Here is a 144,179-nt window from a genome sequence, read left to right as displayed (position 1 = left end):
CCTCTCTCCAGGTGTGCATTCATATGAAATTAAATGATGCTATGCAAGTGCATGGCCTCTACAGGGCTGGGGGTGGGGGGAAATGCAAGGAAGCAGGCAGACAAAAACCCAGTGTCCTCACAGAAACATCAGAGAACTTCCACTAATACTGGGTGAAATGTTTCAGCAGCAACCATATTTATATTTAAGCAGCTGTTTAAAAAGTCCATTCAGCAAATCAAAATTCAGTGGAAGGAAGGGTTTAGTGAAAATTTTAAGGCTTATTTTTGTTGAATAAGCGGTATTTTGAGACAAAATTATTTCAGAAAAGGTTACCTGTGCACAGAGCCTGTTCAGGAAGACCTACAGCTGCAGCTGTCTGTAGATGTATTTTTCCCCACATGGCCTTTCTCACCACACAGCTTTTTCCCTTCTACCCCCTATGCCTGGGTGCAAGCAGCAATTGCAGCCTAGGCTGAGGCAGGCAGCTGCCCTGCTTCTGCTCTCTGTAAAAGCTGAAAGAGTTCTGAGTACTTCAATGGTGTCAATCCAGATTTACTGTGGTATAACTGAGCTTGTAATCTTGCTGTGAAATAATAAATTGATGCATGCTTGAGGGGGGGAAAAAAGGTCTTCAGTAAAATCTGGAAAGTGCTTTTGTTAAAGAGGGACAGAGAAATTTTTGTTTTGTTTTGTTGTGGGTTTGATTTCTGGTAACAATTCTTTCTTTTCTTTCTCCCCCCACCCCAATCAGTTTGTCACAGCCCAGTAAAATAATATTTAGTAAATAACATTTCGTGCTTTGTGGAACTGTAAAACAAACTCTCTGTTGTTTGTAGAGATGAGATGTGTGCCTTTTTTCAACATGTCAGGGCACTTCTGATACACTTGTGTTGGCATCATTATACTGTGGTAGAAGGAAGTAATTTATTTATTCCCTTTTGGCATCCATAGGATTTAGAGATGAGACATTGCCCTTCTGGATACATAATCCAATTCTGATGCTTTTGTTTTTTCCAGTAAAACATCAATAATTTGATATGTTTCTATTGTCTAAAGCGGTTTTGTCTTGATGAAAGACATTTTAAGTGGGCAGCGTTTCAGGATAAAATTCCTCTTAGGTAGCTTGTCGTTATGTGTATAATACCTAAGTAAATCTTATCTGTTAAATTAATGAGAATGTAGGGAGAAGGAAATATTTTTTTGATCAGCGGTAACTAAACTCTGAGAACGGGGAGGAAAAAAAGATGTGCAAAAAGCTTCAAAATACAGCGCCGCATTGTTTGCAAAAAGCCTGCTGTTTCCTTTATGTCTAACTGATCCGTGCCAGAAGCCCTCTTGAATTTCTACAAGAATAGAGCTTCAGATCATCTGCATTCAGTGCCAGAGTCATGGCCCTGGAACCGATAATTGCCTCTGACAGGATTTAATTACCTTCTCCAGGACCTTTTCTCTGTTTGATTGGAGACCACCCCCTGCCTCCGATCAAATCAGACAGTAATAACACGCCGCGGCGCCGGAGCCAATCCCGAGCCCGGCCAGCGCGGTGACCTTGCCGAGCCGGAGCCGATTGGCGGCCTGGGCCTTGTTGGCGGTGGCAGGCAGCCGTCACCGGCCAGCCACCGGGAGATAGGAGAGCAGCAGTAATGCTAATGGAGTCTGTCAGCACGCCGGGCCCTGGCTCGCGGATGGAGCATGGCAGCGTGGGCAGGCACAGGGCTGCGGAGCCGCCTCAGGCCCCGGCACGCACGCCGGCGGCCGTCCCGGTGGGCCGGTTGGACTTCGGCGGCAGCCCTGGCACCCAGCCGGCAGCATGCTCTCGGCATGGCAGAGTTGGTTTTGGGAGAGAGTATAACTGCACACCCCTCCCAAAAAAACGTGGGGTGAATGCACTCGGTATAACCCACCGGTATTTTGTTATGTAGATGGAGAGCGTTGCTACTTGGTATGCACCACGCAGCCTCTGTTTGTAAGATTAACTTGACGCGTGCAGTCACTATATTATTTATGGCAGTTTTAATGTGGAGTCTGAATGTACCCTCAGTTTTAAGAAAGAAAATGGCATTGCTTTTGAGCTCAGCTTCTGGAGACCTCATGCTTTGGAGGTGAAATAGAGTGTGGTAGCTTTTAGCAAATATTTTCTCATCCTCAGAAATTAAACAAAATCTTCTGCCCACACCTCATTTAGCAGCTGGGTGTCTTGACAGCATTAACTGCTTTGAGTGTTTAATTGGCTGGACTTCAACTGTAGGGTGTGTGTGAAAGCCAAGAGTCAACAGATACTGTTTTGTTTCTGGTCAAAGTTATATTGATCTTGGGGCAGGTAAAGGGCTGTGGTAAAGCCAGTGGTGGAGCTCCAGATGGAGCAGGGGTAGATCCAGGCTTATTTCAGGCTGTATTTGTTGTTTTATCTGTTTGCACCTCAAAGGGAGACGTAAATACCATGTAGTGAAATGGAAGGAGGATGTTGGTTGATGTCATGGTAACTTCTCCAACTATCCGTACAGCTGTACATAAAATCTAGTGCTGCTACATCTCATAGCACCTCAGTGAGCAGCGGGGGGATGCCCATGCCATTCTTTTCCTTGCAGTTCCACTGAGGAGTAGCGGGTACCCTGATGAATGCCTTGCATCCCGGGATTGCCCCTTCTATTTTGAAAAGCCTACCAGTACAAACAGGAAAAAGGATCACAAACAGTGCTGCAGCATTACTTGAAGAAGCAAAAGCACAGAAGAGGAGTTGGGTGGTGGGGAGCTTGTTCAGTTCTGCATTAGGCAGTCTAGCCCTTTGTGCAAATGTCCCATCTTCGTTTTGCCAGTTCCTCGTTTTCCTTTTTCCTAAGTTTACATATAACTGAGGATCAAAAATGTTTTGATGTGCTCTTAAACAGAAATTACAGGGACACAGGGCTCTTCTGTCTCAAGGCTAAGAAACTTCCATAGGAAAATATTGTTCAGTGAAAAAAACGTTGTTTCTCCAGGGCAGCAGATAACCACCTCTGTGGGAGTCTGGTCTGACCAAGGGCCAGTTTGGTGGAGAGGTATTTCAGCCTTCTGTGGATGGTCAGACAACACAGTGGTTTTCTGAGATGAAGAGAAGTTAGAAAGTAGAGGTATGATTTTTTTAATTTTTTTTTTCCCTTTCAAACCTCTACTACCTGAAGGGTGGTTGTAGCCAGGCAGAGGTTGGTCTCTTCTCCCAGGCAACCAGCACCAGAACAAGGGGACACAGCCTCAAGCTGCACCAGGGGAAATTTAGGCTTGAGGTGAGGAGAAAGTTCTTCACTGAGAGAGTTGTTAGCCATTGGAATGTGCTGCCCAGGGAGGTGGTGGAGTCACCGTCCCTGGAGGTGTTCAAGAGGAGACTGGACGTGGCACTTGGTGCCATGGTCTAGTCATGAGGTCTGTGGTGATGGGTTGGACTCGATGATCCTCGAGGTCTCTTCCAACCTTAGCAATACTGGTACTGTGATACTAGCATACAGCAAAGTGTACAGACTGTGCAGTCTCAGTCTATAGGAGCAAATGCAATGCAACAGCTCTTCTGTTTTCTCAAAGCAAAGCACTGAAAGATGAAAGAGACAACAAACTGTTCTGAGTTCGGGTCTCTCCAAAATCATGGAGGGAAAAATCCACTACGCTTGACTTTGTGAAAGTTTTAATTTCCAGAATGGACAGAGCCACTTTTTAATTTCTTCTCCTTCTTTTTTAACTTCAACAAGTAACTGAATAAAACAGAGTGTGTGTGTGTGTGTGTTGGGGGAGGGTGGGTGGAATCTGAGGCAAGTAGCATTTTTATTTTTTCAATTTTTTTTTTTTTCATTTGCCCAGACAGATTCCACTGTGAACATGTAATGGTTTGCACTGAGGCACTGTGTTATTTTAAGGTAAATCTGCTGACTTTAGAATGCATAATCAGTTTCATGATCGTAATAAATTATATCACAGTCATCTCTGGTGGGAAAATGGAAGGAAATGTACAAAGCAGGAGCGCCAGGGCAGCTTGCTGATTAGGATGCTAGCCTAGAACCCATTTCTTTGCTGCTTTTTTAAGCAAATAATTTTGAAGGCATCTAGGTCAATTAAAAGCTCACTTTCAAAGCACTGTAGGCACTCAGAAGTCAAGTATCTTTAAAAAATATTGTTGAAAAAGCTGCAGTTCAGCTCCATAGCTGTAAATCGGGAATTGCAGCACTTCTTGCAAAGGTAATGTGTGGATCAACAGATTCAAACAAAACAGCAGCTCTCTGAGGACCTGGGACGGATAGACAGGCTACCTAAGCTGCGGTACTGAGAGCATTTATTCACTAGCAGTCATAGCTTAAGCAGCTTGGGCATCTACCCTCACTCCTCACAGGTTGTTCCCAGCTCTTGCGTTTGCTGCCACAACTGTTTGCACAGCAATACAGTGAACTTGATCAAGGAATAGATCCAGCTGGTAAAAGATAAAATATATGCTGACTACATGGCAACACAAATGTCTGTGCCAGCCAAAACATCGCTTGGCACGTGGGGCGGAACGAAGGCTGAGAGGAAGGAGGATGAGAACTACTTAAGCAACCTGCTACTGCAAGCAGCATCACAGTCTATTCTTGTTTTCCAAGTACCTCAAATGGTGATGTACAACGCTAAAGGTTTTTGTTCTAATGTGCAAAAAGGATTAAAAATGGCTGCTTAGAAGACTTGCAGATTTTTAACACTGATGCCTCTACAAGCAAAACTGTCTCTCTGGTTTACATATTAAAACCCAGGAGTAAAATAACCCAAATTTTGTCAACAATGGCAGTAACCCATAAAGGAGATGATTTAGGAGTCATACTGGCAAGTGTTATATTTTGATTTTTCTGAAGAAGTTGCTAGAAAACACACAAATTGCATGCTGCCTGTATAAAAAGCTGGAGTTTTTGTAAGTTTTCTTAGAAGCTTGTATGCGTCTGCTACAGTATTGCCTTTTTTAAATTACTGCTGCCTAATTGTGAGATAAATCATTGCTGCATTACTCTTTTATATTTGAGATGCAAATACTCGTGCTTCAGGTTTGGCTTTCCAGGCTTCAGTGGCAGTATACTAAAGATGAATTTCATCTATTCCATGTGACACAGGTTGTTTAACAGGAAAATGTTTTTATTAGAAGAGCTGGGTTAAGGGTCCATCTGGAACCAATTGAATTCTCTAATGGCCTAACCTTCTATTTCTAGAGGGAGAGAGGAGAAAAGGCAGGGAGGAAATTCAGGCTAACAGTGTAGTTCTGTAATGTGCATTTAAGAACTTTCCTTTCTGCTCCCTCCAGCCTCTTGATCCTGCTCTCTTGCTGTAATTTGCCACGTCCTCAGCTTTGTACATACAGCCACTTCTAGGACTTGCTGTAAATTAGGCTGTTCAAATAACTGCCGTTAAAAGTCATCAAAAAAGGGTGGGGGAGAGCACTTAAATAGGACAAATGAGGGAAGAGTAAATTGTGCTGTGGGAAAGGAAATGAGCATAGGTATACGAGGGAAGACCAGGAGCTCCTCAAGGCATTATCACTTGAGCCAGACATCACTAAAGCCCATATGCGACTTTCACCAAGCCACTTTCCATCATCTACCAGCAGTACTGGCTAGCACTGGTCCCATCTGACTGGAGATTGGCAAATGTGATGTCCATCTACAAAAAGGACTGAAAGGAGAACCCAGGGTACTACAGACCTGTCACTCTGACCTTTGTGCCAGGGAAGATCATGGAGCAGATCATCTTGAGTACTATTATGCAGGGAAACAAGGTCATCAGGTCCAGTCAGCATGGATTCACAAAGGGCAGGTCCCATCTGGTCAGCAGTTGGACTCAATGATCTTAGAGGTCATAGAGTTTGATAATCAGCAGCCCTCTTTAGATTACCCAGGTATCTCTGTGTACCTCTCAGGACTGCATGTGAAGGATTTATCAGTATATGAAACACTATAAAAATGGAAGGCTATGTATTGCAGCCTGATTCAAAGTCCAGTGATAATCCCAGATGTCTGTTCTGTTATTCCAAGTGTCTTTCAAGAGAACCTGTGTGCGGAATTTCCACATCAGTTGAGAGGAATTCTGCCTGTCATGTGCTGCAAGTCAGGCTCAGCTCAAAATGAAAAAATGAAAAAAATTACACGAAGTTTTGCAGGAGAGTGTCTTTAAAGGACCTTTTTTATATAAGAAAGATGTTCAGACAGCATTTGTCCTGATGCTATATTGTTTATAAACCCAGAGCTTACTGGGGGGTGACCTTATTGCTCTCTACAACTACCTGAAGGGGGGTTGTAAACAGGCAGAGGTTGGTCTCTTCTCCCAGGCAGCCAGCACCAGAACAAGAAGACACAGTCTCAGGCTGCGCCAGGGGAAGTTCAGGCTGGAGGTCAGGAGGAAGTTTTACACAGAGAGAGTGATTGCCCATTGGAATGGACTGCCCGGGGAGGTGGTGGAGTCACCGTCACTGGAGGTGTTCAGGAGGAGACTTGACAGGGTGCTTGGTTGCATGGTTTAGTTGATTAGGTGGTGTTGGATGATAGGTTGGACGCGATGATCTTGAAGGTCTCTTCCAACCTGGTTTATTCTATTCTCATATTCAAGCACCATTTGTCTCTGCTGTTTTAGCAGCATAAAGTAAGGTCTCTGCCTCAACCACTTAACATTTTCTTAGTGAGCAATAGTGAAAAACCAAAATGTCCAGAAAGGAATTGCTTTCCCTTTTTTGAAGTTTCCATTGAATAGATTTTGTTTGTAATTCATGTTGTATGGTTAGCTCATATCAAGGTGGACTGGTAACAAAATACAGAAAAAGAAGATGACATTGTGAATAGAAAACAGCTGGGGCATCAGAAGCTGTGCATTTTGTGTAGCTTGTGCTCCTTAGCACCCCACTCCTGGCAGAAACATGACAGAGTAGAGCACAGCTAGAGGAAATTAACACAAAAGGTGTTGATTATAAAATATTGGTGAATGTATTTGTTTATGTGCTTGGGGAGGAGATAACTGTGTGGTTCACTCTTAACCCCATCTGCTTAAGTGCACTGCACAGCTATTGGGGGGGGGGAACCAAACAAAAAAACCCCAAACAACAACAACAAAACCAAACCACTAAAAAAAGATAAAATCTTGAGTGCAAAGAGCCTAAAAATGCATCTATATTGAGAAACTCTAGCCAATTGATTATTCAGCTGGCAAAATGGAAATTTCAAGTTGCATAGACAGCTAATTGTGGCCTGCCTATAGAATGACAGGTCTATAATTTTTAGTTTTGTGCACATTCAAAGCCAGTCACCTTGACACTTAACAGTCCATTATCTGCTGGCCACCGACCATATGATGATATTCAAAGAGTGACAGGTCTTTTCCATTACAGAATGATAAAATGCACTGTGCTTTATTTGGATAAAGCTGTCTTCACAGACAGAACAAGCCAGGTGCTTATCTGATCTTTGCATGCAACAATGACACTGGGACACCTTTTACTCCACCAGGCTAACCTTTTATGGTTGTTTGTTTGTTTGTTTTTGTTGTTTTTTTGGGATGAAAATGAGTGAAATTGGTGTCCCCAGTAGTATTCTCTAGAAGACGTAAGCTGGCATTCATATCTAGGATTTCTTTCAGTATTAAGACAGATTGCAGGAAGCATGGGGAGCCAGGTCATGCAATTACAAGATTCATGATCAGGGGAGAAATGTTTATTTTCTTATAAAAAGGATTGTTATGTTTTCAGCATCAATGCAGAGCAAGGTCAAGAAACATTTCCCAAGATACTTGCTATCAAACAATAGAAACCAACAAACTGCCACAAATCGGCTGAGACCTATCATTTAATTCAGACTTAAACAAGCGACTGGATCCATCCAGAGGCTCTGCTGCACCTTCTCTGGATGTGGTAAATGTGTCTGCAGCTCTGACCCTGTCCTGCAGCAAGAACAAAAGGCTGGTGACCATTTCTTTTTATAGGAAAAACAGTTTGAAGAGCAGAGGATGTTTGGAGCTGGTTCTTTTGATTAGGGCATTCCCTGCCTGGGCATCTTTTCAGGGGGTTGTGTAATCCAGGGAGGACAGGAAAGTGGTCGTTCTGTCACAAAAGCTCAAGCCCCAGTGGACAGAGGGGTTCCCTTTCTTGCACCTTGCTGCACCTTTGAGCACTCCAAACAGTCTGTGAGCACAGGAACTTGCAGCTTTCAGGAACCTAATGGGAGATGGGCCCGTTCGAAAGTCATCAGCTCTGCCTCAGCACTAGTTTCTGTGCCAAACAGTTCTCAGCAGATTATTTCTAAACGTCATTTTTTAGCTAGGAATTCTGAATGTGCCTTTAGAATAGCTGTTTTTCAACTATTTCTGAAGTTCTAACAAGTTTTATGAGTATTGTTTTTCTTTGCTGGCAGTGTCTGTTTCAGCTCCTAGTGACATCAGCACAAAGACGTTCACTGATTCATTCCATGCTGCAGCAAGTGCTCTATGAGTGACCATGCAGAGCTTTGCAAGAGCAGAGAAATGTTATCAACAGTTCATTTTGAAGTGATCTTAAAATTACACAAACCTGTGAGCTGCAACTTTGCAAAGCAATTTTCTTGAGCAGCTGGAGTTAGCAGTACTAACCCTTGCCACTGGAAAAGATGATTTGTGGATTTTCCAAACGATCCACAGCTGCCATTTCAGTGTTCTACTATTCTTTAAGCTCCTTGCTTATTCAGCAATGAGTGATGGTAAATCTACAGTGCTTTTTTGTGGTTATCTTTTTTTCTTTGCCTTGTAAGAAATACTTCATGTGCAAATGTTCAGTCTCCTGTGTTCTCACATGTACAGTATTTTACAGGTATTTGTAGCTGTGGTGGAAAGGCTAATGAAGAGAGCATGCTCTGAAGAGAACAGTCATGAGACTTCATTTGTTCCCTACATGCTGCAATAATACTAATACACCTTTTACTCTACAGGATGGCTTGTACTTGGGGAATTGTGTTTCATCCAATTTTCTTGCAAATAATGAACAAGTCCCCCCAGGTTTATTGGCACTATCTTGTGCACACTTTTTTGGTGTAAATTATTTATTCTACTAATTTAACAGCAAACAGTCCTGGATAGTGAGCTTAGTGAGGCAATTTCATACATATTGGTTGTAGGTTAATTATTTAGGGATTGAGATATCTGTGGTAATGCCAAATAAGTGCAGACCTAATCAGAGAAAGCAAATGAATGTGTCTAGGTTTTCCAAATCTCAGCTCATGCAGCCGCTATTTGATGGGTGTTGAGTTTGGCATTTTATTGCAAAGAACATGAATGTGTTTTGAGGTAGCCCACAAGTTAACCCTTATAGTTTCTGTCATTTCTGAGGCAATCAACTCTTTGGTCACTGTAAGCCAGCTAACCAGAATGTTCAGATCCACTTATTCTGTTACTCTGGAAATGGAAACAGTTAAAGGTATTTTGGGGTATTTGTCTCATGGGGTAGCTTAGCAGTTTGGAGGCTCTTAAAATATGAATGCTGAAGAATCAATAGATAAACCATATTCAGGACTGTAACAAAACATCCTCTACTGATTTTTTTTCAAATGTGGTGTGCAGCCATATAGAAGAGATGGATGAATTGTTATAATTGTCACTATTTTTAGAGAGAGATTTTGGTGATAATCATTTGAAAGGCATGAAACATCTCAAGTCTTATGTAGCATCCACTGTCAGTTTGGTGGGAATGCATATTGTGCCTTCTCCCTTTTTCTTTCTCCCTTTTTCTTTCTCCCTTTTTCTTTCTCCCTTTTTCTTTCTCCCTTTTTCTTTCTCCCTTTTTCTTTCTCCCTTTTTCTTTCTCCCTTTTTCTTTCTCCCTTTTTCTTTCTCCCTTTTTCTTTCTCCCTTTTTCTTTCTCCCTTTTTCTTTCTCCCTTTTTCTTTCTCCCTTTTTCTTTCTCCCTTTTTCTTTCTCCCTTTTTCTTTCTCCCTTTTTCTTTCTCCCTTTTTCTTTCTCCCTTTTTCTTTCTCCCTTTTTCTTTCTCCCTTTTTCTTTCTCCCTTTTTCTTTCTCCCTTTTTCTTTCTCCCTTTTTCTTTCTCCCTTTTTCTTTCTCCCTTTTTCTTTCTCCCTTTTTCTTTCTCCCTTTTTCTTTCTCCCTTTTTCTTTCTCCCTTTTTCTTTCTCCCTGAGGAAAGCATTATTTGTAATTGGTATGAGGGTTGTTTGGTTTTTTTGTTTGTTTGTTTTTTCAGCTAACATAAAGTAAGATGCAACATTCATTGGAGAGATGCATAGGCTCTGAGCAGAGCCTGGGAAGACAATGAATCAAAAGCAGCATGAGGAGAAATCTGGAAGCCTTGTTTGGTGTGGATGAAATGTTGATGTTAAGGCATAGTTATTTCCATTCCATCAGCTTTATTCCTACAGCAGAAGTACTGCTCTGGGCAGTACTGTGCTTGACTCCTTAGCACTCCAGGGTAGCCCTCTGGAAGGGCTAAAACTATTTATCTTATGTCCATGCTCTAGCACCTCTTCAGCAGCAGCAGCTGAAGAGGTTGTTTCATTTTTGGCAATGCCCAATGAGGTAACATACTCTGTAGGATGTTTCTTTAGGTAGGGCTTGGGTTTATTTTCCTTTTATTTTTAGTGGGTTTGTTTCGTTTTTAAGGCATGTGGACTCCTTTGCAACATTAAATTTAAAGGAAGTTCCTAGAATGTACCCTGAAATTGGAGCAGATGGTAGGGAAGATTTGATATGATTCCTCTTTTTCTAAGGCAGTTCATTCCACAATTCTAGGCCAGCCTTCAAGGAAGCATTTGTTCCCTTACAGATAAGCCTTACCTTCTTGCTTTAGAATTGTTTTACTGGAGTAGTTCAAGGCAAAGCTTTAAGGTTCACAGGCTTTCCAGTGTCAAGAGTAGAGGATGTGATGGTGAAAGCATGATAGTTTGCATTGTCAGAGGGAGGTACTGAAGCATTCTGCACTAACTGGATTTTCTTTAGCACAAAAACATTTGTGCCAGATGTGTTGGACTAGTAAGAGAGATGAATAACTGAAGGCAGATTGTTAACAAGCAGGATAGGATGGAGTCACTTAGCTGCAGATTGAAGGAAGCCACATAAGGACATCCTGCTAGAAGGATTTCAAGAGTGGTGAAACCCTGGAATGGGTTGTCCAGGGAGGTGGTCGAGGCCCCGTCCCTGGGGGTGTTTAAGAGCAGGCTGGATGAGGCTCTGTCCAGCCTGATCTAGTGTGGGGTGTCCCTGCCCATGGCAGGGGGGTTGGAACTAGATGATCCTTGTGGTCCCTTCCAACCCTGAATGAAACTATGAAACTGAATGTGCTTCCTATTTTCCATTTGGCTGATCTGAGGTGCATCCTAACATTGTATTATTTTTCTCTATTTAAGAATAAATACAGTCCTTCAAGGTGGATTAAAACCTCAGCTGCATCAGCTGTTTCCTGGTGGGAAAACATGGTAATCTGTGAATTTCACCAGGTGCTGTGGGATTTTTGCATTTCTAAGGAGAAAACTAATAAAACTGGTGAAAGCAGGTAGGAGAACCTTGGATAGTGTTTTAGTGGTGGAGCTCTTCAGGGAAGCAAGGAGGGCTCTCTCTGGGGCCAGAGTCTAATGGACAGTTGCTGGAAAGAAGTCCTTAAGGATGGGTGTTAATGTCTGTCCAAGGCTCTATGGAGCTATGGAGTGAAATAAAGGGATACTTCCAGCCATGAGCTTAGAGATCATTCAGCAACTTGTATTTTATGGAACCATGAAAACTAAAAAGTTAAAACATAAAAGGAAGACTGTAATAGTTAGGAGAGTATATGGGGAATTTTGGCAAAACTACAAGATAAACCATATGCAGCTGTGTTAAGAGAAATACTCAACTCCATTTTGAATGCCATGAGTTATTAGGATGTGTTAAAAGGCAAAAAGCAGCACACTATGCTTTTCCAGCAAAGAAGATGAAGGAAAACAGCATCTCACTTTATGGCAAAATGTTTTCATTTCAGGGGTATTCTGCATTTCTGCTTAGGTGCAGTCCCTATACTCTTCAATTCATCGGCTTAGAATTACATGTGGAAATGAGGGTTCAGAGTTACATGTGCTCAATAGAGGAAGAGTCTAATGGGTTATGTGATGGATTTGGAGTGATTAGATATTTCCTGGTTCTTACTGTTTTGTTAAGGTGCAAATAACAGTAAGAAAAATTACTGGGTTTGGTAATTTAGTAATTATATGACCTGGTAAACTGGGGGGCGGGGGGAGGAAAAGGAATGTCTTAATATTTGGCTTCTGTGGAGTGTTCATACAGTACAGCTATTTTTCCTACAAACTTGAGAACATGTAGGAAATTGAACTATGCAGTATCATTAGAACTGAGAAACAGTGCATCTGATTTTGTGATACTAGTCTGGCCAGTGAGTGAGAGCAACATGAAAGACACAGCTTCAGAAGATGAATGATTTTCTGACTGTGGTAAACCACTTATTCACTCAGGAGGAGGAATTAAAATGGATATGGGCTTTGAAAACAGTGATGGATCAGTCTTTAAAAGCCTCCTAGTTTGGGGGAAAAAGGTAAATATTTATTTTGCTAACCTAGATGGGGACACTTTAGCTAGTCCAATGTTTAAAGTTATGCCTATATTACACATCTTAGAGTGATGTTACACATCTTAGAGTGATGTGAGAGACTTAGAGATAAATCAGCACACCAGATACTGGAAACAGCCTAGTTTCTAACAGGAACTCACTAAGGTCTAATTTATGCTAAGAAAAGGTTTTATTTCCTTGTTTTTTCTTTCCTGCTTATACATTTTAAATCATCAGCACCGGACTCAGTGAAATGAACGGCTTATGAAGGTGTGATTGTGTTGGTCATGATGCTGCTTCTGGGTGATTACTCGGTGAGAAAACCCTGGAACCCACTGTGCCAGGTTCCTCACTTCTGCTTTGTTGATCTGAGTTGAGATATATACTTGCTGTAATATGACATGAAATCCAGCACTGTATTTCTAGTGACAGATTTTGAGCTCCCCCTTCTCTTCATAGCATTGACTTGATTATTTTTTTGCAGAGAGGAGACTGTAGACAGGCACAGCAGTAAGGATTTTTAGCCCTTTTCATAGCAAAACTCAATGGAAATCTTCAGAAACTCAATATACCTTGTCTCCTCAGCTTTGTGCAGTAGCTTCTTTTTTATTTCTGCTGAGAAGCCGTTCTTAAAGAGTGCAAACCAGTAGGAATAACTGCTCAAAAGGTGTGATGCTTTCCATTGTATTGCAGAGCTGTTTCCCAGTTTACTTCCTGGCATCTCTAATGGCATAGAGACAAAGCTCACAGCCTGTCTACATGAAAAGAAGGGCACAGGGCTGATTTGGATACAGCCACACTGATCAGGGGAACTTGAAATAAGAACACTTGACAGATTCAGGGGTTGCTGGGTGGAATATAGCCTTTAAAAGTCTCAAGAGAATAACACATTGTCTTTCAATGACATGTCTTTCAGTGAGTCCTCTCATTTTCACATTGTTCTTTAGTCTGAAATGTTAAACGGAGATTCCACCTGCCTGTTCCACAAGTAGGTCAGCATTTGATAACTGCATTAAAATTGGCCTTCCCTAAATCCTCTCTCTCACTGTAATCCTTGCTGTCCCTCTCAATTTTCCTATGTTCTGATGCTCCATTATGGAGGAAATGTTGAGTCTTTTTTTCAGATTCTTTCCTAACTGTCACTCACAATGGAGATGTTTTGTTTTTATTTTGGGTCACATTTCTTCCCCAAAGGCTTCCCAAGATAGACATCACAGATATGGTGCCACTTGGGAAGGAAGGGGGTTTTTATGCTTGTGCAAAATTCAGTGTCTTTTCTTATTGCTCTGAAAAACAGAACAAGCCCCAAATTGTTGTGGACTTGTGGGAATGTCTTAAAGAATATATATTCAGAATATTTAAATATATTTGGTCATTTAAGCCTAACATCCAGTTCATTTTCAATGTGGCCTATCACTTCTGGTGTGACATTACTGAAAACCTTTTGATTAAAGCCAGCTCTCTTATGCATACTTTACCTCTGTGACCTACGAGTAGCTTGAAACCATTTGAACTCTGTCTAAATTGGATCCCCCTGGTTGTAAGTGTTACTGCATGTCAGTTCTGTGTCAGTTGGATGGAAATCTTGCTGCAGAGGATGAAAGTTCACAGCTTAGTAATAATCTACTGGGCAAACTACATCTAATGCTTCCAGATTTCTTGAAATACTGCTTCTGATGACCTCTGACAGGTGAAATACAATATAGGATTTTCTAATATTCATTTACAGTGTAGATATTTAAAATGTAGCAAATGAATGCTATGAGAAACAAGAACAGTGACAAGTGAGCTGTTGGACGTGGAGACTTCTGTTAAATATATATCTAGGTCCACCTACTCACAATTGCCTTTACTCAAAACAGAAAATGCAAATCCTGACTTCAGTAAAGGAGCTTCTGTACTGATGAACTGCTGACTGGGAATCCCCTGGTATCTGTTGGATGAGATTTTCAAACTGGTGTGTGAAGAGGAGTTTAGCAAAAGAAAAAAATCCTGAAGCTGCATGGCTTCTGGAGCAGGCAGCATAAATCATTGAGTGCTGGTGGAGTCTGTCTTCAGCTTACAAACAAGAACTTTGAATTTGGCACCAGCTGCTATTTAAAAGAGAATCTGCATAAATTTGTGCAGCCTAGATGACACCATTATCAACATCCTCTATTACCGAGGGATGTCTCTTAACACCTCTAAAATTCTTTCAGTAGGAGCATGAAAGACTTTAAAATATTTACTTGGTATCTGAAAGGAAACTGATCCTGCATTCCTTGTAAATCCCGAATTGCCTCTGAAAATAGTGGGATTTGGTAGGAGGAAAGAAATCTAAGATTAAGCTTTGTGATGGGATGAGGCTGATGCTGTGAGGAATGCTTTTAAGGAACTAGACATGACCAAAATTCATCTTTCTCAAAACCCTGCCCCAGTCCTATGGAAGAGAACCTAAGAAGTGTGCTTGCACTATGCCGGAATGGAGCCTTCAGCTCTTTGAGAAACCTGTGTCTAAAAGAGAAATTTTAGTCTCTAGAGTACGTACTTAGTTATCTTTTAAGTCCTTCTAACTCCTCCTATTCTGCAGCTGCAGTTTAGGTTTTTACAAAACATTGCTATTTGATGTCAGATAAAATATCTTGTCTGATGACTCTCGTCCTGTCATTCCTCTTGGGGGAATACAAAACAATAGTAATAAATCAGTATCAGTATGGCCAGAGGTTATTTTAAGACAGTGCCTATTGGATCAGTTCTTGGACAGTTTAGGAGCCTGTTTTCTTCTTGTTTCCATTTTTAAACCCAGACTTCTAAAATCCTGAGAGCTAGACTCCTTTCCCTGAGAGTCACACAAAAAGATAAATTTTTGATTACAACACATGCAGAGCCCAGAGTCCAAAACCTTGGAGTTCTCCTCTGTCAGAGGCTCTAACATTTGCTATCAAGAGATATACAATAAAAATCAGTGCAGCTCCCTCTGAATTGCAGTATTTGGGTCATGTCTGATCTCTGGGAGACCAGAGCTCATTCAACAGCGATGCCACAGAAGTTTTCTGTAAGTACACATGCTGTATGCACACATGTTCTAATATAAATATAGAACAACAGCACAGGGACCCTTTCAACAATGCAAAAAGAACAATGTTTAAAAAAAAAACAAAACCAAAAAGAGGGAAATCAAGCAGCTTGCAGACTGGCAATCCTGTGGCTTGTGGGCTTTAATTATTGATTATTTTTTTTTGTTTGTTAATTTGGCAGTATTGAACTTAAGTAACTGTGACGCTCTGATCCAACACATCTGTGGAGAAGAGCACAATGAGGAAAATCCGTTCAGAAGAAGAGAGAATGTTTCAAAGTAACATGAGTGTGCATAGTCAGCTTCTGAACTGAAAGGACTAAAATGTAGGCTGATAGTGGTGATCTCTTCCTTTACTGTTCATTGGCTCACACTATTGATTTTAATCGAGATCCCCAGGCAGGAAGAATTAGTTTCCCCATTGTCACATCTCAGCTATAAGGGTCTGATCTCAAGGCAGAGCCAAACATCTGCTCCTTTCAGTTTTATCAGTTTAGCCAGAAGTGAAGCCAAATATTTCAGTGGGATGAAGGTGCTTCTGTAGCTTCTGCTCTCTGTCCCAACAACATAAAGTATAGCCTTTAGTCTAAAGCTTGGGCAGAAGCTTAAATATACATTTATCCACATTTATTCTAGATTTTGGCTTTCTGAGGTTAACAGCTTTTTCTAATGGGAAAGAGTCATTGTCAGGCTATTTATCTTGCATTTGGTTACAGAGATCAGCTAATCTGAGGAAACTTTTTGTCTGGATTTGTTTTAGAAGCTATAGAGTTTGGTAGGCTTAGCCCTGTACTTGACGCGCCACTGTGCTGGTGGGAAGTTGGAACCTGATCCTCTACTTTTTCCTTTGTCTTTTACTTTACCATTTCTGTATTTTTCAGTTTTTCCCTTCTCACCTCTCCTTTCCAAAGCTGAGACATCTCAATGGACAGGTCACTATGACAATGAAGGTGCTGCAAACAGACGCTATGACTCTGCTTCTCTCAGCTACTGTCAGAGGCTATGCTGAGTGCAAATCTGAATGCACAACAGGAACCCACAGGAACCCTAGGTGGACCAGAAGGTACCCTGGTTAAATTCTAATTGAGATTTATAAACTGATTTCATAAACTGCCTTTCTTTTAGAGGACTTTGTTTGTTTGTTTGTTTTAAACAGTGAGATCAGTTTTGAATTTGCAGCAATGACCACATTTCTGTCTTTTGTGATGTTAATAGGTTGGGGGAGAAGGGGGAGACACTTTTAGAAGGCTCCTCAAGTGCATAGTTTGGGTTAACAGTAACTGACAGGGAAAATGACTTTTTAACACATAGGTTTTGAGACTACCTCATGGGAAAATATGATATCAAAACCCATGGAAATCATGCCTAGATTAGTTTAGAAACTGGAATGTATTACCAGAAAATCCTCTCAAGATTCCACTTACCCTTTTTCTACTAAGCCTCCTCTCTCTATATTCCCTAATAGAAGTCTTCTAGGTATTTGTTAGCACAACTTTCTAATTAGGCTTATTGATAATTAATCTGGATAAATCCATGTACAGAAACTTCTCATTATCATTCTTTTAAAGCGTGATATAGGACCTTCAAGAGATGCTTGTTTGTAGGTATTTTCCATGTCCTGGTTTCTGCTATGTGCATGCTAGGTTGAGATTGTGAGTATTGTTCAGTTAAATTTCCAAATCAGACTACACTTTAGAGAACTTAGTTCTTACCTTGATAATTGCCTTTTGTACATGAAAACATTGATGTGGCTGTAAAGAATATCCTGACATTAATATCTTCATTTACAATAGCACACTTTCTATTTCTTGGTATTTTTGTTTTGTGTGTTTGTTTGTTTTGTTGCTTCCTGGTTGTTGTTCAGCTCTACAAGCACACAGCTAAGTGGCAAAAGGAATAACATATAGCTTGCAGCCCATCGTGTGCATTCCCTTTGCATTAAGTGTAACACTGGCATGAAAATCAGAGCCAAATTTTTCCAGCTGTCTCTGTCTCCCTGTGATCTTTTTGTACAAATTTTCTGGCAAGTCTTTGAGTATGCAAGCTTAATACCCCTTTCTTGAGCCTAGATACACATGGTGCTATCTCAAAACATAGGGATAAGTGAATAGAATCATTAATGTGTTTGGTTGTTGGGGTTTTTCCTACAAATTTGAGTGTATTTACTGGCGTAGGCAAACCCACAAAGCATACAATAGCTTCCTCCTTTGTCCTCTTGCTCTCAAATTTGTATGTAAGTGTGTTTTGTTTTCATTCAAAATGTATGAATAAAGCAGTATCAGGATCTTTTCACTGCCATCTTCAGGTCTTATTTATAGACTACTTTTACAGCTTCAGGAATTGTTAACTTTTAGGCAATAAATGTCATCTTAGTTCTGAGGTTATGTTTGTTTTATTCTCCTTAGCAATATTATTGCCTTAAAACTGTAATGTTTTCTATTTTGGTCCTTTTTCTGTTGCCCCAAGGGACTTGAGCTATAACAAGGATTTGCATTGGCCACGGTGCTGTTCTTATTCTGCACATGGTAGACAAGTGAGAGCGCCAAGGCCAAACATGGTATTCTATTGGGATAGCTTGTGCCAAGATTTGGGCTTGAACAATTTGGAGGAGACATGATGTCACTGTCTCCATAAAGTGAACTTGGACAGGAATGTTGTATTGTATTTTTGGGCATGTGTTTCAAAAATAACAAAATTATATCATGTATGTTTCCTTAATTTTTGTACTTATGCTCTGGTTTCGCAGCCCTCACCCTGCATTTCTTGTGTCCTAGTGGTATTTCTGTTTCATTATTTTTCATGCAGAGTTTCTCACAGTTAACTGCTTCAGTTTTCATCAAATTATACTTCTGGTTATAACAGACACTTTCATCATCAGTTTTCGTATGCCTCAAAGACATGCAGGGAACAGCTTACCCAAGACTGAACTGAAATGCTAGACAATAACTGGAATACAGGATTTTTTTTCCCCCTCAGGTGTCTGAGCCAAAGAGTGTAGAGTGCCTCAGTTCTTAGCAAGAGTTTTCAGCTTGGATGTATTAAAAATCTAGACAACAACTTCTATGGAATATTGATTTTAAAACATCAAATCAAAGGATAAAAATCAACATTAACTAGAAATGATGCTGTAAGACCCTATCCATTACTTAGCCCCACATTAGAGGGCACTGTAAATGCAAGCTTCATTCTTTCACCCAGAATGGGAGGATTCATAAGCATCCCAAACTCTTTCCTGTACAACAGAATTTGGTAATTATGACAGTTAACACACAACAAAGGCTTTGGCTTCAGGCTCTAGGTTTATGTGTACCTTCAGATTAGCAGTGTTACTGGGGACATTCAAAGTGACAAGACTTCTGAGAGTGACTGTGAAATCTTTTGTTTATGGAGTCTTACTCTTAACTTTAAACTCAAATTGGAAAGGATCTCCATGTTGAATCACCTGACCCCTTCAAAAGCTTTCCATTAGGTTCATCCTACAATTCCCTACCATTTTCTATAAGGGGACCACAATCCTGACCCAAAGGTAATTTGAAGTCCATAAACTGAAACTCGATGTAGATGTGCTGGAGACTACGGTTCTTAATGGCTGTCAAAAGTGTAAAGTTAATTATGCAAAGCATGAATTGAAGCTCTATTTGTTTAGATGTAAAGAGGTTAATTCTGAGTAACTGTTGGCAACAGTCACCATCATCAGATTAATTTGCCATTAAATCTGTAGTCCTCAAAAAACCCTTCAATATAGCATTAAGAGTAATATTCTGTCTTTTGCAGCACCATGTAAATTGCTTTCCTTGCACTGTGAGCTGAGATCTGTTTCAGTTTTGCAATTTGCTTTCCGTGTGGAATTTTGACTGATGCTGAGAATATCATACATAACTTCCAGTGCAACAGGGACCCCCTCTCAGGAACAGAGAAAAGAATTTTTCTCCTGTCTGCTGGAATTTCAATTTGTGGAGTCTGTCATTTGCAGAATGCACTCAATGTCATGTAAACCCACTTCACTGAATCTTCTCTCTAAAGTCAGAAGGACATGGCTAGAGGGAGAGCGTAGACAGGAAGCTGTCTGATATCACTGTGACTTCTCAAAACTCATGGGGACACAGTTCATCTTACGTCCAGAAACACAAATGTGGTGTGGACAGTCTGCCACGGGGTGAGATAATCTATGTGATGAAGAGGGAAGGGAGTTGTTGAATAAGTTAAAGGTCAAGGACAAAAGAGGTTTGTAATACTCTTTACTGTAGTACTAAGTGTCTGTTTCCTGACAGACCTTCAGATTTTGGAATTATTTGGTACAATGATCTCTGAGTGCTTGAACTGCATCTGAGTTGAACTGAAGGTTTTGGTTCAGTGTGTCGTTGGACCACTTAAGTGTTCAAATGATCACTTGAGGAAAAAGGCATTCACCTGCTCCTAAACAAGTAAATTGATATGCAATAAATAATGTTTGAACACCCCCACATGGCTCCCACAGTTGCACGTTCCCTGCCACAGCTCATTGACCAGAAGGTGACCACCAAAAACCTTTGCTTGTAATGTGTCCTGACCATTCAGTATCTGTGAATTCCTGCAGTAAAGTCTTTGCAGTAACTGCTGTGCACCAAACAATACAGCTCATCCTCCTCAATTCTTAAAAACCCAGAATCTTTGGTGGAATATTCAAAACAAACAAAATTTAATAAGAATGGTTTCTTCTCTAGGTACCTTGACTGAGAGTTTCTGGAAGGGCAAATAATTCACCTGCAGCTTTTGCACATCACTTTTTATTTCTACAGAGGACAAGGAGGAAAGTTCCAATCAAATATTTAATTTAATTTAATAGGGGCAAGGCAGCAGGCAACCATTATCCTGTAACTATGTTCTGGTCCATCAAATACAAAAAGAATGCCCAAAGGACAACTAGTGATATTTCCTTGAGTCGTCTTACCTGGTGCCTTGTCAGCATTACAATGAATGCTCCTCTCTGCCTGCGGACTCTGGCAGAAGGCTCAAGTTTCACTTCCTTTTGAGACCTGTCATTTTTCTTTAAAAGCTATGAGAGGCCATGGATTCTTCCTGAAGATGTGGTGTTTCCTGGAGTGCTGAAACAGGTTAGTGAATGGGCCCATGATGGTCAGAGGAAGAAGCCAGATAAAAATACTTAATAGAATAAACCTTTATTAGAATAGAATAAACCAAACCAGGTTGGAAGAGACCTTCAAGATCATCACGTCCAACCCATCAACCAATCCAACCCACCCAAACAGCTAACCCATGGCACCAAGCACCCCATCAAGTCTCCTTCTGAACACCTTCAATGATGGTGACTCCACCACCTCCCCGGGCAGCCCATTCCATAGCACAATCACTCTTTCTGTATAGAACTTCTTCCTAACATCCAACCTGAACCTCCCCTGGCGCAGCCTGAGACTGTGTCCTCTTGTTCTGGTACTGGCTGCCTGGGAGAAGAGACCATCATCAGCCTGTCTACAACCTCCCTTCAGGTAGTTGTAGAGAGTGATAAGGTCACCCCTGAGTCTCCTCTTCTCCAGGCTGAGCAACCCCAGCTCCCTCAGTCTTTCCTCATAGGGCTTGTGTTCCAAACCCCTCACCAACTTTGTTGCTCTTCTCTGGACTCGTTCCAGCAAGTTACAAAAGTCAAAGCAAAGAGGCTTTTTATTTTTCTTTTGATAATTTTTTTTTTTTTTAGGATTTAATTATCTGCTAATTCCAGTCTGTGATTTTGTTAAGGGTAAGAAGCTCTGCAAGTTAAGAAAGCAGTTTGTATCTTCAAAATTGGAATCCTGGGGGTTCATTGTTTGTTTGCTTGTTCTTTTTATCTCATTCTGTGTTTTTCTGTTGTTTTGATGTCATTGGCCAGCATGCACCCCAAATGCCCTGTGATTTCTGGGCTACAAATGGAGGAAGAGAGCAAGGGAGAACTTCATAATCAGAAATTTGGAATGTAGTATTTGCTCAGTGGGGCATGAAGCCTAAACTACTGCAGTTTTCTCCTGCTCCACAGTCTTCTGTTGCACAGTTACTGAAGAATTTCTACCTTAACGAGAGGAACAAGCTGTTAAGAAACAGGTTTTGGCAGAACCGCAGTGGCCTGTATTGATATGTGGTGAGTCCAGTGACTTTGAGTGTAGATTGCTACCAGTGGTTGGCCGCTGGATCAAACTCTGCTTTCTTAAAATGTTACCAAATGAAAATATGCATTGTCTAGTACTGTATCAGCATGTCCCAATCTCTGCAGGCTGAAACTGAATTCTGTCTGCAATAGAAATGAGAACCCTTGATGCTCTGCTCTTAAAATGGATACAAATTCAGGAAATACATGTGTTAAACAAAACCGCTTTGATACTGTGTCCAAGCTAAAAGATGATGAAAAAGGCTGGCCTAACGTTTTCTGAAACTGTAGCACACCTGGGCAGGTCTTGGTCAAGAACTGCAGACTGCAGCACTCTGTATTGTGCCAGCATATGCTGTGGACTAGAATAGGAAATTGTTCTGCCTTTTTGCCTTTGTGGAAGGAAGCTTTTGTAAAAACTGGAGTTGTTCTTCATATGTTGTTTGTATCCTTGAAATATGTGAGTGGAAGTAAGTGGCAGAGGAGTTGGGACAGTTATGGAAACACCATTGAAGTAGCATTGTTGATCATTTTATACAGTGAGATGTGGCCTTGTAATCAGGTTTTCCCTCCTTTGGTCAGATGATGGAATATCATAGACTCAATAAGGTTGGAAAAGACCTCAAAGACCATCAAGTCCAACCTGTCACCCAAGACCTCATGACTACTAACCATGGCTTCAAGTATCATGTCTAATCCCCTCTTGAACACCTCCAGGGATGGTGATTCCACCACCTCCCTGGGCAGCACTAACAACTCTCTCTGTGAAGAACTTTCTCCTCACCTTGAGCCTAAACCTCCCCTGGCACAGTTTGAGACTGTGTCCTCTTGTTCTGGTTGCCTGGGAAAAGAGACCAACCCCTCCTGGCTACAACCTCCCTTCAGGTAGTTGTAGAGAGTAATAAGGTCTCCCCTGAGCCTCCTCTTCTCCAGGCTAAACAATGCCAGCTCCCTCAGCCTCTCCTCGTAGGGCTTGTGCTCAAGGCCTCTCCCCAGCCTTGTTGCCCTTCTCTGGACTCATATCTTTGAGCTTACTCTGAGAGTAGTCTCAACAAGCAGCATGTACCAAATGTGGAGCACAGTAATGCACTACATGAGGTGATAAGTTCCAACTGTATCAGGGCAGTACTGTAACCACAGACCAATGTCCTGATGTGAGAGATTTAGGTTTTGTCTAGGGTTTTGTTTTAAATCATTTTCTGTGTAAAAAAAAAAAATAACCTCTTGATCTTATTATTTAAGGAATGAGTTCCCAGAGGTGAATTTTAAATGACACTTTCTTGTATTGCTTCACAGATACTTAGGGAAGATTTTTCCTAAAGTAAAGAGCAAAGTGAGACAGGTATTTATGGTTCACACTGCACTCTCAGACCCTGTCTCAAAAGTTGTTAGATCTCCAGTTAGCAGGAACGGGAAATAGTGGTATCTGTGAAGTGTGCTAGAGGTGATGTAAGAGATTTGGAAGAATCTGCCTGCTTTTAGTGATGCTGTAGTGGTTTATAATTTTTAACATGTATTTGCTGCATCCGGATGTTTAATGCTGTTCACTTTAGATTTCTAAAAGCGAAAAGACTAAAATCCAGCACAAACTCTGACCATAACCATGGGTTTACGTTTAGCTCAACACTCGTAACATTATGAAGAGGAAGTAAGGAAAAGTTGGTGGTTCATTGTTTCGAATCTTGCCCAACTAGAAGAATTGGTTCCATAACACCCACAATCAATAGCTCATTCACTTTTTAGGTTTTCAATTTATCTCTGACATCCCCTTGTCAAGTGTATATTAACAAATCCATGTTCCAGCCAAAATGAAGAGCTTTGTTGTTTGTTTTTTTTTTTCCCCCTGTGTACTTACAGACCTGCATTTTGATGCTGCTTTTGTGCATTAGAGAAGAAAAGCAACAACACACAACTCTTTCCCCCAGAAAACTGTTTAGTCAATTGAAGAAAAATATTTTCCTTCTTTTAGCAACTCCAAGGCCAGCATGTTTCAAAAGTGGGTGTATCTCTGGAAAGCATAATGTTCCCAGGGAAACAGAAAACAAGAAGTTTGTAAAAGGGAATAGTTTTGTAATGTGCTCTTGACAGAAAATGTTTTGGTTTGCCAAGCTATATATTAAAAGCAGTGCTCCTGATGACAGCTTGGTGTTGTTGCCCCATCCCTGCAAGTTTTTAAGGCCAGGCTGGCTGGGCTGGGGCTCTGAAGAACCAGGTCTAGTGTGAGATGTCCCTGCCCATGGCAGGGTGTTGGAACTAGATGATCTTTGAGGTCCCTTCCAAGCTTGACAATTCTGTGATTTAGTATTGTGAAAAGATGGGACCTTAGAATCAGGTCCCAGTCTGGATTCATATGAACAAAACTCAAGTACCACTAACTTTAAAGCTAGATGCCTTGCTTTATATAAGGACTAGTGAATTAAGTAAATGCTTATTTCAGTACTAGGACACTGAGACACTGGGGTAATATCTGATGTGTCGCTCACCACGTAATGTATCAGAGAGAAGGCCTCTAAGCTTTCTAATTTCCAGTGCAGTCACCTTTCTAGGCTTCTACCCTGTTTCCCCCTCTATGCTAGAAGATAGTTTTTGTAGTGGTGGTGGACCCTAAATGTACAAGGACAGAAATACAGGTGAATTCCTCCTGCTGCAGCTGTAGAGAAGGGATGCAGCAGGTCTGGGACCAAACCCATGCCTCCACACCTTTCCCCATGTTTTTATATTCAAGCTGGCAATACCAATGAAGCTATACTATGCTCTTTGTGTCCATGGTTGCTCATCTCACTCCCTGCCTTGTTCCAGCAGAAGCATTTGTGCAGTTGTGAAGTGGAATGGAGCAGGAGACTGACCCACACCGAACCAGACTGCTTCTCCCTGGTGCTAACTGGATTGGTTTAGCGAGAGAGGTTTCTCAGCTCTCACAGGAGAGCTAGAGCAAGGGCAGAAATGGGGCAACCGGGCTGAATGCTGGGCTGCTTATTTTGCATCTGTGTCAGAGTAAGTTGGTTAAATTATGTGTGAAACTATGGCCTTATGCTCCATCCCAGGCAAAGATTCCCTGGAAATATTGCTTTGATTTGGTGAGGAGGACAACTTGTCCGTGGTCAGTTTTGTCTGACAGAGGAATTTTCCCTTGGTGACCCACAGTGCTTACTTCTATTAAAAGGAAAAATGAAGCAGTAAAAAAAGAACAGACTGAAAAATCCAAACAATATCATTTTTTTTTTTCAGGTTGATTTTTCTTATTTTGCCTTCCTTCTGAACGGGACAATCCTTCCTCGTGGATGATTTCTGTCTGGCAATACTGGGGACCCTTCTCATTGTTTTCAACAACAAAGAAAAGCCCGCCTAGTTGCCATGCAGATCCAAAGATTGGCCAGAGCCAAAATTACTTAAAAATTTGTCGGATGCTACTTACTCTTAGAGGCCTGTTAGGAGGAGCTTTTGTTTTCTGTCAGCTCGATTATTCCAAATTATTTCCTTTTTTTTTTTTCTTTTCTTAAATTTTCCTACCCATTTTAAGTGTATGGCAGTGGAAGTCCCCTGGTCCATTTGCTGTATTGGAAGTAAAAGAACAAACACCTTTAACCTTTACTTTGTTCCTGTTGTGGTTATTGACACAATTGTCACGAATTGCGTGTTGGGGGAGTTTTGGGGGGAAAGAGAAAAAAAAAAACACACAAAAAAGACAACAGCAGCCTCCCTGATTCTACTTCTCCATAGAAAAGCCCCAATTACCCAAAGAAAACGTTCAGCCTCAAAGGCTTAACCCTAGGGTAGCGTTTCTTTTATGCTGGTTTTTTTCAGGTTGCTGAGGTTAGCTTACCTAGAGAAGGAGCAGAACACTACACTAATACCTAACGTGGAAAGGTGAGGAGGATGAGAAAACCTATTTCGATTTTTTTTTAAATTTATTTTATATTGCTGTTGTTGATATTCATTTATTTCATTATTTATTTAGGCAGAGGACAAGCCGAGCAGCGATGAATGGTGCCGGGCCGGCTGTGTGCGGGGTGCGAGACAGGCGCCTGCTGCGGCCTCCCTGCCGCTGCCCCGCGGCTAAGGGGTGTGGGGGTCCCCTGGCACATAGCCCTGCCTGCTCCCCGGAGCTGTGGCAGCCGGCACCCTGCCTTGACCCCGGCTGGGCGGCTGAACTGCTGCTCTTGCCGGCCTCTGCTGCCGGCTCGGCGGGGGGAGGCTGTGCCGCACTTGGGAAATGCAGCAACGAGTCCTCCCTCCCTCCCTCCCTGCCCGGGGGGGTGAAGTGCGAGGCAGCGGGAGGAGCTGTGCGTGTGTGTGTGTGTGCGTGTGCGAGCAGCGCTCTGTGGCCGCCGTGTTTCCTGGTGCCTGCTCCCTGACCCCAGTGGCAGTCCCGCTCACTGCACCGCGCCCGTTCTCGCCGCCGCCCCGGACCCAGACCCGGACTCGGACCCGCACCCGGACCCAGGCCGCTGCTGGGCACCGCCGCGGGGTCGAGCGCAGGCTCTGCCCCGGCCGCGCCCCCGCAGCCCCATGGAGCGGCCCCGCTGAAGGCATCCCCGACCCGCCCGCAGCGGCAGCCGGTGGAGGGAAGGTGAGCGGCCCCAGGTCGGTGTCTGCCTGCCGGGGCGGCGGGGCCCGGCGGGGGGCAGCGGCGCACAAAGCGGCGGGTTAGAGGTGCCGTGTCATGGACGAGAGCGAGGGGGGGGCGGGCAGGAGCTCCGGCGGCGGCGGCGGGGCCAGCCTTCTGCAAACAATAATAAGGATAAAACTGGCTGCCTGCTCTCCCTGCCTCCCACGGTGTGACCGCTCCGAGCCTGCTGGGTCGGGTCGGGTCGGTGCGGCGGCGCTTTCCCGCAGCCGAGGCGGCGTTTTCGGCGGCGCTGAGCCAAGCCTGCCCTGCCCTCCTCCCCCAGGCCGTGCCCCCGCTGCCCTCCGCCGCCGCCGTCTCTCTCCTTGGCCGGGGTGGAGGCCGGGGTTGGGGGAGAGGTTGCGGCGCTGGAAGTGGGCTGGGGGCGAGAGGCTGCGTGCCGGCTCTTGGCGCGGGGTCGGGGCGGGGGGCGGCGCGGCGGGGCCGGGAGGGTAGGCCGGGGAGCATTGTGCTAGCTGGGGCCAGCGGGCGGGCGGCAACGCCGAGCAGCCGGCGGGGGACGAGAACGGGGTTGCCAGAGCGAAGGGACACGGGAGTGTGGGTGAGGGGGATTGGGGGGGGGAGGGGGGGTTGCGCCGCAAAAGTAAGAGTAACGGGGTTGTGCTTTGCCGTTCCCCGGCGGAGTTTCCTTCCCCACTTTCGCCGACTGGAGATCCCGCTTTGAAACCCTGATCCCAGAGGCCTCAAGCACTTGGAAACCTTCCGGGGGTGGGGGCGAGGTGCGGGGGACGGCGCGGTTGGCACTGCCGGAATAAAAAGCAGCGGGCATCTCCCCGGCCCCCGCCGTACTCGTCCGCAGCTCGCGGTGGAGTTTATTGCATCCCTCCCCCGAGCATCCTCCCCCCCAAACCATTTCAGTTCTATGGCAATTGAGAGGGGGCGATGTGAACTTTGCGCACCATGGCACGTATTGAATACACATTACAGCAGCACTGCCCTCGCCGTGGAGAGCCAGGGCCGGGGCGGGGGGGCCGGGCAAGGCAAGGGGGCGCGGGGCGGGGGCTGCGGCACACGCCGGGATGGGACCGCGCTGGAGCCATTGGTCTCCCAGAGCCATCAATCACGAGGCGGAGGTGGGGGGGGGGGGGGGGAGAAGGGGGGGTGTGGGCGAACTCGGCGCCCCGCGGGGCCGCGGCCGGGGCGGCCCGGGAGCCGACGGCGGGCGGAGGTGGGTAGCGGCTGGGAGCCCAGGTACCAGAGGTAGGCGGTGGGGGGCAGTCGGGGTCCGGCCTCCCCGCCCCCCCCCCCCCTCAAAGTGCCTCCGCCTTGGACTTGGTGGGTAGGCAGCAGTCCGGAGTTGCCCGCAGACTGCCGCGCGGCATCACGGGGGCTGTTGGGGCAGTCGGTAAATTCCCCCCGAGGCGCGGGGTGATGCTCTGTGGGCGGCCGCGGCTGCGGGGGATGTTGCGGAGGCAGGTGCCCGCTCTCCAAGGGGGTGTAACGCGTGTTGTTACTGTAACAGTGTCGGGATGGTGGATGTATCAACAGAAGGTGTTGACACGGGATTAACCCTTTCCGCCTCCTGCCTTTCAAAATTCTCTTTCACAAGCCGAGAGCAGCCAGAAGGCAGATTTTTGAAATTCAGATGAGGAAGGCGTAAATATTTCATTTGGGGCAAACGCGTTTTTCGCGTGCCTCTGTGTGCCTGTACGGCTTGTGTGTGTGTGTAGCTCTCCGTGAAATGTTACCTTTTGAGATTACTTACCCGTGCGCGTTTTGCGATAGTTTCTCGTCCGCTGTAAAATCAGCGGCGTGTAAGTTTGTGTCAGCCCTTTCGTGAAAAAGTCCCGGGTTTGAGCTGTAAAACTGAGCAGATGTGTACAATGGCACATCTCCTGCCTCACTGCCGGTACAGATCCACGCTGGAAAAGGTTTGTTGCTCCTAGGATAACAGCTGTATTTGGGAAAACTCAAAACGCTAAAGGAAAAACCCCAAATAATCTTCATTTAGTCTTTAAATATAGATGTTCTTTCTTAAAACCGCCACGTAAGGCGTGGAAGACATTGCACATTGTTGTGCTTGACAGGACGGATGTGAAAAATATTGCAACTTTCATTCTTTTGTACTCCTCTCCTGCATGTAATCTTCAAAGAGTGATTGCAGTTGGAGTAAGAACAGCAGTGATTCAGAGTAGCCTTTTTCTTTCTTTCTTTTTTTTTTTTTCCTTCCCTTTTTCCTGAGCCTTGGTCTCAAATACATTTATTTTTAAAGTTTTGAATTGTTCGGTTCCTTTTTGATATTTTCTTCAGAGAAGTTCCCAGTAAAGAAGGTAATAATTAGATCCTTCTGGCGGGTGAGCTGTAGTACTCTGTGGAGGACTAAATGGAAGCTGGAGAATTGAGACAGGAGCCAGCTTCAAATCTTACTTACCCCCCCCCCCCCCCCCCCCCAGTCTGCCATGTGTTGCTAAATTTCATTTTAAAAGATGCTTCGTTCAGCTTTGTCTTAAGTATAGAGATTTAGTCTTGAGATTAAAGATGGAACAATGGGAAGCAATTGCAGCTTATATGCTTACAATCTTACTGAAAGTCAACTTTAAGGTATTTAATGCAGCTATTCAAGTATCCTCTTATCGTTTGTTTTATGCCAGTTGTAATTTCTTTGTGTAACGTGGGTTGTTATAAACCTTGTTAAAAATGCTTATTATCTTTATGTATAATTCACTCTCATGGACAAATTGGATTTTTTTCCATGAGTGAACTGTAATATAAACTGAACTGAAAATGGTGTGATTTAGCTTTTCTGAAAGCCCAAGCATATTTTTGTTGTTGGCTGAACGGGTTGTTCTGTATTGTAGCTTTTAATTGCAAAAAAAACCCAACAAACCAACCCCAAACCAACAAACCACTTTAGATATGTAATGTTCACACTACTACTTAATTTATGCAGATGCTGAAATTCTTGCTGTGTAAAAGAAAAATTCAGAGTTTATTTTTTTTTTCCTAGGAGCTTTGATGGCTAGCATTCTTGTTAATGACAGTCATTTCTCTTAACAGGAAGATGTTTTCATTTGTATTTACTTTTCGGTGCAGGGCAATTATGCTGCTCTGTGTTGCACACTCTTTGTAGTTTCTATCTCAAAAGGATTACAGTACTTGGAACAGGACTGCAATTTGAAGCAGGTGTTGTGTTTTACTGTTATGCAAAATAACACTAAAATATAATTGTAAGGGAAATGAAGGAAACAGCTGCAGACTTGGTATGGTAACCGCTACATTATGAGCAGTTGTTGCATGCATCTTACGTAGCAAAGATTTGGTTTGCTAAAGCTCACCTTGCTGATTTTTACTCCTTGAAGTATTGCTTTTACACTTATGAGAGGGGGTTAGTGCAAAAATCAGACCATAAGCTTAATTATGGAGTTTTACTCTCACACTAGTGACTGAGTTTTTAAATGGGAACTTTATGGCTTAGGGTTTTTTTGGTGGTTTGTTGTTTTTCTATTTAAATCTCCAGTGGTAAAGGGAGATGAAGGATAGAACCCAATTACTGGAATGAAGGTTGCAGAATGTCTTAACCCAACTAACATATGGAAGCCTACATAGGCCTGAGGTTGTAAAATAGTAAAATAAATGGCCTATAGCAGGCCATCTGCCATTTTCAGGGCATTTTTGTTGTGCTTCATGCCAGAGTGGAAATTAGTCTTTGTATTAAAACTATATTTTGAATACAAATCAAAGATTCCAAATGTTTAACGTTACACATGGCAAACACATTTCTATCTGCGAGCTAAGAGAAGTCCAGGAATATCACAATGGGAAAATATTGCTTAGTTTGATGCTCAGGGCTCTCAAGTCACTTCTCTTCCTATCTCTTTGTCTTCCCACTAAGCACTGATTTACTTTTGTAAATTACCCACCAGATAGGATAAATCCTACTCTTACATGTGGCAACTAAAGGGGGGTGCTAGGGGAATCAACTGATGCAAAGTGTAATGATTTCGTGTAAGTCCTTGCAGCTAGGATAGCGTGCCGCAGCTGAGGAGCTACCTCATAAAAAGGGCTTTTAAAGAGTTGCTCATTTTGAAAGTATTCTTCGAACATCAGCTGATCAATCTTCAGAAAGTCCCTCTGAAAGGAAGGCAGCTGAGGTATCCTCAGTTTATTGATTGAAGAAATTGAAGCTCAGATTCTGTGCAGGGAAATTAACAGAGATCAGATTTGGGAAGTTTCTGGCTGTCTGGTTTCGCTCATTCTAGAATGCTTCAAGTTTTAATGCAGGATTTATTTAAGAGCACTTTGAAGAAGTGAAAGATATGGAAGTATAGAGAGGGAAGAGCATACTTCTTTCATTTTATGCAGAAATATTTATGCACAAAATCACACTTAAACCTGTCAGATAAATCATTACTGTCTGGTGATGAATGCAAACCACTTCCATTGCTAGTGCACTATAACATGGGTGCTTTGTTACTGCTGTCTAGATACTGGCCTTTCTCTGGGCAGAGGAATACTTAATTCAGAGGTAGCTGGGCATACCTTTTGCTGTGCAATTGTAAAATGTCCTGCTTTGCATCAGCATCTTGTAAGTCTCCGAGATACAACTTATTTTGTAAAGCTAAAACAGGGCCTTGAAAACAATTGTGTGGATTTGTGGAAAGCCATTTGTCCTTCAGGAAACTGGGTCCACTTGTTAATTTTCGTGGTTGCAATTAGCACAAGATGTTATTTGAAATGAAGAATAGTGAATGTGGAATATTTAACTGGAGCTTTCAACACTGCTTTTTTATTTCCTATTTTTTTTTTTTCTTGTTCTTGCATTTTTTTTTCTGATGATAAAGCTTTATTTTAAACAGTCATCTTTTGGATGTATTTAATGATGATGTAGCTAGATTAAATAATTGAGAAAAAAAAATGTAAATAGTAATGCTTAGACAGTTGAGTGGTGGGTATGTCAAACCCACAAAAACATAGAAAAAGATCTTTGAATGGACATCAGTAACATGTAATATGTGTGCATATGTTTACATCTCCTTTGAGTTTATAGCAGCACGTGCTGTCTTTCTCTCCTGGCACAGGTCTGTGAAGTTGATGAGGAGCTGCTGGGTGTTGGGAGCTGCCTGGAACACGATGCCCTACCCTGCTCCTGGCCTTGGGAAGTTGTGAGCTGCTCATGTCCATAAGGAGGAAGGATGGCTCATGGAATTCCTTCACAAGGCAAAGTTACCATAACGGTGGATGAATACAGCTCCAACCCTACACAGGCTTTTACACACTACAACATCAACCAGAGCAGGTTCCAACCTCCACACGTGCATATGTGAGTATTGCTGCCAGTGCCTCTGTGTGTGTCTGCTCCTGTGCTGAAAGGGAGAACGGCTGTTGAAGTAGCGGGTTGGAAACTGGAGGGATTGGTCAGTCACTAGCTAACAGGCAGAACAGTTATCAAATTTCTGATACGGTGCGTTTGAGAAACGCTGCTCCATCACCGGCTGGAGATGACTTTTCCTGCCTGAGCAGTGAGACTTGTCCCAGCTAATAGGGCGAGTTTTCTGAAACTTGTCAATTCACTGACCTCACTTTAACTTGCCTGAGGGACCCATTGCTTTAAAATTTAAGCTCCCTTCCCCCAGCCTTTACACTGAGCTGTGAAATAGGCCTAATTGGGACTAATTGTGCCCCCTGATCACTGAATCCTTTGTCCTCCTGGTTGCGAGTGGAACGTGTGCCGCATGCGGCTTTCCACTCGAAACTGCTGCACAAAGGAGTCGGGGGCTGCCCAGGAGTTTTCTCCCAAAAAATACAAATACCACTAAAACCACATCCCTGGCCTGAACTCTAGCCAGCAAAAGCATGGGCAGCTAGACGGTATCTTCTCTCACCTTGTTATTCCTGGGTATTGTTCTGCTGCACAGCACCTAGGCGCAATGGTTAACGTTAAGAGCTAAGTACCAAATTTAAGTCTGAATTTCCTTCCTATTGTTTAGTTAGGTTTGATCTTTATCAGTTATTTCTGTGGTTCTTTTTCTTCTAACATTAATAGACTGAAAAGCATGTGGAAACTAAAACAAAGACTGCAGCTCTTGACCTCCTGCATGCCATTGTTAGTCAGGATTTTGAGCGATGTCACACTATTGAGTTTGATAAGGATTTTGCATAATAAGGGAGGCAAAGTTGTATGGTACTTCATTGCATTTTTGTTATGTAGAAGCCTGCCGGAAGAGTCACAATGTAGGAGTTCAGCACCTTCTAATAGGATTTCTTGTGGTTACAATCGTCCTAAAGGAAGGATGCTGTAGAGTGTCTGTCCTGTGTGTGGCTTTTCGAGGTGTTCTAAGAACAATTTTTACTGTATGATTATTTTGGATAAGGAGATACCATGCCAAATATTTTATCATCTTGAAACCATGCTCCCACTCAGAGGTTTCACTTACTTTCTGAAGATGTTATAAAATGTTTGCATTTGAATGCTTTATACAAGTCATGTTTACTTTTAGTTAGTTTTAATTAACTGCATCTGCTTAGTTCCCTGCTTTAAAGGGCAGCTGCAAAATAATAACAATTGTAATGTGCTTGTCTTTGCTTCCTAATGATTGGGAGAGGCAATTCTTGCTCTTTTAGAGCAGCACTGCCAAGTGCTGTAAGGTGGTTGAGTTTTGGTTTGGTTTTGGTTTTAAAAAAAACAAACCAAAACAACAAAACCAACCTTGTAAGCCTATTTAGATCCTTGAGATGCTCTGTAGGAGGTCAGTGGTGCCAGCAGTACCAGTGAGGAGTGGGATGCAGCCTGGGGAATGGATAGATATACGTGGGAGGGGCTGGCAGCCCAAGGCAGGTATGTTAGGCTGCACAGAAGGCTTTGTTCTCTGAAACCACAGCCTCAAAGTAGAGTAGATAGAGGAAATGTCTACTATCATAAGCAAATAATAGGAAAAAAAGTAAAAATGACTAAACTTAGAAAATAATTTAATTCATCAAGTATATTGGTCATTTGCTTAAGGTGCTCTCTCTTTTTCTGTGAGACTTACTTCTTCCTTTTTTTAAACTGCAGTTTTACAACAGCTATGTGAATGGGTCTTTAGACCACTTTAACAGGAATTACTAAGGCTTGGTTTTATGGAACCTTCCCATGTCACTGCATTTTTCCCTCAGTCTGGTGGAAAGGAGCTGAGAAGAAAATGTGATGAATCTAAATGGAAAATGATTTAATTAGGTTGTAAGCAGTTTGGGTACCATATCACTTACTTTCACAGGACAAAAGAGGAGGGAATGAAATAAACTTTGTGTATCTGTTGTGGAAAATGCCTATTTTTACAGGCCCAGCTGAAAAGGGTGAGGGAGTTTTATGGAGACAAACTAGCTGGGGCTGCAGGTGGAGCCTTTTAAATGCATTTTTTGCTTTTCCTCTAGTCTCACCAAAATGGCTTGGTGGCTTGTTTTTGGGATACTTGGAGTACACAGCAAAACTCTGATGTGGTTTAAATTGAGCAGTAGGGGAGTAAGAAAGCTAGAGGTTTCTATGCCAGAGCAAAAGTCTTCTAAATGAGATTATGCATACTTGCAGATACATTGAACAATCTGTAACTATAAAATTTTACTGCCTTTGCTGCACTGGAGTAATTCCCAATGTGAATATTCTTATTTTAAAACAAAGAGTACAAACAATACTTTATATTAGTAGAACTATACATGTGTAGTTGAATAAAGCATTTAAATGTATGATTGTGTGGAAATGTGTATGTATAATAATAATAATATAAAAGTACAGCTCTATAATCATAGAAGAAAAAATTTAAACTGTGGTGAAGCTTTAAATTGTTAAAACCCAGAGATCTTATTGGACTAATAACCTTGAGAAATAGTGTGGATCTAACCTGTATTTAATGGGGTTTATAAACTCCAATTGAGATTAGTGGGAAATGATGCATCTGATTTGCAATATTCTCAACTTTAGTTTCATATAAGGTGTGTGATATTTGTGTGCAATATTGGTGTCTCTGCCCATGGTGGGGATGTTGGAGTAGATGGTCTCTCAAGGTCCCTTTCAACCTCAGCTGTTCTATGATTCTGTGATATTTAGGAGGAGAGGACTAAAGCTGGTGCTAGTAGAATAGGCACTCATTTGACATTTACAGAGCAGTGGAGTTCGTAGATGTAATGACATTGGTTGAGAGAATGTAGATTCAGTCTTGAGCTAGTTGCTGTACCTAGCATAATTGTCAAGCTATTTAAGTTGATACTGATGGCATAAAAGATCACAGTTTTGGTGGATGTTGTTGCTTGGTCCACTAGTATTGCTTCATACAAAAGCATACATAGCTCATGACCAATGAAGTTCCTTTTCATTACTTATTTTTCTAAACAAATTGAATAACCCCCCTGTATTTCCTGAAACATTCAAGTTCCATTTAAGCTCTAGTTGTGAAAATCTGAGTATGTTGAATGAGTGTAGTTAAAACTCAAGCCTCACTTTTGGACAGAGGAATTGTTACCATGGTCATGGGTCAGAGCCAGTCAGGTTACCTTTGTATGATTTTCCCTTGGTGGATGCATGGGTGGCTAGTGAAATGCAGCCGCTTACAAGCCGGTGCATTAAGCAAAACAAACCTGGTTTTCTTAAGCCTACAGCGGCAGCCCTTCAGCAGCTGCCCTGAAGCAGCTGAGCTCTCCCTGCAGCGGTCTGGGGATTCCAGCAGGAACGCTAGGAGGATGATGACAGCTGTAGGTGAGAATCTTTACAGCTGTCCCTAAATAAATAGTCCCCCTGTCAAAAAGAGGTCCATTAACTGATTGCTTTTCCTGGTTCTTCTGCAATGGAAGATGAGTTGCAAAGATGCTAATTTTAAATGTCATGAAGAAAACAGTTTTATTGGAGTGTGTGTGTGCGTCTGTGAGTTTAATAAATGAAAGATTTCTACTGGTTTTAATGATTGTAAGTTACTGATTTTGCAAAACAGAGCACAATAGAAGTTCTAAATTTAAATTGTGCATATAAAGTGAATAAAAAAAGATCAGGAAGACTTACTTGTATTTAAAGCATTTTGAGGTGCTTGAGTGGAGCATGCCAAAAATAAAACGTTTGTCCAGTGGTGACACATGGCTTGAGGATTGCAGTTTTGTAACTAAAACTCAAGATGTAGGTCCCTTGTATTATGTTTGTACAGAGTAGTCATATTATGTTAAATTTGTTAAGTTTCTGACCTCTCTTTTTGTCATTGGGGAAAAATAAATAATACCAACATATCTTTAAAAAAAATGTTCTGACATTGCTGCAAAGCTGATGATGTCAAAGTGCTAATGTTGTTATTATTACAAACATAGGACAGCCTTAAAATATTTTTGTGTCACTGTTGTGCTGCTGGTTACTGTGTTTCCAGATTGCCCTGTCCTAAGATGGAAGCCAGGTCTGGTTTAAATTGGTGATAAAAAACCTTTTCCCTCCAGCGCTGGTGGGAACAGGCTGCCAGAGCAGTCTCCATACCTCTCAGAATCAATCAGTCAGTCCCTCAGTGTGAGGTATCGGCCCTGTCCAATTACCACTGGTTATCTGAGTGTAAAAAGCTGTGTCTGGAGGTTACTTGCCAGGCTGGAAGGGGGAAAGTTCTTGATACGCAGACTTAAGTGCTGAACCTGCCACTCACCAGCTGCTTGTTCCCTACGCGTGTGCCACATGCTTTGCCACCTCCCTAGCAGTGCTGGTAGAGCCTTTTGTGAGGCTGCAGTATAGGTCATATCACTGAAATGATCTAGGTTAAAAATGTCTCTTTAGTCGTGGTTGCTGGTTGGTTTCTTTGGTCTTTTTTTTTTTTTTTTCCACTGAGCTGCTTTCAGTGATCTCTTTCTTGGTGCAGCCTTACTATTAGTGGGTGTGGAGGGTTGGTCAGTATAGGTGAGAGGGCAGTGAGCTTACAGACCAGCCAGTGGACAAGGGTCAGAAGACATTTCTTCATCTTATTCTTCATTGATAGAATGGTGCTGTTAAAATATAGAGTCAGTCTGACCCCTGTGGTAAATCCTGAGAGAGAGAAAGAAAAAAACCCTTTTGTTTGTATGAATATGTATGTTAATGTTCTTTATTCTGTATTAATCATGTAAAGAAGCCTTCATGTAACAAGTACTTTGATTGTAAGGCCCCTTTTTAGTGGCTGAGTGTTGTCAATGGATGTTTTCAATACATGAGCTGATTCTGTGTTACAGTATTGCCTGTTAGTGGTCAGTCATAGTTATAGTTGACTTAGTCTCATGTCTTTCTACAATATACAGTGTGCTCTTATTCTGTGGGAGTTGTGTGATGGGATCTGACCAGGAGTGCTTTCTGCAGCAGTGATCCTTGCCACAGTACCATGTGCTGGAGGGAGACTGCTCACCAAGGGAGCTCTTTGTTGTGAAAGAGGCAAAAAATGGCTGATATACTTCACAATCAGGATGTTGTCACTGGAAGCTTGTAAAATTATTATTATTTTAATATATCTATATCATGGAAGCAGCAGATTCTGCTTTTGTGCAATGTTTGAAGTGTGAGAGAGCATCCTGGGTTAACACAGCCCTCTCTCACAAGCCCCTCTCCCTCCCCCCACAGAAAAGTAACACACACAAAAACCCCTCTGGGTTGAGGTAGAGTTGAAGATAAAGATCTGTCCTGCTGCACAGTAACTTCTGGTTCCTTCTGTTTGTTGCCCATGCTGCATGCATTGGTATAGATGCACTTGAGTTGTGCTATCGATTTCACCCCTGATGTGGGCATGCCACCCCTAGGGCTCATCTCTAGTGGTTTTATCCCCTTTCCCCATTGAACCTAGTTTAAAGTCCTATCAATAACATCCTTGAATCAGTACCAGGTGCTTAGAGCAGAAAATTGCAAGTCTGTATTTCAAACAATCATCTTTAGGTACCTGGAGTTTGAGTCAATTTATTTATCTCACAAAGAGTTGACCATAAAGCTTGGTCTTGACCTCCATAAACCTGGAAATTTCTCCTGAACATCAGCTGGATGCGTTCTGCAGGATCTGCTGTGTGAAGCTTGGCTGAAACAAAATGCTGGTGGATGAGCACTAGTGCTGCATGCTGCTGCTGAAACTTTCAGGGTGGAGACAGAGAGGATGGCTAGAGAGTAAATCAAGCCATAATCCCCAAATAGTTGTCCTCTTGATAATGCTGATGAGCAAGTCCATGTTGCTTCTTTTTCATGTCTTATAGATCAGAATACTGTCAACAGAGTTCACTGGTGTACTCTGCTAACAGGGAAATGCTTGCCCCTGATTTTATGTTCCTAATTGTATAATGGATGTGTTTTCTAAATTCAAATCACTATGTTTAGAGACAGAAAAATGCCAAGTCTCTCCTCTTGCTATGAAAAAAATCATTTAAATGATTGCGCTGAGTGGTGTCTTGTAAGATCTGTATTTGTCGCAGATTTCCTATTTCCAGACCCTCTCCTCCTTGCATGCTGCTTGACGTTAGGGCTACAGAGATTCCACTGGATGTTGGCAAGAAAAAAAGGAGAAAAAAAAAAGTACTTTAGGCTTCCTCACAGCAGAGTCCCCCACTTACTGTACTGGGCATTAACTTATATCCAGCACATTAGACTTAAAAGCACACAGCCATTAAGTGTAGCACTCCCCTCCCAGGAGAGCAGCAGATGGAGAGAGAATGGGGGAGGGAAGGAGAATGGAGTATGATGGAGGGAGTTTATCTGATGTATTTGTAAGCCAGGAAACTTGCTATTTACCACGTTTACAATTTCTCTGGTATAAGGAATTGAGTGTAGTGGCTGGGAGCATCAGGGTCAGCACATTACTCCTAAATGTTTAGCTATTGTATCAGTTTATGGGAAGGAAAAGGTGCCAGTCCAGTCTATCTTCCCTCAAGCTCCTGTTAGAGAGCACAAAGAAAAAAGTCATTACTTTTTAATTACTCTAGGCTTCCTTGTTTCTTAAAGCACCATTCACTTTTGGCCAGCACTGACCAAAGGGTCATTTTCTGTCCTGTGATTAGTGTAGTAGTACTTTGGGGGAAAGTAGGTATACAGAATTAAAATTCTGTGTGGTCCAGCATATTCAATAAAGAGGAGCCTTGCCCTGTATTATTAAATGCAGTGATTAGTAACACTTACTGCTTCCAGTGGGACAGGACCAGTCACTTAGAGATACCAGATGATGTGACATCCTCATTTTTAAGCTATGATTCTTTCAGGGACTTCTTTCCTCTGGTTGTTAACAATGTACACATAAGGTTATGATAATTAACAGGTATTAGAGAAGAGAGTTTTTTCATCTTTATGATTTATTTTGTAAATGTCGAGTCGGCCAGGCATTCATTTTTCCTCGTGGTGGAAAGAAGTGAATAAATTAAGTCAAGACATAATTATGCATATGAAAAAACTACATGTAGAACTCAGGTGTAAACTTTGAAATGGCTTGGAAGTTTTAAAAATAAATTGATTTAATGTGGATTATCTCTCTCTCGACATGAGCTTGATTTCCCCTCTTCTTTTATATGTTAAACGGTGATGTTTGCAGCTTTGAATTGAAGGCATGCTTAAGAACAAATCTTATTCTTCTATTATTGTTATTCTGTGCCTTGAAAGCTTCTATTTTGGACACCCACTTTGGGTTATGACTCATTGGAAGTTCTTAGATCTTTTGGAGGGTGTTTAGATTGTTTGCATGAAGTTCTTAAGACAGTTTTTCTGCTAGAAGTGTTGTCAGTATAACGAGGCTGCACAGATCAAATGCTGTCATATGAGTTTCAGACACCCTCTGAAAATTAAAATGAAGATGATAAGCCTCTAGGGTAGTAAATATATTTATATAAGGGTTTGGGGTTTTGTTTTTTTTTTCACTGTGACCTTTGGTGATGTTCTGCTCTGCTACTTTGTATTGCTGCTTTGTGAGTGTGCTGCTGTGTTAATGGAAGGATCACACACACTGTTGCTTTTAGAATCTGATACATCTTGGCAACAAAATGAAGACCCTTAACTCTTGGATTTTTTTAATCATTTGTTGTTAGTTATCTACTACCATAAATTTAATGCCTCGAAGAAAACAGGTTGTTTTTAAAATGTATGTAAGTAGGGGCTTCATTTTCTCTGAACCAGAGGAATCCCTGGTGTTGGTTTCAAGGAATTCGACTGATCTGTGTTTAGGAGGATTTTGGTTTGTTTTCAGGCTCATTCATTTTAGATACCATTAATATAGAGCATATTTTCCTGAAGGGAATCTTTGCATTCACCCTAGATTGTTAAGAGGAGTATTTTGGATCACCTAGCTTCCTTGATAGTCTGTTCATATAATCTTGGAATACTGTGACATACAAGAGTCACTATTTTCAGTCAGTAGAATAAAATAGAATAGTATCATTCAGGGATAGAATAGAATAGGTAGAGTAGAATAGAATAGAATAGACCAGGTTGGAAGAGACCTTCAAGATATTTCTCTTAGAATATTTTGAAGACATGTCTGATAGAATGAGAAAAACCTTTTCTGAATAATTTCATTCAGCACAGATTTAAAAGGTCTAAACTGAAACACATAGAGCCAGAAAGTTGATAAGAGAGGTTTGGGGGGCTTTTTGGGTTTGGTTTTTTTGTTAATTGGTTCAAATTAAATGGAAGTCTATAGAAGACTTGGTACAAGAAGTGGCAGTTTTCTGGATATGTATTTATAAAGAGGCAATGCAATTTCTTTAGGGTGCCAACACTTGTCCAATAAATGCAAGAAGAATGCACTGGAGGTGACTAGTACAGAACAAATGGAAGATTAGAAGTGGACAAATGATCTCAAATACCTAGAAATAACCAGAGATAAGATGTTGGCCTAAAGTATAGTTCTTAGCACCCTTTGCTCCTGTAGCTGTATTTCATTTGTTATGATTTTACTGTCTACATAAGTGTTTAAAGGCAGCCTGGCTCTAGCATGAAGCGTGGCAGTAATATGGCACGTTATTGCTGCTGCAGTAGTATTGGAGCCTGTCTTTCAGGTTTGTATGTGTTTTATTATTTTCCTAACAAAAGGAGTTTTTAGATTTTGAGCTCCCAGACTTGTACCTTGTAGTTGTTCACACGGGAATCTGGCAATGCTGACCAAGGGGTTGTACGTTCACATACTGAAGCAAGGTCATTTGAACTTTTCACTGCTGTGCCCAGAACGTAGTGGCTTTAAAGACACACTTCTTTTCTTTTTTCTTTTTTTCCCCCCCTTCTTTGCAGTTTTTCTTGTTAGGCTTAGTGTGGTTGTGAGCAGTGTCAGACAGTGCACTGGGAACAAATTCTCTTTCTCCACGTATGCACACAGAGCTATTGTAGTTACTGTTAGAGCTTCCCTCATAAGAGACTGTCATCTTCTACCTGTAGGGACTTCATGTGGAACCAGGAGGGTAGATTAGTCTCTGCCTCCATTCAAACTAGAGTTTCTTCAGAGAACACCAGTTGCCATGGTGGTCTTTGTTACATGAGGGTCTTTATAGGGGCTAAAGCAGAGTCCTCTGTGGTTTGGTGTGTTTTGGGGGTTTTTAAAAAGCATTAAACAGCTGTCAGTGGGTAGAATTTCTGTTTGTTTAGCGTCAGATTAGACAACGAAAAATTTGGTATGCTTCTATCTATCCCCTGAGTCATCTAATCTTAAGCTTGGATAGTGCTGACAAGTATGTTCAAGGAATTTATGTTTTTTGGGGCTTTTTTTTTTTTTTTGTCTCTCCTTTCCAAGCAGAAAAAGGCAGAGAGCTAGGAGTTAAAATGTTGATTCCCTGATGGTGTAACTTTAGCATATTGTGTATCAGCTACATGGGTGGCTGCTGAAGCTGCCATCCCCAGCGTTCTGATGTTAGCACCCTCCTGGAGGCTGACATCCTGCAGAAGGAGCAGCTGAACGGAGCATGAAAGAGTTTCTTAAACTGCTTTAGTTTGCACTTCAGCATATTATTCTGAATTAAAATCAGCCCTAGTTTATTTGAATACTTTGATCTGAAACAGTGATAGTCAACAATGGTAGGGGTTGGAAGGGACTTCCGGAGATTATCTAGTCCATCCCAACTGCTAACACAGGTATGCCTAAATCGGGTTGCACACGAACATGTCCAGGTGGGTTTTAAAAGTCTCCAGAGAGGAAGACTCCACAATCTCTCTGGGCAGCCTGTTCCAGGGTTCCAACACCTTCAAAGTGAAAAAACACAACAGTTTGTACTTCAGTTCAAGTGAAACCTGTGTTCTAGTTGGTACCCACTGCCCCTTGTCCTATCACTGGCCACCACTGAAAAGAGCCCAGCCTCATCCTCATATCTCCAATCTTTGGATATTTATAAGCATGTGAATCCTGTGTTCTTTGAGCATGGTGGAGTTGAGGTCTCTTCCCCATGAACATTGTGTTTCACTCATTCTCAGTTTTCAGAGTCTGTACCACAGTATCTCCAAGTTGTAGGAGATGTGCATTAGTTGCAACTTGAGAGTTTAGTGATGATGGTTCAATGGTTCTTGCAGATCTCATAACTGAAAGGGCTTTTAAAAACAGATGGGCGTAGTATTAAAGCAGTGACTACACAGAGCATAGCAAAAGACATTTTCTGTCTTACTGCTCCTGCTGCCTGTATTTTTGAAATAAAGTCTTCTGATCCATTACAAAGCTACACTCTGTTTTCTCTGAGGAGCCTTATGACTGCATTTTGAACATGTCCTCTGCAATGCGTGATACAGCTGCCAGTGACCTGGCAGCTTAATCAAGTTAGGAGTTAACTACAAAGAAAAAAGAAACCTATTCATTAACCCCCGTGTATCTTTTGGTAATTAGGAGAGGTGGTATGGGTAATTACAAAAATGACTGGAAGGTAAATTGAGACATTTTAGCAGATATTTCTCCCACTGTGAGAATCTGACTTTGCCATGGCATGGGGGGACACCAGTCCACATGTGCAATTTAAATAGGTCTGGATTCTGCTTTATAAATATGCACCGAAAGCAGGGGAGAAAACCAGCACATTCTCTCAGGATGCTGCTGGGGCCAAGCAGAATCTCATTAGGGACAACTTCAAAGATCAGTTCCTCATGTCCATAAAAACAAGTGTAAATTATCTTCTGTGAGCCTGCTGTTAGCAGTTGCACTGTTACATTATGCATGATTCTAGACTGCACATGGCATGAACAAGCTCCACTGTTTCATTAGTGTGTTTCATTTTTATGCTAAGCCTGGCAACTTTGCTATTTATTGGTGGTGTTTTGGCTAATACACTATTTGACTTAAAATTTCCTGTTTTATTAGCTGTTAGTAGTGACAAAATGTCTGAAAAGGACTTCTGAGGTTCTGCAGTGCTTCCATTTTTACAGAGAAATAGCGTATAGGAAACTCCCTGTGTGAAGTAAAGTAAGCTTTGACAGCTTTACTTGCTTTCTAACTCTTCTGCTTCCTGCAGCTCCTCACTGTCTTGGAGTGAATCTTGAAGGAGCTTTCTGTGATGCTGCTCTGCAGCGCTTGACTTAAATGTTGATGAAAATAATGAGAGAGTAGAACTTCAGTAACTTGTGCTTTTACTGAGTTATATATCCTGGCATATATGTTTGAAAGGCCAGTGTGTCACTGTTGCTGGGGAGATGTTTTGAATTAGTGAAGTGCAACCTCTGAGCCTGAAAGTTTTGTCACAGGTTTAGTGGGGGCTAGAGTTTCAAGTTTGTCTTTGTTATCCTTGCAGAAGCAATAAGGCATTGTGGAATATTTTTCTAAATTGAGTTATATTACTAAAAAGGACAAAATATAGCTTCTATTTTAATTTTTTTTTTCCCTGTTGGTACCTCTGCCTTTTTTAATATGGTTTAGTCACTTATGAAGGCAAGCTGGCAAAACATTCACTTGTACACCTAGTCAAGTCTCACCACCGCCCTCAGATGTCCTGAATGGGTCAGCAATCTGATCTGCACTGGGGTTTCACAAAGACCTACAACCTGGCTGCCTTAAGCTGCTCAAGCTAACATCCTTTGTAACATCCACTGCTGTTTGAGAGATGATTCAAGCCACTGCTTGTTAAATTCATAATGACAAGGAGTTTGTGAAGCCGTGGTTTTATAAGGGCTTTTTTCCTAGTTTTTTTTGGGGTAGTGGTACTGCCAACTTGAATAGCCTTCAATCCTTTGCACTGCTGTTTTGTTGTGTTGTATGTATAATGTAATTGGGAATAATCCTCTGGAGGGAAAGGGAGAAAAAATATGTAGCCCCGTTCAGTTCTCCAGTCCTGTTCTCCATCTGTCCCTGCAGACAGTTGTACTGGCACAACAGGGGAGGCTGCTGAAGCAGGAGCCAGCCCCAGCAAGACAGGACTGGGAGTTGCAGAGGCTGGCACTGCTGCTGAAAGGCAAGGTTATCAACTGTGTACCTGCACTGATTAGCAATGGCCTTGTGTTTAATGTGTGGCTGATTTTCCAGTGTTTGCAGAAGTACTTCATGAGACATAACTATGAAACTGTTGGTTCATGTGTCTTGTAGTGTTTAGAGTTCACTGTGTTAGGTGAACTGCAAAGCTAGAGTGAACCTACAAGAGACTTTCATATAGTTTCCAGACAAGATATAAACCATTTCCCACCCTTATTCAAAGCTACAAGAGCAGTTTGAGACAATTTCTACACCCTAAAGGGCCTGAGTGCACCTGTGGAGGTCAGTGGGATTTTGGCTTTCTGCAGTGCCATGGTAGTGCTTTAACGTACAGGGAGTGCTGGGCAGCACCAGCAGGACAGTTGGCAGCCCCAGTGAGTAACTTCGAAGGGATTCAGAAGGACCCCATTTTTAACTGTAGGACAGCACTTCTGGACCTTCCCTGGTATTGAGGCCTGTGGGGAGCTGTGGGCAGTCAGCACTGCCTCGATTAAGATTGTGCTGATGGGATGGGATGAATGAGGTGTGTGGTCTTTGTTACATGGAGCCTTGGTCAGGATGTTGTTCTTCTCTCCTTGAAAACCTTAATCCTCATTTAGAGCTCCTTCCTGTGACTCCCCTGGAAGAAAGGGCAGTTAGTCAGAACAGAGGCCAAATCTATTTTAGTGAAGTTTGCTGTTACAGTTCTAATGTTAATCATGTAACAGATCCACCTAATGAGGACACAGATTATGCTGGTAAAAAAGCTTATGCTCTTGCCAGCAAGGAGCCAGATGGAGAGAAACTATGCAAGCAAAAGTCTTGCTCCTTCCTGGCTTTAAGTTTTTTGTTTTGTTTCATATATATCAGATCTTTTACTGTTATAAAAACATTGCAAAAATAATTTTCTCTGGCTGACATTCTAGTGCAGAGTTGTCTGAATTTTAATGAAATTAAAAGTGTTCTTTACTCTGGAAAACTCCCAGCTGCTTCAGCTGTCTTTTAAAATCTAATGAGCTAAAAAGCCTCATTTTTTTTCCCCCCTTCTTTCTTTTTTTTCATCTTCTTTTTTTCTTTCTGCTCATCAGGTGTAACAAGAGGATAATTTTACTCAGCTTTTTTCTTTTTTTTTCTGTGATGAAAATGAAGGACTCAAAAACCACACCAGGTGTATACTTGTTTTGACATGTGTGTATGTATGTACATGTAGCTGGTGCTTACCATTGCCCAGCGAGAGTGTTTACATGCAGTAATAGCTTTGCCATTCTCCGAAAGCTTGTTTCTTTAGGCGTTCTCTTGACTTTGATTTTTAAAGCCTGTAAAACCCCAACATGGTTTGTTATCTTGCTAAGCAGTGATCAGTTTCATAGAAGTTCAAGACTGAGTTGGGAGGAAGTCTTCATTTAACATCATTGTTTAGGTCTGGCTCTTTGTCTGACCATAGCAGACAATGTTTGAAACGGCGATAAGATAAGAAGTGGCAGTGATAACCATGCTGCAGGGTTACTGGAAGGGCATGAAACAGCATCTGGCTATTGGGCTTAGAGGTCTGATTCTTGGTTGTAATGGCTGATTGAAATGTTCTCCTCGTAGAACTGGCAGTTAATGTGGCATTCATGTCAGTCTCTCCCCCAGGAAAAAATGGAGTGGTTGTAGGAAAACGAAAACTAACCCCCCCTAAGTCTGTAAAACTGAGCAGAGCAGAACTCTGTTTTTTATATACACCACAGTTGCTGCTTTTGTAGTTCAGATCCGTGAGACTGTGTAAGGTTACAGTTGTGTTTAAGGATGCTATAAAGAAATGACTTAACAGAAAGTATGGATGGTTAGGGCTGAGAGGCTGGGAAAGAAAGGTGTGAAGAAGGTTATGAAATACAACTGTTTAGCACAGTAAAGACACTGCAGTCAGGGCTCTTGTTATCTCAATATATTGAAGTTAATTGCTTTGCTCTTTTTTCCCCCCTCTCTTCTTTCATTTTATTTGTTTGCTTTTAATTTGTCTGTTTAGGAAGGCTGTCTCCTGTCCAAGCCTAATATTCCCTGTAACAAAAGGAGTCATCGAGAAGTCAAACATATGATGCAAGATGAGAGTATGTCTGGAAATAGAGAAAACTCTCATTAGAGGAAAAAGCTGAACCACCTAACATTTAGGCAAATTGCTGTGTCAATTCCGTATGTAGCTTTTGCTGAAAGGAGCAGCCCACTGCCCTCATTCCTGACATGCCTCAGTGCTCTCATTGCTTCATTTCTGCTGGTGCTCACCTGCCTGCCTGTATTGACTCCTGGAGGGGTCACACAGCTTCCAGGGATAGTCCAAATCAGCAGTCTTCACAGCTGTCCTGTGAGTAACTCCCTTCTAGGCTGTGATGCCTGAAATCTTGCCTTGTAATACTGGCTGAAAACAGTTGTTAGTGCAGCTGCACTGTGAATGAGATTGAAAAGAGATGTGACTGAACACATGCCTGGAAATGCAGAAAGGTTGGGAGGATGTGACCTGTCTATAGGGTCTCAGTGTAGGTTCTGGGTTAGTGGGAGAGGAAGACAGCTTTTTTGCACACACACACCCCCCCCCCCCCCATTTTTCTGACAAGTACCCATGAAAAGGTTCATGACTAGCCTTTTTACACTCTGACTTTTAAGGAGGGCCAAGTCTGTCTTTGTGTGTTTTACACTCTTACCTCCAAACAATGGCCTTTACCAGATTTGTGAACAGGATGGACCATAGAGGCAACCCCCTTGACTGGCTTCTTGATGCAAGTTACCTCCCATCAATCAGACCCTGGTGATTTACTCATGAAAGAGAGAATTGCAGGCTGGGAACCACCAGGGAAAATCCAGGAGACAACAGGTCTTCATGGTTAACACTTTCCTCTGTTTTGCTTAATGGTGTGAAAAATCACAGCATAGTTTATACAGTCAGCAGTGCTTCCCTGCAGTTACTTCGAAATACAGAAGTGGCTGTACATTTTACTATCCTCAGTGTGCAGCTCTGACGTCTTGTTAAAGTGGTGGCAGGCCATACTGGATGTCCCAGGGCTGAATTCCCTTTGTACCATACTGCAGTTGTCCCTCCACATATAAGCATGTTCCTATCACGCTTGGACTGGAATTGCATTTTTGCCATCAGGCTGGGAACTGAAAAGTGAGTGGCACATGCCATGAGTCAAGAGACCTTGTTAAATTCCTGCGAGGTTAGATTCCCTTCGGATAGTTGGCTTGTCTGAGTGGAGCGCAGCTAGGCATAGCCCTGCTTACTGAGTGAGATCTTGAGGCTGATGGCGTGTACACCTGGCAGGTCACCTCATGCTGAGAAACAGGTCAATGCCAAGTCTGTAGTTCAGGCTATTCTCTGGGCATGGTCGTTTAGCAAAGGTCAAGGGCAGAGTGATTTACGGGATCATGTTCGGTGTGTGTGCACAGAGTGCGAGTGACTTATAAGGAAGGGTATCATGACACAGTAAATGTCACTGATCTACATGGACATGATTGTCAGCACTTCATTAACTGTTTTACAAAAAATTAAGTGCTTGTTAAAGCAAGTTGTATTTGCTGCTATCTTGGTGACACACTGTAAAGGGTATACAGGTTTCAAATCACTGTAATGGCAAAGTATTTGGTGAGAAATGGTCTTTGGGGACATCGTGATGTTTCAGACAAGACAATGTCATTTGTGTGGGTGAGATGAGCATAGCTTTTTGGAGCTGCATGATATTCTTTTCATCAGCTAGAGTTGATCATTATTTAAAAAAAGGTAACATCTTACTTGACAAGGAAAGAAATAGATGTGATCTTTGTTACTGTAGGTTAATAGCAATGGAAAAAAACAAGTGCTAGAGATGGTTTCTCATGCAAAAGTGCTGCTGGAAAGCCACTGAGCGTGTTACCATTTGCATTCTACAGCAGCCTGCAGACAAAGCCATTCCTGAGGAAAAGTTCAGAGCAGTTGGTTTCCAGAATGCAGGTTGACCAGAGTCTTTTTAATGCTAGAAAGAGACAGTTTTGTCCTTTAGGGATATGGTTAGTCTCAAGTCTTCACAGTGTGGAAGATGAAGGAGCTCAAGATTTTGTAGGTTGAACCAACCAGTAGAGTAGAACTAGATTGAATAATCAATTGCAGAAGGGATTTCTGGAGCAGTCTGAATCTCTTGCCAGTTTTGCCCTTAAGGGCAGTATTTGTTATGAAACAGTCTATAAGTCCATTCTTGATTGCCAAAACGTTTGGAGGGGAGGAAGGAGGAGAAAGGTTGCAGGAAATTAGTCACTTCAGTTACAGAACGAAGAATCTTAACTGCTAATTTTGTTTAACACAAATGACTGTTCAAGTATTGATGTGAACAAAATAGTTTCACTTAGCCCACATTCCTGTACTGTTATGGTCACTGTGAACTTTGACTTTATTGCCTTCAGTAAGCACAAGCCTTTCATGCTGTCCCAACTGGAAATTTCAGTGACAATGCCAGAATGTTTAAATATATATATATTTACACATACACACCCAACCCCCAAATGGATCCAGGTGTAAAAGAAGAAATGGTTAAGACAGCTGTTCCCTGGTTTTAACAGTCGTGGATTGGTTTTCTGTTGATTTTTCTGGATTGTTGGGCTTTTTTTTTTGTTTTGTGTCCCCCTGAGCAACTTACTGAATTGTCCTGTTTCCTTACTTAGAAAATATAATGATAGTTGTAAATCTGTCTGAAATGCTTGAAGTTTTAGTTAATATCTTTTACAGAATGTTAAGTATTTTTTTAGAAGAAAAGGTAGGGGGTTTTTAGATTGATTTTTTTTTTTTTAAATAAATTTGCAATTCCCCACAGCCTTGCATAGTTGTGGAATTCTCTTGTATTCTGTCCCCAGAAGGTGTCCTGCTTCATGATGCCAGGGAAAAGAACTGGCATTTCATTTGCACACTGAGAAAAATTACTGTAGATGGGTGGGTGAGTGGAATTTTACACATCTCCTTGGTCAAAGCAAAAGTGGGTTTGATTGTTAAATATCCAAGAAATTCCCCCAAGGTAGTACAGCTGATGATGAGTGCATCCTGATATTCCATATACTGATGTATTTTGGTTTTGCCAGGTTGTTTGGTTTACTGTGAATTTTCAAGCAGTTGAAGCTTTCCTTAAGTTTTTATTATTGGGATACATATTAAACCCATCTAAGTTTCTAAGTACTAAGAGGAGTATGAAGATGAAACCCAAGATTTAGTATCCATACATGGAAATGACTCCAGATAGTTCCTACAGAAAAGGCTGTTCCACAGCTGGCATGCTGAAAGGAGTGGCTGGAGAGCAGTCTCAAGGAGGAGGACTTGATGAAAACTCAGTATGAGCTGGTGGTGTGCACTTGCAGCCTAGAAGGCCAACTGTGTCTGGACTGCATCAAAAGTGTGGCCAACAGGACAGGGAAGGTGATTCTGCCCCTCTACTCTGCTCTTGTGAGGCCCCACCTCAAATGCTGTGTTCAGTTCTGGTGCCCCCCAGCATAAGAGGGACATGGAACTGCTGGAGCAGGTTCAGAGCAGGGCCGCTAAGATGATCAGAGGGCCAGAGCACCTACTCGATGGGGAGAGGCTGGGGAAGTTGGGGCTCTTCTGCCTGGAGAAGAGAATGCTCCAGGGAGACCTTATAGCAGCCTTCCAGTACCTGAAGTGGGCCTTCAAGAAGCCCAAGAAGAGACTTTTTACAACTGCCTGTAATGATAGGATGAGAAGGGGTGAATTGAAGCTTGAAGTGCACTGATTTAGACTGGAGATTAGGAAGAAATTCATTACAGTGAGGGTGATGAGACCCTGGAACAGATTGTCCAGGGAAATCATGAATGCCCCCTCCCTGGTGGTGTTCAAGGGCAGGTTGGATGAGGCCTTGAGCGAGCTGATCTAGTGGAAGGTGTCCCTGCCCATGGCAGAGGGGTGGAATTAGATGATCTTTAAAGTTCCTTCTGACCTTAAACCATTCTATCAATCTATGAATGACTTACTGACATACTCCTTCCTAGAAGGTGCTGGTTTATCAGCAATGAGTTCTTTCAGGGTAAGAGGAGGGTATAATTTATAGCAATCCCCCAACAACAAAAGAAGGTAAAAGAAATTTTTCTTAATGACTTTTAACTGAAACCATACTAGCATAAAAATGGCAATTTATTGTATTATATAAAGGAAACTTGCCTGAGCTTTAGATCAGTGCTGATGCTGGTTGTGAGTTTTTCTTCTCCAGTGTTTGGAAAGCTACTTACACCCAAATTTTAGAAGGTATTCAGTTGATTTTAAAAGAGAAGTTTTATCTGTAAAGGGATGATTAATAGGAATTTCAAGAACACTCAGGCAATTCAGTTTGTGAATTCCCATTAATATCAAAGGAGGTTAGGTACTTAAGGAAAAAAAAAAACCACCAAATGGCTGACTATTTGCCCCCAAAGAACATCATAGAAAATCTGGGGTTTTTTTTAGCTCTTTCTGGTTTTATGACTGGCCAGAATCTGGGATTAACAGACTTTGGACTCTTAATTGGTTGAGGTGTTTATCAGGCTGAGAAGATACATTATTATAAATTCCTTACAAAAGAGGGTGTTCTGAAGTTTGCCCAAATGATGACAGTGGATAATACAGGTCTTTTCTGTTTAATCTCATAAATCTCACTGGAAGTGAAACAGCTCCAAAACCTGTAATGAAAAGATCCATCATTTCCCTGCAGCTATAATTGTTGGAAACGTTAGCAGTAAGCTGCTGAGTGGTGCACTGAATCCTCCTGTGGCTTTGCAAACGTAATTTTTTTTCCCCTTTCCACTTTGCACTGAGACACAGTTAATGCCATTTCTGAAATAAATAGCAGACCTCTGCTTTACAGTTTCCAGAACTCTCTCTAAGGTTTTTGATGGGTGACACGTGTACATGGAGGTTGCCAGAAGAGGTGTGGCTTGCTAGCTAATTTGGAGTAGTCTGTTCTTAGATGTGTGTGCTTGTGCAAATAAGATCTACCAGTGAGAATGGTGAAAGGTATTTGCATCCTATTTTTATTTCCAGTCAGGGAAGTCAGATGTTGTCTTGGTGTTTGACTATGCTGGAAGATGGACTTAAGTTAGCAAAAGTGCTAATACGTGTGATGTAAATAATTAATGGCTGATAGCAGCCAAGGAAAGCAATGGCATTCATTGGTTTGACTGAAAGGAAATGAGGATTTGGCTTTGTGTCTTTCAGCACAAAGTCAACTCTGTGTATCTATCTGCATATATACATTTTTCTGTTTGGGTACGTCTGGATGTCGGTATGAGGTGCTGGATTTATGCAGTAAGAATCTGCAGGCTGCCCACTTTTCATTGGAGGGTATAACACAATCAGATAACCTGCCTGTCCCCTTTAACAAAAGTTTTGTACTTTCTTTTTTCAAATCAGGAAATCAGTTATAAATGTTGATCAGGTTGCTCAGAGTCTTATTGAGCCTGACTTGGAATGCTTCCAGGCATGGTGCTTCAACTACCACCCTAGACAACGTGTTGCAGTGTTTCATCACCCTCATGGTAAAGAACTTGTTGCTAGCCTTCAATCTAAATCTCCTCCAAGTTCAAACCATCACCCCTTGTCCTATCACTACAAGCCTTTTGAAACAGTCCTTCTGCAGCCATCCTGTAGACTGCCTTTAGGTACTGGAAGGCTGCTATTAGGTCTCCCTGGAGCCTTCTCCAGGCTGGTCAACCCCAGCTCCCTCAGACACTCCTCCTAGGAAGAATATGAAGATTTTGCAGGAGGAAGTTAAACTGTAAATAAATAAAATGTTGACTGTTCATAGCAAGTCTGAGTAGGTATTTTTTTAAAAGCTAGCAATATAGATATGATTTTAATGTAGAATATTTGCCAAGTAGTGTGTCTCCAAATGAATCCCAAGTCAATAATTGCAGTAACACATGGGTCTCTTTTTTTTGTTGTTGTGTCTTGGTTTTTTGTACAAGTCTGTGCTTCCATGGATCTATAATGAATACTAATTTAGATATCCTAAAAACTAAACCACAAGTTCAGTCACAGATATAACCCAATGGAGAAATTACTAAGAGATGAAAAGGCAGCATATGATGTGACATAGTCTAGGAAGGACACAGGCCTCTGTGTCACAGGATTATTCATGCATCTGGTGAGCTTGGAAAAGAGTAAAATTAGGTGGTCTTCTGTGCTGTAGCAAAGCCAGTGAAACCAGCTTAAGAAGCAGTGGCTTTCCAGTATCTGAAGGGGGCCTACAAGAAGGCTGGGGAGGGACTTCATAGGATATCAGGTAGTGATAGGACTAGGAGGAATGGAATGAAGCTGGAGGTGGAGAGATTCAGACTGGACATGAGAAGGAAGTTCTTCACCATGAGAGTGGTGAAGCCCTGGAATGGGTTGTCCAGGGAGGTGGTTGAGGCCCCGTCCCTGGAGGTGTTTAAGACCAGGCTGGCTGACCTCTGTCAGCCTGATCTAGTGTGAGGTGTCCCTACCCATAGCAGGGGGGTTGGAACTAGATGATCCTTGTGGTCCCTTCCAACCCTGACTGATTCTATAGTATGCTGTAACAGTGCTGGTTTGGGGCAGGGAGGAGATTTTCATCATCTGCAAGTGTTTTGTCCAGCATAGGTACTGCGTTCATCTGAGTGGGTTATTCAGTGTCAGGAACTGGAAATTCTTCGTGGCTTAATGTTTAAGGTTTTTATTCCATCTTTATGGATTAATTGGTTTCTTGGGAGCTCTATAAGAGGGGATCTGGGTTCTTCATATCTCAAACCCCAAGAGAGAAGGGAAGTGAAAAGGGTGTGGGTTCCTCCAAGCACAGGAATTCCTGGGGACTGGCCAACCCACCCAGAGCCTTGTGTTTTTAGCATTTGAAGTCACTCATGCAGAATTATCCTTTGCAATCAAAACTTTAAATTCTTTCTAAAAAATGGTGCTTGTGTCTTTTCTAAATTTTCTTTGAAAATGGGTCCCAGGGTAATTCTGCCTGCAGCTGAGTCTTTTAATGGCTGCACTGCCCTTCCTCAGAGGTACTTTCTAAGGCTGCTGATTTATATGACATCAAAGCCTGGGCTGAAATACACAGTTAACGTCTGTTCTGTAGCTTGACACCTTAAATCAAGTCCTTGCATATGAAAGGCCCAATGTTTTCCTCCATGACTTTCTGAAATCAGCCTTCATATCTTGCTGCCAAAACCCCCTTGATCACTTCTGCATTGCTCATAGTAGTATATTTACTTAACCACTGCTTTAAAAGTGTAAAGCCATGCCAAAATGTGCTGGCCCATGGATGAGGGCAGCAGGCAGCTCTCAGCCCATGCAGTCCCCGGGAGCAGCATGAGCAGCCTAGCCAGGACCCTGCATGGGCAAGAGGCAGCATTAGCCTTGCTCACTGCTACCACCCCACTGTTTGGTTTGTAGGAAGATACTGATTAGTGATAGCTGAGCAAGCCAAACTGAAGTCCTGGTTTATGCTATTGTTTGATTCAACTGGAGTGATGTGTGAGGAACTGTAGATTTGAGGTTCGTACCTGAGGGACTCTTACTCTAAATAGCTGGTGGTAAGGGCGGTTTAGTAAAGCCAAGTCATTATCTGATAAACAAGGTCCTTATGGAAGTGTATGAAGATTACATTGTCCCTTCTGATTCCTAAGCCCCTGTCATAAATGCATTAAATGTGACAGATCTTACATTACTGTCATGATCTTAGAATGCAGTCATTGCTCAACTGCCTTAGGGGATTTCATTCTGGGACTTAAATAAACTTGTGGAAAAAAAAGCCAAAGTGCCTGATTTTCTAAGGTGCAAGATATCTTAGGATAGATAAATACCTATTATGTCTGGCTGTAAAGCAGGTTGTCAACCCAGAATAACGTAATCATTTATGACAAAACATTCCTCATTAATTTTTGATGCTTTACTATTTTGTTAGCTTGCTTTTAATGTCATGACTTCTCTTCTAATTCTAACATAAAAACATTGAAGTTCTGCAGTAAAACCTTATTGCATCTTTCCATGAGCATTCTTTTCCAAATTCAGTGAACAAATAGTCTATAAAGTGCTTAAGTCTTCCAGTTTAGGAATACTGAAGAAAGTGTTGGTGGTGATGAAGCATCAAAGTTAGCTGGATGCACTGTGATTGGAGCAAAGGTTAGAGAACACGTGTTGTTGGATTTCTTCAGTGTCTGCCCTGATTCAGCAGAGGCTGGTGGTGGGCAGGGCTGAAATAATAATTTTACCTCCTGTTGAATTGCAGTGAAGGTCAGATGCATAACTATTACAGTGCTTTTAGAAATGTCAGTGTCTAATCCTCAGTTGTTGGGTTGTGAGCAGACCACCGGAAGAGTGGATGGCATTCACAGCCCAGCTAGAAGCCCGCTAGTGAGCAGCATGTCACCAAAGGCTCTGAGAAGGCAGTGCCTTACCTACAGCAGCAGCTGATCTCATAAGTTCAGAGGCCAATCCTCTCATGATGTAGTGAAAAAGAAAAATCCTGCATTACAGTTTGCCATACTGTAGCTGTGGATGAAAAGAAAACTTGAGCCTTTAGGACTGGCAATAGTACCACTTTTATTAAGTTTCTATTGAAGAGCTATTTTGAGCAAGATAAATTGATGGACTGAACACAATAACCTTCAGTATCTCACTTTCAAATACTTGGTAGTCAAGCACTACTGAATAAGAGAAGAAATTAAGCAAAGATGTAGAAAAAAGGTTACTTGGCAACATCATAGTGTTTCAAAGAGGAGAAAGAAGGGTCAGGAACTTAATGAATCTCAATTATAGAATTTTCTGTAAGTCAGTCATTGCATGAATAGAAAACTCTAAACCAGATTTTGGTGTCATACCCTAATAGGGGTTGCCTAAAGCAAAACAGGGTTTGTTTGGAAGCAAACTGCAGAGAACAGCAAAAACATAGCTGCTGGGTATGAACCAAACTGGACTCCCAGGAAACAGGCAGTGCTGGTCATAGCTCAGGCAGAGGCAATCTGAGCTAGGTATGTGGTAGTTGATGAAAGCTGGTGTTCATTTTTTGTGTTGCCTGCAGTAAACATGCTTGGAAAGAGAGGAAATGTTACCTCAGAGAACCTTGTGTTGACAGTGTGACATACTACAAAAAAGTTTTGCCTTACTTTCTGTAACTGGAAGGTAGACACCAAATACAAAAGCATATGGCTTATGAGTACAGTTTTGCCCAGCTTGCCTGTGCAATTTCAATGGGTAAATTAATTTTCCTTCTTTAATAATAACCTTATTAATTATTGACCCTTACAGAGAAGAAAAATGCATTGGTGGTTGGAATTCTGATTTTTTTTTTGTATTGGGATTCTGTTCTTGGTGCTTTGGGTGGAACTGGAGGTGCAATACAAACCCAAGTTATCTCCCAAACAGCTCTTTCCCACCCAGTCCAGCATGCAGTAAAATCTGTTTTTAAAATAAAGAATGTATTAAAGTAAACATAATCTTGCAGAGCCTGAATTTTGCAGTTTAGTTCAGTGGACCATGACAACCAAATGTGGTACATTTATGGTAACTACAGCTTGATTGGAAATAATTAATTCTGATGCCTAGGAATAATGTCTTTAACCCTGCCCCTCCTGTTAAAATTTTAGCTGTTAGTAGCATTTTACTGAATATAAAAGACTCAGTAAAATCTTGTTAGTAAGTGCATTCATGTGGACATTTTTCCATTGGAGACCAGTCTGTATCCATATGGCATGTGACTTCTTGAACCACTATAGAGTCCCTGGTGTAGGGAGCTGAATTGCTCCCTGGAGGAGGATGCTTTTGATCCTTTCTCACCTATGTAGGGAGCAGAAGTTAAAAGACACTGGTGGAAGTTCACTGTATAGAAAACAGCAAATACAGTTCAATAAATAAAGGAATACATCAAAAGTCTGTGTTTTCTTTGAATTTGTGCTTTATTATCTATTATCATAGAATGGTTTGGGTTGGAAGGTCATGTAGTCCAAACCCCCTTGCAGTCAGCAGGGACATCCTCCACTAGATCAGATTGCTCAGAGTCTGGTTGAGCCTGACTGAACACTTGCAGGCATGGGGCCTCAACTACCTCCTTGGGCAACCTGTTGCAGTGTTCCACCACCCTCATGGTAAAGAACTTGTTCCTAACATCCAGTCTAAATCTCTTAAGTTCAAACCATCACCTCTTGGCCTATCACTACAGGCCTTTGTATACAGTCCTTCTGCAGCTTTCCTGTAGGCCCCCTTCAGTTACTGGAAGATTGCTATTGGGTCTCCCTGGAGTCTTTTCTTCTCCAGGCTGAACAGCCCCAGCTCCCTCAGCCTGTCCTTGTAGCAGAGGTGCTCCAGCCCCCTGACCATTTTCTTGGCCTTTCTCTAGACCTGCTCCATCAGGTCCATGTCCTTCCTGTGTTGAGGGCTCCAGAGCTGGATGCAGTACTCCAGGTGAGGGCTCACCAGAGCAAAGTGGCAGAATCACCTCTGTGGATCTGCTGACTGTGCTGCTTTTGATGCAGACTAGGACATCATTGGCCTTCAAGGCTGCAAGTGCACACTATTACTGATCGTCCATCTCATTACAACTACAGGGATTTAAGAGGAAGATTCACAGTGAATTGTTAGTTAATTGTTTTCATTCAGTGTAGAGAGCAAAGCTAATAAAACCTGGTTAATTTTACATTCAGGCACTAATTCTTTGAATTTTGTCCTAGTAAGTCCTAGAACAGCCTTATTCTGGGTGCTTTAAAACATGGAGATTGGTTTCACTGCTCTGGTGATTTGAGATGTAAATGCACTATTATTCTAACATCACTCCTGAATACCTCCAAATTCCTAGCTGAAGCTAAGCTCTAACCACGATCACAGTGGCACATCAGTGAAATGGGTTGGAGTTTTGTGGAGTTGAGATGGGGTTTTCATAGTGTTAATCCAGATGTGCTACTAAAACGTTTAGATTGAGCAGTTCAAGTTATAGTAACTGCAGAGAAAGAAATGCTATTCCAAAGTAGCTAATGGGTTGACTTTTTGTATTTTAAGTTATTCTGTTAAAAATTCTCAAGTGCTTCTCTTTGCTATTATTTTTCTCTGTTCTGCTTAAATAAAAAAAAAAAAACCAACAACCCCAAAATACCTCAAACCCAAACTTGCATGAAGTGGCACATAGGTTGGGCTTCATGATCTCTGAGGTCTCTTCCAACCTTGGTGATACTGTGATAACAGTTGATGAGGTCAAACTAACAAATATAACTTGCAAATAACTAGTAGAAATATTTTTTTTTTAAGCATCATTTGCTATAGGAAAAGGAAGTTTTATCTCTGATTGCTAAGTTCTCTACCACATCACTTCCTGGTTTTACAGATTTTGGGAAGCTGAGCTCAGGATTTTGTATGAGGGTGAGAAGTTGTCATTAGACTCAGTTTTGCAGTCTCCAGTCTTCATCAAAGCACCCTTGAATGTACCTGATTGTGTGTGATGCAGGGTTCCTGCTGGAATCTGTAGAAGTGCCTATGCCCTTGAACAAAATCTCACTTGAACTGCTCAGCTCAAGTGAGAGCCTGTTCTTGTTCACCTGTGAGACCTGTTCTTTAATGGCTTCTGTACCTCTACATGTGTAAAGCAGATGATGGGAAAAATATACCTGAATTCAATGTCTCTCAAATCCACTTTCCCCAACACTTAAAATAACTTTATCAGAAGCTGGCCATATCTTGTGTATTTTTGTAACCTTCCTTCCTTCCCAGATAAGTCTGAAAGAAGCATTGTGATCCCTTCTGGCTTTTTGGCAGTGCTGTGTTAAGAGTCATCTTTCAGCGTGGTGTGTATGAATGGATGTGTGCATGCACGCTTCTGTAGAGATGGATCTGTGCTGATACCTGAAATAATAGATGTGAGGGTTTTAACCTTGTAACTGTTACAAGATCTTTATGTGTCTGCTTTAGGGTCGACCCAATCCCATATGACACTCCGAAACCAGCCGGCCACACGCGATTTGTCTGCGTCTCAGACACACACTCCAGAACAGATGGCATCCAGATGCCTTATGGGGACATCCTTCTCCACACGGGCGATTTCACCGAGCTGGGACTGCCCTCCGAGGTTAAGAAGTTTAATGACTGGTTAGGTAAGGAATTACTGCGTTTTGGTGACCCCAATTAACCTCTCCTGTCCAAGTGTCAGTCACTGCTTCCTAATTGAATTAGAGCACTTGAAAATCCCCCCCACCCTTATTTCACTTGTCCTCATGTGATGTGCTGTTTCTAGCTTCAGTATGATTCTGTTAATTAAGATGAAATTAGAGACTTTGCTGTATGTCTGTGTTATCTTGGGGTGGGAAAGATTCTGTCTTTCCACAGCAAGGACTGTGTAGCCTTGTGTGTGCTGGCTGGGTGGTGGCAACTTGTATGAGTGCATACCGTGTCCCATTAGTTTATGCTGCCATAACATGGCAAAATCAATAATAATGTTTTGAGGGGGAGAATTTTTGGGGAGTGCTACTCACATGATTGCCCTTTTGAATTGAGAGTACTGGCATTTTAACTTTGAATGCAGGCACTCAGTGCCTCTTTGGCATTGCCTTTCGTATTATGCCGTGTCTGATAGCAGTGCCTCGATAGTGTATTGCTACAATTGAGGGCAATTAAATGGGAACATCAGAATACCAAAATGAAAGAGTGGAACTTGTGCAGGATGCTTCTGTTATAAGTGCTGCTGGTAGGTTGCCTGTGCAGTGCCATGTCACCACTTAGGCTAGAAATACTCAGAGGTGAAGGTAACAAAAGGCTAGGCTTCGTTCTACAGCTTATTTTACTTACTCTGTGATAAAAAACCCAGGGTCTCACCTCTGCACAGTCTTATATAATGGGATATCTAAGGCACAATAACTGCCCATAATTTTCTTGGCAAATAACACCAAGGGAAAATTTAAAAGATACTTCTGAACACCAGCCTTACTTGTACTTTGCTGGGTGTTGTATGTACCAATTACACAGGACTGAGAGCACTTCTGTCAACCCTGCAATCTTCTGTGTGCCTTGCATCCCTTTCCAACTCTAGGTGTCCCATCTGAGCAAACGTTCAGTATCTTGTCCATCCAGTTCTTTAACATTCATCCTTCCTTGTCTCCACAGCCAAATCATGCTCTCCTTCCCACTCCTCCTGGCCCTCAGCCCTTCTCACAACTTTCACTACTTACATATCTTTTTTCCCTTTGGCTGACAAATTTTCATTATTGGTTTTGCATGAAAGTCATCTGGGCTTATACATTGAATAACCTCTGTGGTCACTTAGTGATTACATACACTGGCTGAGGTAATTTATTCACTTTGTTTTGGTGTGAACATGTCCCTTGGGTCTTGTAACTGCTGTAATCACTTGACCTTTGTGACTGTTAAATGCTTTAAACACAGTTATTTTAAATTTATAATTGTTTTCATTAAAAATCTCTTATAGTAACTTAACTGACCTTGCAGTAAACACAGCATTATTTGCTGAGGAAGAATTAAGATCTTACTCTATGCTCAATATATTTCTTACTGAATGTTTCAACATGCTATTATTATCACTGTTCATATTTTTCCCATCCATTCTCAATTCAGTCATACATGGGAAATGAAATGCATGACTACCTAATTATAGCTTTGTCTTCATTGTGCAGTATTTCCTTTGCTACATGATGGGAGGTGATTGAATAACTCATAAGAACTGAAAAGAAAGCAAAGATACATTCAGGCAGATAGAGCTTTAATGAGTGATGAGATGTTTATTGTGCTCAATTAGTATGGACCTGATTGTGCATATCCCTACTCGTGTGAATAATTTGCATCTGGTTTAGTCCTTTTGCTCAAATAGCTACTTCTGTTCCTTTTAGTCTGGTGGTTATCTCTTACTGTGTTAACTTTTGGGTTCTGTGGTTTTTTTTTTCCATGCAAGATTTCCAATGTAAGCCCTGTTACTGGATGAACTACTCTGTATTGGCAGATACAAATAGATCCATTAGGTGAAATTAGTGCTGTTTAATGTCTGGAGTTGAATAGAATTTGTCTAGGTGTTTTTGGAGTTGTTCTGGGATTTAGCAAATTGACTTGTTTCATGTTTTCCCTTTTATGTCTTGCTTTTGTTTTGAAAGCATGCTTCTTTTCATTTCTGGGGGACAATGACTTGAGGAATTTTGTGAATGATTGAGTGGCCAAATAAATGCATATGGGTTTGGACTGGAACAGATATTTCTTTATGTGTAATATATGCTTACCATTAGTATAAACATTGTTGACAGCACTAAAATAAAAAATCAGCCTTCCCTCCCCTCCAACCCATGGTGTAGTTCCTCAATTAGGTTACTTAAAGTGAGAAGAATGGTACTACTATTTTAACATGGAGCTTTTCTCATTACACTTAGCACATATGATTGTGGTCCTCAGAAACGTGCCATCAGTTCCTTTAAAATTCATTTTTGCGTGAATGTGTCGTTACTGAAAGCAGCAGCTTCAGCTTCTAGTTGCTGGCTGCTACATGGAACAGATGACGAAACGAGAAGAGCATTGGAAACATGGTGTTGCCCTCAGAGGTATGGACAGACACTTGGTTCCAGTCTGAGAGTTCTGCATTAGTACTGCAGAAACTTGAAGTCATTTTCAAAACTGTAAGTTGAACACCTGCCAAAATACTGTTTGATCTTGAAGACAGTATAATTTAATCTGAAAAAGAAAAGATTACCTGCAACAAAACGGTGTAACAGTAAGATCAAGCGCTCTTCTTATCGCTGTTTAAAAATTCAGGGTCACATTCCTTTTATATTCTTTCTCAGTCTCTCTGGTTTGGCTCAGTTATCTCCTCGGTTTATCTGGGCTTCAGCTCCTCTCCAGGCATATTTAGTTTAGGGTTTTGTGTGAGTGTGTTTCTTTTGCTAACATGTACTGAAAACAGTTTCATTCTGACAAACTATTTGCTCTGGAGAACTTTTTCTCCATAGAAATCTTATTTCTGATATGACTCATTTTAGCATCTGACATGACACTTTTTAATGGAAACAAACCAGTAAGCTCTAAGTTCAGAAGGATATTAGCTCAGAGTGTTCTGAACTGATTTAGAACCAGAAGGAAGCTTATACATATTTGGAAGTAAAATTATGGCAATAAAACCAAATCTCTTCCTATTTTTTATAAACTGATTTATTTCTGGTTTGTGTTTTTACCATCTGGAGCATATTTTGAACCCTATATTGCTCTACTTGTTATAGCTAGAATGAATAATTGACTAAACATAAAATACCATTTTGATGAACAAAACTCTTAGCACTTGAAAAAAAAAATGCATTTATTGCAAGTGAAAGAAAATGCTGAGGTAGCTTTAATCCTGTAAGTATGTGTGGGTTTTGCACAGCTGTTCTGGGAGAGAAGGAAGCAGCTCCCTGGAAAATCTATTAGTCTAATATTGAAAACAGCTACGTCCTCTGTGAGAGGCTCTGGTGAGGAGCTTCTTTAGGCTTCAGACACTGGAATGGGATCCACTTTAATAAGAGATTGAGCTGGCTGCTGAGGACAGTTTACTCATCTGCTGTTGGTATTCTGCTCTCCCTCTGATACCGTTAGCAGTTCTGTGTAATCCAGACCATGTTTGCCTGCCTGTTTCAGAGATGCTCTGAAGTGGGGAATAACAGAGACCTGAAGGTGCAGTGGCAAGTCTGTACAGACAGTTTTATTGTGTCTGCTTGCTTATTAATTCTAGCTGTTAATAGATGCTGAATACCAGGAGTTTGGAGCATGTGGATACAATTTAATTAAACAAACAAAACCACACACATTTAGAAAATGAAATCTATAATCTTCAAGGCATTTTTTGTTGGTGTTTTTTTTTGTGGTTGGTTGTTTTTTGGTGCTTTTTTTACATAGTTCTCCCAGTTATTTATCTTACTTTCTTTTCAGTAAAGTTTTTAAAAGCTTCTTCCAAGTTTATTTAGGTTTTATTGACGTATCACTACTTAGGAATATTTCCTGTGCTTTTATTCTAACTTGAACTTGTGTCACATTTAACTTTGTATTTGTACTTAGTTTTAAATCCCCATATGGTTTGAGTAAATTAATCAGAGTGCTCAGCTTTTATTTGCATACACTTGAAAAAGAGATATTAATACTAATTATTCTTTTCTTCTCAGAAGAACAAAAAAAAAATAATTTGAATTAATATTCAAATGTTAAATAATACAAAATGTTAAGAAAAAAAACCCTTTTAATTAACAATTCAAATTCACCTTTTTATTGTATTTATGCAATATTGGGAAAATACAGCCATGTGGATTTTTGGTAGCAAGCTGAGTAATGTTTTCCTGATGCAGCAATCTGCAATAAAATGTGAGGAAAAAAAATGTGTGTGGGGAGAAGTCTAAAATTCTACTTTCGTGCAGTTGTTATAGTTGCTTCTTCATGTTTATCCTTTGCTCTGAGTCAGATATTCGATTCTGGGCAGAAAACAGGACCTTGGAAGTATAACTTAAAAGGTAACATAGAAGAAGTTGTATAGAAATGAGTGTCAGGATAGTAAAATTTCCACTGCCTGAAGTACAATTTGTGCATGAGGAGAGCAGAGTGCAGTTTACTCATATCTGGCCAGTTATTTCTTGGTTTGCTCTTGTTATTCTTGGCAGCTTTTCATCAAGAAATTTCACAAGAAACTGTTTTTACTATCTGTTAATGGCCCACAGAGAAACTTTGTTTGTCATTTTGTGTTTTTTTTTAAACTGTAGTCACTAACTTAATAGAGAGAGAGTGTGAAACTCTCTGTATTAGTTGTGTGCTACCTGCCATGATCAATCAAACCAAACATTACGGTGTTACTTGACAGAGGTTACAGACTTGGCTCAGGTGAAATGTGCTTTCAAAAAGAATAATGTTCTGGATTGAGTGGCTCTTTATATGTTTAAACCTAACGTATTCATTTGGCATTTGGTAATTTTCAATGAAAGAAAGGAGCCAGTGAGCACTGGAAAGTATTGCACAATTCTTGGACGGGACTTTCAATCATAATAATTACTCAGTCATATCTTGGAACTGTTTCCTTGGACTGCTCTTGTCTTCACAGGGGCAGCTTTTCAAAAACAAAACATAACAAAAAAACTCCAAATTTATAGAATAACCAAAGCAATTTTTCCTTTTTATTCCTTCTTTCCCATAAATCCATTTAAAAACAGAACAGAGATTTATGATTGTTGTTTTGACCAGGCATGAAACAAGTAATGCCACCCAAGTAGAAAGTTTTATAGACATTGTCATCATGTTCTTCCTCCAGCATTGCTGCCACAGCCACATATCATGATATGAGAATGATTTCAGTGGAAAGCAAAGGATGTATTCCTTGTACACCATCAATTTATTTTACCCCTTACAAATCTTATGCTGTATCAAAAATACTAAGTGCAAAAGTACTTCTCTCCCAAATTTTCACATCACACACCCCATGCTAACAATATCTAATTACTGTCTTTCTGTTACTAGAGCATCACCTTCCTTCTTAAAAAGAACAATGGTTTCGGGGTGGAGGAGTTGCTTTGAGCAGAGAGAGGTTGGGGCTGAGGCGAGAAAGCACTGCAGATTTTAGTATAATGTGTGGTGTTCAAAGATATTTTATTCCATCATAAAGATTAGCAGGCTGTGTAATTCAATTTAAAGCTGGTTGGCAGTGTCCTGTCTATTGCAAAGCCTCTTTTATTTTTATTTTTTATTTTTTTTATCACCACTGGGTTTTTTTATGTTGTGTGCAACTACAGAATCTATCAGGCAGCAGGAATAATCTTGGGTTTTGTGCTTCCCACCTCCCTTCCTCTTTTCAGTTCTGCATGTCAGGAAATGTGTGAGATCACCTTAAACTAAGCTACAGAATGATGTCTTGGTGAAATGCTACCCTGCTTTTTTGGGGGTTTGTGTGTGTGATTTTATTTATGTGTTTTTGGTGTCCAAACAGCCACTGGGAGTGAAGATCTGCTAAAAATGTTGGACTGGGGAGCTTGAATCAAGCTTAAACTCAAACGTTAGCACTTACAGTGTTGTGGACATTACTGTGCTGTAGAAAAAGCAAGATGCAGCAATTTCTGTTAATGCAAGACTGGCAGACCTTTATCTTGCAGTAATTGCCTGTACTAGGGGGTTAATAAATGTTCCAAGAATTACTGACTTCTTTTTTTGTCAAAAATAGATTGTTGCCTCTTGCTGGCTCTAACCAGCCTGTGTATCTTGTTAATTAACCCTCTTGTTGCAGTGGGCTGGAGCTGAGTGTTTGAGCTCAGATGAATTCTGCGTGATGTCTCTTGGCACAAAAGGGCTGCCAAAGGAAGACCTGTGAAACTCTACCTCTTCCATCCACCTCTGTCTCACTTGTTAGAAGGGCTTGAAATCTTTATTGACTATACTGATTTCAAAGGATGGGGGGTTCTGCTCTTAGGCACACTGGTACCACTGGTCAGGAGGAAAGGGAGAAGGGAACTCCTTCTACAAGAGCTAAAGGAATTGTCATTTTCTTTGTTATCTTGGGCATGGCAGTGTGAAATGCAGAGCAAGCACTATTGGATGATTTCAAGCCTCTTCTGTTAAACTTAGGTTGGTGCAAGGCTGGGAGGACTCCACTCTGCTGCCGTGATTTGTGGTGCTAGGCTGGTCTTGTTTGGCTCACATGTGGGCTGGCTTCTGGTCGCCCTTCCACAGAGTTGGGAACTGAATTTGTCAGGATCTGAGATCACTTCAAGGCTCAGATCACTTCTCTGAGCTGTTTTGGTCTCTTTTCTCAACCTGCACCACAGCTGTGAGGTGAGCTACCAGACCCTTGCATACTATTAGTGGTACACTTAGTAGAGAGGGAACAAAGCAGCACAACAGGGGATAGTAATGTAAGGAGACAAAAAGATACAAAGCCAACACAATAAAATAAAAGAGAACACAATAACATCAAACTAAGGGAGGGAGAGTGGCTTGAAAAAAGAGTGTCAAATGAGAGCACAAGGATCTAAAGTGTAGTGGAGATTTCGAGAGTTTCATTTGCTACCAAGTTAACAAAATTAAGGAAAAAGAACTCAGGAACACTCAGTACTTTTCTGTATTTTCTGTAACTGTTGTTAAGTGAACCTTGAAGACCTCAGAGTTATGTAAATCTTTTCTAGACAAGAAGAATCTTTAATCTCACAGGCTGGGATGGGGTGTCAGAGTGTAATAGAACATTTTCTCCTCAATGTTTCCATTAATTTTTTAATTTTTTAAAAAATGTGACCAGTGACAGAAACACAGAGCTTTAGTTTAAAACAGAGCTGTAAATGACAGAAGCTACTCACATTTCCTTCCTTTACCTGAGCTGCCCCCCTCCATGCTTTTACTCTTAAGGCTTCCACTCCCTAAGTAGCATTTGGTATTTGCTACTGAGGGATGCGCAGAAAGGCTGCAAGGCAACCATGAGGCTTCCTGCATTTTATGTGCAGATGTCTCTTGAGTATTCTGGGGAAGGAGTGTGTTCCTTCTGCTCTCCTGTCTCTGCTGCAGGCTTCAGTGGTCGCTGGAAATAAAATAACATAGCTGTAGTGATCCCAAGAGTCAAGATCCCCTCATAAAACCCCATGCAAAATAATCCCCAGACCAGCACTGTAGGAGAAGCCATTCGCCATTTGCAGTCTCCTGGTTGTAAATTATAATCCTGTGCCATTAGCTGGAGTGTGAAAGGCAGCGGGGGGATTGGCTGAGCTAGGATGGCTGAGGGGCTGCTCTGGGGGCAGGGGGAAGAGCCACTGCTCTGGTGACTGACAGCTCTGTCTATCTGTGTTAAAATGTGTCCTGGCATTTGGGCAGGTCGCTGGAAAGGATGTGTGTACAGTCAGAGTGGAAGCAATATAGCCATTCATAAAGAAATGCTTCCGTGAAGCCAGCTGTAAAAACAACGATGCTTGCCTTTGAGGTGAAAGGGCAAAACCTTAGCAGAGAGGGAGTATAAATAAGAAATAAAGTGTTACCTTTGTGTAAGTGACTGAAATAGCTGTTCCTTTAGTGCTTTGTCTTAATGATCAGCCCTGGTTAACTACGGTTGTCACTTCATTCTGCAAAACTTCAGGTCTGCATATCAAGCCTTTTGACAGCAGTTTTTTAATTCCTTTTTTTTTCCTTCTTAATTTTCTTTTTTTTTTTACAAAAAAAAAGCCTGGAAAGTATGGCTAAAATGAGTAAGTCAAAAGAGCTCCTACTCTGCAGGAAGCACACTAGATGAAAATTTGCAAGTGCTGCATGCCCCAACAGTTAACGGTAATGTTTAATCACAGAGAAGCTTTTCTTCATGTGCTAGAATTATTGGTGCACTTCTGTACACAAAAGGAAAGTAAAGATGCAGCAACACACAGGTTTTGTAGCATCTTGTTGACAGTGTGTGACTCAAGCTGCGCCAGGGGAGTTCTAGGCTGAACGTGAGAAAGAAGTTCTTCACAGAAAGAGTGATTTGCCTTTGGAATGGGCTGCCTAGGGAGGCAGCATCACTGGAGGTGTTTAAGAAGAGACTGGATGGGATGCTTGGTGCTATAGTTTAGTTGATTAGATAGTGTTGGGTTGGACTCGATGATCTTGAAGGTCTCTTCCAACCTGGTTAATTCTATTCAAAGGCACAGACAGAAGTACCATAAATCTCACATATTAGGTTCTTACTATCTCACAGAATCAAGGTTGGAAAAGACCTTTGAGATCATCAAGTCCAACCTATCACCCAACACTATCTAATCAACTAAACCATGGCACTAAGTGCCTTGTCCAGATCTTCCCCTACTCATGTTTGGATCTGCTGCCCGTGTACCAGGATCAGAGAACTGCTCTTGGTAGACAAGTGCAGCTCTCCTTCTGGAAGAACTCTCTCTTCTCTTCTCTTCTCTTTACTGTTCTTTGTAACTCATGCACATGTGCCTGTAGAACAAAGGGTTTCCATCTCATACTTGTATTGTCTCAATACTCACACAGAAGAGACCACAGAGTTCATTGTGGCATGGACTGTTCCTGTTTAGCTGTAGGAGAGTTCAACTCTGCCAGCTAAACCCACTGGCTCATCTTCAGCCCAGCAGTGTCCTGGCTTCACACAGCCTGCTCCCAGAAGCAAGCCCCCTCCCACATAGACAGATGGGTGGGAAAACAACTCAAAAAAAAAACCCTCTGGGTTCTCCTTCTAAAGGAGCAGAGATTGTGGCAACAGAGGGGCTATGTACTTGTAGTAGCAAGAGTAGGAAAGATAAGAGTTTGACCTGAATTCCATCACAAATAAAGCTCACAAACTGCCATGTGGAACGGAGTTTGAATTGCGTACACTATTTCTCATTCAGCTGTTTTGCTGTCCTTTCTTTGGAAGCACAGTTAGGAGGTACTTCAGCACATAGGTTTGTCTGCAGAAATTCAGAGAGCAGCACTTTGGATTTTTTAAAAACTTAACTGTGAAATGTCTGTCATGAGATCCTGGGATGCTGTGGCAAATAATTCAGTTAACTGAAATTCTGCAAAGCCAGGAAAAGAGAGGAAGTGGCAAAAAATAGTGAGTAGTGAGGTGAGATTTGGAAGATCTGGAATTGCTGGCATCCCTTTCCATAGCTATTGCTTTAGACCTTTATCCGGCTTAAAGTTTCCTTCCCTCTTTCTTTTTTCGGTGTTTCTGGTTACCATATGTGCTTAAACTTACATGGAAGGTATCTGAGGCTGTGCACCATTCTGCTCAGGCAATTCTAAATGGCTAGAAAAAACCCAAACCTGCGTAAGAGGAATTCAGTTCCTTGTAATAACATGAAACAGCTGGAGAGATTCGGTTGTCTCCTTTAGTAGCTAAGAAACCTCACTGTGGGCAGGGTTATTAAAAGGAACTTCCTTGGAGGACTCAGGAGATGCCTGGTATCTAAGTTCATCTTGGAAGACTGTAATGGAATGTTTATGTTTATTTAGAATAATACATTTAAACATAGGATTCTATGAAGGAAAAGGAAGTTTTGCTGCTCAGGTTAGGAATAGTGCGGCCAGCAGGAGCAGGGAGGTCATTGTGCCCCTGTACTCTGCTTTGGTTAGGCCGCACCTTGAGTACTGTGTCCAGTTCTGGGCCCCTCAGTTTAAGAAGGACATTGAAACACTTAACGTGTCCAGAGAAGGGCAACAAGGCTGGTGAGAGGCCTTGAACACAGGCCCTATGAGGAGAGGCTGAGGGAGCTGGGATTGTTTAGCCTGGAGAAGAGGAGGCTCAGGGGTGACCTCATTGCCCTCTACAACTACCTGAGGGGTGGTTGTAGCCAGGAAGGGGTTGGCCTCTTCTCCCAGGCAACCAGCACCAGAACAAGGGGACACAGTCTCAAGCTGCGCCAGGGGAGGTTTAGACTCGAGGTGAGGAGGAAGTTCTTCACCGAGCGAGTCATTCGTCATTGGAACGGGTTGCCCAGGGAGGTGGTTGAGTCATCAACCCTGGAGGCGTTCAAGAGGAGATTGGACGTGGCACTTGGTGCCATGGTGTAGTCATGGGGTCTGTGTTGATAGGTTGGACTCAGTGATCCTCGAGGTCCTTTCCAACCTAAGTGATACTGTGATACTGTAAAAGTCCCTGCCAATAAGGCAAACAATTTTGGGGCAGAATCTGAGTCCTGTATTCATAATTCTTATTTCTTTCAGTAAGTAGTGAGGAACTGTTTCTCTTTCCAGTAAAGATTTTACCATGGAAAAATCTTGTCCTTTTCCCCTTTGAAAATATATATGCACGTGAAAATACCGAGACATCATCTGCGATAATTGTGATTAGCTTAATTACTTTCTGTATAATTGTTTCTCAGGATGACCTCCTTTTTTGTGGCTCTTACTCATTTATTTTAGAGAAAAAAAAAAGACTACTTAATTGGAATAGTAAGTGACAGAGACAAAGGATATGTTACAGGAAGTAGGTCCAGTCAGACATTGACTGTTGGTGTTATATTTTTAAGATTTATGGAGAAAAAATAATTTAAATTGATACAATACCTGTGTGCAGAAGGTAATACCAACAACCAATATATTATTTCCAAATCTGTTGAGTTTCTTTATAGAGGATTAGGTTATATAGTGTGGGGACTCCGAAAAGAAAATAGAATTGTGTATTGATGCCTTTAGAAATATTATTTGAGGGCAATAAAATGTTCCCTGAAATTCCCTCCTGAGTGGAGAAAATGGAGTTTGTTTGCAGTAATTGCATTTTCTAGCATTTGCTTTCGCACTTTCCAATATGAGTTAAGCCAATTGGAACCTGTGATTTCGTTTTGCTTATTGGCAAAAGTACCATGTAAATTGATCTGTGATGCATTTATAGAGAATGCTTTGAAATTTTTGAAATAGAGATGGCTTTTTCTTATTAGATTTGTGTAGTATTAGGGTTCATTTCTATATTTTAGCCTAATGTAATAGTAACAAAAATGTTTCTTCCCAATTTTGTCTTAAGTTCAAGGAGAACGTTTCCACTTAGCCCCACTGGCACTGTGAAGGCAGAGTTTGTGTTCCCATTGTCAGCCTTGGTGTTCAGAATTCAAGATCTGGGTCATTTGAAAGCACACTGAGCCCCTGGTATAGTAAGATCTTGATCAGAAAAGAAAATGTAAAATTCTATTAGACAAAACCCATCATACTTCTATGTGTTTGCAGTATACATGCACCTTAAACTACAGGTGGCTAGATGCACATCTCACAATAAGTATAAATTGTGGAATCATAAGTTGGAAAAGAATCATTCAGGTTGGAAAAGACCCTTGAGATCATCAGGTCCAACCATTAATACTGCTCTACCAAATTTGCTACTTAGCCATGTTGCTCAGTGCCACATCTAAATGACCTCTAAACCCATCCAGAGATGGTGACTCAGCTACCTCCCTGGACAGCCTGTTCCAATGCTTGACCACTTTTTCAGTGAAAATTTTTTCCCCACAGTCTAGCTTAAACCTCCTCTGATGCAGCTTGAGGTCATTCACTCTTGTTCTATCCCTAATTACCTGTGAGAAGAGACCAGCACCTACCTTTCTCTATTGTTCTTTCAGGTAGTTGTAGAGGGCAATAAGGTCTCCCCTCAGCCTCTTTGTCCTCAAACTAAACAGTTCCAGTTTCCTCAGCTGCTCTTCATAAGACTCATTCTCTAGGCCCTTCACCAGCTTAGTCTTCTGTTTAGAGGAACATCCTTCAGCTCAGCCAGACAAAAGATGTTACTGCCCGAAAACCTCATCGATTTTCCTAAGTGAATGCTATTTCATTTAAAGAACCTCTTTGAAATTGTGCACATAGAGCGCCAGTGCAGTTGTTGTAGTCCTTTATGTGTTGCTTTGCTATGGAAAAGAGTAGTGAGAGCTGTCATTTCTGCAAGAGGCTGTTTTAAAAATCAAAGGGAAAAAAATAAGACTATTGCCATTTCCAGGGAAGGTATTGTTTTCAGAATTTGCTAAATTCCAAGAGAAGTGTCTTAGCTGCTAGCTTTTTGTTTTGTTTTGATTTAGGTGATTTTTTTGGGTATATTTTGTCTTTTTTTTTTCCTCTTGAAAGTTTCATGGTTTAGGTTACGTAATTGCAAGCCTGAAAAGAAAGCCTTTCCAGCCTAGCAAGCAGTCTGTGGTGCTGCTTCTGTTTCAGGTTTCATGATTTTAAAGTCAATTTGGGGGACTTTTTACACTTAAAGTTGGCAGCACCGTGAGCTGCAAAATCCGGAGGCTTTTTTATTTTTGAGGTTAGGCTAAACAAAACCGTCAGATCCTGCCTGTTTCAAAACAAGTAAATGTCATGTATTAATTGATAAAATTTTAGTGAAGCTTACACTATATGTATAAAAAGATGTTTGAATAACAGTAACCCAGTGAAACTCCAAACAGCTTTGGGATCAAAACACAACACACGTCGGAATAATGCTAAGGAAGCTGTGGAACGTTGAAGTGAAACAAAAGATTGTTGCTTATGTTGTGCTACGTACTTTTGTTTAACAGAGAGGAGAAGGATATTAATCACAAACAGTTACATTAGAATAATGTTATGGTTGAGACATAAATGCATAAAAGCAAGGAATTGTTACCAGAGCAGGGCGTGGTTAAATCAGACCCACACTTAATCTAGGTTCTGCAGTGTGTATGGCCCTGTGGCAGGGCTCATACTGCACTTGGCGGTGTTACAGCCCAGTGTTGTGCAAAATTCACTGTATTTACCTATGGAGAAAGAGCAAGTGAAAGCACTTGGCACTAGGTACTGCTGATTCTGCAGTATCAGCCTGCTCTAAGTGCCCGCCTAGGTTAAGTAGTGCCCGCACCAGCAGTGGCTCAGAGAGGGCCGCATTTGCTGCGGTACAGTGGTACTCTGTAGATGAGTTCTAGGTGCTGAGGCAAGATTCACTCAGTACTTCCTTGCTTTCATGGGTTTATGACTCAACCTTGGCATTATTGTAACGTAGTCTTTTGTGTTTAATGTTTCTTAGACTTGGTTTTCCATTGCCAGCATGGAAGAAATCCTAATGCATGAGTTTCAGAGGAGAAGGTAGCAGTCTGAACCTGCTGTGTGGCTCGATCGCAAGTGTGAGTATTAACGCTAGAGCTGTCAGGCCTTGTGAAAATTAATGAAGCCTGACGGTTACAGAGTGAAAGGTCAGAGGCAGAGCTTGCACTCACCTAACATTTCTGTTTTGTTGTGTCTAACAGCGTTTTCAACAAAGGGGAGCTTTAATGTACAAGCTTCAGATTTATCACAGGAATTCAAGGGTCTCAGCCTTTGCATCTCCCTGTGCTGTGGTCTAATGTTTTCTTTGCATAAAGGCAAAACAGTTAAACTTGCATTCATCTGCTCCTCTCGCTGTGTTGCCCTTGTGTGTTTTGCCTTTATTTCTCCTTCTCTAAAATTGTCTTTTGGAGGGGAGGTTAAAAAAGGGGGGCCACCCCTGAACCAGTGATTGTTTAAAAAGCTGGTGGAATCCTTTTCATCAACCAGATTTTGAGAGATCTTGTACTTCAGTTCATTGTATTTCTTTAGAAGCATGGTCTGATTTTGTGCATGTTCTGTCTTTCATTTGCCTGTTTTTTTGGTTTGGTTTTGGTTTTTTGTTTTCTTTTGTCTTCTTTTAGTTTTATTCTGTCGATTTCTCCAGTCACAGAGAGGTAAAATGCATGGAAATCAATGGGTTACATTTTCAGCCAGTATGTTGGTTGACATGTTTAGCTATTCCATCGAGGACTTTTTGTGAAAGTTGTTTGGTTGAAACAGCCAGAAATTTTCACAGTCAGCTGGACAGTCTTTTCCTGGAAAAGGTGTTTGAGTTTTCCTACCCAGTTTTGGATCTTAGTACTTGCAGGTGGTTGTTGGTGAGAGAAGTCCAACTTAGCGTGTGAAAGCTTGAGTCTCTCTAACTGTAGTTACACAGTCTAGCTCATTTCTTGCTGCTGAAGGAGAAATCTGAGCCTTCAAGATACTGTTATTTAAAAAGCTGAAAGGGGGCTGTGAGGGTTGTGATCATACTGTAAATGCTGGGAAGGGAGTAACCATGGCCCTGACGTACAGTGAGATTTCCCTGGGAAACCTCTGTGAGGAGTGACAGAGCTGCTGACCAGCACCAGCTTCTGCTGGTTGCCCTGACTTGCTGCTTGGACAGCTGTGACCAACTGATAATAACCTGGGCAGCTGTGGGGACTTGGCAGTTCATCGCAACAACACAGAATCTGCTCTTGTAGTGTTTACTTCAGGACACTTACGTGGTTTGTTATGGTGAATGCTCTATGACCAGTTTTGCTCTTTTGAAGAATAAATGATAAATCAAAAAGACCAGATGATTCTCTTGCACAGGTATCTCACTTGTACAGATTTTCCCTCTTTTTGAAGGGACTGTGATTTGTACTTCAAGGTTTCTCAGCACATTTCTCAACATATGGCCAAAGGGTCTATGAGGCAAGGAAATGGGCATGAAAATGCTTTACATTTCATGGAGGTGTTGTGTGGTTTGAATAGTTAATGTATATGTTTGCATATTCAGAGCTTCACATCAAAAGCATTCGTGTAGCATTTGTGTGTAAATACAGGTTTCTACCACCATGCAGACAGCTACTCTCACATTATTTCTTATTCCCTTACTTCCCTGTGGATTTTGTAGGTAACAGTAGTCAAAAAATAATGTGATTTTCTATTTTTATAGGGGCTCAGCAGTTAACATTCATTGCCAGACTCCTTTTCATGTCTGGCAGCTCCACAGAACTTGGGTTGTACTCATATAAAGCATGCCATTAAAATGGGAATGGTTGTTCAACAGATTAAGGACTCCTGGGATCAAGTACTTTAGGTGAACTTAAAAAAGCCACTGAAACACCTACTTACATAGGTTACAAAAAACCAACAGCCCCCCCACTAGTTCCCCCCTTCATCCTGTGTAATAGGTACATTAAAAGTCAGCCTGTTTTTCAGCTAGCACTTAAAAGTGATGTAAGTGGTTGCAGGCAAGCAAAAGACCTGCGTTGCCAGCCTGTGCAGAGCCTCATTCCTTTTGTGCTCCATCAGTTTGCGGTTGGATCCATTTCCTGATCTGCTGTGTTCTGTGGCCACCAAACCCTTGTGTTAGCAGAGGTGTGGTGCCACAGCAGTGAGGATGAATGCTTGAGGGACAAAGGTATTTGGGACTGTAATTGTTAAATGAGAAATCACAGAAGTCTTCTGAAGCTTCTATATTATTCTATTTGCTACAAAAAGCTAAGCTTTTACAAGTTCACTGGTAACTATCTTTGCCTTTATCTGAGCAGGACTGATACTGACCTTTTGTCTTCCAGACAAGAATAACTTGTCCAATTGCAGTATTTTCTTATCCATTGTTTACATTGTATCCTCACTGCTCTTCTGATGAGGGCAGATTTAAAAACATCTTGGCCAAAATGATACAAATGTGTATTGAAGACACACATACACCCCTTGTGTGTATACAAATATACAAGATTTCAAACACTTCAGTATAAGTAACTGTGCTTCACAGACCTGGTGCCCTAGTAATTTTTGGTAGCTGCAATTTTAGCCTTTTGCTCTCAACTGTTACACATTTAAGAATTTTAAATTTAAACTCAGGTTTTACCCTGAGAGTTGACAATTAGTGTTTCTGAAGTGCTCATGGCAGCAAACAGAACACACTTTTCCTACTTTGGAAAGCGATTCTTCAGCCTCTTTTCTAGATTCACAGTATAAATTAGAATGAAAAGTATGACTGATGCATGATGGAAAAGTTAGTAGTTAGGAAATTGGAGTAATCAAGACCAAATGTAGGCAACCAATTTAGGGAAGAAAAATGAGGAAATGCCTTTCAACCTGTGTATTGTGCTACAGCATCCCTCTCTGGGTACAGACAGCAGGGACGTAGATAGGCAAAGATTAGTCTTTGCAAGAGGAAACTGAAGCACCATGGAGTAGGAGATTTTGTGTGTGACTGTTTATGCTTCCATATTAAACACAGAAGGTCAGCAGGTTATAGACAAAGGACAGGACTGCCAAAAGAAAACTTGCCAAAATATTTCATAAGTTGTATCGGAGAGAATGTGCATTGCCACAGGGCTTTTCAGGAAGGGAAAACCTGTATGCAATGAATAAAGGGCTAATCTGATTGCAGGGACTTTATTACTGTGATTAGTGCTTTATAGTCCTTTCTCAGGGAAGAGGAAAAAAATGGATGAGACCTCCCCTTGCTGCTCCCTTTTCCTTAGGCCTGACTTTTGGTGTGTTTGCGTTTTGCTCAGTGTTGTGGCTCATCTTTTGCTCCCAAGCCAACTCCAGAAAAGGAAAGGAAAATGTGACTTCTTGTAGAGCTGGAGAATTCAGTGAGGAGCTAGGTCAGGCCCTGGTGTCAATCCTATAGTAAAGTATATACAAATCTGGAGAAAAGCACATCTTGTCTTATTGCTGGATGGGGAACCTGAATCTGCAGCCCACAGTGTTTACTCTCTGGCTTACAGGCCATGGGGTGTGCAGTAGCACAGAGCTAGAGTGTGTTAGTAGTTGTTTACAAACATTGGTCCCAGCTGGGTTGCTCCTCTGGGGCATCTTTTACCTGGTGTTGGTCCTTAAGTTTCATGGGGCCATTTTCTGAACTTTCCAGCAGCGCCAGGAAAAGGCTGTTTGCTCCCAGGGCTTCTCAGTGCCTTCCTGTATCTCAAGAGCCTCTGTAGTCTCTATGGCCTTAATAAATTTAACATCTGTCTTGACAGCAGTTGCCACTGTTTGTTTTTTTCCTAGTGATTTCAAGTGCTTATAGAGCATGTAAATGTTTAAATAATCACTGATGCCACAACTGGTTTGTCTTCTTGTTTCCTGTGTGTTGTCAGAGTAAGCACTCGTTTTCAAAATGTCAGGATAAAAACCCATTGACTTCAAGCAAAAGTATTCCAGACTTAATTGGACACAGTGCCAGCAAAATGCACTGATTTCGAGTCTACCAAACTCAATGGAAGAAAGTGTAATGTTTGGACATTTGGCCAGTAAGATGAGAACTCTTCTCATTTAAAACTGGCAGATGTTGATAACTTGGCAGAAACCTGAATCTAACTTCTCCATTCAACTTCTCTGAAAATTTTATCACATTTAGCTTGTTTTGGGGGGACAAGTGTATCAAATTTCATGCTGGTGGTTATCTTTTACGTTTCCTGAGAGAGTACATAACAGCAATTTTCACTTTGTGCCCTGGAGTCACAGAGAGTAGGAATTGTAGGTACCTGCCACATGGAGGTTTTAAATAAAAATGAATTGCAGAGCAGTGTGGAGAGATGGGGAGAGGAAGGAAGGAGGGAAAAGAACGAGGCATAAACTCTAGAGGAACATTTAGTGCATCTCCCTAAGCTTTTAATCTAATGCAGAGCTGCAGAGAGTTATGAATCTGTATGACCTGTAATTTGTTCACGTGTGAGGTGCCTATGAAGAGGCTGCTTGGTTTTTTCAAAGGTTTTGTAGCTTTTTGGTTTTCTATCCAGAATTGACTGATTTTACAAAGGTTATGTTTATAAACACATCTTGTGTTTATAAACACATCTGTGCTGTAAATACTGAAAAGCAGAGGGGTTTTGACTGGTTCTCCACAAGGCATGTTTAGGGGAGAGTTAATCTTGTGTTAAATACTTACAGCTTTACTTTCAAATTTTATTTCTTATTTTTTTTTTAATGAAATCCACAAATCCAAACACTTTGAAAGCTGAAAGACAGTTTTTAAGCTAGGAGGACTTTATTCACAAGAAATAAACAGCATCCTGATGCTGTATTCCTCTGGAGTACCATGACTGGAAGATGGACCCATAGGTTTCCACATACAGTTTGCTGCCTTTGTGAAGAAACAACAACCTCCAAACAAAAAACAACCAACTGGGAAAAAACCTCATAAAACCAAAACATGGTGAACCCAACCTTTTCTAAATGATTATTAGGAACAAATACTAAAATAAGTGATTTGGTGTAAGACTAAGAAATCAGGCTTTTGGTGCAGGCAGTAGAAGTTAGCTTAGATGCAAACCTAGATGTGGGACAGGTTGTGTAGAGGAACCTAACTTCTGTGAAGACACGACAGTATGGCACCATATTTTCAAGGGAGCTCAGTACCCAGTATATTTAGTTGGATGATATGACACTCATCCCTGGTACCAAGTGCTTCAAATCTGTCTCTGAACTAAAAAAATCTGGCTCTTGGTGGGCCTGATCCATGCCTTCTTCCAAACAATGGGAAAAGCTGCCCTGAATTTGGATGATGAAACCGGTATTCCTATCTCTGACCCTCACAGCAAATGAATTAACTACATTTCCTTTTTTCCTACCTTTTGTCTTATTTGCCTGAGTTTCATGCTTTCTTCTACATGTGTGCTTCTTACAGAAATGATATACTGCAATAAACTGAAAAAGTCTGTTGGAAGTGAATTGAAGCTTTGGAAAACAGCCTAGGCCTGCAATAAATGCCACGAACACAAATTAGGGAGGTTGGACTGCATGACCTTTGGAGGTCCCTTCCAACCCAAACTATTTTATGATTGTATAACAGATTAATTGAAAAAAACAAACAACAATGGCACTATGAGCCTAATTCTGTACCCTGTGCCTGGTACCCTCACCACATACTTGTGACCCATGCTGTGGTCTCTGGTCTGGCCGTCCAAGGTATCTCACTGACAGTCACTCCAGCAGTCTGGGACTCAGGATTGCTGACTGACCCAGTCTCATAAATTAAGTGGTAGGACTGAGTGTCACATCTCTGGCTAATCCAAATCAGTTTGTCATTAGCTGAAAGGAGCAGTGGTGGTTTCTGCCACTTTTGGAGCTGGTTTGATGGCTGCCAGCTTGTTTTGTTTAACTCTGCAGCGCACACTTTCTATTATGACGTTGCTTTGTGTGGCATTATTTTACAGTTTGACATAGTTTCATTCAGCGGAAGAGAAGCAGCATTAATAACTTCTGCTCGGCATGGAGACGCATACAGATCTTGGGTATTTCATTCTGTCACTGCTAGCTGTCTACTTATTGTGCCGGCAATGCTGGTGTGGGAGGAAAATGTGCTAATTAAGTCCTCTTTTTTGTTATTTCAGGAAACCTACCATATGAATATAAAATAGTGATTGCTGGGAATCATGAACTGACATTTGATAAGGAATTCATGGCAGACCTTGTTAAACAAGATTACTACCGCTTTCCCTCTGTGTCCAAATTGAAACCAGAGGACTTTGACAATGTTCAGTCACTCCTGACAAATAGTATTTACTTACAAGATTCAGAGGTAACAGTTAAAGGATTCCGAATATACGGTGCCCCGTGGTAAGTCTCAATTTAAACTTTCTTTGCTGTTTATTACTTGAACCACAGCAGGAATCATTCCTGTTGGAAATGCATGAAGCTGCTTTGTTGCGTTGCCCTTCAGAACAGTGTCAAGCGTGGCTGTGAAACACCACATGGGTTCTTTGGTGGGTGAATAGGCTATATTTAGCCACGTGTGTGAAGTAAGACAAAATGAATTGTAATTATTTCTCTTCTGCCTGCTGAATGACTTTAAAAAATTGCAGACTCAGTATCCACTCTGTATGGTGGATTTACTGCAGCGTCATCTTAGTGTGTAACAGGGAAGCTCTGTGGTGTTGTATGCTGTTTAGGTATTTATGTCTGTGGTGCTAGCAGATGAGTATGATAGCATTTAACATCCACACAGCACAAGGTACAGGGCAGCAGGTGCTTTAAGCGTTATTTCTAATCAGTTCTAGGAATTGTTTTCATTTGCATGGAAAGTTGTGATAACGGGATTTCAAGTCAGTTTTGATCTCATTCGACCCCTGTGCCAAGTACAAGCAAGAAAAATTGCTGTCCAGTTTTGCACTGAGGAAACTCTTCCTTGTTCTCTGTGTGGAGTCTTGGGTATCACTTCTTTTAAATTCTCAGGCTTACAACAGCCACAGTCCTTTCAGGCTCTATCAGAAGCTTGAACTTCAGTGATAATCATTGTGCTACTATCATGTTCTCAATTGTCAGCTGAAGTATATAAATGCTAATTTATGCACACCTATAAGAAGGGTTTATTATAAATGTGTAGCATGTGAAGTTTACTTTAAAGGTGAAAGTAGGAGAGAAAAGGGGAATGGCAGGGGTTGAATAAAAGAATGGGGCCAACCTATACAGAAATTTCCCCCTCATATTATCTCTATTGACTGTTCACTTGGCCCACAGGCCTTGGTGATTCATATCCCACCACACACATTGATGCTTCTACCAGTGCTTTGTTTCGGTCATATTCTGTATGCTGGTGCTGGCTAGAAGACTCTGATCTAGCTCTGTATCACATTCTTGACTGAAGCTACTAATTTTTAAATTTAAGTTATAGCCTTTAGCTAGTAGTTTAAATCAGCTGAAAAAATACTGAAGAACCTCTAAATCCTGCAGTATCAGCTAACTGGGGAAGATAATCTTAGCTTGGGTTAGGAATCGTCTCTTAAAGACATTTCAAAGTGACATTTTTAGTAATAGCAGCATATAACACAGAGAAGAAGACAGGGTGCATAAGGTAAGAGAAAGGTGGATCTGAGATTTGCTGCTAAGATTAAGATTGTGTTCAGTTTCTTTCATGTGTATGTCTCAGACTCAGAGGGCTTGTATTCTGCAGGCATCCAATGGTTGCAAAGCATAGGCTTCTTTTCAGAATTATTTGGGGCAGATTTTCTTGAACTCTGTTTACTACAGAGGTGCTGGAGAGATCTAGAGAGCATAAAATCCAAATTTAGGGATGAGAGAGCTTGGTATTTTGAAATGAAGAACTGTGTGACATTTATATGTACTGGCAAAATACAATGATCTTTTTTCCCCCCTCTTTTGCTTCCTGAATCCATAATAGCAATCTGTTATCCTTTTGTCTCCAACAAACTCCAGCAACTGCAATTAGAAGTTCTTTCATTTTGGAGATACCCACATGGATATAGAATGTTTGTTCTGAAATATTAAGGGGGTGCTACCTCAAGAAACTGAGTTGTTTTAATGGCAACAAATGAACAGCATATGTATTCCAACCTGGTCATGGAAGACTGTTCCTCCCTATAATCAATCCATTGGTAACTGGATTTTTCCAGTTAGTGATCAATGGGAAGTGATGCTAGATTGCTAGAAAGGCATGCTGAGCTTCTCTCTCTTAAAGAATGCTTAGTTTGTGTTCAAATGTAATAGACTGTTGTTGAGCATCTTTAGAGCATCAGTTGGTGTGGAGTTAAGGCTATCATTTTAAATACAGCTTTTTAGATCAGCTGCTCTGTGTTCAGAACATAGAGATATGATTGTCCTCATTCTCTCTGTTCCTGGAAAATGTGAAAATTCATCTAGTTTCCTGCATTTTGCTCTTTGAGAAGAAGGAAAAGTCACTTCAGATACTAGAAAAATCTGTTCCAAATCTGTTCTGTGCCTGGAAACTGAGACAGAATGATCAGACAAAGCTGTTAGCGCTTCTTAAATTTCTTTTCCCTGTCTTCTCCAATTACATCTCACTCTGCTATTAAAAATCTTCAGATTACCCCAAAGGAAGAGAATTTTTGGGGGTTTTGTATATATTTATGGCCTCCTTACCCCAATTAGTTCTGTCACAGAAGTGGAACACTGGTCATTAACCCAGAAGATGCTCCAACCCTAAAATTAGATAAGTTGGCATGTTCAATTTATGTGCATTTTTGTCAGTATTTCCAGAGGGGAAAGGAAAAAAAATCTCATTTGCTGGTAAAGCTACTGGTTTTAATTTAAAAAGAGGGATCAAACCAAGAATAACAGCTGTGATTCTGGAGGTTTCAGCCTGTCAAGGGTTTCTAAGAAGTAATTGCCAGAATACTGGGAAAACTGGCTATAAGTCATCTATCTATTTAGAAAATGTAAATTGCCAACTCAGTGTAACTACAGAAAAGAAATATCAGTCCATATTCATTACATGTTATTACTCATGGTATGTCTGAAAGCTTTCTAAAGACCTAAGAGGATTCAAGTAGTGCCTCCTAACTTACAATTTAGTAGAATTTGTATGTAGAAAATAACTTACAATACACGGGAGCATTCATGTGTATTTGCAATTGGAATGTGCGGTGGTGCATATCAACAGCCTCTAAGGAGCAGAGAATTTGAATTTAGCCTGATGGTTCTGAGAGTATTAAATGGCATTAGCTGGAGGGGAGTTGAAAACAAGAGTGTAAACCCCTAAAAGAGAAAAGAACAGGGGTGGGACGTGAATCATGTTCAGAGCTCTGCTCATTTTCAGAGGTGGAGAATGCAGCTGACATTTTCACACCTTTAAATAGGAGATCCTTTGATGTACCTTGAAGGAGCAAAATGGCTGAAGATTCTCTATTTGGTCTATAGATAACAATCCACAAATACATTTCCCTCCTTTCTCTTCCTTCTAACTGCCCTATGAACCTGGCTCGTTTGGTGGGAAAATAATTGATACTTTATGCAGTCAGAACTCTTAAAAGATTCCAATGGAAACATTTACACCTTTGGAAGTTGGAGATTAAGACTACTTACTGAACAGAACAAAGAAGTATGAACAGTAATGGATATATGAATTTTTAAGCTTTTAAACTCCCTCTGTGAAGTATCCGTAACCATAATTCATACTGATGGATCTGTGAAAGGGCGAGGAGAGGCTGTCTGGTTTCACTGCAGCTTCAGGTGCTGAATGTGGATAACTGAATACATGAGAGTGTTATTTAAATTCAGATGTTGTTATTTTAAAATATGTGTGTGTTGCAAAATTATATTTGAAATTGTTCATCCATGCTAAGGGCTGAATTATGCTGCAGGATCCTACAGGCGTTTGAATACAAATATTCCAGCAATGCCTGTTTTCTAATGAAGCTTTAAAAGCATTCAAACCACCAGAGAACTGCCGTTAACTGGAGCCAGAATTTGTTTAAACCACGTTTTGACAGAAATAATTGTTCAGGGAGAATATTTTTTTTTTTTCCCCTCTGGTTTTATTTTGTTCTGCTGTTCAGCTCTACAGGTAGCTGCCTCTTTTTCTTTCTTTTTTTTAATTCAAAAGAGGGGAAAAAACCAGAAATGAAAACACAGTTCTGATAAACAGTGTGTGTGGGGAAATTTATGGCAGTTAATTTCATGAATAACAAGGCAGCAGGGCTTACTTGTGGGTTTTAAATTCTGTTCTCCATAAAAATTCTGCTGAAAAATGTCACGAGCCAGAAAAAATAATCTAATAAAGCAATCATTTATATTATTTGCAGCTATTAAAAATACATGAGCCAGTTCCACTCATAAAAGGTAAAGCTGAAGATCCAGGACTTTCAGGATATGTATTTGTTTAGGTAACTACAGACCGAGGGATCTTTTTGAGGGAAGATGATGTTCAATATAAAATTAATTCACTATAAATCAATGCATTCTGATGGTTAACAGAATCAACTTCGGGGAGATAACTGAGGAACGCAAACGTGAAAGATTAAAATTGATTATTTAAATAGTGACTGAAATCTGTGATTTGCATCATTGTGATGAAAATCAATTCATCCTGAGTGAAGCTGGGAATAAAGCTCTTCCCTTCTGACAGGAACAGCAGCATTGTTCAGCGGTATCCTGCACATTTGTCAAGTTGTAGCTTGTTCAGGTCTCAAGAACAGAAGCACAAAGCTGGCCTCCCAGTTGCTTTTAATGAATACTAGTGGGTTTTTCCTATGTCCAAGAATTTGATCTGTAGGGTGATCCAGAGGTCAAGAACAAATAGCTCACTATTGCTCACCTCTACAAAGCCAAGGCTTTCATTTGCTTTTTTTAGTAACTCTAGAGGAAGTGCCTGAACTCTTTTTTTTCAGCGGCAAAATTTTAATTGGCATAGATAATGCAGCCTTAAGAACGCGTAGCCAGGTTCAGCCATCTCCTTTAAAAACAGTGGTTTGTGCTTTTTCCTTTTAGCCTGGTATAAATCTGGGGGGTTTTCATAAATGCTTTTGCATCAGTTTGAAATTATTTTTATAACTCTCTTTCTTTCCCTGCTCCGTTTGCCATCGTATTTTAATCCAAGTAGCTCTAAGTTAATACCTCTCCCTTGTTCTGATCAGTGCTACCAGACATTGTGTTTATCGTGTCAGAAAAGAATCAGATGTTGTGTGGTTTTTTTTTTCTTTTCAATTATAAGTTTTGTGATGCATCATGGATTTTGCTGACAGTCTTCAAGTTCTCGAAATAGCGAGCAAATTAACAGCAGATATTGAGTGTGAGGAGTGGAAAACCAATTGGCAACTCACATGATGGGATTCAGCTACACTGATGGGTTGGAATGGATCTCATTTCTTTTATTTTCATAGTCCTATTTGGCAATTAGCTTGTGCCTTAAAAAAAACCCAAAACAACAAGAAGGAATAGAAATTGGACTACTCAGCAATAAAGTTCTTCATTATTATTCAGTAGTGAGGAAACCTGGAGGAATCTGGACAAAACTGTTGGTGTTGTAGCAGGTTTTCAGGAATTCTGGCATTTATGCAGTGGAAGTCAGCAACTGAGAAAAATATTGGCAGAGACTGAAGTCTTCTGTCTGTGTGTTAAACAAACACACCGCCACTGTAGCCTGGTTGTGTTTAAAGGTGCAGGCTTCTGTTTCATTTTTCTTGGCATTTGTCCTTCAGGTCTCTCATTTTAGGATCAAAGAATGCATTCCCCTTGGCCTGCAACTGCAGCACTTTGTTTACAGTTTTTGCCTTGCTGGGAATGTCGCTGATTTTTCTTCCGTCTCCTTGATACCAGATTCACTTTTAAGTAAAAAATATTATCCTGTTTACTTTCAAAAGCTTCCCCCCCTATTTTAAAAATAAAAGAAAAAGTGGATGATTTTGGGAATCTGTGCTCTCTCTCTCTAATTCCTGCTCCGTTTTCCCAGAGTTCAGTAGGTGCCGCACAAAAAAGCGAAGAGCCATAACGATAATGAGCTGTGCTGTTAAGGGGCTAATTATTTATGGTGGTTTCCTGTTCATAGGTTGAAGTGTGGTTTGCTCAAGAGCAACATCATTATGATCTATAAGTTGTGCATACAAAATCCACAAGTCGTGCTTCTGTTTGTAGTTTTGCTTTGGTTTTGTGTTTTTCACTTGGCAGCAAGGAGTTTGCTTTCCTGTCTCTGAACACTGGAATGACAGCAGTGGTCAATGTGGCATTTGTGCGCACTGAACACAATGCTGAAAGCATTTGCACCCAGTGAGGAGTTAGGAAGAGTAGGGATTAACTGGAATTCTACTTTGCTCTTGAAATTTTCAACTTGACTGCTAACAGACCTCATCTTGAGTGGAGGTCTGAACCCATTAAAGAATGGGAGCTGGGAAAAGAGAGGGGAAGGTGAGAGTTAACTGAAATGTGGAGATAGGCTCTTCCCTACAGGACTGCACTCAGTGCTGTGTTGACGCTTGCTTGGATAAATTCTTCCACACAGCTTCTGTACTTCAGGATTCCTACTTTTCTGTTTCCTTCTCCATGTGTGTGCACCATAACTCTTTGTGGTGGTCGAGTGCAGAAGGGGAAGAAAGGCAGAGCTGAAAATGCCATGCTGTGAAGGTTAACTGAAAAATTACTTAACCTGAGGACAAACACCTTCACAGCAGGAGGGTGGAGAAGAGAGAGGGGCTCGAGCTTTCATGAGCTGGCATCAGAACAGATTCTGTATTGGATGGTGTTCTTCAAGCTCTGTTACTTTCTATCCTTCATTGCCCTATACCCTAAGCAAGAAGAATTAAGGAACTGTCGGATGCTTTGAGTGACAGGCAAAGAGGGAGTTGGAAGATATGTGGATGAGTGCAAGCTAGGGCCTGGCTGCTGGAGCACAGAGAAAGGAGGTTCAGGGCCTTTTGGAAGAGCTGGTTAGCCAGAGAAACCAGGACTCCACTAAGGAACTAAGTGGAAGCTCAAGACTTTGCCTATTCAGCCCAATGTTCATAACTATGTTGTATATGTTTCCATCTAGAGATTTAGATCCAAGCAACACATCAGTGCCTTTGGTGGAAAAATTACCAGCTATGCTGCTGCTTTAGAGGCTCTGGGTGCATGAATAACTTCTAAGTTGGGAAATGTGATTGATAGTGAGAGGAGACTACATGGGCCAATACCTTCATGGTGTGATGTCAAACCACACCAGAAACACATAGGGAAAAACCTCCTACTTCAACAAGGCACCTTAAATATGCTAAGTTTGAGACATGGGTAGTTTCACTGCTCAATGAGATTTGTAATGAACTTTAATTAAATTTATAATTATCAGTTAATTAGAGATACACATTTTAACAGCTTTGCTGAGGTATGTTGTAATTGGAAAAACAGGGATACTTGCAAGTGTCTTTGCAAGACATGGTACAGTGAATGAGGTTGGGGTGGAGGGGTGCCAGGGCAGAAGGAAGGTAGGTCTTGTCCTGGGTACTGCTAGATGTGTCAAACAGATGTAGTCTACAGCTGATTTGCTCCGTGGTTCATCTATTTGAGACAGAGCTGAATAAAATGGGACAACTTTACATTGCTTCAGGTAGAGCTGATGATAAAGCCCATGTGATGTTATGGTGATAAAATACAATTGAAGTGGAGGGCAAATTATGTCTAAAGATCCTGGGTTTGGCTGTAATACAAAAGTAAGTCAAGTAGCAAGTGACTACATTTTGTCAGCTCCCGGTGAAGGGTAAGATTTATCATGACTGTCTTCAAGATGATTTGGGTCATATTTATGTAATACTTATTGATCAGAAGGCTAACTTTACCCTAGCATGTGTATAAAATGCTTAAAGTAATTCACAGAGGTTATGAAATAAACCAAAAATTGCACAAAGCACTTCAAATAAGAGAACACTAATCATGCATCTAAGCATGGACATAAAGGTCAATAGTGACAGCTACATTCATCAGATTTTCATGAGGATCCGTTCAGCAGAATAGATCTGGCACCTTATTTCAGAAGTGGTCAACGCTTATGGGTTCAGCTGGAAATCAATGAGACTGCTGGGTATTTATAGCCACCTCTAAAATGTTTAGGTGCTAGTCTATATTATGGTTTATGTGCATCTGAAATAAGAGAGTTGCTGACATTTCTGACTCTACTGGTTAAGGATCAAAATCTTAATATGGCTGAGAGCTACGTGCACACAGAGAGAAGGGTTAAGCAGTGATTTATAAGCAGGAAGGTATCAGCAGCTTGTGGTTGTGCCTTCATAGATATGGATGTGTTGCATACACCCTCGAGTAAGTACAGAAGGCCCCACAAGCTGTCATGCCTGACCACTTCCTCTATTAATTTTGTACAGGCAGAGGTATTATTTTACATCCTGCATGCATGATGTACCTAGGAGAAAGTCATGGGAGTTACCACCAAGTAACTATTTTCTGTTCCACTTTTTAGTGTTTTAGATAAACACTGAACACAGCATCCTTTACTCCGTGTGCTGTTTGTCTTACATACTGATATGCATGTCATGCTGCCTATGGCTACTTGATAAAGGAAATAGAACTTCCTAGAAATGAGCTTGTGATGATTTGAAATCACCTGACAACCATGTCATTGTATTTATTATGTAAGTAATGTTGTGAGTACTTGAGTGTGGTAGCTGCACATCAGCCAACCTGTCTGTCCTCTGCTTCTGGAGAGCTCTCTCAGCTACATTTTTGATGCTTCAGCAACATTTGCTGGATGAGTAGCAGTGACAAGAATGTTGTGTGGTGTAGGTCTTCAAAAAGGCAGTTTATTTCTGTACAAATATGAATCACTGCACCTTACTTAAAAAGAAAGAAAAGCTAGTATTTGCTGTTTAACTGTATTACTCTCTTAAGGTTTATGGGTTTCCACCCTGGGAATATACTTGCAGATTGCGCATTGCCTCAAACTCTGTAAGAGAGCTTTATGTAAGAAGGAAAGGTGAATCTTTCAATCTCCTTTCCCTGGCACAGATTTTTAATGCATTTTGCTTCCCAAACTGGGAATGTAATAAAAAGGAACTGCAAGAAAGGTGTTCTCTTTAGCACCTCTCCTGTTGTTCCATCTGGGCTCCTTGGGAAACTTTCATGGAAGAGAACGGCAAACCAAATGCTGATCTGAAAGCTGTAGTGGCATTTATAATATGGGATGGCCCAGTATACTGTAATCCCAGGGTTCAGTTATTAGTAAGTTTGTCTTCCTCTTCTGTTTGTGAGTATTATATAGGTTTTGTATTTGTTGAGAAAGCTAGAAATTTCCATTTTAAGTAAGAGTGTCTTCCATTGCCCAACTTCAAGATCAATTTTTATAAAATCCTAGCTTTGCAAGGTTCAAGAATGACATTGCTTGTGTTCCTGTGTGTATAGTATTGGCTTTTGGGAAAACTTGAAAAACCATGCAATCACAGAATGTTAGGAGTTGGAAGTGACCTCAAAAGATCTTGTAGTCCAGCCCCCATCTCAGAACAGGATCTCCTAGAGTAGGTCACACAGGCACATATCCAGATAGGTTCTGAATGTCTCCACAGAAGGATCCTCCACAATTTCTCTGGGCACCCTCAGAGTGAAAAAGTTTTTCCTTATGTTCACATTGAACCTCCTCTGCTGCAGGCTGTACCCATTGCCCCCTGTCCTATTATTGGACATAATGAATCTCTGTGAAAATATGAATCTATTTAATCTCTAAAAGGATACTCTTTCATGTAAAGGATGAAATCCATCCTTCCTGAAGTTAGGACAACTTCTTCATTTAGGATTTTGGACAGCAGGTTGCACATGTTTAGTAGAACCCTGGCTCTAAGCTTTATCTATTCTTGAACTCTGAAGCAAGCACAGGTGCAGCTTTCTGTGTTGCCATTATGTTCACTATATTTTATTAGAGCAAACTGAATACTTTGAAAAGCAGAGTAGTAGTTTTCTTCAGAAAAGGTTCTGTCACTTTCTGTATGATACTTGTTCATAAGTTTATGCTTAATTTCTAGTTGTTGAACATTTGCAAAACTCAGGTCAGGACAAAATGTATGCTAGCTTGTATTTAATTCCAGAGGGGTTTATTTGTAGGACTTTCTGACTTATTACCTTTTCCTCATGTGGTGGAATCTTGCTCAGGGCCAGCAAAATCCACTGAGAAGGATTGTACAGCACAAGCAGCACAACTCACAGCATCAGATGGGATTTGGGAAATTTCTCCTGGGTCTTAGTATCTGCTACTGTATTGCAGTAGCAGCAGATTTTTGAGTAGCAGTCATTCATTATATGCCAATACTGTGTTTGCTGATCCATGTGTGGTTAACTGGAAAATATAGTTCCTGCAAATTTTATAGTGGTATAATACCAATAGAATTGTAAGTGATACTCCTAGTGTGAGGTGAAGTATACTTGGTTTCAGAGGAGGAGTTTGTTTCATACATTTTGGAGTTAAAATCCAGATAAAATATTTAGACATGCAGAAAGTGATTGTCCATTTGGAAGTGAGCTGCTTTAGCACAGAGCAGTGAGACCTAGTTGTAAGGATGTACCTTTAGCTGATAATTACTAGCAGTCAAACTACCTAGAGCGTGCACCTTGTCTTATTTATATTCCAGTCCTGTAACCTTCCCTATTCTCTTGTGCCTTTGTTCTATTAATCTACAAAACAGGGCTCGACTTGTGATTAGTCCTTAGAGGTTGTTTCTATTAATCAGGCTGCAAAACAGGTCTACTTGGATGTTCTGTTGCAAGTGCTTAATGTGCTTTCCTCATCAGTCTATGGCACAGAGCTGCTAGGGTTGTCTTAAATGGCAGTGAAATCAGTGATGTGTCTGCTACACTCTCTTTGTGTTTACGTCTTGTGTTGCTGTAGGATGGGGAAAATAAAAAGAGGACAATAATTGCAGTCCTGTAAAAGAAAATTGTTGAAGTTAGTGACATTCGTGGCTGCAGATTGATAGAGAGCTGCAGGATGGATCCTGTCACAGCAGAACTGCTTGTTAGGTGCATTTTGGATGAGAAGAATCTGCATTATCTTTAAATGTGAGGATTAAAATTCAAGCTTTGAGCACAGATAGAGGTCTAAGTATCGAGTTTTAAAGATAAATCTATCCCCATGACATTCAGAGGGTCATTTAAGACAACATATATTTTTCTGCAGTAGGTAGAAAGCCAGACAGATTTCCACTGATGTATATAACACAAAAATACTGCAAGAGTTGGTTGGAATACAAACAAAAATAAACCCTCAAACTGAGCTGTTTTGTAACACCTCCATTATTAGACCTTATCATAAAATTTGAACAGTGAACAGCATTTGTAGTGAGAAACTAATCTAGTTTCATTATGGAAGATATTACTAACTATAAAAGCGTAATGATTTATGCATCTAATTAAATACAGTATTTCCTCTCTGTAGGAGGAAAGTATCTGTTTTTAAAATGTATCAGAAGAAAGAAACCAGACCCCTAGTTACTTTTTCTATGCAGTTCTTTTGAGTTTATTGGTTTAAAAAGTTTTTGTTAGGTTGATTACTTATTTCTTTGCCAGCTCAATAAAATCTGTCACTGAGCTAAAGAACTTGGGCTGCTGTCTGGATAAAGCCCTGGCCCCGGGCACCAGGGTTTGTCTCAGCTGCTGTGCTTGCCTCTCACTGTGTTCGTGCCTGTTTTTCCAATATTCCCATGGCACATGCCTCAGTTTCTCCAGTGCACAAGCTGAAATTTCCAGCCTTTGCCAAACTGTCCCAGTCTTGTCTTCCAGCGAAGTCCAACCTGAATTCTTCTTGTCTGCTCAGAAAATGGGGTCCCATACCTCTTCCTGCTGTCCTTTAACTGCTAATTGAAAGGCTTTGTGCTGCCTCATCCCCACCTACAAACCACTTCATTAGGCTGTGGTTTGTCCAGTTTGACCTTTCATGTCCTAAAGAGCAGAGTGAAGTGGCAGCATGACACCTCGCTCCCTCCCTGCTGAGCTGAGCTGAGCTGAGGCAGCGCGGATGCGACGCCTTGGGTTGTGCCTTCTCGCTGACACAAACAGCCGAGTGAGCGGCTTACGCACACCCACCTAACCTGTTTCACGGCACTTGAGGAGAAGAGGTTCTCAAATGTATTGTGCCTTGAAAATTCATTATTGTACTGGTTGAGGAGCAGCTGGGACTCTGGGTTACCACCACCTTCTCACTGGAGGTGTTACAGAGGGCAGACCATCTGAAAGTGTCATATAGTAAAGCCATTTTTCAGAGATTTTTCATGCTAGTAAGCACAGTCACTTAAATTACTACTAGTTTGTGCTGTCCAGGATGATTTTCTTTCTATTTCTAGCCACCTTGGGATAGTACTCTTTCAAAGCCCACTATAGCGACATTTCAAATGCAGTGTTCTTACTAGGGATTCAAAAGAGAGAGCCCCCCAACACATTGGGTTTTTTTTCTAGTCCCCTTTTGCTAATTTCATTTTCACCAGCTATTTATACTGGGATTTTTTTATTTCTTCTTTCCTCATTTCTCCTCCCTCCTTATCATTTGCCCAATTATCAGAGAAATCACTCTTTCTGCATTGATTCATTTTGACCAGAGTCTGGAAGGCAGGGAGAATCAAATTAACTAATATTTTACTTTTGCATGTGATTAATGCTAATGCTCACAAAGAAGAAAATACTTTACTCTGATTTAATTTTCATTCTCTGGTTGATTCCCAGTGATTTAATTTTGCAGAGGGTTGTCTCTCTGCTTATTGTCTCTTATGGAATCATTGAAGTTAGAGATGGGAAAGACCTATTAAGTCATTCTACAACAGCAGGATTGTCTCCTCTGGTTTTTTTTAATTGTTTTGCCTGTTTTTAATGAATGAAGGGGGGGAAAATAAAGGAGTTTTAATTAATTCCTTTTAAGATTGTTCCTTAGCATAGTAGGTGTTACCAGTGGTAATTAATATTCTGCTTATTTTCTTCTTATGTTCACTTCATTTTAAACCAAATCCAAATTGTACCATGTTTGATGAGATGACCCTAAAGATTTCTTACACCTTTCAAGGTGTTTATATTGTTGTACCTTTTGGGCTCAGTGTCAATTGCATTACAGACTCGGTGTGAAATCCTTTCCAGTTTTTCTTTTTGTTATTGATGATGTGGGTTGGGGTTTTTTGTTGTTTGTGGGCTTTTGTTGTTGTTTGTTTGGTTGGTTTTGTTTTAATTTTATTTCTGGATATTGTTTTTTGGTTGCTAGGCTGGGAATGTTTATTTAAAAAAAAAACAAACCAAAAACCCAACAACAACTCAGACCCAAGCCCTGGTATTCTGCCTGGATGTCACTGTGTGGTGAGTGGAGACGCATGGCTAGTTGAAATAATGATGTAGTGTAGCTACCATATGTTTCCTTGCTTCTGCAGAATGTCCAGGCTTGGGTCAAGCTGTCTTTTTGATGTCTTATGCTACATTCATGTCTTTAGCCCAGATAATTTTATTCTTTTTCCCATTCATGTTGCAAGCTCATACATAATTTGCTGTCAGCTGCTGCCCTCAGGTCTTTTGTTTTAGCTTAGCCTCTTTTGGGTTTCTTCCTCTCACTGATTATTTATGGTTTTTAATTCATCTCAGATGTTTTGGCTTGCCTTTTTTTTTTTCCCCAGAAAGAATCTCTATTTCTTATTTCTCTGAGTGTTTACAACCTCCTTTTGCATAATTTCTTCCCCTACTGTCATGTTTATAACACCTCTCACTACGCTGATATCTGTGAATTTAATTAATGTACTGTTTACCCGTTCTTCCAGATCATTAATAAAGATGTTAAATAAAACTGATCCTAGTACCAATCCCTGTGGCAGTTGACTAGCCACCTCCCTTGTGATGCTGCAATCTAGTTGTTTACAGCTCTTTAGCCACTATTCACTTGTATGATAGTCCTCACAGGCAAGCCAGCTCCAGGTTTTTGCAAAAGGGGATTGTATCACATTTTGCCTAAGCCTGGGATGATACAATCTACTATATAATTTTTATCTACTGACATGACTGAATTTAATATATTTACAAAAATCAAATAGGATGAAATAGCTCTATGCCTTTGGAGCACTTTGAAATCTTAGCAGCTGAGTAGCTGTAATTCTTCCTTACAGCAATTACACCTCCTCCACCCCCACCCACCCCCACCCCAATTACACTGTAATTTTATTCTGTGCTGAATTTAAACTTACTAGGAGATAATTCTGAGTATCACTCCTTAATTCATAGTGATCAGCACCGCATTTCTCACTGCTTCTGCAGGATCTGATCTTAAAAGCAAAAGTACTCCGTATAGAATTTTGCTGTTAGCATTTCAAGCTTGATTTGTCTATTTCATGTTTGTCAGCAGTCAGCACGGGCAGAGCCTCATTTTTACATATATCTGAAGTGTATTTTTATGTAGTGTAATAGAGATTTGAAATTGGATTCACCTGTTTGCAAAAGCAACGGTAAATTCTTGCCTTAATTTTAAGTGCACTCTTTCATCCTTGTGAAATGTATAAGATTTATATGTTTGCTTAAGTTCACCATGGGTTTAAGTGCTTCCTTGCTGTGCAGCTTGGGGGTATGTATCATTTGGTTAGCAGCCCACTGAATTTATATTTCATTCCAATCCAGAGATATTTTAAATTGCAACAGGAAAAAAAAAAGTCTTTTGCTTCACGACCTTTCCCATTTACACTATGCACATCTATATGAACTTGAGTAACAATTTGTGTCATCAACAACTGACTAAAAGCAATCTGGGGAAATTTCAGTGTCTTTTATGTAAGTTTGGGTTGTTTTTACAAGCTCTGTGCAAAGTCAGTTATTACATTCTGAAGTGTAGCATGGAGGGTATTTGTCACAGCTTGGTTGGAAGGGCACACTGTTCACAACTGAATCATCAGAACAGGGAGAAGAAAAGGTTTTAAAATGTGGGTAGCAGGACTGATTTATGACTGTGCTAACCCCAAGCTATACTGAGATAAAACCAGAGCATATGATACGTTTAGTTGGTTAGGACTGGGGAGTACTGCAAGGGAAATCAATTGTGGCAAGAACAGAACTCATGCACTGCTGACTGCTCTGAGCTGGGATTTCTTGCTTTTCCCTGCTGAAGAGGGCAACTTCTCCAGTGACACTAAGTAGTGAGATGCTGTACTAAATTACTTTAAACACAGTAATTTTGATGTCACTCTACAAGCATTTAAACCCCACTGAAACTGGGGAAGGGAAGGGAGGCTGAGAGGTGGCTTAAGCTCCGTTCCACAGTCAGTACTGGGTCTAAGCTCTGTTAATACAGGCTGCCTCCAAGTCAGCTGGATTTCTGATTCATCCCTCAGAGCATAAAGTAGGGAGTGTGTGCTGCCTGCAGGAGGGACACAGTTACTCCTGCAATTATGTTCTAAATGTTGAACTGGCCAAGTTTATACTGGGTATATGCTTTGAGAATTGTTGCTACGGTGCTTTGGGTTGGGGTATGCTGCGTACCCTAAAATGGGATTTACTTTCTTGTTGAATGATGACTTCAGAACAGATTTAGTACTTCAGTAGGATCTGCTGATCTTGAACAGTGAGAGATGCAGTGACAGGTTTGGTGTGTATCTTTGTCGTTCTGTCAATTGAATGGGGTCCCATTTGAATTAAAGCGCTTCTGTATAGAGCAGATCATGGAAAGTGGCCATGATATATTTTCTACCATGCTACTTAGCTGGTGTATGTTCTTAGTGTGTTGAACTCTGGAGGAGAAATCCATTAAGAAGTTACTCTACCCTCCCTTCAGAAACCCATATGATTTGCCCTTGTGCATGTATGTGAGAGGCAATTGCACATAGGTGACCAGTGAGGAATAGTTTTAATTCAGACGCATTTCAGAAAGATAAGCAGGGAAGAGGCATGTAAAATAAAGGAAGTGATTTCTACAGGAGGCAAACTGTTGGGTCATGAGTTCTGTAGGTGTAGAGCAGAAAGTGTACTCTAGAAAGGTGTAGTTTGTGAGAGCTGGTCACGTATACTTGTCAAAAATGTCTTCCAAAATTAATAGCTAGCACAGTTACTACCCCAGTAGAACATGTATCTTCAAGGAGATCTGGTCCATCTGCTTCTTGAATGATACTGTGCTGGTATCTATCACAGTTTAATGATCTGGCTATTTTTAATTATAGTATCTGATCTGTATTAATTGCTGCAGACTGTGGTAAGCCATGGAACTGACTTTCTAAAGTTTGTTTGCAGACTGCTAGGCAGCTGCTGCGTGTGCTGACTGCACTTGCAGTTAGAGAGCCTCGTGGATGCCAGAAGGATGGAGCATATGGGCGAGGAAATGGGGAAGGGGAGTCCCGGCTCCAACATGGTCTCACCATACAAGGAGCAGGAAGTAGCTGGTTTCTTTAATTTCCTCAGCTGCAAAATGAGGCTCATAATGTTACATGCTTTCCTCACTGCTTGCCATTTGGACAGCAGTTTCAGCATGTGAAGGGGTGTGCAAGAGCCAAGTATTACTTTTAAGCTATTTTTAGCATGATGATGCAGCCAGGTACTAAGCAGATGCAGATTTGCTTCCATAAATTATTTCAAAGGAGCCAGCAGGACTGTTTGCCTGCTTGAAGTTTGTGTACTTGCCTAAGTACTTGGCTTCATCATTGCACTGGAAAGCTAAGTAGGTGTCTATTTTTTGCAGGATAAGAAGGGAGGCGTATTTGAGATACTGCTGAAGTGGAATAGATAGTTGTGTTACTTGAAGTGGGAACTGATAATGTGTGATTTCAGGACACTTGAAGCCCTCTTTTCCAAAAAGAGGAAGGTTAATAACTTCTGTGCGCTGAGTTTACTTCCTGAAATTTGTTTGGGATGGTAAATTCATTACTCATTAATAATTAGTTTATTAGGAAGGATTAAAAGAATGCAGACAGGCTTCAGTCTGTACTGCAGCACAGTGGAGTCAGGGAAAACCATCTGAAATTGATTGCTGGAAATACTGTGCTCTCTTGTGGCTATTGAAGCCCAGCCTTTACTATGTAAACCCTTCCCCAGATTAAGTCTGTACCCCAATGCCTGTTGAAAACTGCTCTCAAGCAAGCGATGAGTTATTAAATTGGGCAATCCCAGCTCTCCTCTCCCCACCCAAAATTCCAGCCTGTTAGTTTTCCATGGAGCTGTTGGGATGTTGCTTATTTTTTCAACAGACCTGCGTCTGTAGGGGAGGTATTTAGGCTTCAAAGGAAGCCTAACTTGGGGGTGGGCCACACATAAGCACCTGTGGGAAGAAACGAACCTTTGTCCCTCACAAAATAAGACATATTCATTTCTACTAATAACCACCTCCTCTTCTTCAGCTAAAATCAGACTAATAGTAGAAGATTCAATCTTCAATCAGAGGCACTTTCCAGGTATTTGAGAAAAGAGTCCTGCAGTCCAGGCAGTGAAAACTGACACTTCTCTTTACCTTCTATCAAAAGCAGTGTTGAAATGTAGGGCCTGTTATTGTATATTTATTCAGGCATCAATCACAATCAAGCCTCCTGCCAGTTCATCTGTAAGGGCATTGTAATCCTATTTTTATCAGCTCCTTCCTGTACAACAGACAGTTAAAATAGCATGAGTAGGGGTCAGAAATATCTTAATGGGTTTGGTTCCCAGAGATATCGGTGACCGGAGGAAGAGTTTTGCCAAAATTTCTTCCTGAGCTGATAAGGTGGATAAACAGGGGAAAGGTGCAGAGCAAGGGCATGCTGTGGGAAGTGGAGCATTGGATGGCACCATAAAGGAGCTGCAGAAAGATTAGGTAGATGGTGTTACTTATATGGAAAATCAGGAGCAGATGGAAAAGAAAAGCTACTGCTTGCCAAGTTACCCATTCATAAAATAATGCTTTCAGTTTCTTCAGTGCACTGGTTTAAGTGATTTGTATAAATATTTTTACTCTTGGGTTTGCTCTTGTGCTCCTTGAAAATCCAGGAATGATTATTTATTTAAAGAAAGTTGATGCTGATTGGCAACATTTCATGCTTGTTAGCTTTGGACAGTTTGCTGCTGATTGATTTAAATAACAATGTAGCTTATTATACATTACAGTCGTTACATTTTTACCTTTTTCCACTTTGTGCTTTTTGTACATATGTAATTAACTCTTCTTTCCTGGTTGTAAAGTGATGAATTCTGCTTTTCAAACTGGTTTGTTTTGTTATTGAGTCAAGCTGTCTTTGAATGCAAATGATGAGAATTAATTTGAGTGAACACAGGAAAGAGTTAAAAATTATTCTTTTACCACTGCCTTAGAACTTCTAAATCCATAAAGGAAAAACTAAGTTAATGACAGCAGATTTTGTCTTGCAAGACAAAGAATTACCTTTGTCACAGCTTCTAAACTGGTATATTGTTCCTGGTTAAGCTAGTCTTTCAGGATTGCAAAGATTGCAGGCTTAGTCTTACCCACTTGGTTTTTATTAATAAGTTCTGGGTGGTACCTTTAGCTTTTCTGATTCCCAGTTTGTTTGTTTTTCATTTAAATCAAACATTTATATGAACTACTTGTATGGGCTAAGAGAAAAAATCTTCTCCAAAAGCAGACACTAATGCAGTAAAAATATTTTTCAGCAAGCTGTAATTCTAAGATCTTATTTGTAGACTTGTGTCAGTTCAGTGGCTCGGCTTTTAGCTTTGGGAACAATTAAACGTTGCTTTTTTGGTGTTTTGTTTTGGTTTAGAATATTCATGGGTGTACTGTATTACTTTAAGTATAGTCTTTGTGTGGGTAGTTCCAAACTGAGGGTAAATGTTAAAAATAATGAACTGTCCAAAAAAGTAATCATGTACTTAATATAAGCTGGAACTCATTATGTAAAAAACTCCAAATGAAAATCCCTGTTAATGAAATCAGAAATGGAAGCTTGTCTCTCCCTGCTACCATTTGTTGTTTGAATCAGTAATTTTTGCTGCAAGTCTGTGATAAACCTGCTGAAGAGAGCAGAGAAGCCACATGTCAAAGGACCTTTCTACTTAGTAGTCTTTCTCCCCCCGCCTATTGTGCTAGGCCTTGCAGCTGCTCCTGACACTTGGTTTTATGTTTAGTTACACAATGAGAGAAGGTTATGCTAACAATCTGCTAAAGATTTTGAATGGTGTTCTACCATGGCTTCAGTTTAATTTTAGGTGTTAATTATTCAAATTACCCATTGCAAAATATCCTTTCCCATAGAAACTTATTTAAATGGTGAAAGAAAGCAACAAATCAGTGAAGGCAAAAATATTTTTGGAGAGTGGGTGCCTGGTGCAAGCAATGAAAGGGTGAAGGCATCGGCATTCTTCCATCATGAATAGTGAAAACTAGCAACAAATAACAAGCAGCCCTCCCAGTCTTTGGAAGCTAAAACTAAAGACACAGTAAGCTAAGCTTCACTTTTTCTTCTGGAGTTGTGTGATGCTTTCTGAAACACATCTAACACAAGCTGAGATGAGCTTGATAAGCTTGTGAAACAGCCTCAGCTTCTGGAGAGCTGTAGCATTCTTTACTAAGTCTGGAGAAGCTCCTGGGCATGTGTGGTGCTTTTGCTGATGGATTCAGTCCATCAGGACTGATAAGCAAGCAAGCACTGCAGGTAAGTCTTCTCTAGGGAACTCTCCCAGGTTTTCTTGTTTCCATTTTTTGTTTCTGTAATGGATGTTCCTTGTGTTTTACAGCCTACCTGTTAAAAGCACTGGCCTTTCATTCAGTAGTGTCCTGCTGAATTGTGCATTAAAAATCTTAGCTAACCTTACAGCATGAGCAATTAAATCTTAGTGTTTCAGGAATAGGCTTTAGTTCAAGAATAAATGCTACACATTTGCTGTATTCCAGGTTTTTCCTTTTATTGCTGCTCTTAACCATCCTTTTAGAAATATTAATTGTTTCTGGAGGCATGATATGTAAGTTAATTTAAAAGTTGATTTGACTTTTTTTTTTCCCTCCTTGGATGACAAGGAGGTAAATATTGGTGTGAGCATAAGATGTTATTCTAGTTGCAATACATGGTGGGGGCGGAGCAGGTTGTGACATTCATATCACAGCTTTCATGTAATACTTCTAATTTTATTGCAGCTCCCTCTCACCCCACTCTGAGGGTTATATTTCAGGTAAATTTGTTTTACTCCAGCAAAAACTGACAAGAAAGGGCAAACTTGGAAAGGTAGAGAACCTGCTCCTTCTTGATAATCTAGTCCAGCAACTACATTTTTTTCATTACTGAGGTGATTCTTAAAAACAGCCACCCTCAAGGCAGCTGAGCAGCACAGGGAGGTCCCTTGGCTCTGAAGGGAAGATCCATCTCACACTGCTGTTCTGTGGCTTCTGGTCAGATATACAGCACTTTGAAGTGTTCAGAATTTAAAATTTGCAGCCAAACAGAGGTTGCTGTGTAAATCTGGCATTGTATGCCTCATGTTCTCCAGCTAAAATAAGACATTGCGCTTGTGGGGGCTGTGGTAAACATATGTTTGACGGTTAAATTGTAGATTATAAAGCACAGAAAATGGCAAATCATAATTGCCCATGTGCACAGGTAGCTCTTGTAAAGGCAGGAGACTGACCTGGGTGGTTTGGACAAGGAAATTGATTGCATTGACCATGCAGTAGTGGTGTTGCCAAGATTGTGCCTGGATTGTAACAGGACTGCACTAACAGTTGCTGTCATTTTTTAGTCTGCTATTGCCAAAGGAGGTTTTTTGTGTTCTGAAGTAGTATGTGATTTTGGTACCATGGTATCAAACGTGATGCTTATTATAACTAAATCTACTGTAGTCATCATAATGAGCTATTAAATAATTATCTCTGATAGTTACCCTGTGTGAACTGTCATTCATAATTTAACATCTTTAAATATGCTAAAAAAGTATATCTGTTTCCATGAATAGTGTGAGCAAAAGGCCCTGATAATTAAGTCATTCTCTCTTTGGGAAGAACAGAATTATGATCTAAAATTATCATCTAAAATATTTATAGGACATATCTCAGTGTCCATATAATGTATCAAGTCCAGTTTGAAATCACCATTGCCTATAGCTTGAGTTCAATAGAAGTTAAAATATCTTTGCATAACGTGAGTAGAAGTTAAAACTGTTATTAGTTTCTGTTCTATCATGAAGTTCCATTGTCAAGGGTAAAATTTGCAGAGAGGAAGGGGGAGAAGGAAAGTGAAAAAGCAGCACTGTATTTCCAAAGAAACAAAGAATGAAGAGAATGCCTGGTTAGTATAGTTTGTGACCAGAATGTAGAGAAGATGAGAGGAAAACTAGGATAACTAAGGGTTTGTATGCTGAGCTAGCAGAATGAAGCGTAGTTCAAGTAAGAATCTGTTTGTTCTCAAAATCCACGAGGAAAGCCTTCAGTCATGGAAGCGTCTTCAGCATCTGCAGGAAGGCTGCAGCAGTTCTGTGGAAATCTCACTAGTTGCAACTCACAGGTGCAGGTTTCTGACTCTGGTCCTCTGAGTCTGATCCAAAGCTCATTGAAGCCAGTAGGATTTTTGCCACTGATCTCAGTAGGCTTTAAGTGATCTGCTTGATCCTGAAGTTCTTAGACAACAGATGAGAAAAATTTAAATACTGTACTTGGAATTCTGCCTGCTTGAAGGCTGCAGATTTCCATTATGAAATTCAGCATACGGGCTTAACCGTATCACCATCTTGACGCCGGCTTTGGCATCTAAATAGCATAGCAAGACAGAACTCTGCAGATCTAAAAGAATTTGGAAATGGCCTTTCCTTCATGCCTGCAGAGTCCTACATTGCCGCTATAGTCTGACAAGTTATGTGGATGCTGTGCTTTCCAGTGCAGAAGTTTTGTTTCAATCTGCACGACGAAGTGTATCGCTTCGTTGTGCAGATTAAAATAAAAGATTAGAGATGAAAGCCAACTCCCTCTGAAATCACTAGCATTAGCTCTTCAGTTCTGTAAAGCCAAGCTTTTGTTTCAAAAGTTAATTCAGAAGACAGAAGGCTTCCCAATTAAAGGCATAACTAACATAGTTTCGTGCTAGAGGACTAGACATAGAGGACCCTTAGAATTCCAACTGCTTTTCTGCTTACTGTTACTTGTCGAAGATGTAACAATAACTATTTGGAAAAGTGTGTGAATTTTCTTTAGAACTACTAAAACTTTCACTAAATAATTTTCATTTTTTAAAAAAAAAATTGATTTTGATTTTTGCCTGTGTTTGTGATGCAGTCCAATGCTATCACACTTTGGAAAGGCAGATGGGAAGGAGAAGGGAAAGCATCTAATCCACACACCACCTTTATAATAACCCTATTTCTAATGTGGGCTGAAGACAGAGAGCTTTTCAAGTTGAATTGTGTGGACTTGAAAGCATCAATGCTGAATATTTTATGTGAAGCTTGTCAAGGGCCCTTACTAAAATAGCTTAAAAGCAGTATCACAGTTGCCTTCTTATAAGCATTGCACACTTTCAAAGAAGAAACATGCTGAAGGGTTTTCAATATTGCCAGAAGTTGGTATATATATTTTTTAGGTGTCACATTTTATGTGCTCTAAATATACATGCATGCTCATGTGAACAAATACCTTTCTCACCACATTTTTGCAGAAGCTTTATTTTATATAATGCATGGTGGTCCTTAAGGTATAGTAAAATTTTTTGTCATTGTTTCTGAGGATTGGAGGTTTGATGCCTTCCCCCCTCCTCCCCCTTTATTTAATCTGAGTGTTGAAACTAAGCATGAGTTCCTCAGCTTCCTTTTTAAACCCCTGCTGTCCATCCCAGCTACTTTAAACATCAATCTGTGGACAGCTTGTACCGTTGTCAAGGCATTATCTCTCTCCCTTGTCTGTAAGGCAGCCCAGCAAACTAGCTCATAGCAAACATTAGACTTTTGAATGGTTAAATGTAGCTGACAAGGACTAGTATTACTAAACTTGCTTTCACTGTACCTAATTATAACAGGCCATATTTGTTCCTGGTGCATTGTGAGAAATGAAGCTACAGCAGGAATAAGCTCACCTCAGTTAAGGATATTGTGACAGGGATAGAAGCGTGGAAAAGAGTTAAGCACTGTGGAAAACTCATTCCTGGTGACAGCCAGCAATAGCTTGGATTTGAAACACTTTGCTAATTTGTCTATCTGAATGCAGCTCAGCACACTGAAACAGAAAGTCAAATTCTGCTCTCCCTTTTAAAAATTCAGATTTATAGGTAGAAGTCGAACTGCTCTGACATTTGGTGGACAAAGTTTGATAAGGACTTGTATGTTTTCATGGGCAAGTGTGTCAAACTAATATGGCAAATCATGCTCATTTTCTGTGCGCTGTTTATACTTGATTACAATTACATTGGATGCAGTACTGCAGATCTTGATCATGTATTAAAATATATGAAGTCTGTTATGTTTGGGATATATTTTATATGTGTGTGTGCATATGTGTAGGGTTGCTGTCCTTGCCTGTAAAGGATGGTGAGGCTGTTTATCTATTTGATTGTTATTTTTAGAGTATTTAATTCCTTTCTCCTGCATGATGAGGACTGTGAGGAAGTGTTTTAACCACTGGAGTAGTAAATAAACCGAAGAGTCCATCTACAGCTTTCTGCTTCCCTCCTTGCTCCCAGCTGTAGCAAAGGAATGGTAAACTAAGGAAATGGCTTCAGCTATGGGTCTCCTGAGGGCAGGTAATCTCCTGCATCCCTGGAAGAGGGAGCTTTCAGATACATCCCTCTACTGAGCTCTGAAAAAATATACCCTTAAAATACGGTATATTTCACTCATAATGTCTCAGTTGTGGAAGATTTTGATCACTTGTGGCCTCAGTTTTGTACTATTGAAGAAAAAAGTTGTATAGTAGATTTTCATCTTCGGGTGAAACTAGACAAAATGTGGTGCAGAACCCCATGGCCTACTACTCAAAAGTCTGTTTCCTTTGCTTGTAAGACAGGCCCTGATGATGTCTGGAGTTTTTACATATAAGATACTGTGATAGTCAAAATTATTTCTTCTGAGGACAAAGGCAGGTGAAGGCTGAATAATAGCTTGTATCAGAGAGTGCAGAACCTCATAAAGAGGGTAGAACATGAGATTTTGAAGTGGATGTTGCTAATAGAAATGCACCTTTTCATATCTTGTGCACTCTCAGAAGGAAAGCAATATCAAAGAGCAGAACAGTGAGAGATGACTTATTGGAAAATAAATCATGGGTGAAATTTTGAGCATTGACTTCGATGAGACCAGCATTTCACACACATTGATACGGGTACTGGGTTTCTAGAGGGAGGTTGCTGCATACAAATTCTTACTGCTCTATTTTTGGCATTGCTCAGAAGGAGTCATTGTTGTAAGTGTGAAATCTCCTATCTCACTGAGGTAAGGGAAACCAGAGGGTTATTCACAGTGGACAGTTACCGAAATGGAAGAGGGAGAGTAAGCAATATCTAGGTGTTAATTGGTAGGATAAACCCATCTATTTTCCTTCTAGTGGTTACCAGCTCTATGACATGAGCAAGCCTATACAAAGAAATTGCCTCTTAAAGGCAGAAAGGTAAAGATTCAGAAAAGGGAAACCCAAGTACAGAGTTTGATCTCTAAGTTGTTCTTAGAACAATTCATTGTAGTTAATATAAATGCCCATCTGAGTTAAGGTAATGATAAATGTTGCCATGGTCTTCTCCCCACTGTGACTGAAAGGAAGTCTTTGTGGGTTCTGAAATCCATGTGAGCAAGAGGCATTAGCTCTTAAACAAAAGTTTTCTGGAGGATATTTTCCAATTTTATCAATACTGCCCAAGGCCAAATCTTCTACTCCGTGTAAAATAATATTATGGCCACACAACTTAATCTTGTGTATTGCAGGAAGTTCATGAGTCACCATCACTGGAGGTGTTTAAGAAGAGACTGGATGGGGTGCTTGGTGCCATGGTTTAGTTGATTAGATAGTATTGGATGATAGGTTGGACTCAATGATAAAGCATTTATTTAGAATAGAATAAACCAAACCAGGTTGGAAGAGACCTTCAAGATCATCGTGTCCAACCCATCAACCAATCCAACCCACCTAAACAACTAACCCATGGCACCAAGTGCCCTATCAAGTCTCCTCCTGAAAACCTCCAATGTCTCAAAGGTCTTTTCCAACCTGGTCTGGTCTGGTCTGGTCTGGTCTATTCTATTCTATTCTATTCTATTCTATTCATAGCGGTCAGTTTCTCACTAACCTCAGTGAGATAACTTGTGGTACTGAAGGAAAAGTACTTGAAGGATTTGGCCATTTGTGATGTTTTCTAGTAACGTGTCTATGTATACACAGACATACATAGATGCACACAAAGTTTTCTTAACCCATGCTCTATATTTTAGCCTGTATGAAGTCATGTTGCAGATCTTACCCCTGTCACCATCACTATCTGGGAGTGGACCAGGACCCAGGGACAAAAATGGATTTCCACATTTGTCAGGCGTGGTTCATTGGAGAAACCAGCTCTGTTGCTTTCTTGTGCCTTTGCTCACCTGTCATTGTGGCAATACATAGTGACATTTCAAACTGCTAGTGTGGAAATAAGATAAAAAGTGTTTGGGACAACTGGGAAATTTCGTTTAGACAGAATGTCAGACCCCAGTCTCCAGTGAAAATACTGTAGGTTTACCATGTCCAGCTTTGCAATATCATTTGATGTGAAATTAAATCAGAGGCCAGCCATGAACAGGAGAGCAGTCAAGCCTGCTCACTTTTAGTTAGTTGTACAGTTTTGGTACTGCTAAGCTGTATTCCTTGCAAGGGTGAGTTATGATGGCTGACTGTTTATAAAGGTATTTTGAAAGCATGATTCTCACAGAAATGGCTTCTAATTCCTTGCATTACCTCAAAGTTTAAAAAGTTTAATTCTCTAAAGACCTTTTCTGGCCCTCATTGTTCTTGTGGATTGAGTTCATGCTGCCTAACAGCTATTTCGCTTTGCATAGTAACCTAACACTGATACTTCAGGACAAATAGGCACCAGCGTGGCTCCTGAATGGGTGAGTTACATGTATTCATAAGCCATTCCATTCATTTCTCTGACATGGAAAAAAAGGGTAGGGCTGCTTTCATCCTGCTGCCAACCCTTTTATCTCAAAAGAATCAAATTTCAGGAAACCTTTCTGCCTAGGTCAAAGTCTCAAAGGGATCCTGTAATATTTTAAAAGTTTAGCATCTTACTGCTCATAATTTTAAGGGGAATGTTTCATTTCCCACTGAGAAGACAAAACAAAGCAGCTCCCCAAAACAAAACAGAAACGGGTGAAAAAGCCTAAAGCAAAACACAGGTTTGGAGATGTGGGGGTTAGTAAAAATGTGTTTAGTGTTACCTCACTTCCTACTATTCAGGACGGCACATTGTTAAAACTGGTGCAGTGTTTATACACATTGTGGTTATGGCTATAGTTGGGGCTATTGTTGAAGGATGTTGTACAGACATTTATCATAGTAAGTCAGTAAAGCCATTGTAAAAATATCCTACTAGTTAAATGAGGCTTAGATTTAATGAGGCTGTAAGAAAGGAACTTCTTTTTTTTTTTTCTCATACTGTAAATAGGGTTCCTATAGAAATGTCATTGGGATTAAGATGCAGATTTTCTTTTGTTCCAAAAGAAAAGCAATATCTCTTTGGAGTTAGGCAAGCAATTTTGAATGCCCTTCTGCAGAGTCTTTGAAGAAATAGTTGCTTGGTCATAGCTGCACAATGCTGGTAAGTGAAGGTGCAACGATTAAAAATTACAAACACCTCCCTCTCCCCCCAGTAAACCAATAGTACAATGTAGATAATAAAATCCTAACACTAATAAAATACTACATTAATGGCTAAGTAATACATTATCAATGGCAGAGAAACCCTCTGCAGTGCTTTTTTAAGAGATACTTAGTATGGTTCCAAATTTTGGTGCTACTTCATATGCTAATGGTGAACTGACTTTAATACACGGTTTTAACACTGATGCCACTGAGAAATGTTAAAATGAGGCTTGTAACCTTTAAGGTTTTATCCACCAACATTTCTTTTTCTTGTAGCTGTGAAAACAGCCATCTAAAGCTCCAAAAGGTAGTCATTTGGACCACACTTTAGCTTTCTGCATTTATTTTCAATCTGCCATCTTTTCTGTGAAGTGTAGGGGCGTGCCTTATGTTTATATTAGGAAGTAGGAGACTGCAAGGGCAAATAAATGTGATTTTAACCATTTGAAAGGACATTGTCAACAGCAGAAGATTAGGAAGGGAAGAGCACTCGTAATTATTCTTCACATGTTTCTTTTATGATAGGGGTGCATTTTTATCTGTAAAGCTGTAGTTTGATGGTAAAGCTTTAAGTGAATTTTGCCGCCAGTGAAAGCAGTTCCTGCCTAGAATAACCAATCCTGAGCCCAGTGCTACTGTTCTCCAGTCCCATATTTTTATTGTTGAAGATTTGAGTCCTGTAAAACCAAATAGCCCCAAAAGACTTCTACTTTTCTTTTTAAACACTGATGAAAATAGTTACCTATTAAATAGTCTCGTCAGTACCATCAGCAGGGAGCAGTGCCTGTGGCATGGGAGAGCAGAGAAGGCTCAGGAGAGAGGCAGGAAGCTTTCCAAGTGATTTTGCTGCCAGAGGAAAATATCCTAACTGGAGGCATCTCTCTCTAGTATTTGTAGATCAATCTGTGATAGTCCACTTGCAAGGGACAGATGTCCACAGTGCAGAAGGCAGGGCTACCCTGGGCTCCTGCCTTTCCAACAGCCTCCTGTCAGCTCCAGGATGGAGCATGACTGCCTAGGAGACACAGAACTCAGGTCTGCATTGTTAGATTCCATTTTGGTATTGCTAGCGTTCAGAGGAAGATCCAGACAATAGAGCATTTGCAGAAAGAGAAAAAAAAAGATCATTCAGGATGAGGATATTTGGATCCATGGCAGCAGCCATAAACATAACAGCTTTCCACTTCCACCAAGAAAAAAATTTGACTTAGCCAAGGAGTTGCATACTCTGTCAGTGTCCCAGGTTCCCCTTTGGCAACGCATTTCCTTTCAGCCACCTCATTCTTTGCTTAAACCTTTCCGGGGGCATTGCTGGGGGCATGATTCTGAGTGCTTTATCCTACTAGACCAGATTCCTGCAGCTCTCTATTTAGAAGGCTATTTAATGTTAGCTCTCTATTCATTTGGAAATAATGGTGTTGGGGGGGAAAAAAAAAATTAATTAAAATGGCTTCAGAAAGTAGTTAATTATAAAGCCTACCATGGCCTGAAGTATAAAATACATTGCAGACTGAGAAATCACGTAGGGGTGCATTACTAAAATAATTAATGTAAAATTTTACATATATCACCCACACAGCAAATGCCATGGCTGCTGCTAAAATGAGTCCAGTGCCCTTCAGAAACTGTGAGCATCTCTTCTATCTCCCACTCACCCACTCCCTTTTAGATAGGCTTGTTTTCTTCTTTACTATGGGCATGCACTTTGTGTTAAGAACATCAATTATGTGGAAAGGCTTTGAATAGGAAATGAAATCTTCACTGCATTTATTTTAGCATTATCATTGTGTTTGTGGGGCCAGGGTTTAACTCGTTGAGTGCCCAGTGTAACACAGGCAGCAGGTACACAGGTGGAACTGCTACCTGTGCCGTGCTTCCTTCATCTGGGGCAACTTCTGCACTGATGTGGGTCAGTGTGTCAGCTGTTAAATCAGCCTGAGACCCTTTATAGTCCTGCCAGTTCTCTCAGAGGCTAATGGAGATACAGGGCCGCACTGGTGTGCTGGCCTTACACCACCATGGAATCTCATCAAGGCAGTCCTTAAGTTCAGCACTGTTGTACCCATTTTTTAGGGCTTTTCCGTGCTAGTTGCCTGTATGTGCCAAATCAGAGTTTAATATTGCAAAGCCTTGCCTTTAAATGCAAGAAAATACCTGGTAGATTTTGGTACTGGTGTGTGATGTGCTTTGGGGCTTTTGTTTTCTTTTTTGTTTTACTTGGCAGAAACAAGAATGAGTCCTGTGCAGGTTTTGGTTTCGTTATCACATCTATACTGTACCTGCTCTCCAGTAGCTATCAATATGCTGAGATTCTTGCCTCTTGTCAGTCTAATTTCTAGTTGGTGCAGATTCTTGACATTCAGTGCTTTATCAAACACAGGCTGCTTGGCACCTATTACCACTGATCTCAGCATTGCTAATAAACAGCAACATCAAGGCCATATTTTCTGGTTCCTGTCAGACCACTGCTTTCCTGGGTGAAATAAAAGTCCTATTAACATGCTCCTCCTCATTGGCTCTGACAGTTTGATTAATTAGGCCTCCTCTTTAGATGACCTCTTCACTGACACGACAAGGAGGTGAATATAAAATGAATAGTTTGCCCACATAATGGCCTACTGCAAGTTTCAGATTTTTATCGGATGAGACTGAAGTCCAGGGCCTGTATTAAAACCTACAGGGTATAGCAATATACAGCTGTGGGCTGTGAACCACAGGCTTTACAGCATGGTTAAAGAATGAAAACCAAACCAGTCCCAGCCATCCTGATATATTGACTACTTCTGTAAGGATTAATCTTTCCTTTGCTCTCTTGACCATACAATACCAATCTAATTCGTTTACATCATCTAATAAAATGACCTTTTGTTTTCCACAGATTTTTTTATTACCAGAAAATATAGTGTGTTAACTCTGTGGTTATTCAGCCTCCCATAAAATACTAATGTAAAGCCATTATTCTAGTGCCACTCTATTTAAATGTCAGTCTGCCTTTCTGTTATAAACCACCAGTTCATAAGCTTGTAACTATCAGTTAAAAATTTACCTCAGGTGGGAACTTGCAATATGAGCTTGCAACTTTTCTTTGGAAGGGTATTTTTAAAAACTACAAGTGTATGTCATCCCAGGGGCTGAGTATGTCATTGTGAAACTATAGCACAGCATTTGCAGCACCAGAAACAACAGACCATGCCAGCACGGGGGCCCCCAGACAGGAGCAGGTGCTTTGCAGTTCTAGGAGAAGCAATTCAGTCAGCTAGCTGAGTATAGGTTTTTGAACTCTGTTGCTGTCCAACTGGAAGACACCTCAAGCTTTCTGTAAAACTGGTGGTCAATGGGAAATACATCTTCCCTACCTGCTGCTTGCTTGCACTTCATGGTTCTTCACCATGAGAGTGGTGAAACCCTGGAATGGGTTGTCCAGGGAGGTGGTCAAGGCCCTGTCCCTGGAGGTGTTTAAGACCAGGCTGGATGAGGCTCTGGCCAGCCTGATCTAGTGTGGGGTGTCCCTGCCCATGGCAGGGGCATTGGAACTAGATGATCCTTGTGGTCCCTTCCAACCCTGAATGATACGATGATACTATGATTATGTTCCATTTACACTCTTTTGAGGAGAAGTAGGTGTTGCACGTGGCCTTGGGGAGATAGGGAGGTTAAAATCCTTGCTCTCCATTGAGGTGAGAACTGGTAAGAGGATGAGTAATATTTTGTTGGTCAGGTGGAGTCACTGATACTGAAGTGAAAATAGTGTTTGTTTCTAGCTGAAGTTTTCATGTTAGGTTTTTTTCACTAAAAGAGTCAAATTAACACTCATTCAGTCTGTGGTAATCTCTGTCTCCCATGAATCTCTTTGAAGGGACAACATGAAGGTGGGTGAGCCTAAAATGAAATGTTGTGTAAATTGACCCACATGTAATCTGAGATCCTTGTTTAATGGTCTTGAAGCCAACAGAAGCAAGTGACCCATGCTTAAATAGATTCTTTTCAATTAAAATAATGCTCCTTTTACCTCTGTGAAGCCAAGTGCTCTCTGCAGTCTTTCAGCAGCTTCTGCTTCCTTTATAGCCCTCTTCCCCCCCCCCCCCCCCCCCTTTAGTCTCTTCTGCCATTCTTTTTTCTTTTTGTTCAACTGTTGATCAAGTTAACTGCATTACTTTAATTGATTTGCTAAATTGGCTTATACATATAGACAGCTCCTCCAGGTAATAATCTGAAAATATTAGCTTCTGTTACTGGGATCATGCTTGAGCAGTTGCAGTTTTCATTGGTTTGGGAGTTGCCTTGAACCATTTCTTCAGGGTTTTTTTTGTTGGGCTCATTGTCACATGCAGAGCAACAGGAGATAAATGTGGTTTCATACATACATATATATATATATATATATATTCCCACATGGTGTATGCGTGTAATATAGGGCACAGGATTTCTGTATGTGTGAACTTTGTTTGCATACAAGTCTCTTGAGGTCTCCTGAGCAAAGGAGGAGGTGTGATATGCATTTAGAGATCCATAATCACCCCCTTCCCCAGAGAACTTTTATAGTTGACAGAATTTGACAAGTAAAGTAACAGTGTTGTTTTTTTATGAAGATTGGACAGGAGTTGCTAACTTTCCCTTCCTGCAGACTCCAAAAGTAGGATCACAGTGTTGAGCAAAGGTGAAACTTTGAATAGGCCAGATGTTAGATTTCTGCACAAAGCAAAAGCTGTCATAAATAAAGAAAAGGAAGCAAAGCTGCTTATCTTTTAAATAAATGACATACCCTAAAACTTTAAGCAACAATACTGGTTTACTATTTAAGTCTAGCTGTGCTATTTTATGGTGTAACTAAATGCCAAGTAAGTATCTATTGTGAGCCTGGACACTGTTGGGTTGTTTTGGCTGCTTTCATCTGGTTAGCAAAGGTGACTTTGCATCCAGCTTCAAGAATAAGCTGAAGTGGAAGGCAGCAGAGGCTTAAACAAACAAGACATGCTGGGAGTATCCTGTGGACTTATTAGATCTGACTGTTTCCATTCTTTTCTGTAAAGTTTCAGACTATGTTATGAATTCCTACAGTGTGCAGTGTGTGCATGGAAGATCAATAAATGTGAACCTTGTTTGGTTTTCCCATTTGGCATTCTGGAAAGTTTCCATTTCATCTTAAAAAATGCTAGGCAACATTTTGAGCAAAATATAAATAAAAATAGTGGTGGTATTTATAGATAAACAGCACCATCTGGCAATGAGCAATCTCAGTGTCTGACTTTTAAATCATTGGAGGAGATAGGAATAATTGACTTACTGTTCAAGATTAATAGTGAAAATCCTGGAGGGAGGCATTTTGTGTCTGCCTTCTGATTCACTGTAAGCCGGTTACTTGGGCATGTAGTTTGGCAAATTTATTAGTGATATATTCAACTTAGGTATAGGAGTATATGTATATAATCATATATATATGTGAATGTTGTAACTGTGGTCTAGTGAACCCAGTTCTACACAGTGCCTCTCTAAACTGTGCTCTGTCTAGACTATTTTAGGACTAAATTAATTATTACCTATGAGGTAGTTGAAAAGTGTTTTGGAAAGCCTTCCAGCTTCCTGCGGTTGTGATGTAGATTTGTGCTTAGTGGAGTCTTGGTGGTTTGGTTGGGGTGTTTTTTCACTTTTCAGAAACAACAAAATGGTTTGTTAACTCTGGAAATCAGATCAGGAAAAGCAAGAGCAACCCAGATATCCAGAACTGAAATCTTTTCTTCTTGATGCTGTGTGCTAGAGCATGGAAGTGCAACGCAGAAAGAAGAACTGAATTTGGCATTGCTGTAAGATTACTGTTAGAGACCTTGTGCCTCAGTCATTTTTAAATGTGTACTAAGTACAGTTTTACTGTGAGAGATGAAGAATGCTGGTGATGGGTTTAATTCCTAAGGTGCTTCAAAACAGATGTGGTGCTTAATAGGTGTTCCTGTAAGCATGAAGTGAAAAATCTTTTGGTTTTGGAGGATTTATCTTCAGAGAGCAACAGAGTAAGAAAAGCAACTTCTTCTCAGGTAGCCCAGCTACTGCTTTTTTCTCCATTATCTGGGTTTTGTGCCATGGCTTATGGAATTAGTGACATCATCCAGTGTTCTCCCTCTTTTGTTAGCCAAGATTCCAACAGACAGAGCCTGCAAGAACTGGAGCTGGTAACGGGACTGATGATGGATGTACTGTGGCCTCTCTGGGCAGCAATGAACCAGTGCATTGGCTCTGCAGCTCTTTGGGAATCCCCAGACAGAACAAATCCTCTGGGGGAAGATTCACCTTTCGTGTTGGTGTCATTGTGTATATCAAAAGGGCAGGGGTTGCAGATGTAAAGTTAGGTTAAGGTGCTGAAACACTGCACAAAAATAAATATCTGGAATTCCTTTGGTTTGTGGCTTTAGCATTTATTAATGAGTAAGCAGTCATGTTGTTCTCTGACCAGCACAGCCTTTTGGAGGAACTACAGAGACTCTCTATCAGTGCTAAAGAATTCTGTTTAAAGTCACATTCACAAACACACAGTTTCTAGAGGCTGTTTCTTAGGATTGAGAACCAAATTCCCCAGTAGGGCTGGCATGTGTAACTTCTTTTCAGTTTTATGTATTGTCCTAACGTCTATCTGGCAATATTTGTTTCACCATTCACTGAAACATTGCTTGCTTGGTTTGAAGGCAGTTTTCCTTTGGTTAAAATTTTCCAAATGCTACTTTTATAAATATATAAAATATTCAACAGAAGCTCGTGGATGTAATTACACCTGTACAGGCTTTGGGTTTTTTGTGTCAAGCACATAGGACCCTGATGGATCACAGATACGCACAAGTAAGGATGTGTTGGAGGGAGCTCTTGACTTTCCTTTTGCTTTTGCTCTAATAGGTGTTGTCATCACAGAAATAGGGCTCCTAGTAAAACCCTCTTCCAGCTATACCTGTGGCAGAAGTGTTGTCAGTTTGCATTTCCTGCATGGATAATGAGAGGCTTGTCAGAAAATTAATTTAAGGTGTAATCCAACTAGTGTACTGTGATCATGTTTACTGGAAGAAGCCAAGCATGCAGACATCATTCTATAACATGCACAGTTGTTGAACAAAATTGAATAAAAATTTTAGCCAGCTGATTTTTTTTTTCCCCCTTATCTTTCCTTTTTGCTCCCTGGCCTGTTCATCAGCGTGAATATTTGGTTATGTTGTGTTGAGCTTCAGGATGAGAGAGCTCCTTCGTCTAAATAGACATTCTGTGTCTATCATAATCTTTGTGTTTCTGCAAGTTCACAGGATTCTGCTGCTAACAGTTTGAGGCATTCTAGCTCTTTTAAATTCTAAGGCATCTTTTGACACTTGAAGGGTGCATATACCCTGCACAAGAATGAAGGGTGGAAATGAAGGGAGAAATGTGCCCACACTGGAGTGAGATGAGGTGCTGCAAATCAGCCCAGCATGGCACTTCTGAGTTGCTGCCACAGTGCTCATATCACCATGCAGGAAAAAGTAGTGTACCTAACATATGGACCCAACTGAGGCTGATGCTAGCTTAGACAAGGTCTATCCTTCAAGCTATCCTCAACCACATGTAGCACAGAAATAGGCAAGATCTAATACTTGGTTCTATTACTAGGCCTTTGTAATGCTGCTCTTTTTAAAAGTAGAATGAAATAAGCCCTTGAGTCAAGTTTGAATTATTTTCATATTTTGGGGATATTAAAATATCTCCCAGATCTCATTAAGTAAAGCCCTAAATAAAATAATTGCAATACAATTAGGGATTGGAAAACCTCAGAAGGTTTGGAGGAAATTTCCTGTTTGATGAGCAATTCAGATAGTTAAACAGAGGTTGTCCAAGTCCTATACTTCAGAAATCCATCTACTCCCTTTCTCTTCTTTCCAGTATCCACTAACATGCTGGTGTTGCCCTCTCCTCTCCTTTGTGTATTCTTCACCTCTGTCCTCAGAGAGCCCTGTGCTCTGCATCTTGCTGTCCTCTGTGTCTTGTGATCCCCTGTGACATTAGTAACTTAACCTCCTCCCTCTCTGCTCCTTTGCTTTCATGTTTCTTAAACCCTGGTGTATTTTTCATGTTTCTTTACTCAGTGTCCTTCTGCTTTTTAAAGAATGCACCTCCCCCTCCCCCAGAAGATGACTTATGGTCTTAAGTTCTGTCTGTAGTGCTCTGGTATTGTTAATACAAAACACGTGAGCTGATTGGACATTCCTCTGCCAAAATGCAGTGTGCTATCAAGACACAGGATAGAAGATGCCAGGGGTTGATATGTGCCATCAGAGAAACCAAATACTGAAAGATCTCCTCCAAGGTAGATTTTAGATTTGGGGACCAGAGCTTAGTTAGCTGGGGCAGCCTGGAGGCAGAGATGCACAGAGAGTGAGAGAACATCTGCAAGGTGCTGGAAGGAATTGTTTTCACCTACTAATTTCCAGTTATATGCATGGTTAAAGGTACACTTCTGTAACATGGCTAATGCAGGCACCGTGCTGGTAACCTGCTTTTGCTAGAGCTTCAGCTGTTTAAAGATGCAGGGTAAGCAGAATCCCAAGGAACCAGACCCCATGACACATCCTTCAGTTGTGTATTATTGTCCTTGGTTTCTAAATGGGACACTGAGGCACAGCAGGTAAATGCTAGTGGGAATGAAATACAGCTCGAGCCACCGGACTGTGCCTTTTACTGGTATCACAACATTACATATAACAAGCACATTTAGGAAATCATTTAGCCTTTAAGATTTCCTGGTGGTTGTTACATTATGAAAAAGCATTTGAATATTCACTGTAAGGAAGACCTTAACTGAAAAAATGCTTTTGTAGCAGCCAAGGCAAATTTCAGAGCCTTTAGAGAAGCTCCTATCTTGTAAAATGTGCTTCCTTAATACACTGTGCACTTGCCCTACTCAGCCTTTTGTTTCCATGATTACACACGCTCTCCTCCTTCTCCTTCTGCCTCTCCCCATGCTCCAGTCCCTTTTTGTGTATTCCCACTAGGCACACTCTGTCCATTGACTGAATGGAGAGGGGCACGTGTGTGCTGCTCTACCCTGGCAAACGTTCGTGCGCGGCGTTGGGGCGGAGGGAGGAGGATTGAAAGGCTTTTCTTTGCTCTGCACAAAGGTCACTTTTTTTTTCCCCCTCTGCAGTTTGTTCTCAGCTAGTCTGCTGCTCTGCTGCACTGCTGCAGCTTTCATCTGGGACTGTAAAGAGATACTTTGGGGACATGTTTGTTTGGCTAGTCCTGTAACTGAGCAAGTCCAGGAGCGTGTATTGGTGTCCTGTGCCACCAGCTGCTTTCTGCTGACGGCATTGTCTCGCTGCCTCGTGAGCCAGGTCTATGTGTTCTGTTCAAATGCTGGCACAAATGAAGAGTAGTTCATTATTGTTATTAGCTGTGTAGAAGTGCTTCCTGCTGCCATGCTTTTAGGCGCCCACTCGGCTGTTATCCTGTGGAAGGAAACGCTCCAATTTTTTGCCTCCTGTGCACTTTGCTCATTGGATTAAGGATAAAATTAAGGCTTTCCTAAAAGACTGGGAAGCCTTAAGAAAGACTGAATGCACAGGATTAAAAACCTGTCAGGTCATTAATTTTTTTTTTCTAATTCTGTTTGGAAGTAACTATTAGAATAAATGGATTTTCTGGTGGAGGTAAAAGGAAAACCTATCTCTAAAAGGTCTCATTGTACATTTACCTTTTGAGTTGTTGAACTCTGAGGATAAAGTAATTAAATTCATGAGCCTGAGGAAGAGATGGAAGTAGGTAGTAGGAGATTGAAATTTCTGTATTGCCTGGATGAACTTGGCCGTGGCCTTGTGTCTTCATGTGACAAGGTTGCTTCTGAGGCGTACACACCAAGGAGTGGCTCTGATTTTGTGTCATAAAATAATGCTCCATCACTGTACTGCTTGTTTATAATGTAATAGCAGAAGGATGCAAAATTACTTGGGAAATGGGAGATCTAGTCACCTGCTGAAGAGGCAGCTCTCTGCCATTAAAAGCAGATGGGTTTGTGCATCTTGTCAGGGGATTCTCCCAATGCACCTGCAAGAGGAGGTTGAGTTTTGTTCTGAAGCTTAAGATCTCCTCCTTGTTGGTATTCTGTCAAGTGATATCTGTGTCTCCTGTAGCACAGGGTGTGAAGATGATACACAGCCTACTGCATAAGCATTCTTTTAATTGCAGAAAATGTAACTTCCAAAATGCCAGGTGGAGAGGGAATCCGTGGGGATTCCTATGTAAAAATGAAGAACTGAAGAGAGTAATGATGGGCCAGGTGTCTGCCTTCCAAGAGGATATTCCCTGTGTCACATCTGGTGCCAGCATAACTGCTGGCCCTAAATGATGAGGAAGCTTTGCAGTCAGGGGAGGGCTGAGCTGTCAGGTGAGCTGGGGATCAAGAATTACTGTGAGGATTTGATGGCACATGAAGGATGCTGTGAAGTGTGGCATGGTTCTGATGCGTGGAGGCTCAGTTAGGCTCTCCAGGACGTGGGCTGACTTGCCAAGAAAGTGGGAACTGCGTCAGGCTGGGCATTGGGTAAGAAGAAGTGTTTTGGCCTGCCAAATGTGAAAGGACAAGATCATTTGTAATCTTTCACTACTAACTCTGGTGGTTTTCCATCTGCACCTCCCCTGTGGCATTATTCAACAGCTGATAGCATTCTTGTCTCGACAGCTACTTAAAAATGAGTTACACTATTAATGGGTTTAGGAGTTAACTGAAATCTTTTACTTGGAGCTTCATAGGAAAGGAAAATAGGTCATATCTTAAATATGGTTACTAATGACTGAGTAGCCTTTACTAATTATTTATACCTGATTGCAATTTACCACAGGTGGGTGCAGCCAAAGTTCAAGATAGAAATTTCTTCCTAGATAGGAGGTAGTTTCTCCCAGTAAGAAGTCAGCTTGGAAGAGGTTGCAGAAGGCACACAGCTGTATGCACGACTTTTTCCCCTCTGCTTTATTTAGAAGTTGAGAGCGACTCCATTTAACTCCTACATATGCATAAAAGAGCACTAATAGGAGGTAAAATATCCCAATCCAATAGCCCTTGATGGGATGCTGCCTACCTATGGTGCAGGCTTTGTCTGTCCTGCAGACATATAAAGTTTCCTGGGGGTACCAGCTATTCATCTGTCCCCTCGTGGGATTCACACTACATCAACTCCATTTCATCTGCACTGTAACACTGCATAGCGCAAACATTGGGTGACCTTCCTTGAGCTCTCATCTAAACCTGAATCTGTGCCAGAAAGCTGGTTTGCTTCTTGGTAGGGGTTCCAAACATGTCCCCTTGGCTTTTTGGTGAGGCCAAACCCCCTCAGAAACCCTGGGGCTCTTGCTTTGCCTAGTCAGGGTGCAGTGCTTGCGCTGAATATGGAAGGCAGGGTTGTGCTTTAAATTCCTGGAATCTCAATCTGTAATCCAGGTGTTCTTCCAGTCATGCCTGCTCTTCTCCTCAATTTATTCATTCTGTATGAAACTACTTAGTATATTAGAAAAGTACTTGACCATGTTTTTAAATTGTTTTAATTTTTGCCTATGCTGCATAATGGAGGAGGTTTCTCAGAAGTTTTCCTACAAGTGGATTCCCACGTGGTGCCTGTTAGTCACAGCTAATTACAGAGGCTGCTGAATGAAGAATATATAGGAGCTCGGGTTCCCCTCCTCCTCCCCTAGTGCTTCAGAAGAAAATAAAATCAAAAAACCTGCAGACAAATCCAGGTTTTTCTGTGGTTGCAGTCTCTGAAGAGCCCCAGAGAGATCACAGATGTGGTTTCACATTTCAGGTTTAACTATGGTGTAGTAACTACAGTATTATCTGCAGGAGAAATGCAAGTGGGGAAAGAATCATTAATTGACAGTGAAAAGTTCAACCTCTGTGCTGTGCATTTGTTGGGTTTTTTTTAAGCAGCTGAATGTTTAGCCAAACTGTATTTTAACTTTTAGCTGCAGCCCTGAAGGTTACAAGAATGTTGATGTGTTAAAGCCTAAGAACATGATGGGAAAGGAAGTTTAGTTACATATTTCAGAAAGGTCAACTGTAGAAAAGCAGGAACTTGAGATTTAGGTAAAGCTAAGACACATGCTTCAGTCTGGATACAGACCTCCTGTGAGTGAGGTACACTGACCTTACTTTACAATATGGAAACTTTCTTAGGTCTTTCAGGAGGTGCAGAATAAGCCAGCAGTGAGAGGTGAAGTTTTGTTGCTATGCACATGAGGAATTCATAGCTCATATAAAATATTTTAACTACTATCTCATTTCCCTATCTTTTGTTATTATTCCTCCAGCAACCAGGAAGTCTGCTAGGCTGAACAAGTTCCTATGTGTGTGTACCCTGAAGTATTAGTTCAGTAGGACTAACACTGCTGTTTTCCCATCCTGTCAGGAATTCAGACTACACTTATAAATGGGTATAATCTTCATTGGTCTTGGTGTTGATTCTGGAAAATAAAATAATTGGGGGGGAGGAAATCACAACAAAAAAAACCAAACCCAGGCTGAGGATCTAGGTTTTCCTTAAAAAAAGCTAAATGAATTTTTAAATGATAATACCCTTTTAAAAAGTCATTATGAGGGGAAATAACCCTGTGAGCAAGACCTCTAGGAGGCTCTGAAGGTCAAAGTGCCTGACTAACAAATAATAGGTGTAGCCCATGTCGTCCTACTGAACTAATACTTAAGGGTACACACACAAGGCTGAGAGAGTTGAGGCTGTTCAATCTGGAGAAGAGAAGGCTCTGAGGAGACCTTATTGTGGCCTTCCAGTACAGAAAGCTGGTGAGGGACTTTTTAGGGTGTCAAGTAATGATAGGACTAGGGAGAATGGAGCAAAAATAGAAGTGGGTAGATTCAGACTGGATGTTAGGAAAAAGTTCTTTACTGCAAGGGTGGTGAGACGCTGACACAGGTTGCCCAGGGAGGTGGTGGAAGCCTCATCCCTGGAGGTTTTTAAGGCCAGGCTGGATGTGGTTCTGAGCAACCTGATCTAGTGTGAAGTATCCCTGCCCATGGCAGAGGGGTTGAACTAGACAGTCCTTGAGGTTCCTTCCAGCCCTGACAATTCTATGATTCTAAGTCAAATTATGTGACAGTGTTGAAGGTGCTGAATGTAGCAAGCTGGAGTTTGGTGGAGTGCTTACAACCACTGTATCATCTAGCCTTCCTCTTGAGCTGTTACCCACCAGTTGCCCTGGGCTGGGAGAATTTGACTCTTGCCTTTCCAAAAGAAACTTTGGAATCTTTGTGCTTGTTTTAGTAGGTAGCATACAGAAGGAGTCCTTATGCTTGAACAGCCCCAGTTTTTGAAGGGGGAAAAAAAAAGAAAGAAAAGCTTTACATTTAGACTGTGTTATTTTAACCTTTTAATATTTTTCCTTTCTCCCCAGTGAGTAAACACCCCTAGGGCTGAATAGTCTTGAAGCACAAAAAGAGCAAATGATATTAACCTAAATTCAAGCATCTAGACCGGTGTGTGAATGTATGTGTTTGAACCAGTTGGTTTTAGAGGCATCCCCTTCAAAAAGGCTGCCTGCAAGTTATCTGCGAAGCAGAGAAGTTGTTTTAACTCAGAAAAATTGGACAAGGAGAGAAATTTTTACTTTACACTGACGCAGTTGTTCTCATTTTCCCCCAAAGGACACCATGGTTTAATGGATGGGGCTTTAACCTACCTAGAGGTCAGTCTTTGCTAGACAAGTGGAACCTTATTCCTGAGGGAATTGATATACTAATGACACATGGACCTCCCCTTGGTAAGTGAAACAAAAGCTGTGTGTGATATTTTGCATGAGAATTTTACTGTCAAAATGAGCAAAATTAATAAGTCTTCATTATTCTCTTCTGTAATCATACCTTCCTTAAAAACTATGAATTAAAATGCCTTTTTGGAAGGAGTGTAAAGTGCTGCTTAGGCTTAGCAGATCTGATGGGTTTCCAGGTGTGGTTTTTTTTTACTAAAAACTAAATTTCTTGTTAAATATAAGCTAGGGAAGATCAAATGCCTGATTCCACAGCCTTTGTAGGTTGACATTTTATTTAAGAACAGTATTCTGTGATTCATCTGACAAACACTTTCTATTTTTCAGGGACTGACTAAAAGTTTTGCAACATTTTTCTACGTCAGTGACATGTTACCTTATGGTTTTAGAATACACAGTCAAGAGTTCAGGAGTGTGCAGTCACATACTCTCCTTGATAATGTTCTTGTAAACTTAGAATATGTAACAGTCATTTTAAAGCTACTAATTGGCTTATAGCAAATTTGTGAAGGGATAAAGCTGTGTTCTCAGATACTTGTTCCTTACTCAGACTAATGACAGGTCTATGAATGCACAATTTGTTTTTTCACTGAGTAGTTGGAAGTTTTTCATTTACATTTTGCTTACCTTGTAAATGTGAGCAATTCTAAAGTAAGTTCTGATGGGCTCAGGAAGACACTGGAATGGTTGTTCAGCAGGGGTAGTTTAGCTGTACCCAGTTTTGGTGTAGCTAAAGTCATTAAAGCCCACACTAAAAACTATTTGAAAATTCCCATTGTCATTTCCCTGTCTTAGAGCCCATGAGATACTTAGTGCTCACATGTTAGTAACTGCTTTCCTTTGACACATATGGCAAGCAGCCTAGGACCATATTTTAAATATTTCAGTTGGTTCTGCAACAATGATCATCTGCCTTTTATAAATATGACTTAGCAGGGAAAGAAGTGTCTTCATTATTGTTAATAGATTGTGATGGTGTCAGTGTTCTAGTAAGCTCTTCAGATCATCACATGAAGTCACTGACTTTTGAGATGGCAGTGAATACAAAAAGTACTTCTCACAATTGCAGGGTGAGAAGTGATTATAAGATGTGAGTGCTACCAGGCTGGTTTACTGCTCTTGGGAGCTTGTCAGGTATTGTGGAGTCAGGAATTAATGTGTGCTTCCATTTTCTATCACAATTAAGTTAGGAGAAAGCAAGCTAAGCAGAGCTAAGGAAAATGAAGTCCTGAATGTTTTTGACTCGTAACGCACTTAGTGCTCCTTTTATATCCTGGTTACCCTTTTAATGCTACTTAGAGAATGTTGTAAGATGATCTCTAAATTCTCTTTAATCTTACTAGTGCTACCAGCATGCTGGATAAAGCAGTGAAGAACCATCCACTGACAGTGGAGTGCACTGGGTATTGAAAACCCACACGTTGAATAGCACTCTTTTAATCTGTTTATTTTCCCAAAGAACCAAACCCCCCCACAAGCATGTTGATAATGTTTCATGGGTGCTATTTGCAATGGGTTGCTAATCCATCTGCTCTGAATTGGGTTCCTACAGAAACACTGTGATGCTGCAGACAGACACCAATGGGTGCTTTAATTGACTAAACACACTTCAGTTTTCATTTGATTGAGATAATGAAGTTAAATTTCAAAAAGTTGGCACTGTATTTTAATTGCAGACACAGATTAGGTAATGTACTCAAAAGGAGGAGGTCTAGCCTCAGCCTGCATGATAATATTGACAAAATTCTGCTTTTTCAATTATGTAAATATTAAGGGAGGTAGAGCTGTAACTGGACTCTGCTGGCTCCAAAATTCAGTCAAGTTCATGTCACAACATGGTTTTAGTACCTGGGCTGAACTTGGCGCAGGACGTTATTATTCTAAAGTCAGTAGGCAACTGCTACAGTTGGATGTGGCTCCTGATTTCCCTTTTGCTCCTCCTCATTCATCCTGCTGCCTCATCAGCACTAGTCCTGGCAGCATGCTTCTGTAATAAGTGATGTCAAGCTTTGTGCATTTTCCCCTATTATCCCTAGGACTGAGTGGCAGCGCAGTCAGTTAGCACTAGCTTGGTGGAAGCTGTTTTGCTACATCGCTTGGTGGTGGTGACTGAGTGCTCAGAATTAAGCTGACACTTGCAGACTGTGGTCCTCTGGAAGTTGTGGGAGACTATTTTAAATCTTGGGGTGGCAGAGGTATCAGGTCATAGACCAGCTGGTCCTCCTGAGGTGTTTCAGTTCTGGAGTAAGCAGGATTGGGAATCTGACTGCTGGAAGAAAAATTGGTGGCAGTGCCGGGAATAAATGTCCCAGGGTTTCAAGGTGGAAGAGGAGTTTAAACCTATAGTTTAACAAAACAAATCACATCCAGAAAAACATTAATGCAGAGGGAGGGAGGAAATCTTAAGGAAGACTAAGTGACAGTGAAGCATTTCTTAAAAGCCATTGTGTGCTTTAATGGAGAGGTTATGACTACAGATAATGTAATAAACTTTCTGTGAATTATTGCTTCCTGAAAGACTACGTGAAACCTTGCCTGAATAGAGAAAATTAAGAGTATTGATTGCATTTTGCCTTCCAGGTTTTCGAGACTGGGTTCCAAAGGAGCTGCAGAGAGTGGGTTGTGTGGAGCTGTTGAACACGGTGCAGAGGCGAGTAAGGCCAAAACTCCATGTCTTTGGGGGGATTCATGAAGGTAAGGAGCAGCACTACTCCCTCCTCTCTTTGAGCTCAGGCTGATTTCAAAGCAGCACATTCTGGTGGTGCATTGCAAAGTTTGGATAATGGCATATTGGTCTCAAGTGGGGAGGGAATTGAGGGAAGTGACTGCATGCACCAGAATTAACACAGTCTGTTTCAGAAACGTGTGCTGCATTTAGCCACCTACATCCTTCACTGTGCAAAGGTTGTTCTACACAGGTTATTTCAAAGCAGTTCAAATTCTGACAAACTTACTTAGAGAAACAGATGAGATTTCCCACACTTGCAAGCCAAAATGAAACTTATCCCCATTATTCCAAGCATGGGAGCCAAGAAAGGTGCTAGAAAAAAAAGAAAATGGAAGACAACTTACTGTCTCAGCTCATCTCCCTCAGTGTGTAAGGAAAGGAGGGCATCTTGAGTCAGACATCGGGAGGGGAGATTGCCAGAACTCACTTTGCATACGTTTCTAAAAGCATTCTGTAACACAGATTGTACTGTATATGTTACCTTCCAGCAGTCTCATAGTTCAGATTTCCCCAATGTCAGTACCAGGTCAGGCAGAGTGTGAGCCTTCAGAAACAATAAGCTCAGTTTGTGGCAGTGGAGAGGACTGAGATATTAAATACATTTTGGAGCTACTTAAATATTTAATACAGTTTTGTAGCTTTCATGTGGCTGAGAGACAAACACCAGGAGTTCTGCCTGAGAGAGAATGTAGGACTTTGTGACCCTGGAACTCAAAATTACACATTAAATGCTTTATATTGTCCCCCCTGGAGGTTTCTCCATTAATCCTAACTAGGTTCTCCATAGGCTTTCAAGATTTGGAAGACTTTTTAAAGAAAAAGTGAAAAACCCTAGCTTTCTCAGCTAGTGATGTTGGTTTTTTGGAAGCCCTTGTGACTTCATACAATGAGTTTCATGCCTGCTATCTGTAAATAAGAGTTTGAAATGCCGATGACCTTAATTATTGTGGCATGAATAGCAGTCTTTTAATGCACCCAGGAAAAAATGGGATGTTTTGTATAAATACTAATCCTTGCCTATTAAGAGTGAGTGAATACAGCAAGACTTCCAGCTAAAACATGTAGATTTTCTACAGCCTTTGTAGGCACATTGGGTGAGGAAACTGCTAGTTGTAACAGTGTTAAGTCATGGGAGAGGAAAGTACTTTAATGTACAAGATCATTATTATGGGAAAGCACCAGGGAACCGTATGCAGCACCTTAGATCTAAATCTCATAGGAAGGTGGCAGCATGCATCAAAAGTGCCTGTTCAAATAGATTCTTACGAGGCGACTAAAAGTGTAATTCTTCCACAGAAAACATAAGAACAGCTTGTTTCAGTACAGAAAGAAATAGCCCAGTGTTAAGAGCATCATCTTACAGTGCAATTAATTCTCATCCAGCTCCAGCTGAGCTGAACATGTACCACATCCCATTAAATCAACAGAGGCAATACACACATTTGGGTGATGCAGGCTTTTTTTTTCCCGGTTGATAAGCAAGAACGACCACAAACAAGAGTTTTCCCACCATGAGATGATCTAAATCAAAATTGCCAGTCTAAATAAATAAAGTAATAGAGGTGGACAGTGCAGCAATTCTGAAGTGATTATTCTTTCTGATAGACACTGTGGGTAGCTGTGTTTATCGTAGCTTTCAGGCAACAGTGATCTGTACTATATCATAATGGTTTAAAAGAAGCATTTTCCCCCTCTGGGTTTGAGATGGGGAGTTCTCTTGCTCCATGAAACTGCTTATCTTTTTATTTTTGAGGTTTATTTTCCACAAACTCCTGGTGCCAAACTCTTCCTTGATTTTTTTGTTTAACTTCTTTGTTAGCTTTTTGTGGATGTCAGCTGAAAAGTGCTTCAGTTACCAGACATTTCGTCACACCACATTTGCTGAGTGAAGTATCAGATGTGGTTCAGTCCATGGGTTGCTGTAGCTTTCTCCACTAGCCCAAAATTGGCCACTACAACCCCATGCAGTGCTACAGGCTGGGGTCAGAGGGGCTGGAGAATGGCCAGGCAGAAAGGCACCTAGGGGTACTGGTTGATAGTAGGCTGAACATGAGCCTGCAGTGTGCCCAGGGGGCCAAGAAGGCCAGTGGCATCCTGGCCTGTATCAGGAACAGTATGGCCAGCAGGAGCTGAGAGGTCATTGTGCCCCTGTACACTGCACTGGTTAGGCCACACCTTGAGTCCTGTGTCCAGTTCTAGGCCCCTCAGTTTAGGAAAGATGGTGACTTTCTGTAATGTGTCCAGAGAAGGGCAACAAAGTTGGTGAGGGGTTTGGAACACAAGCCCTGTGAGGAGAGACTGAGGGAGCTGGGGTTGCTTAGCCTGGAGAAGAGGAGGCTCAGGGGAGACCTTATTGCTCTCTACAACTACCTGAAGGGAGGTTGTAGACAGGCAGGGGCTGGTCTCCTCTCCCAGGCAACAAGCACCAGAACAAGAGGACACAGTCTCAAGCAGTGGCAGGGGAGGTTTAGATTGGATGTGGATGATCTCAAAAGTCTTTTCCAACCTGGTTAATTCTATTCTATTACTCGATTCTATTACTCTATTCCATTCACTGGCCATTTTGAACACCAGCTTGGTAGTCCTATGATGAGGAACGTTCCTGTGTGACCTGTCCTACATGATCCTGCTTTGGCAGGGAGTTTGGACTTGGTGATCACCAGAGGTGTCCCTTCCAGCCCTTACTGTAATATGATTTGGGTTAGCATAGGGGAAGCTCACCAGGTTTGGTTCATTGCCCAGAGAGGAGTTTTTGTAGGCAAAACCAAACTAAAGCTTTTCTCCTATTTAGCCTTTTTCTTACGACAGGCATTACAGGCATGCAAACCACAGCTCATGAAGCGAGGAATTAGAAGTGGTTTCTCCTCTGTTTCTGCTGTATCCAATTGCAACAGAGGATTTTCCATGGGGTGGGAAAAAAAGTTTGTGCTTAAACCCAAAGCATCAGTTCTTATTTCAGCTACAGGACACGGTACTTTTTATTATCTTCTTTTTTTTCCAAGCCTTTTCAGCAGCTTTCAAGAGCTTGTATCATTTTGAGGGGATTAGTTTAATTTGACTCCAAAGCATTGATCCCAGAAGGGAGCTCTCAGTGCAGCTGCCCAGGGGCGGTGTCGTTTGTTTGCGTTCCAGTAAGTGTGACACATTCTCCCTACAGGTTATGGCATCATGACAGACGGTTACACAACCTACATCAACGCTTCAACGTGTACAGTCAGCTTCCAACCAACCAACCCTCCAATTATATTTGACCTTCCAACCCCTCAAGGATCATGAAGCACTACTGCACATTTGGAACTGGGGAAGGTCCACAAACTGCCATTTTCTAATTCTAAAACCTACATTCTCTTACATGTTTGATTTCAAAATTGGGTGGGGGAGGGGGAATGCGAGGGGAACCGTGGGGGTGGCGGGTTTTTTTTTGTTTGGTTTGGGGTGGGTTTTTGGGGGAGGTTGGGAATTTTTTTTGTAAATTGCTGGTACAAAAGGAAAAAAAAAAAACCACAAAACAACAAAAAAAAAAAAGAGAGAAAAGTTAGAGGTTGTGCAGCATTCATTTTAAATTGATGAAGCATTGTGAATTTGTAAAATGCGTTGGTTTTGGTTTTTTTTTTTTTGGTCGTTGTTGTTCTTCTTCTCAATAAATTTGCCATTGTAAATTGTTATAGTGTTCTCAAAAGGACAGCCAAGCTTTCTTTTAATAAGTGAGAGACCTTATTTTAATATTATATTATAAGCTAAAGAACTAAGAAGAAAAAAAAAATAGGCAGCATTTAAAAACACCCAAATTTGCACAACTTACGTTATTGTCGGGGGGTTTTTTAAGTGTCCTCTTTTTCCCTAGGTCTAGATGTTAGCTTTTCATCTCCATTTATCTCGATTTCTTTGTTTTTATTTCTTTTTAATAGCACAAACAATATTTTGGGGTCCATTTACCTCTCGATATGTGTGTGTGTGTGCGCGTGTGCGTGCTGGGACTGGTTTCTCTTAACAGCGGAATGCGTCAAGGGGAGAGCAGACCTCTGAGGTGTTTGCCTCTCCCTGCATCATTATGTTAAAGACTGATGTAGAATAGCCACAGCCTGTATGTGATCTCTGCCTTCTATTGTTTGTTTTTAAATTATTTTAGCTTTAAAAGACTGGGGGTGAAAGCTGCAAAGAGCAGGTATTTCATGCAGTAAAAAAGAAAAAAGAAGAAGAAGAAGAAGAAAAAAAAATGTAAATGTGGACTCCTTTTAAATATGAATTTATATATATATGTATTTTTTGTGCATTATAAGTAAGCTAGGATTTAATATTGCCAGTATAGCATCTGCAAAATTATGCTGTACAAACACATCTAAATTATGAAGGGATGTGACACATTTTCCAACTGCTCGAGGCCTTCAAGAGCCTGAGTTAAATCTTTGTCGTAGTCCAGGCATGTATAGAGTCAAATGGATACAATCAAGCCTAACTAAAATAAGGCTTAGTTGTCCTTTATATTTAAATATCCTTCTTGTCTTTTTTTTTTTATTATTATTATTGTTATTATTTCCTTTTTCTTATTTTGCACTGTGTGTAAATGCAATCTCGCTAGCACAAAATATTGTTGCAGGTAGCTCTTTCTGTTCTACCACTGTAAATGCTATTGAGCTTTGTTCTGGTTTATGTTACCTTGTTAATGGAATTTAGAGAAGCAGTTGTTTTCTTTAAATTTATTGTGATATTATATCTAGTGGCCTTTATATGCAAATAAAATTGCAAGATTTTTAAATATGTGGTTTGAGGGAATTTTGCCTCTTTTTTTTCTTTTCCTCTGGCATTAACAGGGTGTGGGGGGCAGGGCAATGCTAAGGGTAAGTAAGAACTTTCTATTTCTCAATAAACTTATATTGCTTGCTGTTCATAAGATGCGAGCGGGGTCGATAAAGCACTCGATGGACTTTTCCTTCCGTTTCTCTGTCATCCATCTTTCTGTTCCTTTTAGACAGAAGAGATTTTGTCTTCAGATCTTGTGATTCAGTGCAGCCAAGTTGGTGCAGTTCAGCCTTGTAGGATACTATTCCAGATGACATGAGGAAAATTGATTAGGCAGTAACCTTTTTACTTCCTCACTTGGTCATTAGTATCGAGCTGCAGGTGTTTTGTGCTCATCCACTATGGGTTAAGAAATGAATAGTCATAGATGAAATATATCACTTTTTATCTGGATCTCTTCTCAGTTTGGTGGCCACAGCAGGATCCACCACTGGCAAGAGAATTGCAGGGGAGTGTGGGGTCAGTGTATGCCAGTAGAATGGCAAACACAGCAGGACCTGCTGGTATCGCTGCAATACAGTTAAGTACATAATAATAGAGTCTTGCTCAAAAATATGAGTGATGGCTGTGAAAATCCAGTTTCAGACATGAAGAGGTAAGACTCTGCTTTCATGAATCTGCATCTGCATTAACATGAAACAAGACCTGGATAGCCACAGAGTAGTCCCATTTATCTTTGCAGGCTGTTAACTTTATTTTGCTAGAACGGTTATTGATAACAAATTCTAGGCTCTTAGAGTGCTGCCTAGAGGACTGCTGCTTGTGGATTTGATGCATGTTACACACAGCTATGGAGCTTGACTGGAACTTTCACATTTATAAGGCTGCTATACCAAAGCCTCTTTTAAGGAGGAAGCTGCTGAACCTCTTAAATCAAGTTCTTGTTTTGTTTGTGGAATTTCTTGTCAGGTTTGCCTACATAGCAGACAGGCATCTTCGCTCTAGTGATACCTGCCCTGCTTTGCTTGCAGTGATGGTTATTTTATCAATTGAGCCAAAGGGAAAAATGTCACCAAGTATCAGTCCTTCTGTATGTAGATGCAGGAATATCTCCTAGGGATTATTTTTTTTCAGCCAGCAATGGGAAGATTAAGGAATTGGTTTTGGCAGCCACAGCTGTTTAATGGTGAAAACCATGACTACATTTAAGATCTCTGTCCTTCCTCAGAACATTTTCTTGGAGCACATAGAAATCACAGACAGTGCACCTTAGAGCATTCTCTTTCACTGATCCCTGCTTGTTGTCACTGCATAAGGAGGAAGTAGCCATTGCCTGGGATGCTTTATAGTGCTGTGAACCTCCAGGTGAGCAAAGAATAGCCACTGCATCTGGGTTGCTTTCCAGCCTTTTGAAGAACCTGGTGCCTCTTCACTAACCTCTTCCCAGGTACAGTTCATGGCACCAGTCTGTCATTCTTGGGTATTTGCCTCTAGGGAAAACTGGATTATTCCTAAAGTAAAATTTCAAATCAGCAGCTTTATTCTAGGTTTTGAGCAGCCTGAAACATTCTGGCAGCATATTAAGCCAGTTGAGCAAAGGCTGGCATGAACTCAGCCAGGAGTCTGCATTGGGTAAGACTGGTGGTGGGAAAATACCAGAAACAATGCCTCAAAGAAGCAGAAGTCTGGACCAGACTGCAGGAAGCTGGTATCTGTAACTGTCCTAAAGGTGTGTATCTTTTGGGTTCAGCTGTTTGCCATATGGCTTTTTTTGGCTGTGTGGTGAAGCAGGTATGTTATTGAGTGGTTCTGCAAAGGGATGTGAGGGCTTGGATCTGTAAGAACAGGCTGAGACTCCCTGCCGGACAGACATCAAGGGTAGTCAGCACTTTGTGATGAGCTGAATACAGCTGTTAATTTAGAGAAATACCTACTCTTTAGAAGTACTTTCTAAGTGGATGTTTTCTGCTGTATTTCTTTTCTCTCTAGCTCTCAGCATCACCTTGCATACAACCAGTTGTTTGACGCTGAGCTTGTCCATGGCAAGATCTTTTAATTTGATTCCCTCAATTTTCCTTTGTCCTTTCAGAAACTGATCTAGCTTTTCCTCTTCTGAGAAAGCTATCATTTTGGCTAGAGGCAATTACAAAAAGGCCAGGAAAACATTAAGCAGCTTGGTATTTTTTCTTTCTTTTCTTCGTAGAGATTGTGCAGTGTGCACAGTCTGTCTGTGCTGTCACAGGCAGGTAGTTTGCCTTTGCTGGATGTCAGCTGTAGCTAGCAATCAGGGTAAATGGGACACAGTATGGTTTGAAGAAGTTTGATTTCTCAGGGATGCAGAGGTGTGATGAATCTGCCTTTTTCAAGGATCCTTCACTATGAGATGTAGCTCAATCTCTATATGCAGAATATACCTTGGATAATAAGTCTTCCTCCAGTGTCTGATCCAAGCCCATTGAACTCACTGGGAGTCTTTCATTGACTTCAGCTGGCTTTGGCTCAGACACCTGGCATCTATTTGGATTGTGTTTCTGTCTATTACTCATCCTTCAAACTGGAGGAGATGGTCCCTGGTTAACATGCAAGAACCTCTTGGCAGGAAGAGGGACCTACCTATTGTAAGTGCTGAATCTTTCCAAGTGATTGATTAACAGCAGCATAGTCGATTAACCTTTCTTCTTGTGAGAGCAGCTCTCATCTAGTCGTCTCGATAAGGCTGAAAGCAGTCAAGGCCTTTATCAGGGGAGGGCTGCACAACAGGATGTTCCCCAGAGGTGATTGGTTCCCAATTCTCTCTGCATAGTGAATTTAGTGAATTCAGCAGACCTTGAGGTCAAGCATTTATTAGGCTAAGAGACTGTCAAATCAATCTGGTCTACTCCAGGCAAGTTCTACCACGAGAATGGGTGTTGCCAAGACTCTGTCTAAGAAATAGATCGATGACTAACTCCTGGTTGAAGCTGCCTTTCTCTTCTCTATTTTCCGTGAATCAGACTTTTTTCCCCTCACTGGCACCAATATTTTCTCCCTAGACAAATTTTATTAAGGAAACTCCTGGAAACTATCTGTAATTTAGTCACAGGGTGACTTCCAAACCCTCTTGTCCTTCTGTGTTAAATTGATCCAGGGGATTTCTTTGAGACCTTATGTTTGACCACACCTTATTGAATTACATTTCTGGAATTTTCATCCTTACTTTTCTCCTCCACCTCTTGGGGTTTGTTTTGTTTTCTTTTGAACTTGATAATTTTTTTTAGCAGTTATAGACAGGCAGGGATCCTGAATTCCCCTGCCCAGCATGGTAACTTCTTATTGGAAAAAGAAATGCATTGTAAAAGCTGCAGGGAGCAAAGCCTGCAACACAAAGTTGTGCATTTTGTCTTTCTCTTCCTTGAGTTGTAGATCTCAACTTCTTTGCAGATTCCTCATTTGCAGTAACCAGTCTTTTGTGCACCATCATCATTGCTACTTTGCATTCACATTTTACTCAGATCACATCATCTTATGGTAAGGCTTGGACAATCACATCAGCTCTCAGCCCTTGTGGGACACCCTATGCACTTTTGCAGGAAGTCCCTGCCATCAGAGCACGACCTACAGAAGCACAAAGAAAGGGACTCTAATAAATGAGTGCAGTCTGATCGTGGCATGGAAGACTAAAGTCATGTTTTAACATTTTCACCTTCAGTTCCTGTCAGCCTAATCAAGAGGAAATGCAGGAGAAGTCTGAGTGAGCTTAGTGCACTAAATCAGTTTTCAGTCATCCATATTGATTTCTTCCTCCCCCCCGCTCCATCTAGTTGTGGCTTTCCAGACCTCTATCTTCAGCCTGAGCCAGCCAGTTTGGTAGTGATTCAATTAGAATATGGTTATAAGGACACATCTCATTTTGGTTTACTGCTAGGTTTTTCTGAGGAAGGTTTCCACAGGCTCAATTTGGGATTTGTTAATTACGCATAAGAAAGAGGAGTCCTTAAATTTTTGTTTGAGACAGCACTTCCCTGTAATTGTCATTACACAATTTAGTAACTTACTTTGTACCTAAGGTTTACATTCATGAGAGAGGGGCTAACAAAAACATGTATCTCAGTTTAGGATAACTGAATGAATGGCTTACATTCATCTCTTCCTCAAACAGGGGCTAGTATTTACCAGGGTAGATGGCTCAAGGGTACAATAGGACTTGTCAGCTTTATGAACTGAAGAGCTAGGACTGCAAAAGATTCAAAAGTAGACTTGAAATGAAGATTAAAGTCTTCCTCAAATCCCATTAAAAAGTATTTTTGTACTGCTGTTACTACTAATGTGTCTCAAACACCATTCTGTTGCAAGGGCTTTCAGTGATGGGAGTGTCAGAGAAGGAACAGCACAACAGATTGAAGTTTTTTTGCATACTGTGTACAAGCATTTTCAACATCCCTGCCATGTGAGTATTTCAGGCTGCTGAGAGGCTCAGCACTTGGAGGAAGAGTGTAACTTTTTGGTGATTAATTGCCAATGCAGGTAATACTGCACAAAGTCGTCATGGATCTGGTTGGTTCTGGAGCTCATGATGCACAAAACAAGGGATCTACCGTGTGAAGCTGAGTCCACAGGGACAGGAAACTGAACAGATAGGAGAAAGGGAGTCTCTTGAGTGAACAGATTGAAAGGTGACTGACTGATCACACAGGAGATCTCACAATCCTAAGATCTGAATCTGCATTTCCTGAGCAACGTTAATAGCTTTTTAATTGCAGCTTTCCTTCTCAAATAGATGGAGAAAACAATTCCTTTGTTACCCCAAGAAAATCATGCCGGGATCCTGGAACGCAGGTGCTGGCTTGTGCCAGGGAATACTTCCAGATAGACAGAAAACAAAAATCAAAGCTAATTCCTGCTTGTTTAATTAAATTGGAATAGGATAAACAGATAAAATCAAGCTCTAGGTAACAGAAGAAGCAATTTCTGCTAGAACACACAGCCAAAGCTTTTTCAGTCATCTTAAAAGTACATATTTATTTATTTTTTCTTCAGCAGGCAAGTAAGTGATGAATAACCTTAGTCCAAACTCTGAAGATGATCACTGTCATAGATTCTTTAAATGGTTTGAAGCAGGTACAAAATCTTTACGTTACTGTAAGATCCAGACTAGCTCTGCCAGCAGCACCACCACCTTGTTATTGGCTTCATGTTATGAGGTATCTAGAGAATTTTGGAGACAGCATATTTGAGCATTGTATTGACACTACAAGGTACCTGGCTCAAGCCCAGCTCAGGCTGGAAGAGTAGTGGTTCCTAAGAGGAGCTGCATCGTATTGATTAAGGTATCCTAATCAACAGAACAACTTCTCGTACAAAGTGCTGTTGAACTTACTGTGGACTTAGAACTACAACATGCATAGGCTCATTATTCATAATCAGTTGTGCCAGCTATAAAAGTTTGAAATTCAATAGCTAGTATCAGCTTAAAATTAAATTCAAGTGGTTTATTTTAATTTGGGTTTCTACTATCAAGCTGAAGGCAGTTTTTCGTATAACTTTACATTGCCAGGAACATCCAAATCCTATTGGATACCCCAATACTTTAATGTCCTTATGGTACCTAGAAGTATGTTATAAAAAAGAAAGTTTTGTGACATGCCCTATATAAAACATCTTACCTGTTGTTCCAGCATTCCTTTGGACCTATTACAGTTAGCAGTTAGACTCAAGCACAGTGGATAGTTGCAGTTAACATTCACTCTTAGAAGTATAATGCCCTAGAGCAAACAATTGGCTATGCAAATACCTGCTTGGAAAAGCTGCTGCTCTCATTTGCATGAGAGTGGCACTCCACAGCAAGACTAAGACCTTCTTGATGCTGCCTGTCCAACTTGGTAAGAGTCCTTTTAGTGTGTAGCTCAAGTCAAGTGACTGGAGAAAGCAAATTGCCAGCAACTGGTATTTTTATAGTTGGAACAGCCATGAGACAAAAATCAAGGCCGTCAGCTACAGTCACACCTGTGACAAATGAGTGAAATGAACCCTTATTTCCTGCTCTGACATCTCACTGCTGCTTGGTTCCCCACGGCTTTTGATTTGGGAAGATCTTACAATGAGAATGAGCCAGTTTCCTAACTGGGAGAATCAAAGCAGAGGAAAAGCCCTCAAACCTTCTCACATTCGAGCTGTGAAATGGAACCAGTGCTAACAAATAGCTACTAGACAGGGCATTCTACAGCTACACTGGATGTTCCAGGCTTAAATGTGCAGGCAAGTGTTAGACAAACAGAATTTGGTGACTTGCTTACTAAACTCTCCCTTCTGGCAAAGCTTGCCAGGCTGTGTGCCAAAGTTCCCAGGACAGGAACAATTTTAAGAGCATCCCACCTCAGATTTTTTTGCCGTTGTTTGGGCTGGAGGGTGGAGTGTTGTTTGGTTGTTGGTTTTGTGTGTGTGAAGTAGTTCACTAATCCTTGGGGAGGAAGTGCTCTTTGTTGAGATCTTAATCTCTGTTTAATTTTTTTCAGCCCAGCCAGTCAGGCTTCTATATGCCATGCAGTAAATTTTTTTTTCCTTACACTATGTTCTGATAGATTTAGCTCTCTGCTGCAAAGAGGTACTCGGACAATGGGGGCAGGTAAGCAGCATGGTTGCACTGATGATTTAGAGTTTGCTGGCTTTTATATGGAACAAGAGGAAAGCTGCTCTGGTGTCAGCAGTCATTACCTTCTGTCTGTGATGTGCTTTACCCACACAGTGGCACTTGAGAGACTGCTTTGTAACCAGGTTACTATGAAAGCAGACTTTTCCAAGGAAGGAATTATCTGTCTGGAGTGTAGTAACCATATGCAGACAACCCCGGCTGTAGCTGTGGCTTTCACTAGTATCATTTACAGGCCTGAATATCTGTATAAATGCCAGTTAAACTGTGGTAGCATTATTTGTCACAGAAAGCTTGGCCATATGAAGAAAATACCTCAGTTTCTGTTGCCAGACAATTTGAAGAGGACTTTTTCTGCAATATATCAGCCTTGCATGGTTACAGAATTGCAGGAAACTGTTTCAGCATTTCTGTAGCTCTGATTTTTATGAAGCTGGTGATGCTGCTTGTGTGAGTTAGGGATGTAGGACTGGGTGCTGTGAAACAGCAAAAATTCACAGGTTATAAGGAGAGGACTTTAATCTGATGGAACAATCTTAAAGCCCAAGAATAAGGCGATGGTAAAAATACTGGAAATGTGTTTAGGAGGAGATAACACAAAATTTACTCCTTCCTCCAAACAAACATTCAACAGGAACATCTTGTCCAAAGTAAGCTTGGCCAGACAGCACTGATTGCAGAAATGGATATGAAACACAATGCAAGTGTGTGTGAATTTGAATCATCCTGCATATTTATTCACATACTCAGTTACTGAAATAGCTCTCTACAGTGTTCTGGCCTCTCAGATTCAGTGTGTAGCCCTGCTGTTGTGTGTTTGTTACTCTAAGTGTAGGCTGACACTGTGATGATAATTTGCTACATCCATGGTAGGAAGTAGGTGACCTCTCATCAGCTGGTTCTTTCTCCTTTGAGACAAGATAGTAGCTCTTCATAGCAAATGAAGCCTCTCTAATCTTCAACCACTGTTCATTTACACATGAGTAAATAGGTTAAACTGTCATAAATTGGCAGAATCATACCAAGGAGTAATACAACATGGCAGTAGCAAAACTGAAAAGTAGTCCATTATATTCTGTGTGGCTAGTACCTGCCAACATGCTGAAAACTGAGTACAGCATTGGATAACAATCGAATTAATGGGTATGGTTGGTCAGAAAAGAATCTTGCCCTCATCCCTCCCACTGTGGTGCACAAGCACTCTCCTGACAGCCCTCTGGAGCTCAGTGCAGCCACTTACCAATTTACTGTGAGTGAGGACCCTGCCAGAAAAAAGTAAAACATGCCCAGTTTTACTATGACTGTGTCATAGAATCATAGAATTGTTAGGGTTGGAAGGGACTTCAAGGGTCACCTAGTTCCAAACCCCCTGCCATAGGCAGGGACACCTCACACTAGATCAGGTTGCTCAGAGCCACATCCAGCCTGGCCTTGAAAACCTCCAGGGATGTGGCTTCCACCACTTCCCTGGGCAACCTGTTCCAGTGTCTCACCACCCTTATGGTGAAGAATTTTTTCCTAACATCCAATCCGAATCTACTTTCTGTTTTTTTTGTTCCATTTCCCCGTAGTCCTGTCACCACCACATGACACCCTAAAAAGTCCCTCCCCAGCTTTCTTGTAGGCCCCCTTAAGATACTGGAAGGCCACAATTTGGTCTCCTTGGAGCCTTCTCTTCTCCAGACTGAACAGCCCCAACATTCTCAGTCTGTCCTCATAAGAGAGGTGCTCCAGCCCTCTAATCATCCTCATGGTCCTTCTCTCTACACATTCCAGCATGGCCAGATCCTTCCTGTAATAGGGGCTCCAGAACTGGACACAGTGCTCCAGGTGGAGTCTCACCATAGAAGAGCAATGAGCATCATTGCATAGGCTTTTTGCTCCTGCCTGCTTTGTGATCTGGGCAGCAGAGTATCCTTTCAGTCACACAGCACATTTCCTCCTCTGCAGCAGTACCTCCAAGGTTTGCTCCTGCCAGCTATCATGGGGACCACCACAGGTTTCCCTCACCAGCACTCCCCACCCCACGGGACTTCCCTTCAGCAGTGGGAATTGTGGGTACCTGAAATGGGCAGGAGAGTGGGCAAGTGGTAGGAAGTCACAGTATTTTACAGTATGTTTGCACAGCTAGCAGCATGGTGTTCCTCTAGGATATGAATAAGTATAGAAGAGTAAGTGTAACTCTTCTCAGGCAGGAACGATTAACAGAGCTAGGCAACTTCCCAAGTCCATCATGGTCCCTTACACTCTAAAAAGCTGCTCTGATCCTATAATAATCACTGGATGCTATCTTTCCATTTGGGTAGTTTGCCCAGTATAATTCAACCAGGACTTATGGCTCATCCCTACTGTAATAGGTCACCATATGCTTCACATCTGGTCCTACAAAAAAAGCCATATTACACATATGATGGCAACTATTTTAGGGGACAGTCTCCAGAGACCCATAGTGGTCTTGACAGTTTAGCAGTTTCATTAATCAGCATTAAAACCTCATTTTCCTATTACAGGCATAATTGCTACTAGTTCAAATGATGACTAAAATAAGCAATTCCACGAGTTTTGTTATTTAGTGAGCTGATATAGTCAATTTTTTTCCTAAGATGTAGGCACTTAAAAAAAGCCAACAGCAAGCCCACCACTTTGTCTCATCAAAAGTCACTGGACCAAACTGACCCCATCAGTGATGGTAGAGCAGAAGTGTATTTAATCAGGAAACAAGTGAAGAATGTAGACTTTTTCCTTTTTATGTTTCTGAGAACTCAGTTCTCTGGTTTGTCACAGGAGAAAGTGCTGTGTTAGGATTACTTGGATTATGTGAATATCTGCTCTCAGGTGAGTATTTCGGTTTACACTTGGGATCTAACTAACTTTTGTCTGAGAGACGGGGGGAGGGGGAAAAGAACCCAGTTTACAGACAGCAGTATGCAGAGAAAGCATGTCTGCTCTCTCTGGAACCTACTGGTATTTAAAGCTCTAAACATTTTATCTTCTATATATTTGTTGAAACTTCATACTAATTCTTCAAATACTTGAAGTCTTCCTATAAGGATAAAACACAGGAGCCTGGACTGCTCACTGACTGCCACGTGCAACTCCATGTATGTGCTTATTGTTCATCTCCAATGGCCAAAGCAGCCCTTTTTAAACGTACCGTTCTCTAAAACACTAATTAAAGAGGAGGTATGCAAGGTGGAGAGGCACATTCTAACTGTCAGTAGTTCATATTGTGAGACAGCTGCCTGCAAGATGTCAACCTGTCAGCTGAGAAATGTCCTTCGAAAGAGCCACTCTCCATTACCCAACAAATCAAAAGCCATCCTGTGGTCCACACAGCACAGCTGACAGCCTTCACCTTCACCAGCTCCTGGTCCTCAGCCTTTGAGAGGATTCCTTTGTATGCTACCACTGAATGAGCTAGGAGAAGCAAACTTCAGCCTGTTTAAATAAAAGGCTTTCTTCTTCCCTACCAAAAGAATTACTTCCCATCAAATCCAGTGAATGTTGGGGATTTCTGGATCTCAGATTCAGTGCAGCAGCAAGGGTTGTGTCACTGCCTTACTGTGTCCAGTTCTGGGCCCCTCAGTTTAGGAAAGATGTTGAGATGCTGGAAGATGTCCAGAGAAGGGCAACAAAGCTGGTGAGGGGTTTGGAGCACAAGCCCTATGAGGAGAGGCTGAGGGAGCTGGGGTTGCTTAGCCTGGAGAAGAGGAGGCTCAGGGAAGACCTTATTGCTGTCTACAACTACCTGAAGGGAGGTTGTAGAGAAGCGGGGACTCGTCTCTTCTCCCAGACAACCAGCACCTGAACAAGAGGACACAGTCTCAAGCTGTGCCAGGGGAGGTTTAGGTGGGATGTTAAAAAGAAATTCTTCATAGAGGGAGTGATTGCCCATTGGAATGTGCTGCCCAGGGAGGTGGTGGAGTCACCATCTTTGGAGGTGTTTAGAAGGAGACTTGATGGAGTGCTTGGTGCCATGGTTTAGTTGATTAGGTGGTGTTGGATGATAGGTTGGACACGATGATCTTGAAGGTCTCTGCCAACCTGGTCTGGTCTATTCTATTCTATTCTATTCTATTCTATTCTATTCTATTCTATTCTATTCTATTCTATTCTATTCTATTCACACCTAAGCAGGATAAGGGCTAATTTCCAGGTGGTTAATTGTAATGTGAAATCCTCTAAAAGTGCTCTGGAACTCTGAACATGCCTCTTGCTCTGTATGGGTCTTGTGGGCACCTCTTCAAGAACATGTAATTCTTCCAGCACTTGCAGCTGAGATTTCCCCTTTTCCTGCTGACGAGCAGAAAGTTGTCTCATTCTCCCCTCACAAGGGTAATGAACTGAGTTTTTGGTGGGCTTTTGGGTACTCAGCACTGCAAGTTATGCTGTAGCTATCTTAAATGAATCATGTTACAGCTTCAAGGTAAGAAAAGTTGTTTATTCCAGGCACTGCAATTCCATTTGGCTTCATCTGCCGCCTTTAAACAAGCTAGACACTGGGGTGTATGAGCAGAGATGCTGGCCCAGAGCTGCCTGTGAGCTTTCTTTGAAGGCCACCTGTTGTCTGTCCTGGCTGGCTCCCTGCCAGGTTAGAAACTGGAGCAGGGAGCATTGGAAATCCCTTGAAAACTGTCATTTTTCAAACTGCCAAGAGCTGTGATGCTAATCATGGAAAACATGGGAGATGCACAGGATTCTTTACATGAGCAGGTCTCCACGGGTGACATTTATTTTAAGCTTGTGCTTATTTTTGGAGAGTTTCTTGCTGCTGTTGTCAAACCTATGCTAAAGCAATTCTTGTCTGTGAGGGTCACCCCAAGTTCAGTGTTATTGAAGAACTTAACAGCAGGGCTGTGACTGGCCTGGGCAGCTCAGCAGAGCAGAGCAGCTTTCTATTGCCTCCCTAACTAATTCCTTCTACTTCTAATTTATCTTTAAGTGAGAAGCAGGTTTGAACCCTTTTCTTTAATTGGGCCAAGCCTTACTGCCAAAAATCCCCCCCTTGCTGCAAGTGTCCAACTTCCCTCCCCAAATGCAAACCCTGACCAGTACTGGGGGGCAGCTCCATTCCTCCCTTTGCCTGGCCCCTCAAGGATTTTGTTAGGTTTCAGAGCAACCTGCTGAGACAAGGTCTCCTTTGACAGGGTTTAAAATAGCTTAACCAAAATATATACAAAGTTACAGCAACTGAAAGCCAAACCAGGAAACAAACAGAACCATCTGAGGGAACCTCTCAGATGTGCTTTTTCACCCTTTCATCAGCTACCTGCTTATGACTGCACCTTTTCTGCACCTGGCCAAAGCAGTGGGTTTGGAGTCATGCTGCTCCAGCATGTGTGGCACTACTGTGGTCTTGTCCCAGGGACAGCTTGCTGCCTCCATGCAGTTTCGTTTTAGTTTTCACATTTTCGAACTGTTACACAAACTCTTTTCTTAAATAACATCATTTTTACATTTAGACCAGCTAAGAGAGTCGTTTTTCTAGTCAGTTCCTCGACTGGTGAATTACTGTGTGAGGCAGGGCAGCCATTCCAGTGTTTGAAAGATCTAATACCAAGAACTTGCACAGAGGAAGAAATCTGCACTGGGGAGAAGAGTGTGACTGAAGGAGCAGGGATCTGGGCTGGCTGCTCAAGGGAAAGAAGCCTACAAGAAAGCTGGGGAGGGACTGTTTACAAAGGCATGTAGCACTAGAACAAGGGGCAATGATTTTAAACTAGAAAACAGGTTGCCCGGGGGGGAGGTCCAGGCCCCATCCCTGGAGACGTTCAAGGTCAGGTTTGATGGGGCTCTGAGCAATCTGATCTAGTTGGGGATGTCCCTGCTTGCTAGCAGGGGGATTTGACTAGATGACCTTTGAAGGTCCCATGTAACCACATGATTCCATGACTTTATGAAGCTGACCAGGTGCTGGTAGTCACGCACAAGACTTTAATTTGGTGACAGAATAGAAACAAAGCTGGAATTCTGATACCAGCTTTTGGTGGAAATACATTTTATTCTCTGGTCATCATTGCCATATTCAACAACAAAATGTATGTGTATTGGGTGAGCACAGCAGGATCAAATTCATTCCCTGATGGAGAGACTGAGGCCTTCAGGCACAGGTCAGTCTTTATTGGCTCTGAGGCTGCCGTCAGCATAAATAATTATCATGAACTTCAACTTCAAGCAATCAAACTTCATCGTATTGAAGGAGGCCCATTAAATGCTCAGATTGTTCTTAATTTGATCTAGTGCAATCAATTCCTTAGGGAAAGAGAGACTGCCAGAAATCAATACAGCATCGCAGAGGAAGCTGAGGTGTCTCGGTTGCGTCTGCCAGGGGAATTGGAACCAGCCGAAGGAAGGGAGTATGGTCCCTCTGAGGCAGGAGGGAGATAAAGCTTGTGAGCTGGTGGGAGTTCTCAGATTGCTTGGACCAGATGTGAGTTCCAAATTCAACTCAGGTAAGGTTAAGTCAGACTTGAAGCACTGTTTCTTCTAAAGCTCTGCTGAGATGGTATTAAGCTCCTCTTTCAGGCTTCCTTGTTTCTCAGTTCTTGTCTGCCAGTTTGCTTGATGGCTTCTGCTCTCCTGTGATGATGGTTTTCCACCACTCACTGTGTGCAGCTGGCAGGTCACTGCTGCCTTGCTTCAGGTTTGATTGCTTCTACCTTCAGGCATAGGCAGGTTTCACTGCACCTTCTATTGTCTTTCTGTAGTTCTGCAAGTCAAAATACACTGATGGCTTCCATTTATTTCTTTTTACTCTCCACTCATCACCTTCTTCAGAGGAGGAGGTAGTGAAATACTAGACATTAAACCTAGACATTCTAACCATAGAACAGCTTATGGTAAGCAGATTTCCTTTCCCTTCCCCCCCTCCCCATCTTTTGATTCTAGGACTGTGAATAAAACTTAATTAAAAACAAAACAAAACAAAACCCAAACAAAACAAACATTGAAAACTTCATAAAGCCAAGACAAATTGCAAGGTCTTTTTCTGCCCACTTGGAAGAGTGGGTATCTCATGTGTGCATTTGGCTTCAGGGTCCAAGTTTTCCACCAAAAAGAGAATGAGAGATGCTTTGTCTGAATTGTGCCTGACATAATTAAATTAATTTCCTATCAGAGACAGTACAAATGACACAGATAAAGATTTTGTGAGCAGGTTTCCTGCTATTTCCCTTTCTCGTTGCTGGGTGAGTATTGGGAAGCTTGACCTAATTCAGAGCAGGAATAACAAGCCCTACTCTTTCAAGTGGGCTTCAGTGGACAAAAGATGCCTTTCTCTGGCTCCTTGGAGGTAAAGCAAGCAAGCAGACTTTCATATGGCTTTAGCCTTTCCCCTACAGCAGGTTCAGAGTGCACACTGAAATCTGCAAAGGGGGGATGCCCAGCTTTCCCTTCCCTTTTGAAAGGAAACAAACAAAACTTATGCCTTGTTTGTAGCAAGCAGCCACTCTGTTGTGCAGCAGAAGATGGCTTTTGACTGACTGACATGGCAGGTGCTGCAGGAGCCAAGACAATTCTGCATTTCAGCTGATTGTTGTCACTACCAAAGCCTATTATCTAGGGTAATAAAGTTTAAGATTAAGGGGATTCTGCATGTTTGTGCTGTTCTCCACGAAGCTTAGCTTCTAATAGACCAGCTGCTTTATTACACTTCACCCACCCTTCTCATTGTGTAGAGAAGCTACATGTACAAATGGGAATGCACTGAGGCAAGCCTTGGCAACCAACTGGGGATATCATCTCGCCCCCAGCCTCCGTCTGGGAGTATTAAGTCACCAGCAGTTGCCAGCTGGGAACATCACATCTTCCACCTTGCCCAGCTAAGCACGTCACGTTATTGTCAGACTTCTGTCAAGAGCATAATCCAGTTGTGTTTCCATTCTTCTTCTTCCTGACTTGGATGCTCCATGTGCAACTGCTTTTGCTCTGCTGGCCCTCAGAGACTATGCCTGCTTCATACTAGAGATGTAAATATTCAGATGAAGACCTCTCCTTGTTCTGTTCTCCAGCATATGCCCTTGGAATAAAAAATGTTAAACATCTGTAGCAGAAAGTACTCAAATGAAACTGCCAACCATTCATCACTCAGAGAATTTATGGATGTCTTTCCCTCAAGTCTTAAACCTTGCATTCTCTGAAGGCCACAATATAGAGATATTGCCACATGTCTTATACTGAATAGGGATTCAACTAACCTCAGGTTGGGAGGGTATCAGGGCATGGAGAGATATGCTGTGTCTGTGGACCCCATTCCTGCCTCTTTTTTCTTGTCTGGATATATCCTAGACACATTTTAAGAAATAGAACCTGCCAGTATAACATCCTGCCTTCCTCACAGCGTATGTGGGAACTCTGAGACTGCATCAGCATTTCACCTTTGATCCAAAGACCTTGGAGGGTTTCAGAAGGATGGAAGCAGACTGGATAGAGTGCCAACAAGAACCCTACAAAACTGAGCAAGGACACGCACAAAGTCCTGCACTTTGGAGGGACTAACCCTGTGATATAGTACCAGGGAGCAGCCATGCTGAAAAGTGATGGGTGAGGCAGTGAGCTGAACATGAGCAGATAAGGACCCCAACATCAGCAGGACTGTGTTAGAGTACAGCCAGTAGATGAAGGCACTTGTTAGACCACATCTGCAATACTGCATCCAGTTCTGGGACATCCAGGGTAAGGAAGATGAAGAAACTACCAAAATGTTTTTATCTGCCTTCAGTATTACCCTCTGATTCTGCAAGAGGAGTATCTTTATCAGCCCCCCTGAGAGAGCAATGTGTGGGAGTACAATAGCATGTCAACCCCAAAGTCCCTGTCAAGGCACTCAGAATCAGATCTTATGGTATTTTATAGCTCCAAAATTAAGATTAGGGCTGACAGTTGTGGTCTTTGGGGATGGAATTACCCTTAATTAGCAGGTAAGACTATGCCTACCTTAGAAACTGAGTTGTCTTTGGGATTGAGGTAACAAAGCCCAGAATAAACTATCTTGAGGTTTGAGAACAGCTTCAAGTATCACCTATTTCCATCCCATATTGACTCAAGAAAACAAGCCCATCAAATATCAATATACTTTAGGGAACAAGTGGGAGGAAGAGAAGAAGAGGAATGATGAGATGATTCTCACATTTCTTTGAGGCATACTAATATTTCTTTGTCCACAAAACACAGATCACACTGTCCTGAGCTCCAGAATAAGGTAGGTCTTTGCTGCAAAATGCATAATAATTTTGCTGGGAGCCCTGCAGAGATCTTTAACAGGTACCAAATATATATTGGAAAAACAGGAAGAGGAGTGGCAACTGTGGGCCAAAACAGCCTGTATGGACTTGGGCTCTTCTGTCTGGGGATATCTGTAGCAGTGGTAGACCCTGACAAATGTAGGCAATAATGTGCATCACTCTGCAAACTTGGAGCCAGAGTCAGAAAGACCCAAGTGAGAATTATCTGAATATCAACAATAACAGCAGAAGCTAAAAGGGAGATTTTCCCTTCAGTAGCTTGTTTCGGGGAAAGATCTAGCTGGTCTGGCTAGGGCTTGAGATCAGAGCAGAGCGTGTATGCACACTGCAGTGACAATACTGCAGTTCACATTCCTGTAAGCTGCTTTATCATAAGGCAACAGCACCTAATTTAGCTTTTAATAAAGAGTGTCAGAAGATTAAGACCCAGCTGAAGGTTCCTACTGCCATCCTGGGATTTAGGGGTTGTGCTGAAATCATTAATACAACCACTATTTGAACTCTTTTGATCACCAAGTATTAAATTCATCCATAAATACATAAATCCTAGGAAGCAGGAAAGCAGAGCTACCCAGCATCACCAATCCTTTTTTCACTTGCTTTTCTCATCACTGCCTGTGGTTGCAATGTCTTTCAATCATCTTCAGAACTGCATGAAGACCCAGTCTCGCAGTCCCTCCCCATCAAATGCTGTCCAAAATTCTCTTATTTTCTTATTTCAGACTCTCAGAAGATGGACCAAAATCCTGAGTGGCTCATTTCCCTCCCCAGGGCTCCCAGACATGCTTTGTGCCAGTGCTAAGCACAGGGAAGCAGGCTTGACTTTGCCCCCTGCTCTTTCTAGCAAGCATATTTCTCAAGCAAATGTAAATGTTACTGATGAGTCTAAATTCCTTCCTGCAGTATTCCCAGTGGAGACCTAGCTGAGCCGATGCTGGAAGAGGGTGAGACAAATTTCATGGGTCAATGCAGGAATGTACCTCTTCGTTCCCTTGGGGAATTCAGGTATGTTACATATTCCTGCATGGAACATCTAGCTGTGTGTCAGGAGAGCCTGGGCTGGGACACTGCCAACATTCCTTGTCCTGGTTCAAACACAGAACAGGGCAGCACTCACTCTGCTCGGGTGTTTGGCCAGCATCGGTTGTTCTTTCTCGTGCTGTGATCTTGCTGTTCTGTGTGGCTTTCGGATCTATCCCTAAAGATTTTATCCCATATTTGATTCCAATGTTGAGTGTGCAGCTATGAGTGCTGGTCTGCTGGCAGGGCTGACTGGACAGAGCTGCTGTAGCTGGCACAAGCCACCATTAGCAGGTCTAGTCATAAAGAAAGACTTCTTGTTTGGGGGCTTTTGTTTTCAATAAAATAAGTGTGTAATATAAAAAACCCCAGCTTGTAAAGCCAGAAGCCCTCAAACCATGTGTTAAAAACCCAGTCTGCATTGGAAGTGGATGCGTTAGCACAGCAGTCAGGGGACCGCAATTTTTTTTCCTTTGTTGCCGTTTTAGAAGTTCTTTAACAAACATTTCTGAATCAGACAAAGGATTATGCTAATGAGCCTGCTGAGTTGACACTGCCTTCCCACAGCCGCAGCTTTTAAGACAATGGCCACGTTTTCTTCTGAAAACAATGAAAACAACTCCCTCATTAAAGGAAAGCCCTCCAGAACACACCGCGTCTCACAGGGAAACAATTCCTCTAATTGTATTTCCTATTCTACTTCAAGGAGAATTTGGATAAACTGTCACTACGTGACATTATGCCATTGTCTCATATTCTTCCTCTTCACATTCTTTCATACCTTTAAAATGAAGATTTGTGTGAAACCTCTACTTACTGTTGCAGAAAACCGTTGGTTTGGGGGTTTTTTAAGTGCCCCTCAGCGCGATGCTCACAGCTCAGGCTAGATGATGACATCTCTTAGGAGGTGAAATGGTCTTAGTAATGCTTTTGACTTTCATTACTCAGCCAGATTGTGGAGTCTATCAATTATACCTCCATTGACATGCTGGTGAATTAATTGGTGTGTTTGACAAGGACAGCTATTACCCCGTGTTGTTCTGACAGCTGGGTTTGATATCAGAAATTTGTCAACCTTCCCCTTCCCATGAGCTGCTGGAGGAACAGTTGAGTAGATCAGGTGAGGACATTGCAAGATTCCCCCTCCTCCCCTGTATAATCATCTCAACATCTGGTGATAACCTAAACCCTAAATAAAATCATGGACATTCATAACATCAATAAGCAAACAGGATGCCAGGCCTGTGCTATAAAACAATCTCCTGTCTGGGCTGACAAAGCATTTGAGGAGTCAGAAAATGAATTTGTTATCAGAAAAGTTAGCACCTTTCAGTAATGACTTTCTGTGTGTCCTTCAACTGCCTCTTATACTTATTGGATGGAAGGATTTTATGTTTGTCTGAGTTTGGGGACTGGTGGTTACACAACAGCTGAGAACTTAAACTTCACCTTGTTTAAGATGAGGGGCAAGATTTGAGTTCCAGTTGGATATGAATAGTTCTGGATCCAAAGCACCTTGCTGGGGAACTGTGCTGCTGGCTGGCTACTTCTGTCCCGCTTTGAGACAGTTTCTGGCAATTTCTCATTTTCTTTCTTTTCCATGGCTGTTCACAAGAGCTTTTGTTTTACCATTGAAGATAATTAGTATTTTAACAAAAAAACATATAGGTGTGCTTCTTCCTGGAGCTGCAGAGATTTACTCAGCTCGCAGCCTTAGTGCTCCCTCCTCTAGAGGGAAACACCTCAGCTGGTCCCCAGATCAGCAAGAGATCATTGCTTTCTGAGTGAAGAGCGAGAGCCAAGCCTTGGCTTTGCCCTCACTGCACTCCAGCTATGGGCACAGGAAGAAATGCCCTTGCAGTCAGCAGTTGCCCTCCAAGTCTGACAGAAGAGTAAGGAAAATAGACTTGTTCTCACAGCCTAAAGCAGATTAGGAGCAAACCCTCAGACATGGAACTTCCCTAGGTCTAGAATTTAGCACCAGTCATTCTCAAAAGTAAATGTGTAAATAATGTGCTTATGTTAAAGCTATTAGAAAGTCAATACTTACAGCAGCTCTGTAAAAAGGAAGAAAAAAGAGGCCAGAATTTCCTAATTCCCCAGCTCAGCAAACAACTGCCAGCTGCCTGGTTTTCCCAAGGCCCTGTGGCAAATGTCGTGTGTACCGAGGAGAGAACCAGATGCTTTGGGGAAGTCCTTCAGCCACAGAGCCAAGTGTCTTTTTTTTCTTGAAATAGAATGATTTTACTTTTATATATACATATATATAATCTGGAGAAGAAGCTATCAGTATCTGTTACACTAGGAATACAGGCTTTCAGCTGGGCTCTGGAAGAGACTAAATCCACAGGGAGTCTTCTCTGTCTAGATGGTAGCATCATGAGGGAGGACTTCAAGCCTGCCAGCTGGCCTCTCTAGGCAGT

General features: G+C 41.3%; 1 protein-coding gene across 3 annotated transcripts; it reads left to right on the top strand.

Moving 5' to 3' along the window:
* Positions 1-26,003: 26,003 nt before the first annotated feature.
* On the top strand, positions 26,004-124,885 carry MPPED2 (metallophosphoesterase domain containing 2). Of its 3 annotated transcripts, none has more exons than XM_068147842.1 (7): positions 26,004-26,257; positions 31,333-31,574; positions 57,473-57,654; positions 77,065-77,290; positions 117,280-117,395; positions 119,982-120,095; positions 123,287-124,885. In XM_068147842.1, the coding sequence occupies exons 2-7, from the start codon at positions 31,447-31,449 to the stop codon at positions 123,403-123,405; spliced, it is 885 nt and encodes a 294-aa protein (XP_068003943.1). In that variant the 5' UTR covers positions 26,004-26,257; positions 31,333-31,446; the 3' UTR covers positions 123,406-124,885. The 3 variants fall into 3 exon arrangements, with proteins under 3 accessions (XP_068003943.1, XP_068003944.1, XP_068003945.1); XM_068147843.1 differs by having other exon boundaries at positions 26,004-26,271; XM_068147844.1 differs by lacking the exon at positions 26,004-26,257 and adding an exon at positions 27,464-27,482.
* Positions 124,886-144,179: the final 19,294 nt, after the last annotated feature.

This window comes from Melanerpes formicivorus, unplaced genomic scaffold, assembly GCF_026170545.1.
Source record: "Melanerpes formicivorus ecotype bairdi unplaced genomic scaffold, bMelFor1.0.p_v2 SCAF_16, whole genome shotgun sequence".
NCBI lineage: Eukaryota > Metazoa > Chordata > Aves > Piciformes > Picidae > Melanerpes > Melanerpes formicivorus.
This window is presented reverse-complemented; position numbering and strand designations above follow the sequence as displayed.

Bases quoted from the DNA above. Each gene is read 5' to 3' on its own strand.
- MPPED2 (XM_068147842.1), top strand. From the start codon at position 31,447: ATGGCTCATGGAATTCCTTCACAAGGCAAAGTTACCATAACGGTGGAT. The intron at 57,655-77,064 runs GTAAGGAATTAC...TTGTTATTTCAG, and splicing joins GAAGTTTAATGACTGGTTAG to GAAACCTACCATATGAATAT. The intron at 77,291-117,279 runs GTAAGTCTCAAT...TTTCCCCCAAAG, and splicing joins CGAATATACGGTGCCCCGTG to GACACCATGGTTTAATGGAT.